Source organism: Corythoichthys intestinalis, chromosome 7 (assembly GCF_030265065.1).
Source record: "Corythoichthys intestinalis isolate RoL2023-P3 chromosome 7, ASM3026506v1, whole genome shotgun sequence".
In the NCBI taxonomy this organism is placed as follows: Eukaryota; Metazoa; Chordata; class Actinopteri; order Syngnathiformes; family Syngnathidae; genus Corythoichthys; species Corythoichthys intestinalis.
In genome coordinates, this window is record NC_080401.1 from 53,840,948 (window position 1) to 53,949,359 (window position 108,412).

Genomic DNA, 108,412 nt, shown 5'->3' on the forward strand with positions numbered 1-108,412 from the left:
CTGCTTATCTTTCAAAAAACTGTCATAGGCCTATATAACAGTGGTACTCAACTTTTTTTGAACCGGACAGGCATTATTTCTGACATTCAAGTTGTGACAAAACAATTTGTAGGTTGGTGCACAAGCCAATGTTATTCCAAAATAAAACTTTCAGACTTTATCATTCAAACGAAAATTCTATTCATTTTTATTCCTTGTGTGGACCGGTTAACAATGCCTAATGGGCCTTTAGGTTGGGGACCACTGCTGTATAACACCAAAATGGGTTATCGCCCACAAAGTGACCCCATTTAAAGATGTTTTTTTTTACTTGTAAAGATGCAAACGTGCGCTATTATAAGATATAGCTCAACAGTAATAAACCCTAGCACACTACATTTTGACTGTGTTGCAACAATGCCACTTTTTTTTTTTTAATCTTGTATAAAGTTTACTTCATGTAAATTTCCAAGTCAGTCCAGGGAAAGGCAGGCGACTCGCTGGCTGCTTTTTTTTGTTCTGTCTGCTGTCTTGTGAATAAAACGTCTTAGAACAGCGCAATGGATTCCTGTGAAAATGTGTGATTCTTTTCAGCAGGGGTGTCCAAACCAGAGCCGTGTAAAGAGAGTCGCGACACTCTTTGATGTCGCTGCAGGTGGTCACGTGGTTCCTGTAGGGTGTGGGTAGTTCCAAGCACAAGCAGCGCTGTAGTGGTTTTCAATGGAACTGACAGCGGGAATTGTGACATTTATGGGAAAATGGATAAAATTGCGTATCGAAGTACTAGTTTGATTGTCATTGCATTATAACATATTTAAATGCTAGTTTTACATTTGGAGGGGTAAGGCGACAACTGAAAACTATGTAAACTGTTACGCGAAGGGAACTTTCCCATGTGGAGTGAAAGTTTCATGTTTGTGTTAGCATTTGCACGAGAAATCGACTTTGACATTGAAATGCAAGATGATTTAGTTTTTTTTTTTTTTCACAACAAGAATACTGTTTTTCCAGAGAATGTCTAGGTTTCCTTGATTTACCTACCTGTGGTAATAAAAGATAACACCATGTATAACAGAGTTTGTTCCCAAGTTCTAAATGGCACATCCTAGTTTGTTTCATCACACTTTTGTTTCCCAAAAAGTTGGAAGTCACGACTTTTAAATTCTACTTTCCACTTTTCTTTACTGTTGTACTTTCTCATGTTTATATACACTCACCGGCAACTTTATTAGGTACACCTGTCCAACTGCTCGTTAACACTTAATTTCTAATCAGCCAATCACATGGCGGCAACTCAGTGCATTTAGGCATGTAGACATGGTTTAAGACATCTCCTGCAGTTCAAACCAAGCATCATCAGTATGGGGAAAAAAGAGTGACTTTGAACGTGGCATAGTTGTTGGTGCCAGAAGGGCTGGTCTGAGTATTTCAGAAACTGCTGATCTACTGGGATTTTCAAGCACAACCATCTCTAGGGTTTACAGAGAATGGTCCGAAAAAGAAAAAATATCCAGTGAGCGGCAGTTCTGTGGGCGGAAATGCCTTGTTGATGCTAGAGGTCAGAGGAGAATGGCCAGACTGGTTCGAGCTGATAGAAAGGCAACAGTGACTCAAATAACCACCCCGTTACAACCAAGGTAGGCAAAAGAGCATCTCTGAACGCACAGTACGTCGACCTTTGAGGCAGATGGGCTACAGCAGCAGAAGACCACGCCGGGTGCCACTCCTTTCAGCTAAGAACAGGAAACTGAGGCTACAATTTGCACAAGCTAATCAAAATTGGACAATAGCAGATTGGAAAAACGTTGCCTGGTCTGATGAGTCTCGATTTCTGCTGCAACATTCGGATGGTAGTGTCAGAATTTGCCGTCAACAACATGAAAGCATGGATCCATCCTGCCTTGTATCAACTGTTCAGGCTGGTGGTGGTGGTGGTGTAATGATGTGGGGAATATTTTCTTGGCACTCTTTGGGCCCCTTGGTACCAATTGAGCAACGTTGGAACGCCACAGCCTACCTGAGTATTGTTGCTGACCATGTCCATCCCTTTATGACCACAATGTACCGAACTTCTGATGGCTACTTTCAGCAGGATAATGCGCCATGTCATAAAGCTGGAATCATCTCAGACTGGTTTCTTGAACATGACAATGAGTTCACTGTACTCAAATGGCCTCCACAGTCACCAGATCTTAATCCAATAGAGCATCTTTGGGATGTGGTGGAAGGGGAGATTCGCATCATCGATGTGCAGCTGACAAATCTGCACCAACTGTGTGATGCCATCATGTCAATATGGACCAAACTCTGAGGGATGCTTCCAGCACCTTGTTGAATCTATGCCACGAAGAATTGAGGCAGTTCTGAAGGCAAAAGGGGGTCCAACTCGTTACTACCATGGTGTACCTAATAAAGTGGCCGGTGAGTGTATATAAGTGTGTGTGTTCATATTCCTTATTTTATAGACTGTTTGACCTGAAACACAAAGAAATTACGTTTAACAAATATTTCCCGCTTAAGAAATTTTGAATGTAATTTAAATCTATTAAAATATTTTTTAAATCTAATTTTAGCAAAACCAAACCTGTTCCTTTTTTGAGGCGTTTTTCGTTTAGTTTGGACCCAGGCAACATAAAATCATTACAAGACAGGAACAAAATTATATTATTTTCTGTAACATGGTGTATAACAATCACAACTTATCACCCTTTGATAAAGAAAAAAAAAAAATTGAACAATTGGTGAAATAGGTGTAAACAATGAACCATGACACCAAACATTTTATTGATCAGTGGCTGTGATAGTTGGTTGTGCAACATGGTTTCCCCAAATAACAAGAGCAGCCGAAAAAATGGATGGCAATGGTCAGCCGTCAAAACATGAAATAAAAGTTGTTTTTTTGTAATGTTTTTTGCTATTTGAAAAACAAACTTCGTGCCCACAGCCAGCAGTCCCCAGCAGAAGCATATCATGAAAAAGTAACCTAAAAAAATAATATACATTGAATTAGTTTATTATAAATGTGTCTATTATTTGTTGACATCACTTTTCAATCTATACACATCTCTAAAATATAATAATTAGAGATGTCCCGATCGATCGGGATCGGGTCCGATCACGTCATTTTCAAAGTATCGGAATCGGCAAAAAAATATCGGCCATGCCTATTTAAAATATGAATTTTTTTTTTAATTAAATTGTTTTCTAATTGTATTTAACATTACAGACATAATATGTTACACTCACCCAGAGTCTTTAGTTTAGGCTTAAGGTATGGTTATCAAATTTATCCCAATAACGGTAGTAATTAATTTTTTAAAAAATGTATCACGTTGAAATATTTAACGCAATTAATGCATGCGCTGCACGACCCACTCACGCATTGTCGCGCTCAATCTGTAATGGCGCCATTTTACCTATATAGAGAGATAAAAGGCAGCATAAAATGAGTAGAGTGAAATTTGGCAGCCTTTGGAGCCTTTTCTTAATTGGCTAAAGCCTTACAATCCCTCTCCCTACGAAAAGAAATATGGGAAGCAATGTGGGGAAGCAAGGTAGCACTTGATCTTTTTCTTAACACCTTATGTTATTAGCCAACGCAGAGAAGATATATGAATTGGTAGCACTACGCAGTCATGGTTCCACTTCCCATCATGCATTTGGCCATGGCTACAGTATCATTTACTGAAAGCTCAACAAATACACAAGATGGCAATATTTAGTCACAATATACAAAGTCACATTTATCCTTTAAGATTTACAAGTCTTTCTATCCGTGGATCCCTCTCACAGAAAGAATGTTAATAATGTAAATGCCATCTTGAGGATTTATTGTCATAATAAACAAATACAGTACTTATGTACTGTATGTTAAATGTATATATTCGTCCGAGTTTTATTAATTTTTTTCTTAATGCATTGCCAAAATGTATATGATCGAGAAAAATTATCGGGAATGATTGAAATTGAATCGGGAGCAAAAAAAAAAAAAAAAGCAATCAGATCGGGAAATATCGGGATCGGCAGATACTCAAACTAAAACGATGGGGATCGAATCGGGAGCAAAAAAACATGATCGGAACAACCCTAACAAATGTTAAACATTTTGGTGTAAAGAATACAAGTTGTCATGCATGGACTTTGTACTCTTCCATGAGGGTGATACCTTAGTTCAAAGCTTACAAAATCGAGCTAATTAGCACGTGAAAGCCAGTCGTCTACCAATACTCACAAATATAGATGAGTGTGAACGTCACAAAGTTGACAATTTAAAAGAGGTAGCGACTTAATGAATTTATCCCTGGCGAAACATTCCCAGGTGACAGAGTCAGCTTAAAAAGTAGAAAATCGCACATCACCAAGATAAAAATTATTGAAAATTACTCACGTACATGCAAATAAAGCTCAACATATTTATTATAAAGCGCCCCTTATAGAATATACAATGTTGAAAATTCAAAAGGGACCGTTTTTATCATCAACTTACCTCCGAATATACTTGACAGCCAGCCATTCGTATGAATTAGGTCCGCCCTCGTCGAAGCCATGTTTGGGACTACCCGAGGCTCCGTAACTCGGAAAACCAGGAAGTAAAATCGTATAATGGATCCCTATGGGAGTGTCGCGACTCTCTTTATACGGCTCTGGTCCAAACGACTTTTTATTGGTCCGCAGCAAATGATGAAAATACAGTTGTGCCTCTACTTACGAATGTCTCTAATTATGGAATTTTCGGGTTACGACACGCCTCAATGGGAAAATTTTGCCTCTTGTTACGAAAGAAATTTTAGGTTTGAGAGGCATCTAATTGGCTAAGAGGGACCTCTACTGTATGTGTATGTGTGCATCCGAGCATCTTCTTCATTCACCATTAGGCGTTCCAACAGCTTTACGTGAGCGTATTAACATTTCTTTTTTTACATGATACACAACACTCATGTTTATTATGAAATAATCTAATTTTAACATGTATTTTACATGTTTTGGTGCATTTTTTTTTAAGCGTCATTAAAGATATCAGAATTTTGGGAGGGCTTTAAAAGGGATGATAGCATTTAACTGAAAGGCGCCTCTAACTTGGAATGTTCAGTTTAATTGGTTCTGGAAATATAGTTATTAATCATTAATAGCAGTCAATGGCAACCAATGATTTAATAGTTAAAACAATATTTTTTTTACCTTATTTCTGATCACGTGATGGAATCGGTGACATCCCTGCTCCATTCTGCTGAACTTCTCAGCTTCAACACTAGATGGAGCCAGTCACAAAGGGATGTCTCCATTAGCTCAGGTGTCAAAACAGCTAAAATGTGAAGTGGGAGAGCTGGCAGCGACCAAACTCAGTGAAATTTAGAGCAGAATAATGATCGGACGCCGCATGACAGGCTAGTTGCGCGGCGTCCAATCATCGTCGAATGCTCCGTTTTTTGTTTTTGTTTTTATAGCGGTGTGCGTAGCTAGCGGCCATCTTGGGTAGGGAAACCAGCGGTCAGAAACCATCTCGAAAAGTACATATTGCATGGAATCGGCACATTTTTTAACTCCCTGATACTATATTTCAGAGTTGAGATAAATTCTTGTAGACGAAAAAATGAAATAATTTACAGCAACAACAATCACATGCTGTAGAGAATTTCAGCTCTATCGTTTATTCTACAAGACAGAGGAAGGTGCACATTTTTGGAACAAGACATTACAAAAAATAAAACATGGATTAAATTATCAAATAAAAACAAAAAGATTTCGGTTTCAAAATTCAATTGCGAAACCAGCCCCGTCAAAGGCTTTTTTTCTAAGGGGACGGACGTGGTGGGAAAATATTCACTGCGGCAAAGTGTAAACGATCAATTCCTATGTCCTCTTATCATTAGTGAGCTGGCTCATAGACTTCATCATCAGTTGACGAGACAGTTCCTACAGACATTGTGCCACGCCTTCCCGCCATAAACTCAAACACACTCTGCGTTCTAACGCCGGATTTAGGTGGAAACAGGACAAAAATTTTACTGCATACAAATATTTGCTTGAAATATTTCAGTAAAATGAATGGTAACTGCCCGCTTTTTTGCTTTTCACCAAAAATCTAGACTGTTTTACGTTCATATCTATAGAAATTCCGGGATTTACGCACTCTTTTTACAAGAACTATCAACTTTAAAAAGCTCTTTGTTTTGTGATGGTTCAACTGAACAGCAGAACGTTTTTAACGTCGTCTTGAACGCGTTGTTTGGTGCAAAGATAGAGTCGAAGTAGTCTCGCGTTGGTGATCTCGTAAAGCTTCTCTACCGTACTAGTGGAGTCCACCTGTCGCTCGGCGAAGTCGGTAATTCGCGTTTGAAAGTCCGAGAGTTCCACGTTGGTCAAGAAAAGATCCTCGGCCATCGTTTTAATTTCTGCCACAGTCTTGTTTTTGTCGATGCTCAAGGACCTGGTGCCTCCGCCTTTGGCCGTCCGGACTTGTTTGTATCGTTTTTCCTTCCAATCGAAATTCATCCAACCTAACTCCACGCGTCGTTTAGCTCTCTTGCTATTTTCATTGCCGAACAATAACCGACCCCGACTGGAAGAGGACAGCGCAGGTCCCTGAGTGTACCTCCTATCCGTTTCTCCTCTGCTTCTCTCCTGCAAAGTTGGATTTTGGCAGAAAGCTATAAGCGCTATCCGGTCGCCGTAATGCGGGACGTACTTCTGAAGATCTTCGTCCGACATAAGGAGGATCACGGATGAATCGATCTGAAACGGTTAAGATTTGAGGTGTGAGTACCAAATAGGTGACAGGAAAAAAGTATCTTAAACTACTGCTTTCATGATATTAACATTTTCAACTGGATAGACACTAGAAAGCAATTTTGTTTTCGTCAACGATGACGACAATAAAATTTCGTAGACGGACATATTTGTCATGACGACAATGGGCAAAAAACTTGTCTTGGATGACTGCACCATGATTAAACGATGGCCAATTATTGTCTGACGAGACAAAACGCATCATAGTTTCTGTCAGATGCTCACAACGCATGACATTTGCTTATTGTATGTGTAATTAGTCAGCCTACAGACCGGTAGGCCTCCTTCTTAAGCTAGACAAACTCCGTGAAGTTGGCCCCCCATGAGACGCAAATTTATATAAAAATGATGTCAATCATTTGTCCATTTGTGCTGTAAAAAGTTTCGTTAGTGTTGCTATCGTTAAGATATTTACAATTCTTTTATAGGTCAATCTAAGGTCAACCAGCCCCCCCATCTTGATTACAAATGGTGTCGTTTATGTTTCGTTTGTGCTGCCATCGTTTCTGAGATATTGAGATGTGAATTTCAAGTGGTATCACACAGCCCCTCCCTTCTTTTATTGCAAAATGAACCAGAAATGTAGCAATTCGTTTATGCTGCTATGCTATGCTACAATGTGTGTCGCCGTGATAAAAAGAACTAAAACAGTGTTTTAGGGCTGCAGCCATCGATTATTTTAGTAGTCGATTAATCCAACAAGTTAGTTCGAATAATCGAGTAATCGGATAAGGAACATAAAAAATTAAAATACCTGAGCTGAGCCTCAAACGATATAAAAAACAAATAAATGAGGATCTAAGTACAACAAAAGAACAATTGGCTAATTTACATAGCGAAAGTCCGCTAGCTTAAAAGCTGTAAAATGCTAAAAAAAATAAAAAAAATTTTAACAATGCTCTTAACAAATGGTTCAAACACATATCCCTACAAAAAAAGGCTAAATTTACCAATGCACTAAATTAAGAATGTATTATAAAAAACATCTCAAACAAAAACTTAACAAGGAGCAGCTGGTTTGTGAAATGAGTAATATCATATTGACTGTTGCCTCTAGAGGGCAGTGTATCCAAACACGTTCAAAACAAACCATGACAACGCCACTTTAATTAAACGAATACTCGAAGCAGCAAAATTTAATTTGAATCTTTTTTCTAACCGAATTACTCGAGTTAATCGATTAATTGTTGCAGCACCACAGTTTTTTAATCTGCTGAAAGTTCTTAGTGCCTAATTGTTGAGGGAACAAAGTTCGTGTTGAAGGTTTCTTTTGTAAATATGTTTATTATATTTCGCAAAGTTTAGGATCTGTTGTCTGTAGGATGTCCGCTAATTTTCTGTACACTAGAGGGTGCTGTCGTCTTACTAAACAATGGTGCGTCATCAACAATGGACCTATAAGTGCTATTGGTATTGTTGCAATGATAATTGAAAGGCTTATTTCATGTGTTACAGTTTATTTATTTCATGTTTATATATATATATATATATATATATATATATTACACATATATACATATATATAAAATGATTATCAAGGATAAAAAGGAATAATTTAGCGTCAAGGCAATTTATTGGATATAATAAGGAAAAAGTTATTGTCATTTACCAATTGTCTTGTTATATTTGTTTGCACTGTAAGTATAACGAAAATTAAAAGGGTTGCCAAAAATGTTCAAATTTAGAGGTCATTTTGCACCTGAGTCTGAGTCACTTGATTGAGAATCTGCCGCCACAGAGTCCAGATCAAATACAGTGGGGCAAATAAGTATTTAGTCAACCACCAACTGTGAAAGTTCTCCCACTAGAAAATATTAGAGGCCTGTAATTGTCAACATGGGTAAACCTCAACCATGAGAGACAGAATGTGGAAAGAAAAAAAAAACTGAAAATCACATTGTTTGATTTTTAAATTTTTTTTTTTCCAAATTAGAGTGGAAAATAAGTATTTGGTCAATAACAAAAGTTCATCTCAATACTTTGTTACAGTGGGGCAAATAAGTATTTAGTCAGCCACTAATTATGCAAGTTATCCCACTTGAAAAGATTAGAGAGGCCTGTAATTGTCAACATGGGTAAACCTCAACCATGAGAGACAGAATGTGGAAAAAAAAAAAACAGAAAATCACAATGTTTGATTTTTAAAGAATTTATTTGCAAATCACGGTGGAAAATAAGTATTTGGTCAATACCAAAATTTCATACTTTGTTATGTAAGCTTTGTTGGCAATAACGGAGGCAAAAAGTTTTCTGTAACTCTTCACAAGCTTTTCACACACTGTTGCTGGTATTTTGGCCCATCCCTCCATGCAGATCTCCTCTAGAGCAGTGATGTTTTGGGGCTGTCGCTGGGCAACACGGACTTTCAACTCCCTCCACAGATTTTCTACGGGGTTGAGATCTGGAGACTGGCTAGGCCACTCCAGGACCTTGAAATGCTTCATACAAAGCCAATCCTTTGTTGCCCTGGCTGCGTGTTTGGGATCATTGTCATGCTGAAAGACCCAGCCACGTCTCATTTTCAATGCCCTTGCTGATGGAAGGAGATTTTCACTCAAAATCTCTCGATACATGGCTCCATTCATCCTCTCCTCTACACAGATCAATTGTCCTGGTCCTTTTGCAGAAAAACAGCCCCGAAGCATGATGTTTCCAGCCCCATGCTTCACAGTGGGTATGGTGCAATTCAGTATTCTTTTTCCTCCAAACACGAGAACCTGTGTTTCTACCAAAAAGTTCTGCTTTGGTTTCATCTGACCATAACGCATTCTCCCAGTCCTCTTCTGGATCATCCAAATGCTCTCTAGCAAACCGCAGACGGGCCTAGACGTGTACTGGCTTCAGCAGGGGGACACGTCTGGCAGTGCAGGATTTGAGTCCCTGGCGGCGCATTGTGTTACTGATAGTAGACTTTGTTACTGTGGTCCCAGCTCTCTGTAGGTCTTTCACTAGGTCCCCCCGTGTGGTTCTGGGATTTTTGCTCACCGTTCTTGTTATCATTTTGACGCCACGGGGTGAGATCTTGCATGGAGCCACAGATCGAGGGAGATTATCAGTGGTCTTGTATGTCTTCCATTTTCTAATTGCTCCCACAGTTGATTTCTTTACACCAAGCATTTTACCTATTGCAGATTCAGTCTTCCCAGCCTGGTGCAGGTCTACAATTTTGTCTCTGGTGTCCTTCGAAAGCTCTTTGGTCTTGGCCATAGTGGAGTTTAGAGTGTGACTGATTGAGATTGTGGACAGGTGTCTTTTATACCATTAATGAGTTAAAACAGGTGCCATTAATACAGGTAACGGGGGGAAACCTCGTTAGAAGAAGACCTCTTGGACAGCCAGAAATCTTGCTTGTTTGTAGGTGACCAAATACTTATTTTCCACTCTAATTTGGAAATAAATTCTTTAAAAATCAAACAATGTGATTTTTTTTTTCTCCCCGGATTCTGTCTCTCATGGTTGAGGTTTACCCATGTTGACAATTACAGGCCTCTCTAATCTTTTCAAGTAGGAGAACTTGCACAATTGGTGGTTGACTACCGTAATTTCCGGAATATAAGGCGTACCCGTGTATAACGCGCACCCCAACTTTACCTATAAAATCTAGGGAAAATTCTTGTACCCCTGTATAAAGCGCACCCTAATTTTAGCACCAATAAATATGAGTTATGTCTGGAACTTTTATAAAGTACGCGGTTGCAGCATTTTTAAAATCCTTTTGTCAAATATTTTTTAAAAAATAGAGTATTAATTTTCTGTGGTAAAATTGCTCACAGTATACGATAATAATTTTCACAGAGTAAGGAGTTGTAGCGAGTTTTAGCAGAATTCACCAGCGGAACTAATGTTGGCAAGTTGTGTAGTTCCCGGGGGGAAGAGTTTAGTTCGGGGAACAGCTGGAAGTAAACAAATGTCCCGCGATTTGCGCGCAAGACGTACATTGTTACTTTGTGAGTTTCAATGTAAATAAAACAACGCGGATTGGCTCAGTGGTTCGACATTCTTCCTCACACTCCTGTCCTAGCTCGCCACACTGTCAACATTTATACGAAATGGATCGCTGTATACGTTCACTTCAAGACAACATCGCCCTGTGCCGGCATGTTGCAACGCAAAAGTTAGAAAAATGTACCGGTAAATAATAAACGAATAGTACAAAAAAACATTTTAATTTTATTACATGTGAAAAATATAATGAAAACAAATTTTTACCACATGAAACTTGATTATTATATCACTGTTGTTCGGATTAGATAATATTGTGCTGGTCCATGCTTACAATGGAACATGAATCATGATGAATTTTTTGTCTCCGTCCCTGTACCCGTGAATAACGCGCACCCATGATTTTACGAGTAAATTTTTGGAAAAAAAAGTGCGCGTTATTTTCAGGAAATTACGGTAAATACTCATTTGCCCCACTGTACCAAGGAAAAAAAGTTGTTTTTTTTAAATTTTTATTTGAAAAAAAGTTCCAAACATTTTACAGTACTGTACTATTTCCAGTACTACTACTTCCGCTTTTTTCGAGGGTTGCGGGGTATAAAACGTCTTTATTTTTGTATCTTTTAGCAATGCCATTGTATTTCTGGATTATTTTGTTACTTTTTTTGCACTTTTTTTTGTTCAAATTAAAAACTCAATCCTTTTCACCCAATTCCGATGGTCTGAAAAAATGCCGCTATCGGCCTGATATCCAATCACATGATCGGATCGGGGGAATCCCTGATTATCTCTCCGCGGTAATACTTTTAACACCCTTACTTCTAAGTAAAACCAACAGAAATATCTCACCTTGTCTCGCTCCATTTGCAAGAGACGCTCACTGGAAATATTGCGCCGTCGCAAGAAGATGATTAGATCCTGCTCCATGGCTAGATAAAAGACAAAAACAACATTCATTTGGTCTTTAAATGTATCATAGTGCTCGTATTTTGTTGTTTACACAGCTGCATTTTGGAGGTTTTATGTCAAGGACACATAAAGGCACGTTTTCATGCCTCATATGTATATTGCCTTGGAGCTCCGTCGTCTTACAGAGTTCTGCGTGTACTTGCGGCGAACGACAAGGCGCTCTGAAAAGCAGTTAAATGCACTTAAACACAATCATTCTCAGAGACGCTCAAGTGCGTTACCTGTGGATTTCCTTTTCGTCGCCAAAGCTTCCTTGGCGTGATCGCTGTGTTCAGTGTCAGAAGAATGCGATATCACGTCATCTATATCTGATAGTGGAGCAAAATCCAGATGTTCTGCGTCTGTCATCATGTTTTGCCCAAAATCGTTGCTTTGACTGTCGTAAAGTTGAGAGGACTGGGCTTCATCAGCTTCCTTCTTTACATCCACGTCAGTCGACATGACGTCAGCCTCCTCCTGCAGCCCTTGAACTGGCTGTGCGGTGTGACCTGAGAACTCTTTATTTTTTAACTGGGGGGGCTGTGCCGGCCCCCCCGACTTCTCAGGAGGAACTTCTGGTATGTCCACCACTCTCGGCTGCATTTCTGCGTTACGAGGAAAGAAAATACAGACTGAATAATTTGATTCGGCTGTACGTTATGGCATAGACTTCACTATCAGTTGATGAAACAGCTGCTACAGACATTGCGCCACGGTTTCCCGTAGGGGGCCGGGCCAGGCAGAGTGGAAACATAACTAAAGTTTTAGTGCATAAAGGCAGACAGGAGTCTGTCAAGATGGATTTGGTTAAGGATTCAAGGTAATTATTATATAAAATAGCACGATGCATGCACTTTTAACATTGTGAAAAAAACTGAAATTAGAAAAAAAAAGTGGCATAATTTTAGCTTGAAATATTTACAGAAAATGAATGATAACAGCCTGTTTTTTTTTTGCTTTTAACCAAGAATCTAGACTGTTTTACGTTCATATTAGGCCTGAACGATATTAGAAAAAACTATTGCTGCGATTTTTGGGGGGTTTTCGATATACTGCGATATTATATTGCGATATTCAAAAAAATGTTTTTTGTTTTTTTTCAAGAAATTTTCACAAGATGACTTAAATAGCTGTTTGGAAAGACTTTAGATGACTCACCATCACCACAGTGTACAGTCATCCCTTGTATTTCGCGGTTAATGGGGACCAGAACCCGCCGCGATAAGTGAAAAACCGCGAAGTAGCGCACCCCCCCATTTTTAAATTTTTTTTTTTTTTTTTTTTTTTTGTGTGTTTTTTGTGCCCAATGTATTTATTCAGATTTAGCATTGGAAAGAGATACATATAAGACATGTGTTTTTCTCACTTTTCCCCCCAAAGTGATTTTAAAAATGTATATAAATAAATGGTTTTTAAGCACTTCAAATGTCATAATTATGATAAGTTTTAAACATAACTGTCCAACCAAATCATTTTTGAACGAGAATAAAGTACTGTAGCAGATAAATGCTTGGCTTTATTAAATGCTTCTGTTTATCTACTTTAGCTGTGACCGTTGAAGTGACATGTAGAAATTTCACACTCCTCATGATCACTTCTGGCATTTAAATGTCTCCAACGTCCCCACAGTACACACATTCATTCCAGCGCGGCTTCCTTGCAACTGTTTAACAAGTTAAACGATGACTGACAGATGCCCGTGTGAAGTCTGCTTCTTTGGCCAGATCAAAGCCATCGTTGTGCTGCAGTGACTGAGAGGATCAAAAGGCTGGGAGAGGGAGGGTAGGAGACTGTGCGCAGACCAGAAAGTGAGGCGTATGTGGGTCAAAAAAAAGAAAAACTATCGCATGTGCTTGCGATGGGACTATCGCGCACACGCACATCGCGATGGCGATGTTTAAACGATATATCGTTCAGGCTTGGTTCATATCGATAGAAATTCCAGAATTCACACAATTATTTACAAGAATTTTCAACTTAAAAAGCTCTTGGTCTTGTGACAGCCCCACGTGAGATTTTGTATCGATACATTATCGAGTAACTTTACATTTAAATAATCAGGTAATGTTTGGCAACTGTCCGGTTTTTGGCAAAAAGCTAGTAATTTAGACATTTCTGCGTCCATACAAAAATAAATGGGCTTTTACGTGTTTTATTTGATGTAACATTTAAATCTAAAAACAACGAGGGCCAGATAGCCGGCAAAACGTGCTGAGGCAATAGTGACATCGGAATTGAATATAAGCAAGTTGTGATTGTACATAGAAAAATGCTATTTTTTTGTTGAATAAAATTAAGATGATTTTGCATAACAGGGTCCCCCCAGAATTGATAAATCTAAATTCAAGACTTTTAAGACCTTCTTTAATGCCATTTCAACTGAAAATTAACTTTTCTCGCACCCATTATTTAGATAATATTGTATCATATTAAAAAAATAAAGCACTAAACATCAAATTTAACCTCAATTACTAAGTGTGTTTGACAAAAGAATGCACATTTATTGAAGATACAATTAAAACAAAAAGTTTCGTGCCACAGACCGGCCCTCTTTATGTCATGACCAGTGTTGTTAATCTTACTGAAAAAAAGTAATTAATTATAGTTACAAATTACTTCTCCCAAAAAGTAATTGCGTTAGTAACTCAATTACCTGAATGTAAGAGTAATTAGTTACTTGGCAAAGTAATTGGTGATACTTTTTTTTTTCCCCTAAAAAAAAAAAAAAAAAAAAAAAAAAAAACATTGGCCACACTATGTGAAGTTTTTTGTGAAGGTTTTTGTTACAATTGGCCCGAGCCCAATTCTTTACTGTAATTTACCCTTTACCCTGAATCAACTGGTAAAAGTTGTTAAAATTGCTCCCATTATTGCATTAGTTCCCTGCTCTCTACTTTCGACATATGAAAGTTTTAAAACTGTTTCATCATTTAAAGATAGATTCAAGTCAAGATTTTGCCGATTTAGAAGTATTTTAGATAAAAAGTTACTTAGGTTCGCTAGGAAGGTTCTCTACAACAGAGCCATCCTAAAAAGTATACTGCTTTAAGATGGCGGCTGTCTACTAACGTATTTAGTGCCATGTCTGTCATTTTGCATCTAGTATATCCATATCTATATCACAGTACATGTGTTATCTACCATGTCTACCATATCTACCATAACATGCGGGCGTAGTTTGTAGGCTATCGGCTACAACATGTATTATTGGAGCTACCTAGCATCGCGTTTGCTCGGCGTCACAACTTTCTTGCCTCCTCCCAACTCCTGCTCTGCTCTGTCGTCTCGGTGAGTCCGTCTCCCTCAGACTTTTTGACCAATATAGTAACGCATAGTAACGCATGCCTTTCCGTCCTCAGTAACGGTAACGGCGTTGCCAAGATGAGAAAAGTAATTAATTAGATTACCCACTACTGAAAAAAATAACGCCGTTAGTAACGCCGTTATATTGTAACGCCGTTATTAACAACACTGGTCATGACCTACCTAGGCATGTGCCGGTATGAGATTTTGACGGTACGATAACCGTGAGCAAAAATACCGCGGTTTCACGGTATCACGGTATTTCAATTATAGCTCCAAAATTTTGAGATGTATGGGTTTAAAAAAAAAAAAAAAAATCCATTGAACAGGATTTTTTCAAAACATATTTGCAAATTGGAACATGAATATAATGTGAAAATAAATAAATTAACAAAAAATAACAAATATTATATAAAATTTAAATAAATAGAACATAGACTATACCCACAGCCACAGCTCAAGTTGCTCAATATTAGAGTAAGAACAAAATAATTGCTATAAAAAGTAAAAACACTTCCAAATAAAATTAAAAATATATACTGTATGACTTTTTTTTTTGAAGGGGGAAGCTCAAGTGAAGTTTCGCCATTTTCATCTACATGATGCCATGCCTTTGTGTTAAAAAGAACAAAGAATTCATAAGTTAATAAGTTAGTTAAAAATGCATAAGTTAGTTTTATAAATTAGTTAAAATGTAAATATTGTTGAGGAAAGGTTTCATCTTAAAAAAAAAAAAAAAAAAAGTGAGGAGTGAGACCTCCTCTCTCAATTAGCGATCTTTGACGCGCTTCTTTTTCTTTCCCCCCTTCATTCAAGCTTTTCTCTCACTCAGCGGCTGTGAGACATAAAAGAAGCTGCTCTCCCAGTTTAGCCTAGGCTAACATTCGTCTTTGTAAGTTTTAGTTAGTTTGTATATTGAATTTGAAAGGAAAATGTGTGTTTTGTTTTTGGCGAACTTTTTAATGGTGCTACTGCTATCCTGTTGAACCTAATCACACGTGGAAAAATACAATTGTACAACGTTTTAAATGTATTTATTTGTATATTTCACCACGATTTGAGAGCTCAATAAATTGAAGAAAAGTACGCCTTGTGTTTGGAGGATTTGTTTTTGGGTTTGCTGGCTGTTTAGTGGCACTCACGGCAACAAATGGGAAGGGGTGCCGCACCAAGCCACTTCGGCTGCATTTTGGCACATGAAAAATAGCGAATACCGTACTAAGGTATGACGGAAAATTTTAGTGGTTTTGAAACCGCGACGTTTTCACACCACGGTAAACCGTGAAACCGGTAACCGGCACATGTCTAGACCTACCTTATTAAAATATTGTAATAATAATCGTGCTGTCAAGCGATTAATTTTTTAAAACCGCGACTAATCGCATGCCGTCAATAGTAAACTTGCGATTTTTTAAAATGCATAAATTATATACAGTGGTACCTCTACATACGAATTTAATTCGTTCCAGGACCTTGTTTGTAAGTCGAAATGGTCGTATGTCGAGCAGTATTTTCCCATAGGAATACATTATAATTCCATTAATTCGTTCCAAAGCCTAAAAACATACACTAAATTCTTAATAAATACTGCTGGTACTGTTACAAATGGCAATTAAACATAGAAAAACAAATAAGTTATAAATAAATCATTCAGAATAATATAATAATAAGAAGAAGAATTAATAATTATTCCTGTAAATAATGTAACGAATCGGATTCTAATATGGCGGACACTTTTTACTGTCCCTGAACGCACCGCGAAGCTGACGTCTCAGTGAGATAGGTCGGTGCGGTAGAGATAATACAGTGGTACCTCTACATACGAAGTTAATCCGTTCCAGGACCTTGTTTGTAAGTCGAAATGGTCGTATGTCGAGCAGGATTTTCCCATAGGAATACATTATAATTCCATTAATTCGTTCCACAGCCCAAAAACCTTCACTAAATCCTTAAAAAATACTGCTGGTACTATTACAAATGGCAATTACACATAGCAAAACAAATAAGTTATAAATCAAAATCGGAATAATAATAATAATAATAATAATAATTCTTGTATTAATGTAACGAATCGGGTTCTAATGTGGCGGACGTTTTTTGCTGACCCTGAACGCACCGCGGTGCTGACGTGCCAGAGGCAGACCGGTGAGCTTGAGTTTCACTTTCACTTTGAATGTTTTCTTAACACCGTCAATTGCGGCAGACAGAAGGTGTTTTTGTTTTGAATAAGTTGTGAAATAAATGATAAAAACGTGGCGAAGTTGGCGATTTCTCTGGAGATGTTACCACAACAAGAATTGTCATCTTAACTTATAAAGACTGGCGAACGATGGTCGGAGGAGGACCGTGGAGATGTATTGTTGAGCCATTTCACGGATGCCCACCCTACGCTCATATTTTTCTGTCATTTGCATCTTCATTTAGAAGGTAAGCGTCAACTTTTTCCTTGTTTCACCACCTGTACCAACCTTTTCTGAAACCAGTGTTGATTTGTCACACAAGAAAATCCGCCGTGCATTCGTCTGCGGTGCTGCCATTGTCGTCGTATTTCGAGCATGTCGTCGGATGTAGAAACAAATGGCGAGTCAAATTTTACGTCGGATGTCGAAAAGTTCGTGTGTCGAAGCGATCGTATGTAGAGGTACCACTGTACTTTCGTTTTCTTGAGAGCAGTCAACTGCTTAAGACAATGGGCGTTTTGTGTTGGATAAGTTCTTAAATAAATGATAAAAACGTGACGAAGCTGGCGATTTCCTTGGCAATGTTACCACAATAATAATTGTCACCTTAACTTATAAATAGTGGCGAACGGTGGTCGGAAGAGGACCATGGAGCTGTATTGTTGAGCCAGTTCAGAGACGCGCACCCCAAGCTCATATTTTTCTATAACTTGCATCTTCATTTCAAAGGTAAGCATCACTTTTTTCCTTGTTTCTCCAACTGTATCAACTTTTTTTGAAAACTGTGTTGATTTCTCACACAAGAAAATCCACCGTGCGTTCGTTTGCAGTGCTGTCATGTCGTCATATTTCGAGCAACTCGTCGGATGTAGAAACAAATGGCGGCTCAAATTTTACGTCGGATGTCGAAAAGATCGTGTGTCGAAGTGATCGTATGTAGAGGTACCACTGTATTTCAATTTCTAAATACACCTATTAGCACAGGAGTTCATCAAATTTAAGCCTCATTAGAAACAAGAAAAGAGTTTTCCTTTACACTTGTAAAGACGAATCAAATATGAATTTTCCCCAAATAACTTGTAAAAGGGAGGCACAGAGGAAGAGCATGTCTACTGACAGTTCTGAGATCAAGGGCTCAAGCGCAGGTTCTGTGTGAAGTTACCATTTTATTTTTGGGGTACTAGCTATTTATTTATCTTATATTAGACTGACTTTTTAAAGAATGAGGAACCTTTTGCAGGTGTTCTGAATTACACATGCGGCAAGTGTGTACAAAACTGAAGCTTTTCATCATATTGTGGTTGTGGTACATGCAAATTGACATACTCAATTTTGTTGGTTTAATCTACCAAAACAAAACAACTTTTAACTATACCCTTACTTTTTGAGGCTGTGAGTCGATCGGGTTACAGTTTCTTTGTGTAGATTATATTTACTCCGTCTTCTCTACTATAATGAGGACCAACACGGTACGACAGTATAACCCAGAAACGTCAACGGCGCGACAACGTGGCCGCCACGAGAACGCAGTGAAACGCGGGCATTAGCAGCCGATGCACACCAGTTGCAGTGCTGCCGCGTGTTAGACGCGTCCCAGAAGCGGCTCAACGCGATGCACGTGAAAAGAACGGCAGAGTTTATTATTTGACGCGAGACGCGGCCCTCCTACGTCAATACTACTACCGGTAGCTAGTATCGGGCCGGAAGTCACTCGTGTAAAAAAACGGTGGATCAGGTCGATTTTCAAACTAATATGCAATCGTAACACACTTTTTGAGTCCATCAGATCTCTTGAGTGGTAGATCGGGGCACAGTTGACTTGTTTTTGTTGATTTACTGCTGTCTTCTCTGTTATAATAATAACCAACACGGCCTCGTGTTCAATACAAAACTCTCCTACCACAACAAAACAAGTAGGAACTAATATTCACAGAGGAACTAAAGTTATACAACATAAAATATACAATTTAATGAATACTACATCACATTTGTAAAATATAAACACATAATAAAATAAATAATAAATCATTTAAATGAAATGAATTGAAATGAGCTAAAACACCTGTAATTAAATAATAATACACAGATCCTGTTTACACAATTAAATTTATTAGTTTCTGTGTGGCGCTTTAACTTGAGAATAAATAAACCAATAAAGCTTTTGAAAACCGTTCATAAGAAAAAAAATGTTTCATTGAGGCATTTCATTTGTAAAATAAATGTTAAAATCTTTGTCATTGGGATTGCTTTTCTCTTTAGCACAGGACTTTTTTCTTCTTTCTTTCACAATGAAAGCTGACCAATACGCGGGTTGTTTTGTTGTTGGAATTTTATCTTTAAATACTCGCTACTTTTTGAGCAGAATTCTAGCTTTGTATAGGCTACTGTTCCTATTGTTGAAAGCACAAAAGTGTGTAATAAACAACTAGCACATTTATATTTTGCATTTTGTTTTCTAACTGTACCGAAAATCAACCGAACCGTGACCTCAAAACCGAAGTACGTACCGAACCGAGATTTTTGTGTACTGTACACCCCTACTACTGTGACATCCCATCAATGTAGCAAAGTAGCGCAAATTGTTTACCATCTGCTGGCCTAATATATGCTTTGCAGGAACAGTTCTATTTTTTACGATAATGGTGAAACAAATAGGTAAAATTTCGAAAGTCTTTTATTGTTTTGGTGACACAGGTCTCCCTCCAACATTGTCCAAAAACAAGTATTTTTGTTATTTCGTTACACACAAACTATTTTTTCGTACGCACGTAATACAAACAATATTATTATGCTACTTAGTTTAGCCTTGCGTTACATAAATGATCAAACCAATGATGCCACGGGTAATAGCGTTTGTATTAAAATATTAGCGTTCAAAAGAAGCCTTTTAATGTGTTGTTAGCATACCTGCATCGTTTTGTGGAACTCGAATCTTCAGAGCAGCGTCCAGTAGTTCACGTTGTCGTTCTTTTTCTGCTTTGGTTCGAGAAAGTTCTTCCTCGTACTCCTCTATGGTTCTTTCAAACAGTTCAAATATTTCCTCAACGGCCAAATCTAACCGCTTCTTCACCAGCGCTCTCAAAAACCGAACTTTACACATTTTAAAACAATAACGGTTGCGCTTTGTTTAACTGTGGATTACGGACTTCCGCCTTTTCTTCTTCGTTGTTGGCGACAATACAGCGCATGCGTAGAAACAACCCATCTAATTCAAGAGAACAAAAATATAATCCAGCAGGGCGCGTTGTACAAATCTAATCATGTCAACATTTTAGTAATAAAACCTTTTTGCTCGTAATATTTAAAGTTCAATATGCTGTACGCTGCCACAAAAAGAATAAAATAAAAAAAAATAAAAATAGAGATTTTAATCAGGTTAGCAACTACTAGACACGTACCATTTTACCAGCATGTTCGGATTACGTCAAAAGAATGAAACATGAAATTTATGAATGCATAAATGGGTCAAAAATGACTTTCTATTGTATTACTCTAATCCACCCAATATAAAATAAATAGCACTTATGCCATAGTTTAAGGAAAACAAGCAGAATATAGGGGATAAGAGATACATGACGCCTTCTTATCACGGAAGCCAAACGTCTGCGTCATGCAACTGACTGAGCAAGACTGACGCTGACCAGCCCACGTCTGCACCACCAACTCTCGCAGTCAGTTCTCCCGGGCAGTTCAGAACAAATGGCGGGACACCCTGTCCCAACACAAGGAACAGTGGAGAACGCCCGGTATGAAACTGATAACACGACTGATAAAAGAACCCCTTTGACGCTGAGGTGGCAAAATCCACAACCCTCGATGCCCTGACAAGAGGAACTCCCGAATCCTCCTGTTGAATCCACAAACAGACAATAATAACAAACACACCCTTCTTTCTGCCCACGGCCCACCCCGCGAGAGCCTTCAAAAGACAATGTCTAACTAAGCATTGTTATTTTTTTTTTTCGGAAACCTTTTGTTGACTAGAGATATGGTGACCTTGGAACGAGTCTGCCTCCTCACCAGAGTCGGTTTCCATTTTGCCCTTGCGTTTGACTGCTGTCAACCTGAATAAATTGTCAACTTGTGCTTGAAAGAATTTTTCCAGCTTTCAAAATGGAGTCGGTACAAGGTTGCCTGGCACGGCCAGACTGTTCTCCCTGTATTTTTCAAACACTAATCGTCTGGAACCTACGTCCTGAATGGCCTCTCGAGCCTAACGAAATCATCCGTGCAATCAAATTCGATTATTTGCATGACGTGTTCTTAACGAGCTACGTCACTCTTGCGTGTCGGAAGTCGTCTCCACAACAACACCGATGGCAAACGGGAGAGCCGAGAATATGTTCCAATCCGCGGTAAAAATCAGTTCTAAATAACCAAAAACACATCGTAACAAGACATTGACAACAGTCTGTCTCGCGCTAGCCGTGTTGAATAAACTTCTTTGTTATCCGCTCGCGCTAGTTTCTTGTCGCTTTACTAAAGTCACGTCCGCCCGTCGCTGATTGGTCCACTCCACTGTGGCTTACTCTGCCGTGGGAATTTGATCCGTGGGACGGTCACCAGACTCAATCTCTGGAACAGCGGTGAGTCTGGAGTTCCAGGCCAAGTACAAGGGGTTAAAACTAAGGTGACCGCGCTGAGTTTGGCCTTTGCCCGGGTTGTTGAGTCCCGCCAGCCCAGGTCTTTGGAGCTGTGCCAGCAGGGGTCCGGCGGTTCGGCTGGCGTGATTCCGGCAATCTGGTTAGAAGGTCCGACTCCTTCAAAGCAATGTATTCACTTCACCCAAATCAATAAAACTAAATGCAGACACTTTCAAACCAAACCATGACAACGCCACTCTAATTAAAACAAATACTCGAAGCATCAAAATTGCATTCGAAGCCTTTTTTCTAATTACCGTAATTTCCAGACTATAAGCCGCTATTTTTTTTTATTTTTTTTTTTTAAGTCCAACGAGGCTTAATTATTAATCTATTTGGGTTAATAGGCAACACATGCCTCCTAGCATGAATTGCATTCAAACATTCAAAACTCATGTCATGTTCCCGTTTCAGTTTTTTCATTAATTGCTTGTAATGGTATTTGCTAACACTTTGACAGCAGCGTCATAGACCATCGTAATTATGACATGACACTATCATGGGCATTACTGAATGCTTATGACAGATGTAATAAAGTGTCATCCGGCAAATTATGTTACTAACTCCATTTATGTCCAGCTCTGATGTTTTACATCAATTTAAAAGTGAGATAATTTGCCGGATAACAATTAATGACATCTAGGGCTGTCCCAAACGACTAATTTTCTCCCGATTAGTCAGCCGACTATTTTTACGACTAGTCGACTAATCTAATAATTAAATTTTTTTTTTTTTTTTTTAACTGATTTAGCAATGAAATTTTTGTTGACGCTTATCAATTCACAAAAAACATTGGAACACTTAAATTATTTATTAAAGTACAAATAAACACGTAGATCACAATAATAAATCACAAATAAACAATGAGTTCAAATGCTGATAGAATTAACTAGTGTAGCATCCCGATTGAAAAGATGGTCTCTTAAATCGATGGTTTACAACTTTTATTCCATCCTTGATGTAATCACACCGTAAGAGCTACGGTGCACACAAATAAAACAACACAATTAGAAATTAACAAAAACTTTTCACCTTTTTCCTTTTAAACCTTATTTATATATCAATGAATTGCCTATATGAATTGCCTTTACCTTAATTACCTTATCAATGACAATCTCTCCCTTGAGTGCAATCACTGTATATACTGTATATATTCATGACCTTTTAACCTTACATAATTTTCTACACCATAAAATAAACCATAACATGAAATAAACCTCTCAATTAGCATTAAGAACAATACTCATAGCACTTATAGGCCCATTGTCAATGAAACATTATTATTTAGTAAGGCGACAGCACCCTCTGGTGTACAAAAAATGAAAAAAAAAAAATTACAAACTGGGTGACGGCGCTTGAGGTGTTTATTCTTGGCATTGAAGAGATAGGACAGAAGAGTGTACCCTCCTTTGTTTCTTTGAAATAAGTCAATGTTTTGGACACTCTGGTGCGCTTTTTTTGGCTTTGTGCCACTTTCCCCGCTTGCATACAGAGCATCCGACATTCTGAACTTTCCATGCATATATTTTTTAACCCTTCATTAACCGTCGAGGGGATGTTGTGCTCGTCGACGGATTTACGCAATCGATGACGTCGACTATGTCGACTAGTCGGGACAGCTCCAATGACATCTGTTATAAACATTTATTAAGGCTCATGACGGTGTCATGTCATAATTATGATTGTCTAATAAGTTTTACGGTGCCATAGTCAAATAAAGTACTACCAAATACCGTAACTAGCAATTCATGAAACAACTGGAACAGTAACTGAAGAAATAATTAGCACAGGACATGAACTGTGATTGTTGTTCACATCTGTAGCACTGCAATGCATGCTAGGAGGCAAGTTGGACAACAACAGTGTTGACAGCAGGCGGCGGAAGAGGTTGACTGTCTCCCCCAAGGGAGCAGTGATGGCCAAATAAAGCTTCTTGAAGCAATGAAGCTTTGTAGCCAATTGGTTCAAAGCTTCTTTGGGGTTCATTTGGTCATATGACAGTCGTATGATACCGGTTAATATATTTTGGTGTAAATACCCCATAATACATTGAGGACAGCTGTGGCTATTCTATGAGCAAATGCCATTTTCATGTCACATTTGGTGGGTGTCGGCTTGTAGTCAGGTGTGCCTTATCGTGCGAAAATTACGGTACTCGAGTTAATCGATTAATCGTTACAACACTACAACACATAACAAAAACCACAGAATTCCCTTTCATTTTAAAGTAACACTTTAAGTACGGATAAATATGAAATGCTGTGTGGTTTAAACAAAAATACAAAAACTGATTGATTAAAGTGAGGCAATCAAATAAAACTGATTCCCTGCAAATGTCATCAAATACACATTTTGCACAGATACTAGCTAAAATCGCTAAAAACAAACAAAAAAATCAACACGTGTACATTATGTAATACAGTTAAAATTCAGTGACATTGTTAACGTATACATTATTTTGGACTAAACAAATATATTTGGACTTTAAACATTCAACAAAAAAAGTGGTTTAAACAAATAACAGTGTTCATTTAATCAGTGCCATTAACGCTGATAGATTTCCAATCCGTTCGGATTGGGAGTGGCTCGCCATCAATGGCAGCCATTACTTTTAAAGTCCCTTCTTGGAGTTTTCTAACATCTCTCCTGTGTGTATCACCAAATGCGCAGCTAACAAGCTACTACACGTAAATTCTTTCCCACAACGAGAGCACGTGTGTTTAAGATGTTTGGACTTCTTTTTCTTCTTCTTCTTCTTTTTCTCGACGTCTTTTGCGGCGTTCCCGTCCGCGTGTAATCTCACATGTTTCGTCAAATCCCCCGCCCTGGAGTACTTCTTATCGCAAACCTGACAAGCGAAAGGTCTGTCTTTCGTGTGCGTCGCCAAGTGATTTTGCAAACGCGCTTGGGTCCCAAACGTTTTCTGACACTGCGTGCAGGCGAATCGTTCCTTCCCGTCCCGACTCGAGGTTTCGTCGTCGGAAGAATCCGCCGTCATGTCCGAGAAAGACAACGGAGCGAAGAGGCTCTCCGGTTCCGATTGCGGATCTTCGCGGCGTTCCCCGTTGGGTTGAGCCAAGCTACCGGAGGTCGGCATTTTGACGGTGTAGAATTTTTGCAAAACGCCGGGATTCTTGGAATTAGCAGCTCCCGAATGTTGTTTCAGATGTTCGTCCAGATCTTCTTTACGGACGAAATTCTTGTCGCATTTATCGCAAGGGAACTTTTTAGGATCGTCGGCCGCGTCGGATGAGTTTGATGTCACGTCGTCGTTTTCTGGAATTGCGGCAGACTTTTCAAGCGGTGAGGGAACCTCTTTACCTTCGGGTGGTTTCTGCTTAGAAGTATTTTTATTAGCATCCTTAGCCAACGCGGAGGAAATTGACGTCAAATTGTCGTTTTTGCGAATTGCAGGCTTTTCTGGTTGTGAGTGAAGTTCTGATGGTTTCTCCTTGGTATGTTCTCGAATGTGTGATATGAGATCATCTCGACTCTGAAAGTTTGTCTTACAAACCGAGCAGTTGAAAGACTGTTTTGCTGGTGTTGTCACGTGTCTGTCCAAATCTTCCTTCCGGGAGAATGTTGGAGAGCATTTAAACTTCTTGGCTTTTTTGGTCTTAGAGAAAGAATCTGGATCAGAGTCGTTTACATTCAATATCGGGGCCAAGTGGTCTGCAGAAGTTGAAGGTTTCTCCTTATTTTTAGCGCTTTTCTCCTTTGTGTGTTCCCTTTCGTGCTCGATAAGACAGTCTCGAGTCTGGAAGGATTTCATGCAAAGCGAGCAGGAGAATGGTTTTGTAACCGCGGGCAGATCCAAATCTTTCTTTAAGGATTTATTTTTAGATGAAGGCTCTCCGGAGTTCTCGCCGTCAGAAGTCACAGTAATTAAGTCCTCGACGTCGGATACTGGAGCTGAGTGGTCAGCTTGCGGAGGGGGTGTTTCACCGTCTTCTCCACTAGGTTTTGCTTTCACACGCGGACCCGTTCGCTTGCCCGTGTTCTTCCGTTTTTTCAATGGTGGCTCCTCAGGTGGAACTTCTTCATTCTCCCACTCTTGTAAACCTGCATGAAACATCAAAAATTAAATCTGGGCGATAGGACAAAAATTGTGATCACGATTAAAAAAAAAAAAAATTCTTATCAGTCGTAGGCCTGTGCCGATTACCAGTTTCAAGGTATACTTCTGTATGAAAACCTCAAGGTTTCAAATCACTTGCTGTTCATTTTAGGGCATTTACAGGTCATTTCCTGTTGAGTTTGAGTCACTGCCTATTCATTTGGGTGATTCCCAGATCACGTCCTGTTCTGTAACTCAAAATAAACAGGAAGTGACCCATAAAATATCCCAAAATCAACAGGAAGTAACTGAAAATCAACAGGTAAATGGCCCAAAATTACTTCATTGCCTGGCACTGGCTGCCACTGACCGCCATAGACGTTCAATCCGTTTGAAGGTGGAGGACCCTCCTAGTTCAAATGGATTGGACGTCTACTAGTGATAAACCCATTCCAGTTCACAGCAGAAACTTGTTTTTCTGTTTATTAGTTGTTTGTAGAAAATCCTAGAATGATTTCCTGACCAATGTATCGATAATTGTTGTATCGCCATATTGTCAGATCGTTATCGTGAGCTTTGTATCGCAAATTGTATCGTATCGTGAGGTACCAAGAGGTTCCCACTCCTATTTGACAACACAATGAAAAGTAGTCTGTGTACAGCTTATATAATAGAGTTCATTTATTTTCCCCTCAAAACTTTCACTAGACTTTCAAAGAGGAACGACGCATTCTCTTGAGCTCCGCTATCTCTCTACTAACATTCCAGCGCCAGCTGAAAGGCTACAAACCTCCCAATATGCCTTCTACTACGAGAAAGGCTGAAGATATGGAAGATTTGAAATCTTCTATGCAAAAATTAGAGCGCACTGTGGCAGAATTCTTGGCCCAAAATCAAAATCAAGCAAAACGAAATCAAGACCTCTTGAGGCATAATCAAGACATCTTGAAAGAAATCTAACTGCTGCGGGCTGAAAATGAGCAACTAAAGAAGGCGATGAAAGAGAGATGATCGCATCAAAAAACCAAGATTTGCCAGAGGAACTGGATCAAAGTGGACGAGCAAACGGTATCCAGGTAAGATCACTCACATACAGTGGGGCAAATAAGTATTTAGTCAACCACCAATTGTGCAAGTTCTCCTAATTGAAAAGGTTAGAGAGGCCTGTAATTGTCAACATGGGTAAACCTCAACCATGAGAGAGAGAATGTGGAAAAAAAACCAAAACATTGTTTGATTTTTAAAGAATTTATTTCCAAATTAGAGTGGAAAATAAGTATTTGGTCACTTACAAACAAGCAAGATTCCTGGCTGTCAAAGAGGTCTAACTTCTTCTAACGAGGCTCCACTCGTTACCTGTATTAATGGCACCTGTTTTAACTCATTATCGGTATAAAAGACACCTGTCCACAACCTCATTCAGTCACACTCCAAACTCCACTATGGCCAAGACCAAAGAGCTGTCGAAGGACACCAGAGACAAAATTGTAGACCTGCACCAGGCTGGGAAGACAGAATCTGCAAAAGGTAAAACGCTTGATGTAAAGAAATCAACTGTGGGAGCAATTATTAGAAAATGGAAGACTTACAAGACCACTGATAATCTCCCTCGATCACGGGCTCCATGCAAGATCTCACCCCGTGGCGTTAAAATGATAACAAGAACGGTGAGCGCATCAGTTCTATTGAAAGCTTGTGGCTGGTGCATCGGCTCGGCGCAGAGATGGAAATCGGGAGACAAAACTTATGATATTATGATCTAGAACGTCACGTTCCGAAATACTGAATTGAGTCTGAGGCTAATTCAATATTTCGGAACGTACCGGCGGGCTCGTGCCCTCAGGTGCTCTTTAGTTGCGAATGTATTAGCTCTCACGTTCGGAGGAGTAGAAATAACCAAATGGTTGTGGCAAGCGTAGTATTTTAACGTTGGGATGAGGTTTTCAATAACTGAGTGAGACGAGATAGCACGTAAAGACGCAGATCAGAAAGGCGCACACTCCAGGGTAGGAGAAGTAAGCAAAAAAGCAAACAGGAAATCTAGCTGGGACCCAACATGGACAAAAATGGCAAAGTACATGGTACATGGCTGTACCACAAAAATCAAGGTGAGTATCTAGAATCGTGCACCTATCATTTTTAAATATCATGATTGTATTATTTTACCTTAAATTGTGATATTGAAAAAGGTTCATTGTCTACAACCTGGCATAATCCTTATCGGAAAAAATTACAAAACAGATGTCGTATTTGCATTTAAAGAAGAATTTTTCATCTCATTGAAACAAATCATTCTATGAATTAATACTAAGAATCAGAAAAGCAACTCCCACAAAGACACTTCAGTTTGAACTGAAGTTAAATTGGCTAATGTAAATTAAACATATTTGATTTAATCTGTAAAATATGCTTGATTGTAGAGGTGTGCGAAATTTCCGATTCTTAGATTATTCGCGATTCGGCCGTGGAAGATTCGAGAACGATTCACAAACATCCAAAATTCTTAGATTATTCGCGATTCGGCCGTGGAAGATTCAAGAACGATTCACAAACATCCAAATACCGATTATTGAAATATGTCCAGTAAAGCGGAAGTAAAACACACTCAGCGCGCCGCGCGGTCTTCGGGACACAATGAGGAACGGAGCGGGAGTAGCTAGGCATCATGCTTGTCATTACCCGGCCCATCGGGTAATGCCAATGCTCAACTCACGGCTCTAGCTCAACTCATGCTGCGAGATAAAAAAAACAACAACATACCTGACTGCTGCCGACAGCTTCAACAAAGTACGTCCACGTAATGTTACGGTAGATATCATGTTTATACAGGACTAAATGCACAATAGACTCACGTGGACAGAAAGCTAAATGCGGGCGTTAGTAAACGGCCGCCATCTTAAAGCAGTAGACTTCCCTGCAAGGCTGTTGTAGCGAACCTTCCAAGCGAACCTAATTAACTTTTTAGCTAAAATACTCCTAAATCGGTAAAATATTGATTTAAATCTATCTTTAAAATAGTTTTTAAACTTTCACATGTCGAAAGTAGACAAAAGAGAAATTATGGAATAACGGGAGTAATTTTAACAACTTTAACGGTTGATTCACAACATTAAATTAATTGAATGTAGTTTAAAGCTGCTGATAATCGAATCTTAGCCTCTGAATCGTAATCGAATCGTTAGGTGCCCAAAGATTCCCACCTCTACTTGATTGTATGACCATTATGCTCTGCGGGTTATATAAGTTTGCTCTCCCACAGCTATTATACGCGCTCTCTCAAGCTATTATGAAGAATACAGTTTTAGCCCATAATCATGTGCTTACATTTTTATTACCGGCAATGGCTCACATTCTGCTAATAGATACACACACATATGTTGATTCATCACACAACATCTCAGTACTTTTCCACCAAGCTACTTCGAGTGCAAATGTGTGTTCAAAACAAAGTTATCTTGCTCGCTCAAGAGTGTGACTGTTAATTTAATCAATGAGTGTGACTGTTAATTTAATCAATGACTAGAATAAGGAACTTGCGCGATCGAAACTGCCACGTTGGACAACAGTGTTAACTATATTCTGCCCAGCAACAAGCCCTCAATAAAAGTCAGCAGCGCGGGGAGCTCTCAGAGAGACTTCGATGAGACGCTCTTAGTCACGTTGCCAGATCTCAGACCTCTCCCCAAACTGCAGCTTGGTAAAAGTCTACTCTCTGACTCCTGCCTCCTTGTGTCCTGCCTTTGTCACCTCGCTCTGGGTCAACGGCTAAATTGAAGAAGGTGTTTTAGACCCAACAAAATCCAAATAGGTAATCCATTGAATGTGTTTCAGAATATGGACCAGGTCAGCAAAATGTCAAAGATGGCATCACAGACTGGTGAATGGGGAGTACTGCTGACATCAACCGTCGGCCATTGCGTTGACAGTGCCCATCTCAACAGTGAACTGTGAGATTTTTCTTCAATGAACTGAGTAAGACATTTGGTCAACTGTACATCATACAGAACTGTACAATGTAAGTCTGACATGCTTGAGTGTCTTTATTTCCTAGATCTCATTTTTTTCTAATTCCTCTGTAGGTGAAGACAGACTTGAGAAACAGGGGGACCCATCTTGTAGCATGCCTCACATTGACTATAAATGGACCACCTATTGCTGATTCCCCCATTCCCCCACTCATTTTTTTTTTTTTAAGTCCAGGAAAATCAAGTGTTCCAAGGCAGGATGCAAACTTTGCAAATAGATCTTTGTTATGGTCCTTGGAAATAATAAAAAAATGACAAAATAATTTTAAAAAATCTTATTTGTCATGATATGAAACAAATTCGCGGTGACACACGATGGGGTTGTCCGACTCCAACCCAGTCCACCACCACCACAGCTTCAAAAAATCCTAGGGGAAACCCTGCAACCCATAAATAGAGGCATGCCCTGTTTTCTCTTTTGTCCACATGAGGAGAGGACGCTTTGTGCGTGGCTCCGCGTCTGTACCCGAGAGCTCTTGTTCATAAAGCCTTCGAAGCAAGACAATCCTTGGCCGAGTCTGATTCTGTTCTCTTATTTGATACTTGTCTTGGTGCTCAAAAGTGAATTTCCCTGACAGCAAGAGATGTAAATGCATCTTATGGCTGTTTTACATTTAAAAAAAATAAAATAAAAAGAAAAGAACAACTATATGATAAACACTGTCCTATCAAGTTATTCACAGAAAACATAATGCTCAAAATAAACCTTGGATGACTAAGTCTCTTATAAATGCATGCAGAAAAAAGAATATTTTCTACAAGATTTTCAATAACCAAAAGACAAAACAGAAGATAAATAAAAAAAATATCGAAATAAATGCTATTTTGAGAGCTTGTAAAAAACACTATTACACAAAATTATTGGAACAGAAACTACACTTGCAGATTATGGAAAATCATGAATGAGATTTTAGACTTTTTGTTTTTTACACAGTCGTATCCAGATTATTTTTATGCTAATGATTTGAAGATAATTAACATGGATGACATTGCAAATAATGTTAATGATTTTTTTGTTACCATCGCTCCTAGGCTAGCAGAGAACATTCCAGATGTACAATTCAAAAACACGCAGGATAGGACTCTATACTCAATGTTTTTATACCCAGCCAAGGACACCGAGATAAGGCATCTGGTTGGGAAATGTAAGAACAAAGCTGCGACAGAAGCAAACGGCATAGACATGAGGCTTATTAAAGTTATAATAAACGAAATTCTTCAGCCTTTAACGCACATATGTAATCTCTCGTTTCCCGAATGAAATAAAAATAGTGAAAGTCGTCCCCGTATATAAAGGAGACGCACATGTATTTAACAACTACAGGCCCATCTGAATACTACCACAATTATCCAAGATCCTCGAAAAACTCTTTAATAATAGGCTTGACAAGTTCATATCAAAGCACAACTTACTAAATAGCCAGTACAGTTTTAGAAAAGGCCATTCTACTGCACAAGCACTAACAGAGTCAATGGAAATTATTACGGATGCGATTGATCAAGAACAGTATACTGTTGGAATTTTCTTGGATTTAAAAAAAGCATTCGACACAGTAGATCACAATATATTATTTGACAAATTAGAGTGAGTGGGAATTAGAGGAACAGTTCTCGACTGGATACGTAGTTATCTGTTTAAAAGATACCAATATGTGACAATTGGTGGGAAAAAGTCAGAAAAACAAAGTTACATGTGGCGTACCTCAAGGCTCTGTCTTGGGACCAAAACTGTTTATACTATATATAAACGATATATACAAGGTCTCCAGCATATTAAAAATGGTGCTTTTTGCTGCTGACACAAATATCTGTTGCTCAGGTAGCAACCTATACAGACTGGCCAAGCAAGTGAATGAGGAATTAAGCAAGCTACAACAATGGTTTAATGCCAACCAACTGCCACTAAACTTTGGTAAAACTAAATATATGCTATTTGGCAAAAAAGGACTCAGAGAACATCTAGACATTCAAGTAAACCAGGTGGCTATTGAACGTGTTACAGAACACAAGGGATTAGGTACAGTGGGGCAAATAAGTATTTGGTCAACCACTAATTGTGCAAGTTGTCCCAATTGAAAATATTGGAGAGGCCTGTAATTGTCAACATGGGTAAACCTCAACCATGAGAGACGGAATGTGGATAAAAAACAGAAAATCACATTGTTTGATTTTTAAAGAATTTATTTCCAAATTAGAGTGGAAAATAAGTATTTGGTCACCTACAAACAAGCAAGATTTTTGGCTGTCAAAGAGGTCTAACTTCTTCTAACGAGGTTAACGAGGCTCCACTCGTTATCTGTATTAATGGCATCTGTTTTAACTCATTATCAGTATAAAAGACAACTTGATACTGAAATAGTAGTTTGGTTTAACCTGAGAGTATTTTTGAACAATTTTGGAACTAATGTACAAAACATTTAATTTAAAAAAAAAAAAAAAAAGGAGGGGGGGGGGTGGTGGTGGTACATCAATAATCGTTTTATAATAGAATCGGAGCCTCTGAATCGTAATCGAATCGTTAAGTGCCCAAAGACTCCCAGCTCTAGTTGTAATAAATAAATGCATTTTTAATATTTCATATTCTATTTAGCACAAGACTTATTTGTCATGACTACCGTAATTTCCCGAATATAACGCGCACTTTTTTTCCCAAAAATCAACTTGTAAAATCATGGTGCGCATTATACACAGGTACAGGGATGGAGACAGAAATATATATATATATTATATATATTTAAAAACCGTTTTGTTTTTAATTGACACGGCCATGTTCTGTTGAAGAAACGTATGCGGCGATCCGTTGCCAACCATTAAGGTACGTGACGTCACCATTTTGTTCCGGTAATACTTCACTCTGATCGGTCGAATGATTTCGTCTGTGTTAAATTCTGCTTTTTTCACTCTTCATAAAGCACAGAATTTAGTTTCTTGAACTCATTTGAGTCAACGTTTATTGCAGCTCCGCAACTCGGACCTTAACAAACGTAACACAACACAGACTTCCTGTGTCCGTCAACTATATCTGTCCGTCGGGAAAGTCAAACTCAAATAACAATAGTTCCTATTGTTACTGTCGTGTATACAGCCTATGAGCTCTCTCGGATTTCCGACTTACGTTCTCACTTTCATTTTACCGTATCAATCCATGGAAGAAACATTTATTCATCATGATGAAACAAGCAAGTTATACAGCAGCTTTTAAAAGAAAAGTCACATCTGTTTTGTTTTCTCCTGGATTCTGGTAAGTTGAAGAAGTTATCAGATCATATTATTACAGTACATATTGTCAGTTTACGGTAATTTTTTAAACTACCAATGTGCTATGCTATGTGCTGTGTTTCACCAGTCAGTAAAATGACATTTCTGTATCTGTACAAGAGCTCTGTTTTCTTGTATTCTTCTATTTATTGGTGCTAAAATTAGGGTGCGCGTTATACACGGGTACAATAATTTTCCCTAGATTTTACAAGTAAATTTGGGGTGCGCGTTATACACGGGTGCGCCTTATGTTCAGGTAATTACGGTACACTGTTTATTCAGCTCTTGGGGAAAAATACTTTGATAAAAAGAATATCCTTTAAAAATATTGGAGAGACTGAAACAATGACATTTTGCGGCTTTTTCGCATTTTCCTAGTTCTGAATAATTACCCCTAAATGGGCGGGATTCTAAATCAGATGAAACCATGACCCTGCCGACGTCATACTCCTGTTGGGGACGCTAGAGCCCTATAATGGTAGGCGTGCCGAAACAGCTGATTAAAAAACTCATTTCTCGTCATCTGCGCTTTACAAAATTGTTTTATATAGTCAAATCGTCTCAAAATATGATTCTAGTTCCCATAATAATGCTATTTAAGACTTTTTTATCCTGTCGTAGGCACTTTAACATTATACTTTATACTTATGCTCAAATTTGCTAATGCTTTAATAAAATAAAAATCTTGTTCAATTGATTTTTTTTCTTTAACCCAGATATCTCAAATTAACACATTTTAAAGCTGTAATTTCAATAACCTGGTACCGGGAAATCGTGATATTTTGGCTTAAATTTATCATACAGTCAGAATTTTTATTTTTTTGACTATGTTTTCCGAAATTTCCAGGTTTGCGGCGAGTCAGCAACCAGCACACTTTTGCTCAATACACGATGTTTATTGATTAGAAAATGCAGAATAAATGAGATTTATTGATTATAATCCCACAAGAGCAAGCAAACAAGTATCAAAAACAAGCATAACAAATGGCAACGATGACGCTAGATTTGAGTTTGTCAATCCCAGAATCCCCGCGCTACCGTTACAGCACAACCAGGTGTTCCTTAGCAATGAAAATCACTTACCGTGACAAATGAGTGGCAGCCAACGCTCCGGTAAGGCGGCGAAGGGACAAAGCCAGGCGATCCGTACGTGACCCGCCGGCGGACTTCACGGGTCGCCCGGAAATGTCCGGTTTTTGAAGGGACGCGCCCCGCGGAGGCGGAGAGGCCAACCTCCGTCCCCGAGCGGCGCGGCCCTGCCCAATGACAAACATCAAAGCTACTTTTGGTTCAGCCCCCATGAAAAAGGGCTTTTCACATGGGACAAATGAGCTGTGTGCTGCAACAGATGCAACAAATGGTAAATATTATGGGTGCAAAACAAGTTATCTCGTGAGATTCCCTTTTAGCTATGGGACCCAGGCGTGTACTGTGGTGCAAAACAAGTTATCTCGTGAGATTCCCTCCTAACTATGGGACTCAAGGTGAAAAACAATAGAAGTTGTTACAATCTAGGTCACAGAAGCAATCATACATCACAAAGGCATAATGTGCTAATGTTAAGGCATCACATAATATTTTCCCCCCATCAGATGAATTTGATTTTTGCCACTGAGTGTAAATTGACAAAATCAGATGTCGCTTTAGCCAATTTTTTAAGTGCGTGTGACACGAAAAAGCATGTTTATTTCATAATACACACGGTATTTTATACTCCTGAATGATATAGTCCGCTTGGATGTGTGTGGAAGCGATCACTATATTCATTTAGTTTTTTGAATCCCGCGCTATGAAAATGAGTGACTTCCGGCAACAGTCTCGAGTTGAGAAAGAGGGCGCTGTGACGTGTACGGAGGAAGGAGTCCTCTTCACTTTACAGCCGTACTGTTGTATGAGAAGGACTAAGGATTCAGCTGATTTTGTGGATTAATACCTTTATTTTCGCATCACGTCAGCAGAAAAACCTTGCTGTATGAGGGAGAGGCGTGTGCGCCTTTTTGGAGTTTCAAAAGGTTCCCATTCACCGGTGAATATTGGCCAAAACAAGCCCCACTACTGTGGGACCATGAGACTTACGAGGAAGTGAGTAAACATCGTGTTTTGTATTATGTCAAATACTGGGATCATTTTAATACGGAGGTGGCTTGCATTTTGTGGCTGACATGCTCCTTGTCCCCTTAACTGACAACCGGCGGCTTGTTGCACATTCCCCCGCTGGGCGAGCACTACTCTCGGCTTTTGCACTCTTGGTGTGCTCGATGTGCTGTCAAATTTTCCACCCGATCAGAAATTGCAACTTTGAGTTAAAAATAGCCGCGAATACAGCGATTACAAAGTAAATACTACAAACTTTCTTTAAATAAAAGGACTACTTAAGTTTGATCATTGATAGGCATGTAAAAAGCTCTCCTCATGCACATGAGCTGCACGTTAGCTGCACAACAACTGCAGCCGCCCTCCTCCGGGGAATGAGCTGTAAATTGCTCTCCGCCGGGCGGTTTGCCGATCGGCGAAGACAATCAACAACCCAGTCGTCATGTCAAATGATCCGGGCGAGTTAAGTGCGATTTTTCCGCTTTGAAGACTTTGAAACATCACTCGGTTCGGGTTAGCATGTTGGCCAACTGTCACGCCTCTTGGTTTGTTTACATTCTCAGAAGCCGGGGAAGGGATATTACATAAACCAGATTTAGGTGTCATAAAATATCGATCGGGAGATGCGACAGTAAAGGTGAAGTCGACAGTTTTGACCATTATGGAGTAATTTTGCCATGTCGTCCTGAATAAGTGCATTTTTATTATTTCATATTCCATTTAGCACAATCCTGTTATTTGCCATGACCATGCCATTTATTTAGCAATTGGGGAAAAATACTTGGATAAAAAGAATATCCTGTAAAAATATTGAAGTAGAGAGACAGAAGCAATGACATTTTGCAGCTCTCTTCGACGCGTTTTTCTCGTTGTGAATAATTCCCCCTTGGCGGGCTGACTTGTCCTTCTCAAGCCCTTTATTTAGCTACTGGGGAAAATACTTGGATAAAAAGAATATCCTGTAAAAATATTGGAGTAGAGAGACTGAAACAATGACATTTTGCGGCTCTCTTCGTCATGTTTTCCTCATACTGAATAATTCCCCCTCAACGGGCTCAAGCCATTTATTTAGCTAAAGATACGCGATAATATCGGTCACGGATAATTATTGGCCGATAATGGCAATTATGACGTCATACAGATAATCCAGATAATAAAAAAATTCAACCGAAAATGCAATCCGATAATTATATACTTGATTTAGCCTCCAAATGTGCGCAACCTAAGAATTCAGCACGCCGCCTCCTTAACTCCTCCCCTCTCTGAAGCCCCTGAAGGAGGAGGGGTTGAGGAGGCGGAGTTACAGAGCAAGAAGTAGTTGAATATTATGGTGGCTGTTACTAAAAAAAAAAAAAAAAAAAAAAAAAAAAAGACGCTCTCGCCATCTGCGAAACATGTACCACAGAAGTTCCACGAGGCGGAAAGAAAGCGTCCTCATTCAAAAACACTAACCCAGCAGCCATTTTAAACTGCATCACAAAGATTTTTGGAACGAATACGAGGCTGTTGCTAGCGGGAATGCTAAAGCTATTGTAAACACAAACTAAGTTAAACTACAGAGCTTGTGACGATACAGAGTTGTGCTGTTTGGGAATGCAGCCCAAGGCGGGCGGTAAATTCGCATCTAAGCCTAAACACCGGCACGACTGGAGACCGATAGTCGGCAAGTAGCAGTCTTCCGACGGAGCCTGCCGCTCTGGCCGGTCCGGCAGGTCGGTTCCCCGACTTCGGGACCTCTGGCGAACACCCCGGTTTCTCGAGCGTTCCCTCACGGCGTGCGAGCAGAGCCAGGACACGCATACGCCGCGGCGAACCGGCCGGGGCAGGCGGATTACCCGGCACGAACGTAGCTGCTGCCGCCGACACAAAACACAATTTTTTTTACCGAAATGGCCCGAGAACCAAAGCCCTGGATAAAGAAATAATGCAGTTTATACCACCACCATTCTTAATGAAAAACATGCCAATCATATCATTTTTTAACCATGGACATTTGGACAATTGATGTCCATTAAGCAAGCTTATCATGACGGCACAGTGGTTAGATGATCATTTAAACATGGAGAAAACGAAGTCAGCCAATCAATAATGCGTTCAGTATGTAAAATTACGACCGATCAGATGACTTTGTAACGCTGCCTTTATTTTCGGCTTAACAAAACCCAGGCACAAAACTACACGCACGCGGATGCGAGGTCCAACTCCGTCCAAATAGTACTGCCATGTATCAGTTTAGCTGCTGTAAAGCAAATGTCGTGAGTGCCGCAAATGTAAACAAAGCTTTGCAGAATGGGTACATGACATCTCGGTCTTTTGAGTTAATCATTTTCACAGTGTGCAACAAAGCATATAAAATTAGCAATCACTTTTCAAATTATTTAACTTATTTGTCAGCTCAATTTGTCACAGTAGATAATCAAAACTTATTGGCACTTATGAACACTTATCAATTTAAATATGCACATTCCTGTTGTAATGAAATAACAATAATATTCTGTAGCCACAAATATTATTCAAAATCTTTCCTTCTTCCAAGTTTTTTTTTTTTTTAGGATAAATTATAATAGCTAAAATAAGGCTGTTAAGATTATTTTCAGCTAGCTATTTTTCTTCCAAGAAATCTGAGAGAAATACACTTGAAGCGCTGGCAGATAATTTCACTTATTTCCAATAGATTTACACTTAAAACTGACTAGTTTTAAGGAGGAGTTTTGCAGTGTATTAATGTTATATATGTTTGGAATGGCTTACTTTTAAAGGCATTTTTGTGCAACTTAGGTATTTACTCTGTAAGTAATTGTTGCCAAAAGTTTACCATTACACAATGTCAGACACTGTCATTATTTAGATGTTGGAATTGACGACTTGTTCATATTTTATGTTGAAAAAAAAAGAGCAATAAATTATATTTTTGCACAGTAATATTTTCTTTTGTGTATACTTTAAAATTACACATCTTTTAATAGAATTATCGGCTTGACATTATCGGCTATCGGTTGGAATGAGGAGGAAATTATCGGTTATGGGTATCGGCTGAAAAATGTATTCTCGTGCATCACTATATTTAGCTATTGGGGAAAAATACTTGGAAAATGAAATAATGGTGATGATGTCTCCAGATCGCGTCTCTGTCACCATGACAACTGTGGAGCCTGGAAGACGGTTAATTTTTTTCATTCGCGTCTCTGTCACCATGACAACTGCGGAGCCTGGAAAACGGTTAATTTTTTTCATTCTATCTTTTTCGTCTTCTCTCATCAGTCCTCCTCTTCTCTTTTTCTCATCTATTTTATTTACTACTAATACTATTATTGTTTTTTTTCTTTCTCAATTTGGCTAAGGAATTGGCTTAAATACTGCTTAACTGAACAGAACAAGGCCCTCCTTGTTTGCTTGTCTGCCATGTCGTCCTGAATAAGTGCATTTTTATTATTTCATATTCCATTTAGCACAATCCTGTTATTTGTCATGACCATGCCATTTATTTAGCAATTGGGGAAAAAATACTTGGATAAAAAGAATATCCTGTAAAAATATTGAAGTAGAGAGACAGAAGCAATGACATTTTGCAGCTCTCTTCGATGCGTTTTCCTTGTTGTGAATAATTCCCCCTTGATGGGCTGAGTGGTCCTTCTCAAGCCATTTATATAGCTATAGGGGAAAAATACTTGGAGAATGAAATAATGGTGATGACGTCTCCAGATCGCGTCTCTGTCACCATGACAACTGCGGAGCCTGGAAGACTGTAAAATGTTTTCATTCTATCTTTTTCGTCTTCTCCCATCAGTCCTCCTCTTCTCTTTTTCTCTATCATCTATTTTATTTACTACTAATTAGGCCCAGAGCACTAAGCGTGCGAAGGCCCTATTGTTTTGCAAAGGATTATTATTTTTATTATTATTTTTTTTTCCCAGGGCAAATGAAAATGGCCAATTTGGAGGCCTGAACATGCACGAAAAGTCACCAAAATTTGCACATACGTCCGGAAAATTGTAAATTTCGATAATTTTGCAACGTTGCAAAAAAATATAACAAAATGGCTCAGTGGCGCCCCCTTGAAATTTTAAAATTGGCCTATAACATTAGGGTCTGTCAGCGTAGAGCAATGAAATTTGGGGGGTCTATACCTTGTCCAAAACCGCTCCAAAAAAGCATTTACACCCATATTCCAAACCCAACAGGAAATCGGTTATTTTGGATCAAATATGAAATGTTTATCGATTTACAGGGTGCACATTTGAGACCTTTTCACCGAGGGAGTTAGTTGGATCATCTTCAAAATTGGTGAGACTGTTCAGGAGACATATGAAATCTTAAGTTTTGAAAATGGTGCGTTTTTATTCACGGGTCTGACCTGGGCATGGTGCCAAAGTCGGCCATTTTTTCGGCAAAATGACAAATTCAGTAAATGACTAATAGTTCCTTGACACAACGTTCAATCTTTTTCATATTTGGCATGTATGTGTGGTATCCCACCCTTAACACGAGTGCATTGAAATATTACCCATTAGGTCTAGCGCCCCCTAGTGAGAACAGGAAATGCCTTTTTTTACAAGACAGGTTCCTCCTCCAAGGGAAAAAAATCTGTTGACCTCAAACTTGCATCAGGGGAGCCTTAAGACCTGTGTTCAGGTGCCTGATGAAAAATATTGAGGTTTCGTTGAGGCGGAGGGGTCCAAACAGGAAAGTGAAAATGAACGTCAACAATTTGTCACGCAAAAAACTTTGAACAGTCATAACTCGGCAGATATACAACATATCTGCGCCAAACTTCCCGTGTTTGTTGAGAGTCATACCCTGAAGGTTCTTGTAGGGGTCATTTGCATCAACTCTACAGTGCCAACTAGTGGCGACAGAAAGAAGTTTTAAAAAAGGCCTTTCCTATTGGGTTTTTTCAACATCGAGCGAGGAAATTTGGGGAGTAGATACCTTATGCAAAACTGCTCCAAAAAGTCTCTTGCACCCATATTCCAAATCCAACAGGAAATCGGGTATTTTGGATAGAATGTGAAATTTTCATGGGTTCACAGTAGGAGTTTACATTTGGAGGCTTGAATATGCACAAAAACTCGTAAAAATTTGCACATACATGCGGCTTTGGATAACGTTCGATAATCTTGCAATGTTACGAAAAAATGTAACAAAATGCCTCAGTGGCGCCCCCTTGAATTTTTCAAAAAGGCGTTTCCTATTAGGTTTTTTTAACATAGAGTGATGAAATTTGGGGAGTCGATACCTTGTGCAAAACTGCTCCAAAAAGTCTCTTGCACACACATTCCAAATCCTACAGGAAATCGGGTATTTTGGATTGAATTCGAAATTTTTATCGATTTTCAGTGTGCACATTTGAGACCTTGGCACGGAGGGAATTAGTTTGATCATCCTCAAAATTGGCGAGACTGTTCATGAGACATATGGAATCTTAATTTATCAAAATGGTGTGTTTTCATTCACGGGCCTGACCTAGGGGAGGTGCCAAAGTCGTCCATTTTTTCGGCTAAACGCCAAATTCGGATAATGACTGATAACTCCCTCATACAACGTTCAATCTCTTTTAAATCTGGCATGTGTGTGAGGTATCCCAGCCTGAACAGGACTGGATTGAAATATTACCAATTGTGCCTGGCGCCTCCTAGTGGGAGCAGGAAATGCACTTTTTTACGGGACACACTCCTCCTCTAAGGGGAAAAAAAAAAAATCAATCAACCTCAAACCTGCATAAGGGAAGCCTTAAGACGTGTTGAGATGGCTGATGAAAACTATTGAGGTTTGGGTAAAGCAGAAAGGTCCAAAAGGAAAGTGATTATGACTGTCATCATTTTCTCTCTCCACATATTTTGAACAGTCATAACTTAGGAGATGTAGAGGGGGGCTGTCTGCCACCACCTCGACCTGCATGCCGTCCGAGTTTGCATGGCGTCCGAGTTGCGCCAAACTGCGAGGGCCCGTTCAGTCCTGCTTGCAGGCCTAGTACTATTATTGTTTTTTTGTTTTTTTTTCTCAATTTGGCTAAGGAATTGGCTTAAATACTGCTTAACTGAACAGAACAAGGCCCTCCTCGTTTGCTTGTGTGCTCTGTGGCAATATAGTCTGGTAATGTTCACAGGTGTTGTGGGTATGTGAGGCTCACAACCCCGCTACGTGTGACAACAAGGTGTTCTTACGGCCCAGCGTCGGGCACCCTACCAGACCTCCAAGACTTCGTTGAGGATGACACTGAACCCAAAGAAAAGAGGGACTTTTGCACCCACACGCACCCCAACATACACTGAAGGTTCTGTTAGTGATGATGAACTTACTGGTGTGTAAACTTTAATGGTTTATTAAGGATTAATCGAAAAGCATTGTCAGGGGTTTTAGATGGTGCTATGTACATACATTTATAGGACCAAAAAACAGCGTATAATGAGAGTTTGGTTTCCATCTTTTTCCTTTGCTAAGTTTTTTTGATGGGTTTCTTTCCTACTCAAGCAATGAGTGTCATGTCATGTATTGTATTTATAATCATGATAAACAGGTGGGAATTGTGAGAGAATTTATTCATGCTTAAAACACAACCATTATATATTATGTCAGGGAAGTTCAGTTTGAACCCCGAGAAAAATACCAAAAGATAGCTCAAAATGAGAATAATGAATGAACCAGCCAAGGATTGGCTGCTTCAAAGACTTTTATATAACATGATATATCACCGGGACAAAATGATGACTCAGCTAGGAGCTGAGGTCAACCAGAAAGTACGAAACTGTTCACTAGAAGCTAGAAACTTATACTGTTAAAAAGGGCGGTGCCAAAGCGCACCGTGAATCGAAACTTTACCAAGAAACGAAACTCATCATCTCACAAGCCTTGGTATTTTTCCATACAAAACATCTCAAGTTACAGAAAAACATCTCTCATAGGGGAAAATCCACCTTTAGCTATAACCTTGAATCAGCAGCTGTGGCCAGGAAGAAGTTTGATAAGCCACAGCTGATATATTGTACTCATTCAGGGCATATTGGAAACAACAGAACATGACAGTCCATATTTGGGCATATTGACTCCGTCTACAATCGTCAAGACTATGGAGAAGGCCCACTCAAAAAGATTACAACAGATTGTTCTAACAATGATACTCTACGCTATAATCAGGGGTGCACATAAGTGGTCCGCATGCGCGCATGCGTACTGGACGTAGACAAACGCGCTGGCCCTCAACGGTTTCCATACGCTTTTGCGTACCGATGGCTGACCACTGTATTTGCGGCGGACATGAGAAAATAACTTCTCAAAATGTCGAAGAGGCAGGCCACACTGAGTCATTACTTCCGTGTTCCCCGACCCCCGTCAAAAGACAGACAGATGACAGAGACGTCACCGGAGCTACCGAAAAAAAGGACTTTTGCTGAAAAGTGGCTACTGGAGGTACCATGGCTAGAAGCAAATGATGCTCGCACGGAAATGCGGTACAAAATGTGCCGTGAGAATCCAAATGTCGCCGATAAGAGTAGCGCATTTTATGTAGGGTCAAAGAATTTCAGCCATCCAAACTTTTAAAAGCACGAAAAAAACAGCATGTGGCAATTAAGCAAACTATCGATGTCAAACAGGACCCCACTCGCCCTATGGACAAGTGGCGGAATAAAGGTAATGAACAGCGACATGCACTGACAAACGTGTTTTTGCTCGCATTTTACGAAGCTAAACATGCACGTTCAATGAGGTCTTATGAGGAGGACATCCCACTTTTAAAAAGGCTTGGAGTTAATGTGGGAGCCGCATAATGCCCTTTATTTTGAATTGGTGCTTTTTATTTCTTTACATTTCACTTCAAAGTAATGGTAATTTTGTTGTGCCAGTTGATGTTAATCAAGCATTAATTGTTAATGTAATTAATTAAAGTTAATTGGCTCTAAGTAAAGCTTGTCATAAATTTATCGCATCAGGCGGGTCGGCTCTCAAGCTCAATGAGGACCAAGTCACATCTCCAGGTCCTCCTCTGAGAACCTGGGCAAAAAAATTATGTGCACCCCTGGCTATAATGTATAACAAAAGCATTCAACGTATAATATATAATGGTTGTGTTTTAAGCATGAATAAATTCTCTCACAGTTCACAGAGGATTACTGTGAATCTGAGTGTATGGCTGTATGTGTGTATGTCGGCTGGATCGTTTTCAGAATGGATGAGTGTATGTATATTTACATGTTCATAAATATGTGTGTTGATTACAGGATTTCGGTAAATTGCACTAACTACTTTATTAATGGTATTTAATGAATTAGACAGCGAAGGAGAGGAGGTGACACAGTGTATTGACTATTATACAAACATAAATTGCAAACAGTATAAACCTGAGCAACTCAAAGTGTTGACGAATATGAATAATTGCTCATACCTACATTTAAATATCAGAAGCCTGAACAAGCACTATGATAATCTAGTTACTCTTCTTTAGGGCTGTCCCAAACGACTAATTTCCTCCCGATTAGTCAGCCGACTATTTTTACGATTAGTCGACTAATCTAATATTTTTTTTTTTTTTTTTTTTTTTTTACTAATTTAATAATGACATTTTTGTTAAAGCTTATTAATTCACAAAAACATTTTGGAACACCTAAATTCTTTATTAACGTATAAATAAATAACATAGATATCAATAATAAATCACAATGGGGTCAAATGCTGCTGGCATTAACTGGTGCAAAAAAATGTAAACGGAAACACTGTGACTTCACCTGTTTAACAGGAGTCAAAACAATTCTTACTCTTTTTGCGGTATGTCATTGTCTATATTATTCTAAATGTTAAAATGAATTGCAATGTCCCGGACAATAATTTTCAGAATATTATATGTGAGTTCAGATGCTCTTTCCGGTGTGCATTCCGCATTTTTTGGGGAGGGAGGGGAAAAACTGTTCAACTTTTGTTTGTTTTAACCTGAAGATAACGCAGAGGGCACACTGAAATATTACAATTATTTTGAATGAAAGGCACACATACCCACAGTAACAAAAATTAAGTATATAGTATTAATTTCATAGTATACTACTATATGTAAAACTGTATAATATTAAGTAACTAACATTAGTGCAGTCATGGATTACAGTAAGATGGCCAGTGGTGTTTCCATATATATTTTTTATATTATGTATATACAGGATATATGTATATATTTTCCCTAAGTGGGAGCTTCCATGATCCGAATAAAATTAATAATTTAAAAAAATATATAATTATATTATTTTATTAAATAAAAATGCGCGTTGATACGACACACACAAAGGCAACTTCCATTAAAAAAATTGTTAGAGAGTTGTATGGACTTACAATCCGCTAGCTTGTTGTTTCTTGTTGTCTTCGAAAATTATACTTGGGTGACGGCGCTTCAAGTGTTCGTTTATAGCCGACGTGCTACCGAGAAGAAGTGTTAATACAACCTAACTAATCAAGCATTTATCGAAATACCACCACAAACAATACAAGGAGTATGATGAGTATATGAGGAGTATGATGAGAAAACCGAAGACAGAAAGAAAGGTCATACGCAACGAACACTGGCAGAAACTTTTGCTATGCGTGACAAACTGGCACTTGACAGTCCCAAAGCACAGGGAAGAGTCATTGCCGAAGGAATCATTCTGGATGACGAGCCATTATCTCTCGTGAGTAAAGTGGGATTTAGACGCATCGGGCAGACTTTTTTCAAAAAAGATATATTCATATATTTATACTAAAACGATGGATCTATGTATGTACTTTTCCAGCGTTATTTCGCTGTGTAAATGCATTTATAATGATAAAATTATGTAGAGTATTTAAACATTGAGAACTTGCGTTTTTTTTCTGCCGACTCGAGGAGATAAAAATAAATGTCAAATCCACTATCCACCTGTTAGAACACACATGCAAATATAAAATATATAAATGTTTATTGAATATCCAACTTACAGTCTTGTTTAACTGGGAGAGTTACAAAAGACAGGCTATAATTTGTTATCATTATGCATATATGCACTGGCGTCACCAAACGTGATCACACAAAACGTAACCACGCATCGCTCCTGAGTCCTAACAAATAAAGCATAAAATTTTGTTTTTTTCGGGCTCGTGCCTACAAATAAAACATAAAATTTTGGGGGTTTTCGGGCTGGGCAAGCAAATAAAAGGGAGTGTGTAATAGTTAATAGTATGAGGTTGTTTGTGTGTTTTGATTTTTTAGGACAGTTTACAATATTATTAGCATGTTTTACTGTCTGAATATGTCATTTCTGTTTGTTATTTATAATGTTTTGTGTTTATCATTTAATAAACAGGTCAGTTTCTTGTTACCAACCATTATGTGTTATTCCAACTCACCTAATTCAGCTAGCAAGTTGTTATCAAGACTACTAAAACCATTTTCAACATGAGTCTGACAACTAAGTAAGGAGGCTAAATAACTTTAAACTTTAATACATGCTCAGAGAGGCCGGTATCGGTATCGGCCAGTATCGGTATCGGAAGTGCAAAACAATATCGGTATCGGATCGGAAGTGCAAAAACCTGGATCGGGACATCCCTAGAAAAAAGTCATACATGCCATAACATGGTCCGGGTTCAATGCTCCAACTAAATTAATATTTCACCATCACCACCTTCTGAAGCTAAAAGAACACAACTACATTCAAAATGCTTGCATAATGTATCAGGTCATCCATAAACTAAACCATAAATTAAGTGATCTCATCCCAATCTATACTCCTCAGCACACATATACTACCAGAAGAAGAAAAACATCACATCACAGGAAAAAAACAGAAGGCTAAAGTCTACAAGCTTTGGCATTGTGTGCAGAGGACCACAGATCTGGAATGAACTGGACGAAACACTTAAAATGTCACACTGCATCTCTATTTTTAAGAAAAAACTGAAAACTCATCTCCTTGCTATGTATGCTTAATATGCTGTCTATGAATAACATTCCTAACGTATCACATGCCAAATCAGATGTAATCAGAATTTTGAAATTTCCCGTAGTTAATTGTATGGATGTGTACGGAGCCCCCCAGGTGGCAGAGTAGAAAAAAATTTAAAAATCATAGCTAATCTGTACCCACGGATTACTAATCTGTACCCACAGATGACTAAACTGCACCCACAGTTTAGCAATTTGTACCCACAGTTTAGTAATTTGTACCCACAGATTACTAATCTGTACCCAGAGTTTACTAAACTGTACCCACAGTTTACTCATCTGTACCCACAGATTACTAAACTGTACCCAGTTTACTAATCTGTACCCACAGATTACTAATCTGTACCCACAGTTTACTAATCTGTACCCACAGATTACGAATCTGTACCCACAGTTTACGAATCTGTACCCACAGTTTACGAATCTGTACCCACAGTTTAGCAATGACCCGGAAACAGTAGTCACCAATGTTTGGCGGGGACTCCGAGTCCAAACGCCGAGGGACCAAACGCCGAGGGACCGACCGACCGAGGAAGAAAATGTGCAAACACAACATGCCATATTGATTGATGACACCTGAAAGTGTAGACGGCTACCAAAGAAAACGTGCAATAGTTACGTTTTAAAACCCCTTTGTTCGCCGAGGGCAAAAGGTGCAGGTGCTTGCTCAGTCAGTCCATCGGCGTTTGGAGTCCCCGCCAAACATTGGTGACTACAGTTTCCGGGTCATTGCTAAACTGTGGGTACAGTTTATTAATCTGTGGGTACAGTTTATTAATCTGTGGGTACAGATTAGTAATCTGTGGGTACAGTTTAGTAATCTGTGGGTACAGATTATCTATGATTTTTCAAATTTTTTTCTACCCTGGCACCCGGGGGGCTCCGTAGATGTGTATGGATTTGTGTATGTGTGTGTTGTTTGACTGGGCCCCTAGTCCAAAAGCTTTAAATAGCTTATTCGGAGTAGGGCTGCAGCTATCGAATATTTTAGTAATCGAGTAATCGACTGAAAATTCTATCGATTAATCGAGTAATCGGATAAAACAAATACATTTTTAGGTGAAGAGCAATTATAAATATACATGAGAAAATAAGACATTTCATCTCATCTTGAACCATTTTCAGTCAATGTCTTTATTTTTGATGTATGTTGTTGAAAACAGCCAACAATTGCATCTCAGATGTAACTAGAATAAAAAAAAGACTAATTCACTGCTTTCACTAAAAAAACTTTTAGATCTTATCAACAAAAAAAAATATATATATATATATATCTTACCTAAAAATGCCGTTATGCTTGATAACACACATAACTTAAAAGTTAGGATTTTTTTCCCACGTGTTTCAATTGAATTTCTATTTGTGTCAAGCCATTTTTAAGTTCTAGTTAAGTTTTAAGTTAGTCTAAACTGTAAGTCCTGATAGGATTTTGAGTTTTTGCAGTGTTCAAAATAAATGTATGATACAGGCTGTATTGGAGCACATTAGGGACCAGTGCTACTTGGTGTTTTATCCAGCAATGACTACTGAGCTAAAATTGATAGTTAGCATTACTGAGTTTTTATTTTTCACCCTCATCACTCCACAACGCTATGTTATGTTAAAGCCTGTACGTAAGACACGTTAGCCACGCATCGACAGTGGTCATAATTAATAGAAACCTAGCCCTCCGCAGGGCTAACGTTACGTGAGCTCGTGACAGTAACGTTAATCTTATTTATTAGCGCTTAGCGCTCTTTATTAGCGCTTCGCGCTCTACTGCTTTAAGATGGCGGCGGTTTACTAACGCTGCCCAGACGCGGCCGAGTCTGTCATTTCGCATCTAGTTCAACATACATGTGATCTCTATGAGACGCATCAGACGCTACCTGCTACCAACTAGCATCAGTGCAGGCAAGTATTTAGCAACGTCGGCGTCGTGTGTAGCGGCTGTCTGCTGCAGTAAGTTGTTTTTTTTGTTTTGTTTTTTTTGCTTCGTCCTCTACGCACGTAACATCAGCGCGTTGTCCCGCAGTAAAAGTAGTCCGAGCAAAACGTGATGCTTAGAGCTGTCAAAATAAACGAATACTCGAGGTGAATAAAATTACTCGGATCAGTTTTTAAACTCGAGTTACTCGAGTTGCTCGAGTATTCGTTTCAGCTCTAATTCAGAGTGTCCCTTTCATGCATCTTGTCAGATGAACTGCTTGCATATATGACCATGTTCTTGTGTGTACCATTATAGACCCTACCCACGTGACGTCACAACTCCGCTCTCCTGAATGGTACCGCCCAACTGTCCGTCAAAACATAATGTTAACCTGTTACGGCTACGTACATTCCACCTATTTACGGCGTGTTTTTCTGCTCCTTAACATTAATAATCAAAATGGTGAAGGCGTGTGTGGCTGTTGGTTGCACTAACAGAGAAGATGGAAGGAGAGACTTGAAGTTTTACCGTATTCCGAGGGATCCAAAGAGGAGAGCGAAATGGACGGCTGCAATTCGACGTGAAAACTGGGCACCAAAAAATCACCACAGACTATGTAGTAGTCATTTTATATCTGGTAAGATGCATTTAAGATATACTTAGAGGGTTTTGGGCTGACAAATAACCACAATTAAGATCATTGCTAGGCTAATCGTCGACAACATACATGTATGTATGTAGTGAGAGTGCTATCGCTAAACCATATAAACATTAAAAGCCTTAACTCCATTGACAAACGACATGAAATACATTAGACTTGACAGTGGATGTTAGCAATAACAAAAGATTTTGAATTGAAAATTTCCTAACTCACCTTTCCAAGCACAAGATAGATTCCTGCCGAATTTTCCTGGACGAGGACCTGTTTCACCCAACCAGCAACGAAGTATTTATAAGCCTCCAAGCTCTTGAAGTTTTTCAAATTTTCGTGAGAATAGGCTGATTTTGTGTGGACAAGATAATTGTAAATATCAGCGTAGCAGATGTCAGGCAGACAGGGCGAAGACAGTGGGTCGAAAAACATTGATTTGGGCATCAAATATGGATCTGGCGACTGTATAGAACGAAGCTTTTCCACATAACGCCTTTTATGCAACACATCCAGTGAGTTTACGGCATCAGAAAGCACAGGGTCTTCCATGAAATGCATTTTAAATTCCTCGATCAATTGAAACCAATGCTAATACAGAGACAAAATGACGGACAAGTGGGCGGAACCATACAGCGAGCACGTGGTTTTGTGACGTCGGTGGGTAGGGTCTATACGATGTGTGAATAAACTAAACTAAACTAAACTAATAAAAAGAATATCCTGCAAAAATATTGGAGTAGAGAGACTGAAACAATTACATTTTGCGGCTCTCATCGTCGCTTTTTCCTCGTTGTGAATAATTCCCCCTCAGTGGGTTGCATACTAAATCAGATGAAATCGTGACTCCGCTGACGTCATCCACCTGTTGGGGACGCTCATGCCCTATAGACCCTACTCACCTACATCACAAAATGGGCGCGTTGCTGTTTCCGGCCGCCATATTGTACCTATTTTTAGACCTATTCTCATTGTTTTCAATTAGTCGAGCAAGTTATACAGCAATTCATGGAAGCCCCGGTGTTATCTGACGCTGTAAACTCCTTGGATGCGTTGCATAAAAGGCGTTACGTGGAAAAGCTTCAGTTTATCCATTCGCCAGATCCGTATTCGATGCCTAAATCGATGTTTTTCGACCCGCTGGCTTCGCCGTATTTGCCTGACATCTGCTATCCTGATATTTACAACTATCTTGTCCACACAAAATCAGCCTATTCTCACGAAAGTTTGAAAAACTTTAAGAGCTTGGAGGCTTATAAATGCTACGTTGCTGGTTGGGTGAAACAGGTCCTCGTACACGAAAATTCGGCAGGAATCTTGTGCTCGGAAGGTGAGTTACGAAATTTTCAATTCAAAATCTTTTGTTCTTGCTAACATCCACTGTCAAGTCTAATGTATTTCATATCATTTGTCAATGGAGCTAGGGCTTTTAATCTTTATATGGTTTAGCGATAGCACTCTCACTACATACATATATAATATGTAATAAATATGAAGTGCGATAGCACTTCTCCAGATTGTCCCTAGTTGAATTTATTTTTTGGCTTTTGGCCTCAATCGTGAAATTGTAAATTAATTCTATGACAACTGTCTGATTATCCCCTTATAATTATATATTTTCAGGTAGTTCATTCACAACGTCTGAGTGTATGTTGTCGGCGATTAGCCTAGCAATGATCTTAATTGTGGTTGTCAGCCCAAAACCCTCTAAATATATATTAAATGCATCTTACCCAGATATAAAATGACTACTACATAATCTGTGGTAGTCGTTTGGAGCCCAGTTTTCTCGTCGAATTGCAGCAGTCAATCTCGGTCTCTTCGGGTCTCTCGGAATACGGTAAAACTTCAAGTCTCTCCGTCTATCTTCTCTGTTTTTGCAACCGACTGCCACACACGACTTCACCATTTTGATTATTAATGTTAACGAGCAGGAAAAACACGCCATAATAGGAGGAATTTACGAAGCGCTAATGCATTAACATGACGAGTATACGGACAACATGGCACGGGGGTGTGGCTGTGACGTCACGTGAGTAGGGTCTATAATGGTAGGCGTGTCTAACCGGTAGATTAAAGAACTAATTTCTCGTCATCTGCGCTTTGCTAAATTGTTGTATATAGTCGAATCGTCTCAAAATATGATTCTAATTCACATAATAATCACATTTAAGACATTTTCCCACCTGTCGCACGCACTTTAAAGGTTGCCAAACCCCTGTTCAAGATCTTTTTCAGTAAATTTCTCAGCACGTGTAATGCATAAAATGGTGGACATTCTTTGACGTTCTTAGAGCCTTCGTCAACCTTATTTTTATAAATGACACCTGGTAACGAACGTGAAGGCCAAGAATTCCCTTAAATAGGTAAATAACGAAAAATAGCGGTTTAAAAAAAACCCGACTTACTGTCTTTTTCTCGTCGAAGACGTGGGTTGAGCACCGCTTCCAGAAGCGCCCGATGCCTCCTCTCGTTCGCCTCCTCGTACTCAGCTATGGTTTTCTCGAATAGTTCAAAAACGTCCTCGACAGCCACGGTTAGCTTTCGCTTCACCAGCTCTCTCAACATTTTCACTTTCCACATGTTTGTCGATATTTCGACGCTGACGAACGTAAACTACTGCGAAAAACAGTCTATTGTTCAAGATAAGACGGGTGGGATCTTCTTCGGCGCTTTGGGGTAAATCCTTGTATATCTTCTTCTTCGTCTTCGGCGGCGATTTCTTCTTCGTTGGTTTAATTGTATTTCTACATTACCGTAATGCGTGAGACACACGCAATTGCCTGTTTTCTCACGCACGCACGCCACACATCCAATTTCTCACGCAAAAAAAAAAACAATCTGATTTTGGGCCGAGACTCGTTCGTTTCTTTTTCAAACTCTCCGACAGTAGATGTAACCCTATTCGCTGCATAAACATCCTAGTTGCGACAGAAGAAGACCTTCAAGAAGACAATTGCGGGAGAAACTCGAATGGAGAAAGAATCACTGCGGTGAACTGAGCCGCGTTTTGTTCAAGCCAGCCGCACTTTCTTTTCTGTTGCGTTTCTCTTTCAGGTTTTACCGCACAGTGACAGATGGCGTACGTGCCGAAACTTTCTTCTACAAGCAGAAAACATTATTGTGACGTCACGTGGAAGAATAGCTCAGTAACAGAAGCTGTCGTCTGTCACACCTGCGAATGCGGATTCGAATCCCGCTTGAGGCCTTCGAATTATTTTTTTTTCTCAATAAAAAAAAGAATGATGGCTCAATAAAAAAAAGAATGATGGCTGCCTGATAAATAAAAACACTGTTAAAATAAAAAGTTTGAAATCAAGCATGCATTTTCTGTACTTGTATCAAGTATATTGACAGATCGTATTCAATTTGTGGTAGGATTTAACGAAACAGATGGAAAATGTGTAGCTGTCTGAATGAAAAAAAGAAAAATTCAGAAACAGCAAGAACAGGACTACAAGTGTACACTGATAATGAAAAAAAAGGTCAAATGACCTCACAGCTACTTAAGTTTTAATCAAGTAAATCTATTAAAAACCTATACATAAAAAAAGGGAAAACTAAGAGGTGTGCCTTGAACTCCAAGTAAAGTATGTCAACCCTGCACTGGTTTGGGGTCAAAAGGTCAAATGGCCGAGGAGCTATTGAAGTTTGAAGCTAGTCAATAATTCAAAAATCATTAAAAAAAAAATTTGGGAGGCATCTTTCAGTTTTATTACCTCAATTTAGATTTTGAATCAAGTACTTACGAAATTCAGGCTGTCATTGGGATACATACGTTTAAAAAAAAAAAAAAGTAAAAATTATATATACTTCCTTCTGATCAACCCAATGGATTTAAACATGAAAAGGAACCCAGTACAACTTGCTCATGTTTGTGACATTTTAACTCGGAATGGGTAAATTGGACTCAAATAAAATAAAATATGGAACGCCAAATAAAGATTTAAAAAAAAATAAGAATAATAAAAAAGAAAGGATAAGAAATCAATCCATCTACAATTACTTTAGAGGGCGCTAACCCAATTGGCTACACAGGTATTATAATTAATTATATCTGGAGGACGGAAAAGAACAGCAAAAATGGGCAGATTTCTGAAAGGAAAAACAATGCGGAACAAAGACCTCTGGCAATTAGCTGGAGGTAGGGAAAAATTGATTCATATTTTCATTAAAAAAAACATTTCAAAGACACGTTCACCTGAACAGTGGATGGAACTCAGTGTGGAAATTTTTAGATGGCAAAACGCGAAATTTCGCAAATGGCTCCAAACTATCTGGAAAAAGGACCGAAGAGGACTGCGGACAGAGGTGCTTCAAGGTGGGTTTATTTATGATTAATCTATGTCCAAAAAGTTGGTTGACACACTTCTTTTTTAAAAAAAAAAAATCATGCCATTTGCGAGCAAGCCATAGAGCCAACAGGTTAATGCATATTAGCCCATCAAGTTTTCCACATTTGAGTTGCACTAAAATGATAAAGCATCGTCCTTATAATCTGCTATATTCACCCATACATCGCAGATACAAGTGAGAGTTATATTTAGGGCCCGAGCACTAGGCGTGCGAAGGCCCTATTGTTTTGCAAAGGATTTTTTTTTTTTTTTTTTTTTTTTTCAGGGCAAATGAAAACGGCCAATTTGGAGGCCTGAACATGCGCGAAAAGTCACCAAAATTTGCACATACGTGCGGAAAATTGTAAATTTTGATAATTTAACAACGTTGCAAAAAATGTAACAAAATGGCTCAGTGGCGCCCCCTTGAAATTTTAAAATTGGCCTATAACATTAGGGTTTGTCAGCGTAGAGCAATGAAATTTGGGGAGTCTATACCTTGTCTAAAACCGCTTCAAAAAAGCATTGGCACCCATATTCCAAACCCAACAGGAAATCGGTTATTTTGGATCGAATATGAAATTTTTATCGATTTACAGGGTGCACATTTGAGACCTTTTCGCCGAGGGAGTTAGTTGGATCATCTTCAAAATTGGTGAGACTGTTCAGGAGACATATGAGATCTTAAGTTTCTAAAATGGTGTGTTTTCATTCCCGGGTCTGACCTGGGCGTGGTGCCAAAGTCGGCCATTTTTTCGGCAAAACACCGAATTCAGTAAATGGCTAATAATTCTTGACACAACTTTCAATCTTTTTCATATCTGCCATGTATATGCGGTATCCCAGCCTGAACACGACTGCATTGAAATATTACCCATTAGGCCTAGCGCCCCCTAGTGAGAACAGGAAATGCCTTTTTTTAAGAGACAGGTTCCTCCTCCAAGGGAAAAAAATCTGTTGACCTCAAACCTGCATCAGGGGAGCCTTAAGACCTGTGTTCAGGTGCCTGATGAAAAATATTGAGGTTTCGTTGAAGCGGAGGGGTCCAAACATGAAAGTGAAAATGATCGTCAACAATTTGTCTCGCAAAATACTTTGAACAGTCATAACTCAGCAGCTATACACCATATCTGCGCCAAACTTCCCATGCTTGTTGAGAGTCATACCCTGAAGGGTCCTGTAGGGGTCATTTGCATCAACTCTACAGTGCCATCTCGTGGCGACAGAAAGGAGTTTTAAAAAAGGCCTTTCCTATTGGGTTTTTTCAACGTAGAGCAATGAAATTTGGGGAGTAGATACCTTATGCCTAACTGCTCAAAAAAGCATCTTGCATCCATATTCCAAATCCAACAGAAAATCGGGTATTTTGGATCGAATGTGAAATTTCTGTCCATTTCTAGTACAGTTTACATTTGGAGGCCTGGACATGCACGAAAACTCACCAAATTTTGCACATACATGCGGCTTTGTGTGGATTTCGATAATCTTGCAACGTTACAAAAAAATGTAACAAAATGGCTCAGTGGCGCCCCCTTGAATTTTTCAAAAAGGCGTTTCCTATTAGGTTTTTTTTAACGTAGAGCATTGAAATTTGGGGAGTCGATACCTTGTGCAAAACTGCTCCAAAAAGTCTCTTGCACCCATATTCCAAACCCAACAGGAAATCGGGTATTTTGGATCGAATGTGAAATTTTTATCAATTAACAGGGTGCACATTTGAGACCTTGTCACAGAGGGAATCAGTTGGATCATCTTCAAAATTGGTTAGACAATTCAGGAAACATATGAAATCTAAACTTTTCAAAATGGTGCGTTTTCATTCATGGGTCTGACCTGGGCGTGGTGCCAAAGTCGGCCATTTTTTTGGCAAAATGACAAATTCAGTAAATACTAATAGCTCCTTGAAACAACGTTCAATCTTTTTCATATCTGACATGTATGTGCGGGATCCCACCCTTAACACGAGTGCATTGAAATATTGCTCATTAGGCCTAGCGCCCCCTAGTGGATACAGGAAATGCCTTTTTTTTACTAAACAGGCTCCTCCTCCAAGGAAAAAAAATATATTCACCTGAAACCTGCATCAGGGGAGCCTTAAGACATGTGTTCAGGTGCCTGAAGAAAAATACTGAGGTTTGGTTGAAGCAGAAGAGTCCAACAGGAGAAGTGAAAATGACTGAAGCCATTTCGTCTCACCACAAGTTTTGAACAGTCATAACTTCTACAACATATCTGCGTCAAACATCTCGTGCTTGTTGAGTCATACTCTGAAGGGTCTTGTAGGGGTCATTTGCATCAACCCTATAGCGCCAACTAGTGGCAATAGAAAGTCACTCATTTTTCTAATATATGTCCAGTTCTTTTCAGGTTGGTCATTGTAGTTTCAAGACCTTTTGAAATACTTATTTTACGGCCCGTGTCCACATGTCTCTGTCTGTTGCCGTGACGACCCTTTATTCGCTCCTTTTTTTTAGTACTCTTTCCAATAAGGGATTTTATCTCTTAGGTGTGTGAATGTAAAGAGGCAACTTTCGAGCATGTTAGGTTCTAATGAGATGACTAGAGAGGACGATCTGCCACCCTCCTGACCTGCACACTGTCCGAGTTGCGTGACGTCCGACTTGCACTAGATTGCGAGGGCCCGTTCAGTCCTGCTTGCAGGCCTAGTTAAAATTGTATTTGCATGCACTGCAGTGTGGGATGGGTCTGATAAAACGACATTGCAGTAGGAAAAGGGTCTGCTTTAACCACAGGCCTCGTCCATACATGTATCTGGACTGTAACGATCCCCCGTAATACATGCAACACACCCTTTAGATAACCTTAATATGTAACTTTATTTACATTACAGAAGGCATTTTTGACAAAGAATTAAGAGTTATCTAGTTAGATAAAATACTGCATGTTCTGCTAGTGATACCCTATCCAATATAGTTATATAAAAGTGTTGAACTATTTTACTAAAATAAATTAAGAGGAGAAAATATTTACATATATTCAATGATAGTAGAAAATACACATACTCGAGAGAATTGTTGCTCCTGCAGATTACTGCCATGAGGACTTGATACAATGTTGATAAATGGTAAATGTACTTTGACATGTACAGTACTTTTCCACCTACAAGGCCCTCTGGCACCATCCACCATCAACTACTGATGATGCAGCATCGGGAGCAACTTGGGTTTTAGTGTCTTGCTTAAGGATACTTTGATAATGTCCCCATGGAGGACAATGAAACTCACAATCTCTGGGTTGGAAAACAAATACTCCAGCACTAAACCACACCTCACCACCAGTTTTCCATTTAATGTTTACAAATACTTGTTTTACCATACCATTAATATACATTGCAGATTTTGACAATGTATTAATGAATATTACATTAACATGCAATATTAAATGAAATATTTTCTAAAATATCTTTTTCAGGAGAAAGTGGGACATACGATTATACAACAGTACCTGAGGAAGAGCATACCACAGCAGACGAGACAGGAGAAACATTTGGTCATCACCAAACATTACCACATACACCAACATCTCTGCCTCCGTTTGAGGAGGACAAGAACCAGGCTGACTCAGAGAATGATCAGCAGTCATCACTGGATGAAAGCAATGAGGTAGAACTTTGTAAATAAAAATATAGTATATATGTGTATAATATACAGAAGCGTTGCGTCCCATTAGGCAAACCAGGCAATTGCCTAGGGCCCCCAGCCTGCAGATTGGCAGATTATCCAACGATTCTGTTATCAATCCCAATCAGCACTAACAATGTCACATAGATTATACATGTTTAAGAAAGTCCAATTAGCTATTAATACCACATGATTGTTAAAGAGTGATTCAACAAGTACTTTATGGAAAGTCCTTGCCGAGTTGTTTTACGATTTTTTTAACAGATTTTCATTATTCATGTGACTACTTAAAGAAATGGTGATTAAAAAAAAAAAAACGTATTCCTACGTTCCCATAGCAACCAGTCCTGTTATTGTCCTACATCACAAGCGCTGCGTATTCTGGGAGCGAGAATAGGCGTAAGGTGCGCATTTCGAGCATAGGACGGCCACCTGTTAAAATGTGTGCATCCATGAATGAATGTTAGTACATCAATATGAGTCAGTGTAAAGTACGTAGTTTTCGCCACTTTTATGGCCAAGATGACCGCACGTGCACGCAGCATGCACTTGAAACCCCCCCCCCCCCAACACCACCACCACCTTTGCGTTCATTATACTGCGCGAGTATGTTTGTGTGTCACCTGACTCAGAGTGAGCGTGAGCGACAATCTGGCCCTTTTTTCAAGTGGCAAAATTAAGAGAAGTTATCCTTCTGGAAGCGAAAAAAACAAAAAAGACAGCAGAGGAGAAAAGGAAGCAAGACAGCAGTGAGTGTACTATGTTACTGTAGTTTTATGTCCTAATGTAGTAGAAGCACTGCAGACTAGTAGTAGTTGTAGTAGTATTTTTATGTCCTGAACCAATTAACTGCCTTGACTTGTTGTAACTAGCTTGTTAGCGTTTGCTAACAGCATTGCAGCATGCTAGCATTTCTTCATACATAAAGATGTTACCTGGAACATAAAATCAGTGTTTAGAATCAACATACACACACATTTTAATCTGGGAATTTTTTCAGAAGGTGTCAGTCCCCCACAGGGAAGCTGTGGTTACAATAGAAACTTACATCCACTACTGAGTGTGGAGTGAATGAATAATGCAATGGGGGGCCTCGCTCTCGCTGTCTATGAGAGCGAGGCGTTATTAGACTTTTACTAAATATGCTATTGCTCCATGTCCAACTTTCCCCCGTACTTGCACACACTGGAAGGGCCCGATTTGTGAATCAACTTAGTAATAAATACATACGTAGAACATAGTACTATCCTTCCAAGTTTTATGTGCTGCTCTACTTTTTTTGGTATTACAAAATAATTACCACTGCTCATTTAATTGCTAATTTAATATAATAATATATAAAAACATTATAGTGGCTAGGAATCCTGTCAGTTGTTTTTCATATGTATTTTTTAGTTCAAAATGTATTATTGATGATAAGTACTTTCATAGTTCAAGAGGCAACTTCTGTTTCTTGTATTGTATTAAAGATGTTTATTAAAACGTTATCATTTTATTATTTCAGCTGATCTGCAGTGAGTCAACTGACACAACACAAGAGCAGACACGACGCACCTCAAAAAACGAGTATTTCTGTTGGATGCTGCCATTGGAGACATGTCATTTTTTTCTATCTCAAAATGATTGGAAAAAATTACGTCAGCAGCAAAAAAATCCTTCTTTCAAGACTTTACAATGGACCAGCATCATGGCTAAAGGACTGAGAGCAATCAATCCTTATTGCTCTTTTGCTTTCAAAAGGCACTGGGTGAAAAAAATAGGATCACTGAGGAAGGGCCCTGTTTTTAAATGTACAGGAAAATGTACATTTAGTAACTGTCTGGTTCAGGTGGATATAAGTATCCACAGTGAAAACGCACTCAAAGCTCATGTATTCTTTCGTGGGGATGAGGTCCACCATTGTAAAAACGAACTCAGAAGACGCTATATTAGGGCTGACGAAAGACATGACTGGGCGGAGAAGCTGACTTCAAAACCTCCCAGACTGCTCAGTTTGGAAGGCTTAACAATGATAGATGAAGACGTATTCCAGTCTGGATGCAGGGACAGGGTGCCATCGACTGGGGTACTCAAAACACTCGGATATTGTCAGAGAAAAAGAAAGAGGCACCACAGCAATGAAATAATTAGCCTGCAAATAATGTCCCAAAAAGAAAAAGATCAAATGGAAAGACTCATTCAAAAAATTAGCATGAAACCAAGAGGACTCATGCTGTGGTCAAAGAAGTCTATAAATTTGTTTTATAATCGGGCAAAATCAGATATTGTCTACCTAGATGCTACTGGTAGCATTGTAAAAAAAAAAAAAACAAGGAGACACCTCACCCCTATACGTTTATGAACTTGTTGTAAGACATCCGTTCAAAGGTTGCTCCCCGGTGCCTGTTGCAACGTTTATCACTGCAGAACACACCACTGCATCTGTCTCCTACTTCTTAGGATCGTTCATGACTGATTGTAAAAAGGAACACGGCAGAAAAGTATGTCAGAAAGCAGTGATGTATATGTGCGACGGCTCCACAGTATTAATGCAAGCGATTGCACAAAATCTGTGTGGCGTCAGCTTGACTGAGCTTCTGACCACATATTATTTCATTGTAACTGGACGGGCAAAAGACTGTCATATAAACATGCCAATCATTCATCGCTGCTTGAGCCATGTAATGAAGAATGCCAAGGGACTCTGCAAAAAGCTGTGAGTTTTAAATTTTACGTTTGTACGTTTTTTTGTTTGTTTGTTTTTTTTACTTTATTTCTAACAATCTTGCCTATTTGCATTGTATCAATTTAACAATTTTCCTTCCCGCAGTGCTGGCAAACACTACCTGCTGGCAATGCATTTAATTGGCTTAATGACACAGGCTACATCATTAGGACAACTGGATGAACTACTTTTGAGTGCAGCAGTTGTGTTCTCTAGTAAATCTAGTGGTCCTAATGTGGAGAAACATTTCAAAAAAATACAAATGTTTCAGACCAAATCTGAGCAGCCAGTCATCAATGACTGCACTGAGGACTTTGAGGTAAGTTATACTCGAGTTGAATGCTATATTGATTTCGAGTAAACATATACACAATTGCATTGAGCAATAGTCTATTGTGTTCTTTAACATGTAAAGTTTTCTAAAAAGCAAATAATGGAAAAAAATGGTTGACGCGACTGATTGTGTCTCATCCATAGGAAGAATCATGTAAAACACCGTTTGAAGATCACTTCAAAGATGTTATCCAGCATGCGCCACTGGACACAGATGGTGATACGAATGTGTACCACTGCCCTAATCTCATCCAGAAGATTCAGATGTATTTGATGCCACAAGCTGGTCTGTGGTCTGGACTCATGCTTGGTATGCCCCCCCCCCCCCGCCCACCACTCTCTCGCTCTCTCTCTAGCTCGCTCACATACACATTAAAGATAGAAAGGGTCAATGCAAATAAGAGTTCTGACACTGACCCAGGGCTTATATTTTTAGTATGTAATAAAAAGCACACCACAATGGATTTTAAATTAGAGGACCAAGGATTAGTACATATTTGGACCTATAGCTAATCTGAATTCCATGTTGCAATACTACAGGTGATCTTGGACGGCACGGTACGGGGGTTATTTATGAGAAACTCTCCAAAAAATACTCCAAAGCTGCCCAGAAATCAACACAGGTACCTAATTTTTTGGGGGGTTCATTTTTTTTTAAATACAATTGTCCATACACTACCAAAGGAAATCAATTGATGACAAAATAAATGAATTATATTACAGCAATTCACTAATAGAGATATCAAAATATATGTGTCTTCCAGAATTATACAAATGACCATAACACCCAGGGCATCATGGAGAAGAGCCAATGGGACCTAAAACACATCCGCTTCCCACAAAGAAGGCTATCCAGATTGGATGATTTTGCCTACAACTACAAACGAATGCATGCAGGACTTCTGAGGGAATTCGATGACTCCTTAAAAATAAAGACCAAGGTATTATTTTATATTTTTTTCTTCAAATATATTATCATACATTATTATATATTAATATTATTATTATTAATCATCTTAATTCAAATTATTATATTAATTAATATTATAAAAAGGCTCATGCAGCCTTGTGAGGATGAGTGGTTCAGAATATCAATGAATGAATAGAAGACAGTAGTAATACTTCCTACGACATAGCACAACAAAAACAATTTTGGAATGAAAATTATAGCTCACAACAAACATTTTTTAAATTATCGATTACATGCAATTGCTATGAATTGGCGCTATAAAATGACTAGAATAAAACTTGTGTGTTTAGTTTTTTTAAGGGAGCGAGTAGCATCATGGTGTTGTGATATTAACTCATCGGTTTGCTCATTGTCCCAAGGCCCATAGGGTTGAGACAGAAAAGTGGAAGGAGAAAAAGAAAAGGAGAAGAGGTGTCTATGTATCACCAGTGAACAAGCCATTTCCTTTTGAGGTCAACAAAAAGAAAAAGGTAATCAAATGTTTGATTCCTCCGCTCCGGGTCAAAAGTTGTTGTATAACGTCTTTTGGAAGATCATTATGCTCAAAAATAATTTTCATTTGTCACATTTCAATTAATAGAATCTGAAGACCATCACAGACACAGTGGAAGTCGTAAGTGACCTATGTACTTTTTTATTTATTTATTTTTTTTAAGCACAAAAGTAGTTTGTATTTTTGCTTTATTGTTGTTGTGGTATTGTACTTACCATAAAACATGGTACCCCCCCCCCCCCCCCCCAAAAAAAAAAACAATGATCAAATTGATGTACATTACAGTATATCATGTCTGCAATACATATATGTTTCAAAGAGGAAATTTAATGATTAAATTAATTTTTGATGATGTATTATTCACCGCTCAACTTACCCTACGATTCTAATTTGCCAACTGATGATGAGGAACAGAAGTCCTTCCTTGATGATACAGCAACGAAGATTTTATTTCAATTACTTCCATTTATTTCCCATAGTAGTGTACTACAAATTGCTGTGAAATATGTCATGTATATACATTACACATATGCTGAAATGGGAAAATGTAAAGATTAAATGTATTTTTTTATCTTTTTTTTTTCAACTGCTCAACTCCTTGTGATTCTAAGTTGCCAACTGATGATGAGGAACAGAAGTCCTTCCTTGATGATATAGCAATGAAGGTTGATTTTATTTCAATTACTTCCATTTATTTCCCATAGTGATGTACAACAAATTGCTGTGAAATATGTCATGTATACATTACACATATGCTGAAATGGGAAAATGTAAAGATTAAATGTATTTTTTTATCTTTGTTTTTTTCCAACTGCTTAACTCCTTGTGATTCTAAGTTGCCAACTGATGAGGAGGAACAGAAGTCCTTCCTTGATGATACAGCAACGAAGGTTTATTTTATTTCAATTAATTCCAGTATTCGTAGCAGATATGCTGCAATGGTAAAATGTAAAGATTTTTTTTTTTTTTTTTTTTTTTTTTTTAATATATATTTTTTCCACTGCTCAACTCCTTATGATTCTAGTTGCCAACTGATGATGAGGAACAGAAGTCTTTGCCTGAAGATACACAATGGAAGGTCTGTTTTCTTTGTATTAGTTACATTTTGATCCCAATAGTTGTACTTTAATAGTCAATTTAGACAAACAATCATCCCTAAAATAATTTAACCAAAACTGAAATGATTATGAAAAATGATTGTAGTTGGCTTAAAATTGTAACATGGTGGAATCTGAATAAGATTGCTTTTTTCTTTTTCTAGCTGGATTCTCTCTGGAAAAAGAAAACCACTGAAGTATTGGTTGGAATCATTCCTTCCGCCAACCAACAAGGCTCAAGCTTTTTAATTCATCACAGTGAATTTCTGTCCTTGAGACCTCATGAATGGCTGACAGGCGAGGTATGAGCCATTACATTAACAACAAAATTAATTCTCTCTGTAGAGCTTTATTATGTTGATTTCATATTAATCATCTAAACATATATTTGTATTTGTTTAAAAATGTTGATTTAAATCTAATGACTTATCACATTTTTTTCTTATGTTGTTTTCCAATTAAGGTTATGGAAGGTCTACTGCACCTTTATGCGTCCTACCATAAACTTGGACAGAAATTTTACATCATGAACCATTATACAGCTGGTGTTATCCTGTTTGGAGATGTGAACGAAATGCGACGGCACAGTTTGAGAGGGGTAATGTTTGTTCATATGTAGTTTCCATTTTGTCAATTTAAATGGTAAACGGTGTTATAATTGTATAGCGCTTTTCTACCTCTTTGGTACTGAAAGCGCTTTACACTACATTTCCATCTACCTACTGGTGACACAGCACCAGGAGCAACCCTTGTAGGTTTCCTCCGGGTACTTTGGTTTCCTCCCACATCCCAAAAACATGCAGCACACGAGGCTGATTGGATACTCCAAATTGTCCATATTTATGAATGTGTGCATGACAAGTTGTTTGTCTCCTCGTGCCCTGTAATTGGCTGGCAAACAATTCAGGGTGTACCCCGCCTACTGCCCATAGTTGGCTGTGATATGCTCCAGCAACTCCGTGACACTCGTGAATATATTTGGCTCAGAAGATGAATGAATGAATAAATGTACAGTGTAATTTTTAAATATATGTCAAATACATTTATCAAATCATCAAGTGTTTTATGTTTTTTTTTCTACTGTTCCTATTGTTGTATCGCAATATCTACCAGTACAACTAGCATTTTTTACAAGTTATTTTTCCTTTTTTATACGAACATCATGATAAAAAAAAGTATTTGGGCCCAATGAATATATGAACAGATGTTTTTTACATTATTTAATATTTAGAAGTATGTAATTATACTACACTATTACATTTAATTTATGATATATACAGTGCCTTGCAAAAGTATTCGGCCCCCTTGAACCTTGCAACCTTTCGCCACATGTCAGGCTTCAAACATAAAGATATAAAATTTTAATTTTTTGTCAAGAATCAACAACAAGTGGGACACAATCGTGAAGTGGAACAAAATTTATTGGATAATTTAAACTTTTTTAACAAATAAAAAACTGAAAAGCGGGGCGTGCAATATTATTCGGCCCCCTTGCGTTAATACTTTGTAGCGCCACCTTTTGCTCCAATTACAGCTGCAAGTCGCTTGGGGTATGTTTCTATCAGTTTTGCACATCGAGAGACTGACATTCTTGCCCATTCTTCCTTGCAAAACAGCTCGAGCTCAGTGAGGTAGGATGGAGAGTGTGAACAGCAGTCTTCAGCTCTTTCCACAGATTCTCGATTGGATTCAGGTCTGGACTTTGACTTGGCCATTCTAACACCTGGATACGTTTATTTTTTAACCATTCCATTGTAGATTTGGCTTCCTGTTTTGGATGATTGTCCTGTTGGAAGATAAATCTCCGTCCCAGTCTCAGGTCTTGTGCAGATACCAACAGGTTTTCTTCCAGAATGTTCCTGTATTTGGCTGCATCCATCTTCCCGTCAATTTTAACCATCTTCCCTGTCCCTGCTGAAGAAAAGCAGGCCCAAACCATGATGCTGCCACCACCATGTTTGACAGTGGGGATGGTGTGTTCAGGGTGATGAGCTGTGTTGCTTTTACGCCAAACATATCGTTTTGCATTGTGGCCAAAAAGTTCAATTTTGGTTTCATCTGACCAGAGCACCTTCTTCCACATGTTTGGTGTGTCTCCCAGGTGGCTTGTGGCAAACTTTAAACGTGTATGTTTGAAGCCTGAAATGTGGCGAAAGGTTGCAAGATTCAAGGGGGCCGAATACTTTTGCAAGGCACTGTATATATATATATATATATATATATATATATAATATATATATATATATATATATATATTTTTTTTTCCAAAGAGCTACATAATTGGATGTGAAATCATTCTATCAAGGCTTTGTCAGGCTGTTGCTTACCTTTGCAAAATAGGAAAAAGACTAGTACAAAGTGAATAGTCTACTAAACCCTAGTAGACAATAGTTGAATAAACCTTTGGCTCTCAAAGGCCAAAATAGTGCTACATTTGTGAAATTAATAAAACATGTATAATGCTAGCCCAACAGTAAGAAAGTAAAAATAAATTCATAATAATAAACTCTGAATGAACTGAATAAACTTTTTTTTTAAACCTCTCAAAGGCCAAACAGTGCAACTTTCATGAAATTATTGTCACATTCTGCTGCTGGTTAGACTGTGTTTTGTTGCTGGGCTGGTCGTGGGGGCGTTCCTGACGTCTCACCTGAATCCAATGCAGGCTCATCAGCGCAGCATTTAAGCACGGGTGGTCTCAAGGATATTTGCATTGCTGATCGCCATTTGACATCTCGCACTAGAGTCTCGCTACATTTGCTTGTTACGCCCCTGCATTGGTTTTTTTTCTGTTAGTGTGCTGCTTTCGTTTGTAACCTCTACCATGTGCAGGTATTTGAGTGTTTTTATTTTGGCTTTTTGGCTCGCTGTCTATTGTCTTAGTTAACCTTCGAGTTTGTAGTATTGAGCTCCGTCGACCTGCTGTCACGTGTTTCTTTTGTTATTTCTTCTATCCCGCGATCGCATGTTATTTTTTTGTTTGCAATCATTAAACCCTTGTACGTATCCCCCGCTTGTTGTCTGCTTCGAGTTCCAACTTTGTTTCCGCATTTGCGGACGCTAACAATTATAAGTGATAATAATTGACCACAGAATCCCGTCTCTCTATTAGCCTCCTTTTTTCGGAAGGGGGGGGGGGTCCCTTATTTATATTTCTGAAAGGTGGCAACCCTACTTTGGAAACAGTTCCCAAATTATTGCGGCATTTCTTTCAGTAAAACACAATAAAAGTAAAGTAGACGTAGTGAACTGACCAGAGATTGTTGCTCCGATCCAGCGCCCTTCCTCTGGATAGCGGTCCTGCTCTTGCAGGCTCAATCTCGTTGTGTTCGTTCACATTTCGTCTTCAAATGCTTTATCAGGTTCGAGGTATTGAAGTTGGCCGATTTAACTCCACATCTGGAAACTTTCAGGCCGCAAATCTTGCATGCAGCCATTGATTTTAATCGACAGGATTTCTATTTTGAAATACTTCCCGACAGCCGCCATTTCTCCTGGTTTCTCCATATGAAAAAGCGGCCTTGTCATTGGTTAGGAGTGGCTATTGGCCCGCTCTCATTGGTCTGGAGCAGGCCAATAGCAATAGCTGCTTGGTGTTCACGTATCATCACACAACACAGAGATGGAGTGTAGTGAGCGCCAGGAGGAAAAAAAGGCTGTGGTCAAATGTTATAATAATGGACCGATAAATGGTATCGGCGCAGTCTTTGTTGGTACACGCCGATACCGATACACCCTTTCGGGCTGGATTGGCGGCCCCTGCCAATACTAGTATCGGTATCAGTGCATCTTATATATACAGTGCCTTGCAAAAGTATTCGGCCCCCTTGAATCTTGCAACCTTTCGCCACATTTCAGGCTTCAAACATAAAGTTATGAAATTTTAAATTTTTTTGTCAAGAATCAACAACAAGTGGGACACAATCGTGAAGTGGAACAACATTTATTGGATAATTTAAACTTTTTTAACAAATAAAAAACTGAAAAGTGGGGCGTGCAATATAATTCGGCCCCTTTACTTTCAGTGCAGCAAACTCACTCCAGAAGTTCAGTGAGGATCTCTGAATGATCCAATGTTGTCCTAACTGACCGATGATGATAAATAGAATCCACCTGTGTGTAATCAAGTCTCCGTATAAATGCACCTGCTCTGTGATAGTCTCAGGGTTCTGTTTAAAGTGCAGAGAGCATTATGAAAACCAAGGAACACACCAGGCAGGTCCGAGATACTGTTGTGGAGAAGGGTGTTGTTTCTGGGTGAGCGGGGGACCCAGATGCAGAGAGGAAGGCAAGGTGGCAGAGTTAACAATTGTTTATTGCAGAATATAAAGATGGTCTGTGTCCAAAAAGTCAGGCGGCAGTTGTTGAGTGACCAGGCAAGTTGTCAAGGCAGGCGAGTAACATAGAATCTGTAAGCAAGGCAGAGTGAGTAGAATATCAGAAATACTTGGAACAAAGCAAATGCTAGCGTCACAAACTCGTCAAGTAGAGTAGTTGATCTGGCGATGAAGTGATGCCAGGGACTGGCTTAAGTAGGCTGCTAACGATGATCGATTGCACCTGGTCCCAGGCTCACCCATCTGCCCAATCCTGCAATCAAGACACACACGCACGCACACACACACACAAACAGGGAGGAGCAGGGCTCAGGAGACTGAGGCCCTAACATATATGGCTTTTCCTCAAAGATGTGTATGAACTGGATCTGGTTGATGACAATTTACCTAAAACTTAACAATCTGTATCTCTACTTTTATAAATAGATTCCCCGATCTCCTCCCATACCGTGGGCCAGAGGAGCATGACAAGCTGGCTGGGGAGTTCTTGAATTATCAGACGATCCCAAGTACCTTCCTTCAGGACGAAACAGAGATAGAAAGTTTCTGGGCTGAAATGGCAACACGGACACATAAGGTACACATTATATTTGTCTTTCTTTTTGGCAGGTGTGACTTATTGGCTGCAGTACATCTGTTGTTTTTAAAATTGATAGATGCATACTATGCATGTTGTAATGTATCGGAACTTTCTTACAATATACTTACAGTATTAATTAATGAAAAATAAGGTATGTTTTTCCATTTTCTTTTTGGTTCATTTTCCATAGGTGACAGGAGCCAAAGAATTTGAGAGGCTTGCTGCCGTCGCCAAGCTGGTGCTGGTGTTGCCCCATTCAAATGCTGATGCAGAAAGTCTCTTTTCAGTTGTGGGACTAAACAAAACGAAGACCAGAAATAGCCTGGCATTGGATGGTACCTTGTCCTCAATAATGACCACAAAGATGGCCAGCCTGGAGCCCTGCTTCAGATGGGAGCCCCCCACAGACGTCATAAAGGCCTCTAAGAAGGCCACAGCCCAGTACAACCTTGCCCACAGATCTTGAAAACAAAAAAAGACTAAGTAGCTGATCTGCATACCTCATTTTTAGTGATTTTTATCATCTGTTCATCTTTTGTATTGCTTAAAAAGGCTCATGTAAAGCACTTTATTTGTTGCACTGCTTTGTTAGCTGAAATTTATGGTGGGAGGCTTTGAAAAATGAAAAATGTTTCTCCCTTACTTGTGTCATTTTTTCCTAAACATAAATCATTAAGTGCTCTTGAGAAAACAATTTAATACCATTGCAATCAAAATGTCAATCAATCCACTTGAATTGAAATTGCTTAAAAACGGAAGGAAATCAAATTAAATTACAGTGGGGCAAATAAGTATTTAGTCAACCACCAATTGTGTAAGTTCTGTTACTTGAAAAGATTAGAGAGCCTTTAATTGTCAACATGGGTAAACCTCAACCATGAGAGACAGGATGTGGAGGGAAAAAAAACAGAAAATCACATTGTTTGATTTTTAAAGAATTTATTTCCAAATTAGAGTGGAAAATAAGTATTTGGTCACCTACAAACAAGCAAGATTTCTGGCTGTCAAAGAGGTCTAACGAGGCTCCACCCGTTACCTGTATTAATGGCACCTGTTTTAACTCATTATCGGTATAAAAGACACCTGTCCACAACCTCAGTCAGTCACACTCCAAACTCCACTATGACCAAGACCAAAGAGCTGTCGAAGGACACCAGAGACAAAATTGTAGACCTGCAGGCTGGGAAGACTGAATCTGCAATAGGTAAAACGCTTGGTGTAAAGAAATCAACTGTGGGAGCAATTATTAGAAAATGGAAGACATACAAGACCACTGATAATCTCCCTCGATCTGGGGCTCCATGCAAGATCTCACCCCATGGCGTCAAATTGATAAGAAAGAACGGGGGGGGTACCTAGTGAATGACCTACAGAGAGCTGGGACCAAAGTAACAAAGGCTACTATCAGTAACACAATGTGCTGCCAGGGACTCAAATCCTGCACTGCCAGACGTGTCCCCCTGCTGAAGAAAGTACACGTCCAGGCCGGTCTGCGGTTCGCTAGAGAGCATTTGGATGATGCAGAAGAGGACTGGGAGAATATGTTATGGTCAGATGGTGAGGTTTGAGGGTGTAGGTTTGGTCTCAACATTGGTAGGGACGCTATAACTGTATAACTGCATGTACAATATTTGCTGGGAACGGGACATTAATAAGACCAAAGAGATTGGGTACATTTCTCAAAAATAGCTGGTTCCTACGTAAAAATGAAAAAAAAAAAAAATTTCATGGGAGAAAGTCATTTTTCAAAATGCTTCATATAAAGGAAATTTACAGTGGTTGTGTTTTTGTGTTTTTTGGGGGGGGGGTTAGAAAAATGAGCATAAGCTACAAATAGAAATATATATTTTTTAAATGATATAGAAAATTTATTTTATGAATAAATGCACAGTTGAATTAACGTTTTTAAAAAAACACAGCAAGACACCTCTCTAAGCAGCTTTCTACTCGAGTTTTACAGATTAGCAAGTTCACACAGTTTAATGTTGTGCTAACTTTGATGCAGGTCAGACTTTCAGTAGCAAAATTAGCGGCGTGTTCCCCACCTCCACAACACTGACGTCTTTTTACATTACTTACAGTGGCTGCTGGCCCCAAAAAAACTTCTAATATCCTTCCTCTTTAAAGGGGGCGGAGAAGGCGGCATGTAGACATGCATTTCTGTCGGGATTGTGTGAATGAGGGGGATCTAGTCATCAGCCAATCAAAATGTGCGTTTGAGGGGAAAAATGGATTTGCACGTTCAGCAAGTGATAAAAGTAAGTCTGGACAAATGAAAGTAATTCACTCAATAATGGTCAGGTCATATCTATCCTTACAACATATGCGAAGACAATCTGAATTACCTCTATAACAGAACTCATTTTATAATGCAAATAAGGTTGCTTAAAAGTTGGTGGGGACAATTTGAGCATCCTGAAAAGTTGCTAGTGTTATGTCCCTACTGTCCCTATGCAAACTTACGCCCTTGGACACGACGCACAGGTCACGTGCAGGGATTTTTTTGTACGAAAAAAAGGAAAACTACCAGTCATGGCTGGAGGAGGCGGGGGCAGAGATAGTAAGAAAAGGCGGTAGCGGACTGGAGGGAGGGAGGATGTGTGTGAGTGTGTGTATGCACAAGTGTATTAGTATTTGTACGTGTCTGTAGACAAAACAAGAGTCGCAGGGCCCTGCGACCGGCCTTGGGAAGAGAATCAAGGGCAACAGATATGGCCATCTGTTTGGCTCTCTCCAGGAGAAAGGAGGGGTGGAAGGGTGTTCGAGAAAAGAAAATTATAATCAAATTAAGACGAATAAGTACCGTATTGGCCCGAATATAAGACGGCCCTTATTATAAGATGACCCCCTCTTTTTCAAGACTCAAGTTTGAAGAAAGACTTTTTGAACACCAAATGAATTTTTATACAGAAAATAATTACATTAGATCAGAAACAAATGGTTATAACAACACATTTGAGAGAAAAAGCATCTTATTTTGCCTCATTGAATTCTTAATATCTGAACTCTGAACACTTAAATATGTAGACTAAAGTGCAATCACATTCTTAAATGAATGGCTTCTGGTTTTTGAAATGTAAATAAACCAATCTATTGTGATAAAACAACAAAATTGCAATGACTGCATTAACCATCAAAGTGAAGTCTAACTGTAATTGTAGTCTTGAAACAAGTCTGAATAAGGAAAAACATTGCAGTAAAATAATGCAAACTGATTAAACTTGAGAGTAGCTGAAATCTGTCATTACGGAACATCGCTTCAATGATATCTGGCGCCATCTAGCGTCGTAAATGGGTATTATGTCTAGACCGCGAATATAAGACGACCCCCTCTTTTTCAGTGTTATTTCAATGCAAAAAACACCGTCTTATATTCGGGCCAATACAGTAATATGTCCAAATACAGTTGGTCTTCAGTCAAATTTGCGCTCCTCAGGGCGTAGGTGAGACCTCAGGTCCCTTAAGTCATTGCCAATAGTCGCTGTCTGCCTCGACAGTTCCGTCACCTGGCGCTAGGTAGCATCCACCTTTCATCCATCCTTCCTTGGACTGAACAGTGAGTCCACGGAGCCAGTTCTCGATCCGAGCCTCGACACAGTCCTCTAATGCCTTGAATCGCACTGTTTGATCCGTGGTCAATATGTTGATTTCCTTGAAAGCTGCCGTCTTCGAAACTCTCCGGTAGAGCAGGGCACCTCCTAAGCCATGCAGAAGGAACCCCACGACCATCACACCAAACAGACAAATATCCTTGATATCTTCCACAAATAGGACAGTAAGACACGCTGGCTTCCAATGATCCCACGAATCTCTCACGTACCCAGCGGCGAAGGTACCATCTGGGCAAGATGGCTCTCCTGGTGCACAGTTTCTTGTTGAAAAAATCTTGTCAATTGCGCTGAGAGACCAACTAATCAGATCCATTTTTGTATGACACCAGCAATAGTTGATCCACAGAGGAAATACAAAAAAAGCAGACAGACTAGACTGAAGAAGATAGCAGTAGCAGGGAGGAAACACCTCTAATCAGATCCATTTTCGTATGAGACCAGCAACAGTTGATCCACGGAGGGAATACAAAAAAAGCAGACAGACTAGACTGACGAAGATAGCAGTAGCAGGGAGGAAACACATCCGGCCCCACCAAAGGCAGGAAGAAAAAAAGGGCATCAAAGTATCACGATACATCATCTTTTTGATCTTTTGTCACACCCTGGCTCGGGACAGCTCATTTGTATTTTTTATCTTTATTTTTTTGAAATTGAAACAAGTCCACAATGTCTGAGGGCCCAAAGTTTGAAGTGTGAAGTAGCAAGGGATCACTGTATACTGTATATATTTTAAGAAATGTTTTTTAAGCACTTCAATTGCACTAATTATAAGTTTCAAACGTGTTACTGTCCCACCGACTTATTTTTAAACAAGAATAAAGTAGAAGAATGCTTGTTTTTATTAAATGCTTCATTGAGTGAGTCCACTCAAATTCGCTCAAGCTGCTCACTTACACACAATGAGTTGCCGCAGCAACTGTTTAACAAGTTAAACAATGATTGACGCATGCGGCGCTTTGAAGTTTCGGCTTCCGAGCATCTCTGGCAAGATCAAACATGAACGTCTGTCAATCATCGTTAACTTTAATCAGCAACTTCAGTGCACTGGCTGACCAAGAAAAGTTAGCTGAAGGGAAAGTGATACAACGTGGTCGGATAAGGACAGCTCAACTGTATATATTTATTTTTTTAAGTGGAAAAAAAATCTGCAATGGACTGAGGGCATGAAGTTTGAAGCACGAAGGAGCGAGGGATCACTGTATTCAGATCGTAATAAATAAATAAAAATATTAAAATACATTTTTAAATAATTACAAAAATTCAATAAAAGTTGAAGATTTTTTTGTTAAACAAATTGTACTAAATTTGGGAAAAAAAGAATAAAGACATACATTGTGTGACCCGTGTGTATTTTGCTCAGGGAATTTATTCTTTTTGTTTTGTCTTGTTTTAGTTCGACAAGCTCTCATTGCTCACATTCAGTGCCCTCCATAATTATTGGCACCCCTGGTTAACACTAGAAAACCCAGCAAAGGCCGAATCGGCCTTTCCCCAAGACAAATACTCCTAATATTCCCATATATGAATTGCTCTTGTCTGTCGGACAACGACTTGCCAATTCAAAAGCACTTGGGTCATTTTGGCCACCTCTGGGTTTTTCTGGGGTAGAGGCCAAATCGGTCATTGCTTGGGACTATTAGGAGTACAAGAATTCTCTGGGACTTCTATTAAGCCAGTTGAAGCCTGGGAGCGTGTGCTTTGGTCAGATGAGACCAAGATTGAGCTTTTTGGCAACAAACACTCTAAGTGGGTCTGACGTGCCACAAAAGATGCGCATGCTGAAAAGCACCTCATACCCACTGTGAAGTATGGGCGTAGGTCAGTGATGCTGTGGGGCTGTTTCGCTTCCAAAGGCCCTGGGAACCTTGTTAGGGTGCATGGCATCATGAATGCTTTGAAATACCAGGACATTTTAAATCAAAATCTGTTGCCCACTGCCCGAAAGCTGAAGATGGGTCGTCACTGGGTCTTTCAGCAAGACAATGACCCTAAACATATGGCCAAATCTACACAGAAATGGTTCACCAGACACAAAATCAAGCTCCTCCCATGGCCATCTCAGTCCCCAGACCTTGTTTTGTTGGCAAAAGGGGGTTGTACAAAGTATTAACACCAGGGGTGCTAATAATTTTGACACACATTATTTGATGTCAAATAATTATTTCTTTATGTGGGATTTTTTCCCCACTGAATAAATGCACTTGTATTGAAGGTTGGATTTTTCTCTTTTTTCCCATTAAGGACCCATATTATTTGAATTAAAGAAAAATTACTAGAAGCTAAAAAACACATCTTAACCAGGGGTGCCAACAATTATAGAGGGCACTGTATCTTATCTCTTTGGCTGCTAATCACGGTTATAGACGTCTAATCCCTTTTAAGAGGGAGGAGCCCATTCCCAGTTGAAATGGATTGAATGTCTATTGCCGTTAATGCGTGTGTTCAATATCAATTTCCCTCTTTCGCTAACTACCACAAGTTCAACTCTGTGACAATGGCTGGCAGTGAATAAGTTAAGACAGGGGTGGCCATTACGTCGATCGCGATCGACCAGTCGATCGCAACGCTAGTGTGGGTAGCTCGCAGCATCAAGAAAAAAAAAAAAAATAAATAAAAATATATATATATTTTTTTAAATGTACATAGTTAATTATGTTATGTGAGCAAACATAATTTACCGCCCATTTTTTATTTATATTTTTTTAAATGTACAGTTATTTGTGTTTTGTGAGCAACATAACCTCGTATGTTGCTCACAAAGCATAATTACTGTAACTGTACATTTAAATTTTTTTTCTTTTTTGTAGTTCACCCTCCTCTCTTAAGGTAGATCGCGGGAGGTTGTCTCATTTAAAAGTAGATCTTGGGGCAAAAAACTTTGAACACCCCTGAGTTAAGATAATAATTTGAATAGATAAAAGGGTTAAAAAGAAACGGTTTATCAATTTTATTTTTAAGGAAAACACATAAAATACGGCTTTATTTTTGAAAACTACAATATAGTAACAGTGTTCATTAAAAAATGAGTCAAACTGCCACATCCAATATGGCTGAAACACAAACTTTTTCATAACTGACGTCAATCATCATCCTTTTCCAGTTGCGTTTCACGCTCCCTCGTCAAATCTTTCTCCCCGTGGTGTCTTCTCACGTGCGTCCTGAGACACGTCCTTCGAGCGAAATCTTTCGCGCAAACGGAACAAGCGAACGGTTTCTCGCCGGTGTGCAACCTGGCGTGATTCTTCATGTCGTACTCCTGGCGGAAAGTTTTCCCGCAGACCGAGCAGGAAAAGGGTTTCTCCCCCGTGTGAATCAGCGTGTGTCTCTGCACGTGGAGCTTGGTATGGAATCTTTTCTCGCACTGGGAACAACCGAAAGGTTTCTCTCCGGTGTGCGTTTTAATGTGGGCTAATAGATTCCCCTTTAGGTTGAACGTCTTCCCACACTGGGAGCAGCCGAACTGAACGCCGCCGGCTTGGCTGTGCGTCGTCATGTGTCTTTTCATATTCGCCTTCAATGAGAAGCCTCGAGTGCAAATGGCGCAACTGAAAGGTTTCTCCCTGCTGTGAGTTCTCAAGTGTCTGGTCAGGGCTCCTCTCTGGTCAAACTTTTTCCCACATTCGTGGCAGGTGGAGCGTTCGTTGTTGGCGGGCTTCGTTAAATCACTTTTAGAACTGGTAGGAGTCTGTAAAGATTCTTTGGTGTGCTCGACGTCTGAAGAGTGGGAAATCACGTCGTCCGTGTCGAAGAACGGAGCTTTGTCACCGTGTTGGGAGCGAAGGTCGTCGCTGGGTTCTTCTGCTGTGACGTCGGTTGGAGTTTGATTTTTATCTTCATCGAACTTGACGTGGATGCTGGTCGACGTGAAGGTGTTGATATCAGCCAACGCATCTGGAATAGTCCATTCCTCTTTAATGTGAGGGTGCTCCGTTGGTTCTTCTGGACCTTTCGCCGTAAGCTGAGGTGTTTCTGCAAAAGACGTGGAATTATTTTTGATTCATTTATTTAATGAATATCCAAAAGGCATTTAAATTGTGCCATTTTGAGGGGCCATTACTCACTTTGGTGTTACACAAGAGACTAAAAGGATAATAGCAGCCTTTGCTAGTAGGGATGTCCCGATGTCATATTTTTGACCTGAGTCTGAGTCACCTGATTTTGAGAATCTGCTGATACCAAGACCCAATCCGATACCGAAATTTTTTGTTTTGTTTGTTTTATTTGAATAAAAGTTCCAAACATGATACAGTACTGTAATGAACACAGCAGAAGCTTGTTTTTCTGTTTATTAGTTGTTGGTCAGAAAATCATTCTAGCATATTCTACAAATGTATCGATAATCGTTGTATCGCCATATCGTCACATCATCCTTATCGTGAGCTTTGTATTGCAAATCGTATCGTATGGTGAAGTACCAAGAAGTTCCCACTCCTAGTTCCGATATATTGATCAGGTTAAACTTCCTACGCAGTTGGCAAGACGTTCTCGGTGCTCAGGTACGCGTTTCCCGTGTCGTCGTGGCGTTCGCTCCCGGACGAGCGTCACGCGGGTCGCTGGCGTCCATCGGCGTGGTAGCTAACGGCGACTGGGAAGCATGCATTGACATGTGCGTCATCATTTTATTGCGGTCTCTGAACCCTTTCGGGCAATATAAACAGGAAAACGGCTGTTCTCCGGTGTGGATTCTCATGTGTCGGTCCATGTGATGCTTTAAGGAGAAGATTCTGGAGCAAAATGAGCAAGAGAAAGGTTTCTCTCCAGTGTGTGTCCGCATATGACGGTCCAAAGTTCCCTTCCGGTTGAACGTCTTGTCGCATTCCGAGCAGTTGAAGACGCGGACGCGTTTGGGGTTGGGGAAACTCTCGGGACATTTGGCGTCGTCGCTGCGGTCTGTTTCGTCGTTGCGTGACATCGCGTCGTCCGTGTCGGAGAGAACAGCGAAGCCGGTGTCCGATCCAGGTCCCATGCTCGTGTTTTTGTTCACTGGAGTTTGATGGTAGCGACCCTGGATGTTTTCTAGGTTTGTGGGGAGAATTGTCAACCGTGACGTGGTGACATCGGCGTTCTCAGATTCTTGACTGCGCCATGCAGCCTCCTTTTTAATGTGGAGGGGCTCTTCCACTTTCACACATGAGGTCCACTCATGTTGCCGCTCTGAAGAAACCGCAACTGGTTGCCGTGCTTCTGCTGAAGAGCAAAATTGTGATTAAGAGAAATCGGAAATACTTCATTTTTATGTAGTGCTGCAACGATTAATTGAAAAACTTGAGTAATTTGATTAGGAAAAAAAAGCTTTGAATCAAATTTTGCTACTTCAAGGATTCGTAATTAGAATGATGTTGGAATGATTTGTTTTGAAAGTGTTTCCTTTAGTTTTATTGATTCGGGATGGTTACACTGTCCTCTAGTGGCAACAGTGAATATGCCATAATTTGTCTAACATAGCTGGATCCAGCTGCTCCCTGTTAAGACCAACATAAGCTATGTTTTTGTTTGAGTTAATATGTTTTTCTGCATTTTTTTATTTAGTTTAGAATTCTATTTAGCTGTTTTTTTTTTGTGGGAATATGTGTGTGAACGATATGTTAAGAGTAGGGTTGTTCTGATCATGTTTTTTTGCTCCCGATCCGATCCCGATCGTTTTAGTATCTGCCGATCCCGATATTTCCCGATCCAATTGCTTTGTTTTGCTCCCGATTCAATTCAAGGTAGCAATTGATCTTTTTCTTAACACCTTATGTTATTTCCCAACGCAGAGAATATATATGAATTGGTAGCACTACGCACAGTCATGGTTCCATTTCCCATCATGCATTTGGGTTGAATGGCTGCAGTATCATTTACTGAAAGCTCAACAAATACACTAGATGTCAATATTTAGTCACAATATACAAAGTCACAAGTCTTTCTATCCGTGGATCCCTCTCACACAAAGAATGTTAATAATGTAAATGCCATCTTGAGGATTTATTGTCATAATAAACAAATACAGTACTTATGTACTGTATGTTGAATGTATATATTCGTCCGAGTTTTATTCATTTTTTTCTTAATGCATTGCCAAAATGTATATGATGGGGGAAAATTATCAGGAATGATTGGAATTGAATCGGGAGCAAAAAAAGCAATCGGATCGGGAAATATCGGGATCGGCAGATACTCAAATTAAAACGATCGGGATCGGATCGGGAGCAAAAAAACATCATCGGAACAACCCTAATAAAAACCTAATGTTTGGGTGGTTTTAGTTAAAGCCAGACACTGTTTTTCCATCTGTGTGATTTTGACAAAGATAAGATCACATTTGATGGTGATTTTATGCAGAAATTTGAGGAATTCCAAAAGGTTCAGATACTTTTTTATACTACTGTAGCAGTGGTATTAGCCCGGCAACCCGAGGGGAAGGCCCATTTAGCAATGGTGGAGGCCCAGCTGGCACTGGTCCAGGGTATAGTTCAACATCACCAGCCAAAAGAAGTATTGTATCAACTGGAAATTAAAAACATCCAGGAGTGGTTTGCCTGTAATAGCCTTTTCCTGCTAACCTGGTTGTGGCCTGGCATGGCCATAATAGTCCAATACACTTGTGAGTAGCATGTGTTGACTCCATCTTGCTAAGGTGGCCCTTTATCTTGGACATTACTGGATATTACTGCTGTGTATTTGGTTTTCTTTAAGAAAAATGTTTTAAAAAAATAAAAATGTATTATAAAAAACAATATTATATATATACTGCAAATTCTAAAGTCAAACTTTTCACTCTAACTATTCGGCTGCCACTAATGTCCAGTCCACTTGACGACAAGGCGATTCTTCCCCGTTCAAATGGATTGGACATCTGTCGCCGTCACTGATGAAATCATGATCAGAGAGAACAAGTAAACCAACCTGTTTTATCGAGGCCAGATTGATACGTGAAAACTGAGTCCAGTAATTCGCGCTGTCTGTCGTTCTCCTCTTTTCTTCGAGAAAGTTCCTGCTCGTACTCCGTTATGGTTCTCTCAAATAATTCGAATATTTCTTCAACGGCCGTGTTCAGTCGCTGTGTCATCAACTCTTTTAACATTTGGACTTTACACATTTTGCTTTTTAATAAACACGCTTGCGCTATGCTAGGTTGTCTGTTGCTAATTTTCGGGAATGTTCTTCTTCGGTGTTTTGCAGTGGTTCATGGTGTTACAATGCTGCCATCGTCTGGCGACATGAAGATTTTCCTACACTCGGTTAAAAACTGGTCCAATTTTCACTTTTGACAGAATTTTTTGCCTTTATTGTGAGATATTTTACATTTTTTTGCCATTATGAAAATAGTATTTTATCTTCCCGTTTTCCCATCTGTCTTTTTATTTTGGTATGCCATTTTTGTGTTGTTTGTTTGTTTTTTTGCCATCATCTAATGTATAATTGTTTTTTTTTTTTGTAATTAAACTATATATTTTGTGTTCTGATAAATTTTATTTTTTTCCCTGAAATGTTTGTATTATTTTGCCTTAATTTGTGCTTGAACTTTTATCCTGTAATGGCCTCAATTAATTTTGGCATTGTTGTCATTTAAAAAATAAAATAAAATTTGAAAATAATTTGCATGATGTTTGGCACTTTTTCCCGCCATGATTGTTAGCCGTTTTACATTTGGGTTATGTCTTTAGCTAGTTTAGCTTTTATCCAAATTTTCCCACTATTTTGGGGGGGTCTTCCCCCCACCTCTATGGACCAAGTCTCAGTACTTTTGTCCGAACATCATTAAGTTATGGCCAGTCGTCCGAATTTTTTTAAATCATTATATTTTTTAAATTTTAATGTACAGTGGGGAGAACAAGTATTTGATACACTGCCAGTATTTGATACACTGTATATTTTACTGTTTTGTTTTCAAGTTTGCCCTTTTTTGCCTATTTCTTCATCACTTTTTAAAATGTTTTGACCTCATTGTAAATCATTTTTCATGTGATTTTCAACTAAATTATCCTTTTTTTTTTGTCTGTTTCCGTTTCCCATTAATTTTACATATTTTAATAATGACTCCATCGGAGAAGATTTGTCTCCTCGGATATGCCGTCGCTTCACGCTGATTGGTCAACAGGAAAAGAAGATGGCGCCACCCGCGAAGTAGCAAAAAATATCACAATTTTTTGCTGCTTTTATCATTCTATAACTCACGTAAAGACAGAAAAACAAAAACGACTGTCCTTCTCATGACTACGTTCGCTAAATAAAACTGCCTTTGGACGTAACGTTGGAGGGGAAGAAAGGTAAGATGTTGGCATCGGCGTAATTACGGAGTCTGAAAGCAATATTTCAGATAAATAAAAAATAAAAACAGCAGTATAATACAAATTCCGTACTCTAAGTGCGTATGTTTTGGTAACTAAACATACGAGTGCCCCAACTTACATTTTTTTTCGCGTAACGAAACCCTTTTTCAAGTCTAAATTTGACTTACCAATGCACTGTTCATGGAACCATACAAACACAGAAATATAAAATAAAAACAGTCACACTCTAATTCATTTCAGGAGGGAACATTGTTTTGGAATTTTACACATAAATTGAGTCTCAACTCAAAGTACCATTTACTCTTTCATACGCGAATTATGATTTTTTTTTTAATGAAGTGTAAACATGTTATTGTCCCACAAATTTAAAAAAAAACAAGAATAATGTAGCAAAATGCTTGTCTTTATTAAATGCTTCATTGAGTGAGTCCACTCAAATCCGCTCATGCTGCTCACTTACACACAATGAGTCACCACGGCACACTTCCGCTTGTGTTTAACCCTTTAACACCTAAGCCTATTTTGGCCGAATTGCATGCATTTGATGTTGCCTTTATATTAAAAAAAAAAAAAAAATGTTTACAATGGCCAAGTTGGGTCCCTTTTTTCAGGACACCTTGAACTTCATGTCCAAACTGTTGTTTTCTTCACTGACCAATTATAATCCACATTTTGCACCCAAAAAGACAAACAAATCCCAAAATCTTTTTTCAAAATTTGTAATGTTGACGTCCCATTGACAACCAAACATGCTCGACCAACCGTTTTGAAGCTTGATAATATTTATTCAACTTGTTAGAATAAACATTCAATAGAAAAAAAATAAGATTAAATAGTTTTATGTTTGAAAATTCAACACAAACAGCAGGTATGGTCATAGGCGTTTTTGGCCTTTATACATACTATGGTCAAAACAGGTTTTATACAGTGCAAAATAGTGAGAAAAAAATTATATATATATAATCTAACACAAAAAGGGTTTGGAGGATATCTCTTTGTGAAGTTAGGTGTTGTACCCATCACCTTATCAAAAGTATATATGTACATGCAATCAAGCTTCTCGAACACACATCCACATAAAAACTGAAAAGATTATAGTGAATAAAAGATATATATAACACTGAAAAAAGTATTTTAAAAAATATTGACAAGTAGTTCAATTCAATTAAAATTTTTCAGGCATGCGACCCAATAAAGTTTATTTTTATTTTTTATTTTATTTATTTATTTTTTTTTTTTGCGAACTCAATAAAGCTTCTTCTTGAACAGGTCACGGAGCTGCGTCACACACAACGTCACACAGCCTACTCTTTCGCCTTTTGCGCGCTGCTGTCACTTCTACTCGCCGAGACACCGACTGATCTAAAGAAAACAACAACAAATACGGCTCATCCTCTTCCTTGAGTTAATGAAATAATGCATTAGCTTGAGCTAAATGTAGTTTTAGATTCATTCTGCACGTTTCAAAGTCGCTTGCTCAAACCAACCGGCCGTTGCTTGCTTCGCATGCCTCCCTTTCATTAGTTGGCGCCTCGCTCGGAAATTTATTAAAAATGATCACGTTCGGTTGGTCCTTCTTGACATCACAACGGCTCTTGGGATATGTAGTCTTTTGTGCTGCTTTCGGTTTTGAAAAAGGACAAGAAATGATGGAAATATGGAGATAGATACATGGTTCATGCAGCGTTTTAATGCATATTTATGAGTGCAATAAAACTATAAAACTCAAATGACATTATCTGCCTTTTTCTTGGTCGATTGACTTCAAATAAAAACTGGTGTGGACATAAACTTCCGCACTTTCAAATGAGACCAACCAGCGGCACGTGGGTGACGTAATTACAGCGTGACGAAGCTTCAAAGACGATATGCGTAAACGCGTCGCTGCCGACACGTTCGGTGCTAAAGGGTTAACAAGCTTGAAGAGCTCATACATTCGGCACCTTTCAAGGTAGGCGCTCCCAAGCTTCTCTGGCAAGATCAAAGCTTCACAGCTGTTAGTCATCGTTAACTTAACAAGCAGCTGCTTGGTGAGCAAGAAAAGCAGCACGAGGGCAAAGTGAGAGGCTGTATGTGATCGGATCAGGACATATTTATGAAATACTGTATTTAATTTCATTTTTTTAAAATGAAATATATTCGCGATGGACTGAGGGCGCGAAGTTTGAAGCGCGAAGTAGCGAGGGATCGCTGTACTTTTAATACAAACATTTATATTTTGCGTGTTTCAATTGACTTTCATAATAGAAAAAACTTATATTGGCTGACAAAATTCCCTATAGACATCTGCAATCGGCTTTTTAAAATTTTATTTTTCAAATCACTATCATCATTGGCCTTTGAAAATCCCAAATCGGTCAACCTCTAATAATATTTTCTAATATTTAATTTTTTTAATGACCGAAATTCATCACTTGATCCTTCAAGAGTTTAAAGTGCCTGTGACACGAAAAAGCATGTTTATTTCATAATACACGCGGTATTTTATGCCCCTGAATGATATGGGCCGCTTGGATGTGTGTGGAAGCGATCGCTATTTTTATTTAGTTTTTTGAATCCCGCGCCATGAAAATGAGTGACTTCCGGCTTCGGTCTTGCATTGAGGAGGAGGGCGCTGTGACGTGTATGGTAGAAGACGTCCTCTTCACGCTACAGTGTACTGTTGTGTATGAGGACGAAGGATTCAGCTGATTTTGCGGATTAATACGTTTATTTTTCGCATCACGCCAGCCAAACGGCTGCAGAAAAATCATTCTGTATGAGGGAGAGGCGTATGCGCCTTTTTGGAGTTTCAAAAGGTTCCCATTCACCGTGTATATTTACTGTGGGACCATTGGACTTATGAGGAAGTGAGTAAACATCTTGTTTTGTATTATGTCAAAAACGAATACAGCGATTACAAAGTAAACACTACAAACTTCCTTTAAATGAAGGACTACTTACGTTTGATCATTGATAGGCATGTAAAAAGCTCTCCTAATGGTCATTAGCAGCACCACGTTAGCTGCACAACAAATCCAGCCACCCTCCTCCGGGGAACGAACTGTAAATTGCTCTCCGCCGGGCGGTTTGCCGATCCACTAAGACAATTGACAACCGGGTCGTCATGTCAAATAATCCAGGATAGTTATGTGTGATTTTCCACTTCGAAGACTTTGAAACATCACTCGGTTTGGGTTAGCATGTCGGCTAGCTGTCATGGCTTCTGGTTTGTTTACATTCTCCGAAGCCGGGGAAAGGAAAAGACATATGTCCGATTTAGGTGTCATAAAATATCGTTCGGGAGGTGCGACAGTAAAGGTGAAGTCGACATTTTTGACCATTATGGAGTAATTTTGCCATGTCGTCCTGAATAAATGCATTTTTATTATTTCATATTCCATTCAGCACAATACTGTTATTTGTCATGAACATGCCATTTATTTAGCAGTTGGGGAAAATACTTGGATAAAAAGAATATCCTGTAAAAATATTGAAGTAAAGAGACAGAAACAATGACATTTTGCCGCTCTCTTCGTCGCGTTTTCCTCGTTGTGAATAGTTCCCCCTCGACGGGCTGACTGGTCCTTCTCAAGCCATTTATATAGCTATTGGGGAAAAATACTTGGATAAAAAGAATATCCTGTAAAAATATTGGAGTAGAGAGACTGAAACAATGACATTTTGCGGCTCTCTTCGTCGCGTTTTCCTCGTTCTGAATAATTCCCCTTCAGTGGGCTGAATAGTAAAACCGATGAGCCCAGTCTACCGCTGACGTCATCCACCTGTTGGGGACGCTAAAGCCCTATAATGGTAGGCGTGGCTAACCGGCAGATTAAAAGACTAATTTCTCGTCATCTGTGCTTTTCTAAATTGTTGTATATAGTCAAATCGTCTCAAAATATGATTCTAATTCACATAATAATGCCATTTAAGACTTTTTTTCTTGTGTCATATGCTCTTTAAGGTCATAATTTAACTTTTGAATAGCTGTCAAGTGGCATTGTCCCTGAAAGGGTTAATAACATTAATACGCTTTCAAAAACATTTGCCTAGCAGAAACGATGCCTGCCTTCCGGCAAGCCGGGGAGCGGCAGCTTCCTAACCCCATCTTGTTTATGGCATGGTCACCCAAAAGAGATCTCATCGCTCTGGCCAGCACAACTGGAGAGGTACTTTTCACGAAACTTCACTTATTTGAATTTTTTGTAAATGTTTTAACTTTACGACTCATCTTTTCCTCTCTTTTTATTGTAGTTGCTGCTCCACCGCTTGTCCAGTTTCCACCGGGTTTGGAGCTTACCACCCAGCGAGCACATCGGGAAGGAAATCACCGCTCTCGCCTGGAGACCGGATGGGAAAAGTGCTTTTCGCTCATTTCTTGACAGCTAATGACTGAAAACAAAACCACTCATGAAGACCAATTCTCTTGATGTTTTTCAGTTCTGGCCTTCAGCCTCGGTGACACCAAACAAGTGGTGTTGTGCGGTGTGGAGAAAGCGGAAATCTTGCACGTCTTCCAAATGCAGAACCGCATCAGCTGCATGCATTGGATGGAGGTGACAGAAGAAAGCAGGTGGGCTTGAAGGTTACCACGGATAGAAAGACGTGTAATTCTTAAAAGATAAATGTTAGTATCAGTTATAATAATTTGATTTTAAAAACCCCTCTTAATGTTTTCGTTTGAATACAATTTGTAAAATTAGTTTTAGTAGTTCAACAACAATGGTGAACAACTCTTTGCGGTGACGTCACTAGGTGGAGCTGCCGGGCTTCGACTGTGTCACTCGTTAGCTACATAAACACTTAAGGTGTGTGAAATTTCCGATTCTTACATTATTCGTGATTCGGCCGCTGAAGATTTCGATTATTTAAATGTGCTAAGTAAAGCGGAACTAAAACACAGTCAGCGCAGTCTTTGGGACGCAATGAGGAATGAACCCAGAGTAAACATCCATCACAACTCATGCCGCTAGATTAAAAAACTCCGACAGCGGCTACAAACAACGCTCAGTTGCGACAAACTTCGCCAACGTTACTATAAACTACGCATGTATATAGAACTAGATGCGTAATGACAGACTCTGCAGCGTTAGCACATGTATGGGGAACTAGATGCGAAATGACAGACTCGCCGGCGTTAGTAAACAGCCGCCATCTTAAAGCAGTAGACTTCTCAGGAAGTATCTGTTGTAGCAAACCTTCCGAGCGAACCTAATTAACTTTTTATCTAAAATCTTGACTTGAATCTAACTTTAAATGATGAAACAGAAACTTTAAATGACGAAACAGTTTTAAAACGTTCGGATGTCGAAAGTAGACAGAAGGTAAATTATGGAATAACAAGAGCAATTTTAACAACTTTAACGGTTGATTCATAACATTGAATTAATTGAATGTAGTTTAAAGTGCCTACAACAGGAGAAAAAAAGTCTTAAATAGCATTATTATGTGAATTAGAATCATATTTAGAGACTATTCGACTACTCGTATATACAACAATTTGGCAAAGCGCAGATGACGAGAAATTTGTCTTTTAATCATTATTTATTTTAGTCATTATAGTGCTCTAGCGTCCCCAACAGGAGGATGACGTCAGCAGGGTCATGGTTTCATCTGATTTACAATTCAGCCCATTGAGGGGAAATCATTCAGAACGAGGAAAATGTGACGAAGAGAGACACAAAATGTCATTGTTTCAGTCTCTCTACTCCAATATTTTCACAGGATATTCTTTTTATTGAACTATTTGTTAAGAGCATTGTAAAAAAAACGTTGGTATTTTATAGAATTTAAACTACTGGACCTTTGCTATGTAAGTTAGCCAATTGTTCTTTTGTTGTCCATATATCGTCATTTATTTAAAAAAAAATTTAAACTGAGGCTCAGGGCAAGTATTTACATTTTTTAGGTTCCCTTATCCGATTACTCGGTTATTCGAACTAACTAGTTCACCGATTAATCGACGACTAAAATAATTGATAGCTGCAGGCCTAGATTGAACCGATTAGCTGTTTCAGCTCTAACATAATTATTTGTGGCAGCCCCAGTTAACTCATCAGCAGCCACTGATAGTCAAGTGATAAACTCATCTTAAGGCACAGATGGCACAGACAGTTAAGAATGAATAAAAATCAATATATTTTAACGTTCTCACTGTCAATCTCCAGTGCCCTCAGATCCTTTTCTCAATCAGAAGATGAATCCAAACTGTTTCTACCCAAATTAGCTTCACTTCCCAAAAGGTAGGACGGTAAACACATTCCAAAACGCATCTCCTCGTATCACTGATATGAGTTTTTTTTTTCTTCCATACTCCAGCTACAGCACAACATCCAAGCTCTTCAGGTAAACTCATTTTCAACGCTGATATCCTGAAAATTACTCTCCGTCCGGTCATAACGCGCTCGCCAACAGTGAGGAGAAGTCCGACGAAATCATGAATCTCCTCGGAGAAGTCAGGTTGAACATCCTCGTCCTGGGAGGAGACGACGGAAACGTGGAACTTTACGCTTACGGGATGTACAAGATCGCCACGTTAGCTGGAGTGAGGCATTTTTAATGTGTGCAATGTATTCAAAACATTATTAAAACAAATTTGAAATTTTTTTTTTTTTTTCGACTCGACTCGAATGTGCAGGTTTCCGGAAGCTGTCGCAACCTCAGCCTAGCTAGTGACCTCAAGTCTTTGGTGGTCATCACTGAGGCAACCTGCGATAAGGACTGCGCAGAGATTTGCTTTGTTCAGGTGAGACATGTTGAGGCGGCTGTGTTTTTTGGGGGGGATTATTCATTCAGGACTAGGTGTGGCAACCTCAGGGTACCTCACAATACGATTTGCGATACAAGGCTCACGATAACGATGATGGCTGCTACTAGCGAATATTTCAGTAATTGAGTATTCTACTGAAAATTCAATCGAGTAATCGGATTAGAGCTGAAACGAGTACTCGAGCAACTCGAGGAACTCGAGTTTAAAAACTGATCCGAGTAATTTTATTCACCTCGAGTAATCGTTTATTTTGACAGCTCTAAGCATCACGTTTTGCTCGGACTACTTTTAATGCGGGACAACGTGCTGTCACGTGCGGAGAGGAAGAAGGGGGGAAAAAAAAAACGTACTGCAGCCGACAGCCGCCACAAATGACGCCGACGTTGCTAAATACTAGCCCGCACGATGCTACGTTGGTACAGGTAGCGTCTGATGCGTCTCATAGAGATCACATGTATGTTGAACTAGATGCATAATGACAGACTCGGCCGCGTCTGGGCAGCGTTACTAAACAGCCACCATCTTAAAGCAGTAGAGCGCTAAGCGCTAATAAAGAGCGCTAAGTGCTAATAAATAAGATTAACGTTACTGTCGCTACTAGCTCACGTAACGTTAGCCCTGCGGAGGGCTAGGTTTCAATTAATTATGACCACTGTCGATGCGTGGCTAACGTGTCTTACATACAGGCTTTAACATAACATAGCATTGTGGAGTGATGAGGGTGTAAAATAAAAACTTAATCATGCTAACTATCAATTTTAGCTCAGTAGTCATTTCTTGATAAAACACCAAGTAGCACTGGTCCCTAATGTGCTCCAATACAGCCTGTATCATACATTTATTTTGAACACTGCAAAAACTCAAAATCTTATCAGGACTTACAGTTTAGACTAACTTAAAACTTAACTAGAACTTAAAAATGGCTTGACACAAAGAGAAATTCAATTGAAACACGTGGGAAAAAATCCTAAGTTTTAAGTGATGTGTGTTATCAAGCGTCACGGCATTTTTAGGTAAGGCATATATATATATATATATATATATATATTTTTTTTTTAAATAAGAGCTAAAAGTTTTTTGAGTGAAAGCAGTGAATTAGTCTTTTTTTTTTTAAATTCTAGTTACATCTGAGATGCAATTGTTGGCTGTTTTCAACAATATACATCGAAAATAAAGACATTGATTGACTGAAAATGGTTCAAGATTAGATGAAATGTCTTGTTTTCTCATGTATATTTATAATTGCTCTTCACCTAAAAATGTAATTGTTTTATCCGATTACTCGATTAATCGATAGAATTTTCAGTCGATTACTCGATTACTAAAATATTCGATAGCTGCAGCCCCAAATCGGATAAATCATATTTTTTTAGGTATAGAACAATTATGAATATACATGAGAAAACAAGGCCTAATAGTGAACCATTTTTGGACAATGTTTATTTTAGGGCTATCAAATGATTAAAATTTTTAATCGAGTTAATTACAGCTTAAAAATCAATTAATCGTAATTAATCGCAATTCAAGCCATCTCTAAAATATGCCATATTTTTCTGTAAATTATTGTTGGAATGGAAAGATAAGACACAAGACTGATATATACATTCAACATACTGTACATAAGTACTGTATTTGTTTATTATAACAATAAATCAACAAGATGGCATTAACATTCTGTTAAAGCGATCCATGGATAGAAAGACTTGTAGTTCTTAAAAGATAAATGTTAGTAAAAGTTATAGAAATTTTATATTAAAACCCCTCTTAGTGTTTTCGTTTTAATAAAATTTGTAAAATTTTCAATCAAAAAATAAACTAGTAGCTCGCCATTGTTGGTGTCAATAATTACACAATGGTGCTGAAACCCATAAAATCAGTCACACCCAAGCGCCAGCAGAGGGCAACAAAACACCGAAAAACACAAGTAACAAGTGGACATTACACTGTGCTGTCATTTTAATCTGTTTGAGCGGGGCATGTGCGTTAAATGCGTCAAATATTTTAACGTGATTAATTAAAAAAATTAATTACCGCCCGTTAACGCGATAATTTTGACAGCCCTAGCCCTTATTTTAGATGTACATTGTTAAAAACAGCCAAAAATGGCATCTCAAATGTGACTAGAAAAAACAACAAATTCACCGCTTTCACTCAAAAAACTTAAGATCATTTAAAAAAAAAAAGAAAAAAAAAATCTTATTTCTTCTCTAAAACAGGACAGAGATTGAGTCAACTTTAATCCATTTTAACTGGCTGCAAGTGTGATTTAGTTATTGCCACCACCTGTTATGTGCCTCAGGTCAGTAACAGGTGCTGTTAATTACACAAATTACATAAGCATCACATGATTTTTCAAAGGGTGCCAATACTTTTGTCCGTCCCATTTTTGGAGAGATTTTTTTTTTTTCATTCTCTTTTTGTTTTTTTCATTCCAAGCAAAATGAAGATATTACTACCAAAGCATTTATAATTGCAATCATTTCCTGGGAAAAATTGAGCATTATCTGACAGTACTGACAATGCTTTTGGCCAGCAGTGTAATAACGTAGGGGATGGTATGACAGAAAATTGTGCGGTTTTGAAACCGTGACGTTTTCATACCACGGTATTAGAGCAGGGCAGTAAACCGAAAATTTACCATTATCGAAATTCTTCACAATGACCGACATAATTTTGACCATGTCGGTAAATTCGGTAATTTAATAAAACAAGAAAATATAGTCTTTTCATCCCGCTTTGACTCTTGTGTTGTTCGGCTATGTTCATTCCCCTTTAAGAAAGCAGTCAGTGTGCTTACGTATGGAGTCACGTGGTTATCAGGAAGCCAAACAAACAGAAGCCCGGTAGGCCAACGCTAGCGGCTAACGCTACAAGCAAACGTGATGGAGTGTGGCTTAAGGGAGGTTCCCCAAACTTTCACCCGACATTAAGTAGACTCTTGGCGGCATCCAGACGGGCTTTCACCCGCTGTCTTCCAATGTTCTCACGATTTCCGGAGAGGGTGCTTTCAGTGCTTTCTACTGGTAGCCAGGCCACAGGCTAACGCTAGCGGCTAACGCTACAAATGAACGTGATGGAGTCAGATAGCGGCTCTAACCTGGTCGAAACGGCTGAACTTAATGAGTGGATTGGGCACGGACTGCATCTAGCAATTAGTATGTCGCGTTATTTTGTATCCCTGTCTTTGTGTGATTTCTCTGATAGGTTTTGTGATGGTTAAGCATTCAGCATAAAGTACAATCCAACAGTCAAAATTATAATATGACCGTTTAATGGCCCAAGCCATTTTCTGTATGTGCTTAATTCTGTGACATTACTGCCATCATAAAATCTTTAAATGTTTCATTTGCAGAAGATCAATATAGCTTTAATGTGTTTGTGTGTCTGTGTGGGGGTTCATGTGTGCTTGCATGTATTAAAAATGCACTGGGAAAAAAAATACCTGAAACCTTGAAGTTAACACTTGTGTTGAGTAATTATGTCACAGTGGCCATTAACAATAAGTTGTCTTTTTGAAGTGCACTGTTAAGCTGTAAGTCATTTGTGTTACAATGACATGTTTGCACAGCCATCTTGATTTTGACAATGTACATTGTTCAAGCCAGACAAGCTGTTATAAGTGTTCATACTTGAATTCTTATTGTTTACAATAATTTTTTTATATACTTAATGTTTAGACTGCATGTACAATTGTTTAATATATTAAAGTGAAAGCTGGTAAATAAATCAATGAGAAACGATTAATCTGTATTTCATGCATTGATTCAGATTTTCAAATTATATAACAGTCGGCTTGGGCTAATTTATCGTCATTTATCGTTATCGAAGTAAATCTGCTCAGTTTACCGTGATACATGCTTAGGGCCATATCGCCCAGCCCTACACGGTAAACCTTAAAACCGGTAATGTCTACTCAGGAGTCAGGACTAGGGGTCGGAAGTGGGAACCTCTGGGTACCTCATGATTAGGTTTGTGCTTGTTTGTTCTGTAAAAAGTTTTGTTGTGCTGCTATTGTTTTTGAGAGATTTACAATTCTTTTATAGGTCAATCTGAGTTCAACCAGCCCCCCATTTTGAATGGTGTCAATTGTGCTTTGTTTTTGCTGTAAAAATGTCCGTTTGTGGTGCTATTATTTTTGAGATATTGAGATATTAATTTTGAGTGATGACGTCACGCAGCCCCCCATTTATTGCAAAATGGATCTGGAATGGTGCTATTTGTTCATGCCACTTTTGTGCTATAATAAATTTTGATTTTGCTGCTATTGTTTTAAAGATATTGAGATATTAATTTCGAGTGATGACGTCAATCGCAGCCCCTCCGTCGCAGCTGACGGAGCATACCAACTCTCAAAAACGGGGGTGTCTCAACAACTAGCACAAACGTAACACAAACGAATGGCACCCCTTCGAGTCCATTTTTCAGTAAATAGGGGGCTGCGAGTCAAAATTATTATTCACAAAAATGGCATATGTCTGGCAAAAATCTGTCTGAAAAGCATTAAAAATCTCACAAAAAGCTTTGAGAAAATGAGCAACATTGATAAAACATCATGTGATGTTCCTCAGCTGGACACCAGTCTGCTGTCCGACTGCTTGCCCGAGCTAACCCGGATGGCGTGCAAGTTCACGCACATCTCCACGCTGCTGCAGTACTTGAACCTGTCGCTCACCTGCATGTGCGAGGCCTGGGAGGAAATCTTCATGCAGATGGACCTGCGCCTCACCAAGTTTGTGCAGGTGGACCGAGTTCTTCTACTTCTCCGCTTTGCTAACAACTTGAGCTGAATTTTTTATCGTTTCCAGGAAAAGAACACTAACACACAAGTGCAGGACGAGTTCTTGGAACTGCTGCTGTGGGGACAGTCCAGGTAAGGAAATTTTGGGTTCTTCAAGTCGTGGACTTTGAACTTAAACTTCGTACTTCTGCTCCACAGTCCTGAACTGCAAGCTCTTTTAATGAACCAGCTGACTGTCAAGGTAGGTGCAAGAAATCCCTCTCCTGCATAAGATACCGCTAATATAATACTGTATTAAGTATTATTTAATTACCGTATTTTCCGCACTATAAGGCACACCTAAAATCCTTCAATTTTCTCAAAAGCTATCAGTGTGCCTTATAATCTGCTTCATTGATAACTTTCCGATTTACAATTTTTGGAGATTCCGTGGGTTCCTCTGGTTTGATTTTGCAGTTTAACTACACCGTCTACACTCTGCTTACTTCAACCGCACTTTATGTTGTTCTGTCTAAACCGGAAGTCCGTAGCAGAAAATGTCAAAGACGGCGCCGCCCAATTTTCGCTCAGGAAACTTGTTTATAGACCCTTAAAATCTGCTGGCTTTTTGCTATTTTTCGCCAGGAATATGCTTTTTTTGGTGGGCATTTATTTTGTCCACATTAGGAGCTCTACTGGTAGAAATCACTGCCTTAAGCCTGAGTTATACTCCCGCGTTGCGGTGACGGCACAGCGACTACGGCGTCATTCGACATTCGATAGTTGCTCTGTAATTCACCGCCAAGCCACCAGAGGGGTGTGGCGTTATGTTTGTACGGTTTTGGGGCATGCTTGTTGACTTCCGCTAGTCGGAGAAAAAAATAACAATGCAAGATGGAACTCTTGAGAGTAAATATTCTGCTCATCAACAATGAATAAATATTGAACATACAAATTTTGAGGGGCAGGCGACGCAGAAGACGGTTTTGAGGCGGTCTGGCCGACTTTTGATGCCGCACAGAGAGTTTTAGACTCGGGTGGAGAGAGCTAGCTGTGGCGGCTAGCTTCAAACTGGCGTCGAGCACTGCGTTAAAGGTCTGCCGAGCCCTCCAGCCCGATTTGTTTGCCGTCTCCTACAACCAGCCAGTGGGAAGCCATAGCAGATTTCTGGCGTCTATGGAACTTCCCAAACTGCGTTGGGAGCCTTGATTTTAACGTTATCATAAAAAGCACCGAGGCACTCTCAATCAGTGATGATGTATCGTGTGTGAACTGTCCGTTATTGAAAATTAAAGATCAAAACAACTCTTTTGACACCAAATATGTGCTTTATTCTTCATATACTTGAGGTGTGACACGTAAATAGGTCACAGACTCACAGCAAACATATGTACAAAATAAATGATGAAGTGCACCAACCAAAAATATGACATAAAGTGATAAAAAAAAGTTGGCAGTTTTTGGCCGACTGGGTCACCGCTTCGTGTGGCTACTCGATTCCGAACACACACGTATCGGTGGTTCTTCCATTTTTTTTTTTTTTTTTTTTTTTTCAATCGCCGACCTTGCCATTTGGCAATCACAATAATGTCTTGACGAGACTTGCTCTTCGATGATACTCCCGTCGGCTTGGTCCATTTTTGCGTGTAGAAAATAATGTTAGATTCTATTCTACAATGGCGGTGATTTCGCGCTAAACCGGAAACAACAGTCTGAGCGGACCAATCACAGTCCGTTTCTGCCACGTCATACGCGTGTACGCGACGCGAAGGTTAGAAAATTCGAGAGGCGCGCGTCAGGCTACGGCGCAGGGTCGTAACTCGGGTCTTCCTTGACGGCGCAGGTCTGACGCGGAAGTATAACTCGGCCTTTATCCTCAATTTTTGTCCTGGTTTCCACACCAGGGCCTGAAGAAGCTCGGCCAGACCGTTGAATCGTCTTACTCCAGCATCCAGAAACTGGTGATCAGCCACCTCCAGAGGTCTGACCTCTTCTTTCCAATGTCTTTTGCCATTTATTGCACGCGTGCGTTCGACTAACCTCTCGCTCGCTCGTCTCTTAGCGGCTCTGAGGCACTGCTCTACCACCTGAGCGAGGTGAAGGGCATGTCCCTGTGGAAAAAGAAGTTTGAGCCTCTCGGCCTGGATTCGGCCGCCATCGAAGGTACTGTGTCCTTTCTCAAAAAGTCGTGACTACTTTGTAATTATGGGTATGACAAAATATGGAAAAGGTGATATATTATGATAGTCTGTAGCTCAAAAGGTTTTCGATATGCTCCCACTAAGAATTGATATAACGTTTTAAAAAGGTGTCACTGTTTAAAAAAAAAAAAAAAAAAAAAAAAAAGAGCCAGCAGGTTGCTACCATAATTGTCCATTAGAATAGTGTCTACATTAGCTCACTGGCTGCCATTGATTGTGCTAGACATCCAGTTCATTTTGACTGGGTTGGACCTTCAATGACACTGAAATACATTTTAAAGAGCATGTAAACATTCACTTTTTTTTTTAATTGTAAGGAAAAAAATAGATAGGTAAACATAAATGAACAAAAATATGTCAAAATCTTCACATTAACATTGAAGATATGTTGAACGTCCCCATCAGAAGAAATAAAATAAATTAAGCCTCTTCAACTCTCTTTATCTTAAAGATCTGATCAGTTTTCCGTTGCATTTTCCTTTTTTCGCATCTAGTTTGTTCTTTTTTTCCTTTCTTTCTTACAGAAAATGTGCATTTGAAACAATCAGAGCTAACTATCCATGCTAATCAAATGTCAGTCTGTTAGCCAATTGAATGGACAACTTACCAGGGTGGTTTGCTGCGTACATGTGCACATGGATGCAACTCGTCAAGACTCGGCTACACTGAGACAGAGCTCCGTGGAATAAATAAATAATAAATATTGGTGGAAATGGACTACACTAAACAAGTACTTTACTAAGCTTTTTGTGTACACTTGAGTATGTAAACCTGATGTCAGTAGATTGTTTTGTTCTTGGTGATGTGTGTGTGTGTGTGTGGCAGCCTGACAGGTTTTTTTAACCTTGGGTTTTGACAATTGCCGTCCTATTTTCGGGATCAAAACGCCGTTCTGCCCCGTTCTGCCCCGAATCTTTTACTGGAACGGCGTACAGGACCGTTCCAGCCCACTTTCACCACTGCATAAAGGTTTAATATAGGGCTGCAGCTATCGATTATTTTACTAGTCGATTAATCCATGAACTAGTTAGTTAGAATAATCGAGTAATCGGATAAGGAACATAAAAAACTAAACTACCGTAATTTTCGGACTATAAGCCGCTACTTTTTTCCTTCATTTTAAGTCCTGCGGCTTTTAGTCCAGTGCAGCTTATTTGTTGATTTATTTGGATTAACAGGTAACACTTTATTGTACAGTGGCGTCATAAAACTATCATAATTATGATATGACACTATCATGGGCATTATGACAGATGTCATTAAGTGTCATTTGGCAAATTATGTCACTAACTCCATTTGTGACCACTGAAATCTTCTACATCCATCCAAAAGTGAGATAACACTAATTGGCATCGTTATAAGCTTTCATTAATGCTCATGACAGTGTCATGTCATAATTATGATTGTCTAATGACAGTCTGATGTTGACACTGTTAAACAAAGTGTTACCAAATAGCATAACTAGCAATTAATGAAACAACTGGAACAGTAACTGAAAAAATAATTGGTACAGAACATGAATTTTGATTGTTATTTACATCTGTTGCGCTGCAATGCAACTTAGGAGGCATGTTGGACTACAACAGCGTTGACAGCAGGTGGCAGCAGAGGTAATATAATAATAATGCATTTTATTTATAACGCACTTTACATTTGACAAACAAATCTCAAAGTGCACAAGGTGTTGACTGTCTCCCCCAAGGGAGCAGTGCTGGCCAAATGAAATTTCTTAAAACAATGAAGCTTTGCAGCCAATCAGTTCAAAGCTTGACGGTGGTTCATTTGGTCTTATGACTGTCATATGATGCCGCTATTAAATAAAGTGTTACCTGTAAATATTTTTTCATGTAAATATTCCATAATACAGTAAGGAGAGCTGTGGCTTATAGTCCAGTGCGGCTTATCTATGAACAAATGTCGTTTTCGGGTCAAATTTGGTGGGTGGCGGCTTATAGTCAGGTGCGCCTTGTAGTGTGAAAATTACGGTACCTGAGCTGAGCCTCAAATGGTCTAAAAAGATAAATAAATAAGGATCTAAGTACAACAATTGGCTAACTTACATCGCAAAAGTCCGCTAGCTTAAATGCTATAAAATGCTAAGTTTTTTTCTTTTTTTTACAATGCTCTTAACAAATGGTTCAATGGTTGATACAGCACTTCTTTGTAATGCTACTTATAGTCATGTGGTATATGATTTTTTTTCCAGCTGCCATTACCACTGTGGGTTCCTTTTCCCTAAAGACCAGCGAACTTCTGCAGTGAGTTTGTTTGCTCGTTTTCGCACAAATTTACACATTTCGAAATTGGAAACTTTGGAAATTGCCAATATGTATTTTTGGACTCGCAGAGTGATCGACAAAAGCATGAAGAACTTTAAAGCCTTTTTTCGCTGGCTTTACGTGGGTACGTAGGGTTTAATTTTTCTAAACGTTCAAAGGTTTTGAAGTAATTTAACATTAAAACTTTTGTTCAACAGCGATGCTAAGAATGTGTGATGAGCACGTTCCTCCAGAACTTAACAAGGTGAGATGAGACTTTAACATTACTTCATTACCAATGAAGTCTCATTTATCTGCTTGAACTGGAAGGGGATCTGGGGGGAAAAAAACATGATAAAAATCTGATGATTTTTTTGTTTATCTCAGAAATGTGTAGATATTTATCAAATATTAATAAAAAATATATATATGGGGGTTTACATCAATGTAATAAGGGGGCAAAAATGTTAAATATCTATCAAACTTCTACAAAAATATAAAAACAGACAAAAAATAAAGATAAGATAAAAGTGGAACATAAAAATAAGTCTACTTTTTTTTTTTTTTTAATAACAAAAACCTGTCTCATAGGCAACAAGTTCATGATGGATTCTGGCAAGAATCTGACAAAAAATGATTTTAAAAAAGACTTAACTTCTACAAAAATGTAAAAAGAGGGAATAAGACAAAAATATTAAAAATCAACATTTTTTTTGGGGAAACATGAAGGAAACCTGTCACATCGGCAACAAGTTCATGATCGATTCTGGCAATAATCTGATTGAAAAAAGAAAAAAAAAAGATTTTAAAAAAGACAACAAAAAAAGTGGACAAAAATAAAACAAAAGATGGCCAAAAAAAATTTAACAAAAAAAATCTTAAAAATAAATAAGTAAATAATCTAACAAAAAACAATATTAGAAAAAAAGGACAAAAAACTGACAAAAAGAATGAAAAAAAAAAAAAATTCAAAATTAAAACAATTTTTTAAAAAAACTCACACAGACAACAAGTTCATAATAGATTCTGGCTAGAATCTGACAAAAAAAAACAATTAAAAAAGGACAAAAATCGTTCCTAATCAAAAAAAAAAAAAAAAAACTCACAAAAACTGCCCAAATTTAAATAAATTTGACAACAATAAACAGCAACACGAAGATGAAACATTCTAGCTTATGCACAAATTAAGACTACATAATGACAAAAACGACAACCACCGTAGCTGATGAAAATCTGCCAAAAACAAGAATATATACCAAATTTTCATGACATACCATATGTGGCATCGACAGCAAAATAATATTTTCATGACGATCCTTTTAACTTTTGATACCCATCGCAATCAAATATGCTGACATGCTCTCACAGATGACGCAGAAGGACATCGCCTTTGTCGCCGATTTCCTCTCGGAGCATTTCAGCGAGGTGAGACGACGTCACAAAATATTTTTGGGAGATCTGCGATGAACTTTGAAATATGGTGTTCTTTCCTCAGAACGAACAGCTGTTTGATCGAAAAGGGAAATATTTCAACGTGGAGCGTGTCGGCCAGGTAATGAGCAACAAATCAACGAGGCTTCAAAGATGATATGCATAAACTCACTGTTGTATAGTCCGTTAAATGACACCTTAAAGATACTGACTCTGGCTTTACTATTTAAACATTTTTTTGTCAATAAATCCTTATGTGATCATGTAAAAACAAAAAACAAGCATTTTAAACTCTTAAGACCTGGCGTCCACGTACGAGGACATAACATTTTAGGATCTATGACCACAATAGTCAATTCGATTTATCATTTCTAGTACCTAAAGGATGAAGACGAGGATCTCGTATCGCCACCGAGCACCAAAGGGAACCAGTGGCTCAAGTTTTTAGAGGAGAGCACGGACTTAAAGGGTGATTTTACACAATTTTTTTTTTTATGTTTTTGTAAGCCATATGCTCAAAAAATGACTGTTTTCTCAGAGAGCCCTCTGCTGTTTCCTTCCTTTCCCCAAAAATCTTTGCACTTTGTCAAGAGGATGATGGAGAATGCAATCGAGCTTTGTCTACAGAAACCTGCGGTGAGTTCACTTAGGGATTGGGAATTTTTAGTGAATGATCACATGGTATTTTTATTTCTTTGTGTGTACAGGAAGTTATTGGAAAATCTGTAAAGCAGGCTGTGTTTCTCCCCTTGTACTTGGCACCTCAGCGGTAGGATCTCTCAACTAAACGCTGATTAATTCCAAATAGCATCTATGATTTCTTATCCAAATGTTTTTTTTTTCATCTTTCAGTGCTGAAAACTCACCACGACTCTTTGAGCTTCCAGCCTTGTAAGTAAAGTGAGATGAGTGTACATACACGTTTACTTTGAATTTAAAAAAAGACTCGTTAAAATTGGGAAAACATCTGATTTATGTGTTTATTAACATATTCACTTATATTGACAAAGGGTTCGTAAAGCAAAAAAAATGTTAGTCACTTACCCTACAAATTATTTTATCTAATCTTCCTATATTTAATCTAAAAAATGGTTGATGTGTTTACAGGTGGAACAACAAGAAGACCAAAATGCACTATGTGGTGTTCTGCATGCCGCACGTCTCCCCGCACAAACTTTACTTGTTACGCAAAGAAAGCAACACAAACAGGTGCATTATTCTCAACCATTAAAATCCCAATGGACCTATCGGAAAGCCCCGCCCCCTTGGAAAATTCAGACAACCCAAGGCCAGTGTTGTTAATAATGGCGTTATTTTCTTCAGTAGTGAGTAATCTAATTAATTACTTTTCTCATCTTGGTAACGCCGTTACTGAGGCGGGAAAGGCGGGTGTTACGATGCGTTGCGATGTTGGTTGACTGACGTGTGAAAAGTCTGAAAAAGACAGACTCACGGAGACGAGAGAGCAGAGCAGGAGTGGGGACGCAAGGGAGGGTGACGCCATTGCAAACGCGATGCTACTATGCTAGGTGGCTCCAATAATACCTGACTGCAGGGGCGGACTGGTAATCTGTGGGTTCTGGAGGATCACAGAACGGCCGGTGCCCTGGACGGCCGGCGGCCGCCATTCATTATACATCACTGTTTTTATCCCCTCTAGCCTCTCATTATCTACAGTTCGCATCCAATTCGACAGGTGGCAGCAATGCGCTTGGCTGTTCATCGCCAGTCTGATAGAAGAACGAAGAAAACACAAAGTACCCTTCATTGGTTCTTTGTGGAAGCAAACTAGCGACGAGCATTAATGCACAATATGGATGGTGGTGGCAAAAAAAAGGGTGGCGCGGAGAAGGTTAGGGAGAAAAAAAATTAAAGAAACAGGAGAGCAAAGCATTAAAATGTCTTAAGTTGAGAAATATTTTCGCAAGCAGCAGTCTGGCTGCAACGGCCACGTCGGGTAACAGCAGCCTAGCCCCCGGCAATGGTGAGAGGGGTAGCGGGAGCCGCTCTGACGTGCAGCCGGTGCAGGGAGAAGAAAAGAAGAGGAAGGGTGTAATGATAAGCTGGTGGAAGTTCCCCAGACAAGCGCAGGGCAAGTAAAAAGGGATGAAGAGGGTCACTTGCTCGGTATACCGGCAATTGTTATCCACCAGGTAGCTACATTTTAAATGACAATCAAAGGGTTAGTGCCAGCTAGTCCGTTTGCAATCGTGTCAAGTTACAGTATGCTAGTCCTCCTATCACTCTCCTAAAGAAAAATATTTTAGCTGTAAAACAATGTATGCACACGCAGCAGCAATATTAATTCATAAGAAATATAACAAAATATTAATAAAATGAATGGTTTTACTTTTAAAGTTTAGTACGATAAATTGATATATTTTTTTAATCATGTATATATCGTTTTGTTTTCTGGTTAATACTTTCCAATGAAGGTTATGTATCCAGGATTTGTCTTGAAATGTTTATTGGTATTTTCATTGAAATTTATTATTTGTATGGCAAGATTAATTATGGCAGGGGTCTCCAAACCGGTCCTCAAGGGCCGCTGTGGGGCCTGGTTTTTGTTTCAACCGATCGAGTGCCGATAGTTTAACCAATGAAGTTTCTGCTAAAACAAGCAGCACCTGACTGCACTTGTAAAACACCAGATTGGTGCATAGGTGTTGTCTTGTTTTGTTGGAATGAAATCCTGCGCCAGCTGCGGCCCTATGTGGAATAGTTTAGAGACCACTGAATTATGGCATTAACAATGAAATCATTTTATAGACATAGATATATAGAGATATATTATAATAAATTAGATACATAAAACTTGCTTTGAAAAATAAATTCTTTCATTTGTTTTTTCAGGTTGATCATAGAGCTAGTACAGAAAATGAACCCAACTCCAGTTCAGCCTTGCAGTACTTTGAGTGCCCCAAGTCAGACAGTCACAGTCTAGACACATTTTCTTCATTTTCTCTCAAAGTGCACGAAATTGATACATTTTACAGTAAAATGTAAAAAAAAAAAAAAAAAAAAAAAGTCTTCCCGGGGGTGGGGTGGGTGTGTGGGGGGGGGATGCCCCCCATACCCCCGGACCCCTAGGGGGTCTGTGTTTCCCTTCGTATAGCGATTCTTGTGGGCTGGGCTGAGTCAAAGTCTAGGGCTGCTTTTTAGTCCCAGTCCGCCCCTGCCTGACTGTAGCCGATAGCCTACAAACTACTAGGGTTGGGAATCTCTGGCATGAAGCCGATTCGGTATGTATCTAGATACACAGGTTACGATTCGATTAAAAAACAGATACATTTTTTATGCCGAGCGATTCGATACGATTCAATGCAGTTTAAGAACGATACGGTTCGACACAGAGTGAAAACGACACGATAGTAAACATTTGTTGTGTGTGTGTTAGTACAGTATTTTAAACATATAAAAAAGACCACATTTCTAATGGCAAAATTAAACAACAAAATTTCATACCAATGTTGTTTTTTTATGAAAAAAAAATAATGCTTACTATATGACCGTCATTTTGTTGGATGGGATTGACAATAAAATAAAACTCCAGTGACAGACAACAATAAATTACTGTATTTCCTGGTGTTTTGAAAACAAGAGGTAATTAATTTAAGTGCAAACTTTCAACGTAACAATCATACAAACAAAAAATATTAATTATATGCTGCAGCTCTAGAGAAAAAAAATAAACCTGCAATGTTATCATAAATAAATAATAAATTATGCTTTACCACTGGTATAATTGGGGGAATAAAAACATGGCATTTTAGACAGACAGGTCAATAATCATTACTTTAACCTTATACACAGCAGAGTCTTTCACTAATGCCCGTGCTTCCACATTTTTTATTCCTTATCCCTGTCCATATCTTTTTTGAAGGGCAGATTTTTTTCTTGAGGAAGATCAACTAATCCACATGTTCATGTTTAAGTAGACTGCGTTTAGTGGAAAAAAAATCTCCAGAGGGTCGTGCTGCCCTTTCCACCATTATAGTGGGTTATTTTTCAGGGTTAAAAACTCACGATCTCTGTACCGCTCCACACTTCACACTAGCTCAGTCCCATGCGAACAGATCTGAGTGCCTTCCTCACTTCAAAGTCCGACTTTTGTTTTTACTGGGTGCGTTGAAAATCAATCACTGCACGTCGCTGGCGTCGGTGCTCAAACTGTCCATTGTTTCAGCATGTTGCTTCGTTGCCACTACTAGTTTCGTTTTCGTTTTGGGCTGTGAAGAAAACGCTACGGAGCGTGCGTTACAGTGGTTTTGTTAGCTCTCGCGTTGTTATGACACGCTCGTGACGATCAGGTAATGACGGCGACTAGTAGCGGTTCTGTCGAAATGCATGGGAAGTTGAGGCAACCACGACCGTGAGTTGTGCTTGTCCATATTATATCATGCGTGAGGTCTCAATCTAAGTGCGCTGTGTGGTGAATGACACAAGCGCAGCATGTGAAGTAAAAGCTAAATTATTATCCCATTAAGCAATGCATTGAACTAGGCATTAGAAGCCTATTCTTGTACTCGCGATAGCTGAATTCTGTCTCTACTATCGGTTCATTGAATATTTAATGGCTAATTACTGTCGAATGGTAAATTTACTATCGATACAGCTGTATCTCTCACCTGTAAAACCGGATATCCGGTCGTATCGGTGTATCGTTCTCAAGCTTACAAACTACGCCCACATGATGCTTCGGTAGATACTACATATATACAGAACTAGATGCAAATGACAGAGACGGCTGCATTAGCAACATGTATAATGAAGAACTAGATGCGTTGGTAAAGAGCCGCCATCTTAAAGGGTATGTCATGCCCTGGGAAAATGTTAATATTCCATCATTTATCCATAAACGCATGCCTTTTGTATTCATATCATGCCACTTCGTGTAATTACACACAAGAAAATGAGAGAAATTTGGCTCGATTGTCAAGCTAAAACGACCAAGATCTGGCAGATTGTGTGTGTGACGTCATTACATAGGGGGCAGTGCCTGTCTGCATCAATATAATTCCTTCTAGTGAGGGGAGAATTAGCGGTGTTTTGTGCTGTTTATGCTGTTGCATTGTGTTCGTCCTGCACATATTCGAGGTTCCCTCATGAAGAAACACCCCTCGTTGTCAATAAAAGAGAATTCAGAATTGTTTCTTCAACAAGAAAAAGGCTCAGTGCTTTAATACTGAATGGCGGCGATGATGGCAGACAATTTCGTTTCTAGTTTCAGCGACGAATCCGACGTAGAAGGACGTAACGAATGTTCATCTAATGGTGACGAGGAGAGTTACGAAGCTTTAATCGGTGTTTTAGGTTACCAATTTGAGCCCAAACCAACGCCAATGCAGCGTAATGAAACGGTCACTGAGGGGAGCAATGACACTGATGAAACATCGGCAGCAGATCGTGTGGGAAACACCAATGATTTGTTTTGCATTTCTTTTTGTGAAGCTGATACACCGTGACTGCAAAATAAAGGAATGCATAGAATAATTATCATTTATTGCGCTATCATAGCTTTTCGCTCTGCCAACAGACACAAATATGAATGGGATCAGAGGATTTGTTCTATATATTTTACGAACGATAATGTATACATGTGTCCAGTCCTGTATCCAATGCGTGACATTTTTTTATTATAAAAGAGTACTCACTTTGGCCATTTCGAGCTTGGCTGCTCCCCTCCTTTGCTTAGCCTCAGCCTCCTTTGCCAGTCATCGTCCTCTTTCTTGATATCTCGGGACATTTAGGTGGCTGCGCGTGTATGGTCGGCACCTTTTAGCAAAACCCGATTTCACTTGTCCATAGTTCGAGAAGCTTTCAGGTGGAAAATGCGCACCATAGAAAACCGTGCCGGAGGCTGTGTCTAGAAAATTAGCCCTCTTTGCACGGACGAACTTTACCCATTGTCTGTGTAGTCCAGCTTTTTTTTTCGCATTCAGGAACTCATGGATACTATATTCCGATAAATAAATATTTGTACACCACATAGCACAGCAGTTTTGAACTATTTTTGTGATGTTTTGGTCAAACAAACCCCAACGCTACTCTCTCGTCGTTAAAAAAACAATGGCACCTGGCTCCGCCTCGACTGTCAATCACTTGTCGTGACGTCTCCGCCCCATTCGGCTGTTTCCGGAACACTTTCGGAAATGTTCGTCATTTTCGATCTATTTTCGATAATTGCTCATTAATGTGATTGATTTTTTTGTTAACTTTATCAATATTTGTTATCTTGGCACATAACGGTTCTATTGATGTCTCACACCCCCTTTGCTGCTACATACCCTTTAATCTATCTGTGCCCAATTTGGAGGAACAAAAACCAGAACCCACGGCGGCCCTTGAGAACTGGTTTGGACACCCCTGTGTCGATGGTATTAAATTTAACTTAGAAGAGACCGTTATTAAAATAGAGGCGAAATGCTACCACTCGCAACTTGAAAACGTGAAACCCCACAGGCTGAATAGCTATAACGTTAGCTACTTAGTAATGTTACGTGTTCTGTCATTTTCCTCCCGAAGCTTTTGTGGCGATGAATAAGCAGTGTTTTACATTCAGTTGGATTCTAAATATCATACAGAGGGGTTAAATAAAAAACTTACATCATAAACATAAATCTGCAACATGAATACGACGTAAATAAATGCTTAACAAAACAAATGTTGCGCGAGCAGCGTGCAGTCAAATCGATGTGGATGTGTGTGAGGACTGAGGAGACCTTTCCTTCGGGTGCGTCTGTGACGAAACGTAAGTACTTTTTTCTTTTTTTTTTTTTTTTAATAGAAAGATGGTGGTGTTTACTTTGGACTTTCAGTGATGGGTTCTTCACAGCTGAGATTAGTTATATTTTATTATTTTTGTGTAGTGACAGGCTAGTAAACAATTAGGCAGTCAAATGTTAGCAAACTAACGTGAATAGTCAAGTCTAAGTTTCTACTACATGCAATCAAAGTCACGACCACGCAGTACATTCCTATGCAAGTCTACGGCTGGTGTCCGACTTTTCTGATTTGGGGCGTGGTTTTGCGATAGGTCCATTCTGGCTTCTATTAATGGGCATATTTAATTTTTTAGTAGGGAAGGTTCATTGTAACTTTCAAACAATACAAAACATTTACATACCTGTTTGTTGCAGACATGTCTCCAACTGCGTCACATCCCTCGACCTGTGCCACCATCTCAAAGTTTCAGACGGAGAAAGCGCAGAGTCCAGGTGAGAGAATGGTGGACGTAACGCTGACCTCGCATCGAGGTCGCCGTTTCTTCACTTTGTACTCTCGGCTGTCTTTTTCAGACCAAACTGCGCTTACGCCTGCATGGACGCTCGTTTTTACAACGACGAGATGCTAACTGTAGTCCTCAAGGGAGTGGAAGAAGATAGCGGTCGCAGTGTCCTGGGACAAATCCCTCTTCATTCTGCCTTTAACGCAGAGAATGAATTCAGCTGGACGCCCAATATTAGGTTTTTTCAACAATATTTTGACAACTTCAACAGTTTCAGGGACAGTGGTAACTGAGGGTGTGACAGTATATCAAAATGATGATGAATTGCGATACTTTGTATCCCAAAAGTTTACTCATATGCCAAGAATTTATATGTCGTTTTCAAAAGGTGTCACTGTTTGGGGGAAAAAAATAAAAGTTACCAATAGGCAGAGAGGTAGGTAGTAACTAGAGCTGGGAATCTTTGGGCACCTAACGATTCGATTACGATTACGATTCAGAGGCTCCGATTCGATTATAAAACAATTATTGATGCACCCCCCTCCTTTTTTATTTATTTTATTTTTTATAAAATTTGTACATTAGTTCCAAAATTGTTCAAAAATACTCTCAGGCTAAACCAAACTACTATTTCAGTATCAAGTTAACATATAGCAGTAAACAAATATACAAAAATAACATTAAATAAAAAAACTCCAGTCCCCATTCTGTATCAGCAGCTTTAAACTACATTCAATTAATTTAATGTTGTGAATCAACCGTTAAAGTTGTTAAAATTGCTCCCGTTATTCCATAATTTCCCTTTTGTCTACTTTTGACATGTGAAAGTTTTAAAACTATTTTAAACATAGATTCAAGTCAATATTTTACCGATTTAGGAGTATTTTAGATAAAAAGTTAATTAGGTTTGCTTGGAAGGTTCGCTACAACAGCGTTACAGGGAAGTTTACTGCTTTAAGATGGCGGCCGTTTACTAACGCCCGCATCTAGCTTTTTGCAGATGTGCTGCTACCGCTACCGAGTCTATAATCCATCTAGTCCTATATAAATGATATCTACCGTAACATTATGTAGCTTAGCTGTACTTGTAGCAGCTTTTCGGCAGCAGTCAGGTTTGTTGTTGTGTTTTTTTATCTCGTGGCATGAGTTGAACTAGAGCCGTGAGTTGAGCATTGGCATTACCCGAGGGGCCGGGTAATGAGAAGCATGATATTTAGCTACTCTCGCTCCGTTCCTCATTGACCGCGCGGCGCGCTGAGTGTGTTGTACTTCCGCTTTACTTGGCATATTTCAATAATCGGAATTTGGATGTTTGTGAATCGTTCTCGAATCTTCCACGGCCGAATCGCGAATAATCTAAGAATCGGAAATTTTGCACACCTCTAGTAGTAACGCATTACATGTCCACTGTTACATTTACTTGAGTAACTTTTTGAGGAAAATGTACTTCTAAGAGTAGTTTTACTAAGCCATACTTTTTACTCGAGTAGATTTGTGAAGAAGAAATGCTACTCTTACTCCGCTACTTTGGACTACATTAGTAGTTACATTTTTCTTCTTTATTCTACATATGCGATTTTTCTTCTTTTTTTTTGCCAGAGATGCCAATAGTAGCTCTACTAGTTTCACCAATGAGACGTCGCAACAATAATCACATGACTTCATCATACCAATTAGACTGAAGCTTGCCGTTCCATGATCACGCCGGCCCGTTCAATCACGTGCCATCTTTAAAGTCCCGTAAAAAATGAGGTACTTGACAAAGAGCACCGCTGTCTACATGACTCGAAAACGCGGATTTTAATCTCTCCCAGTTTTTATTTGGCACCATTGACCACGGAAAACCGGAGATATGATTGTTTTAGTTTCATAATAGGAAATATATTTTCTACACAAGAGGGCATTCAAGCTCTTTGTTGAATAATGCTTAATTTCTGGAGATTTTTTTCTCTGGCCGGAATAAAAAAAAAATACTCACAATTAGGGCTGTCAGACGATTAAAATTTTTAATCGAGTTAATCACAGCTTAAAAATGAATTAATCGTAATTATTTGCAATTCAAACCATCAATAAAATATGCCATATTTTTCTGTAAATTATTGTTGGAATGGAAAGATAAGACACAAGACGGATATATACATTCAACATACTGTACATAAGTACTGTATTTGTTTATTGTAACAATAAATCAATAAGATCGCATTAACATTTTGTTAAAGTGATCCATGGATGGAAAGACTTGTAGTTCTTAAAAGATAAATGTTAGTACAAGTTATAGAAATGTTATATTAAAACCCCTCTTAATGTTTTCGTTTTACTAAAATTTGTAAAATTTTCAAACAAAAAATAAACTAGTAGCTCACCATTGTTGATGTCAATAATTACACAATGCTCATGGTGCTGAAACCCATAAAATCAGTCACACCCAAGCGCCAGCAGAGGGCGACAAACACCAAAAAACACAAATAACAAATGGACATGACACTGTGCTGTCATTGTATCTATTTGAGCGGGGCATGTACGTTAAAAGCGTCAAATATTTTAACGTGATTAGTTTAAAAAATTAATTACCGACCCGTTAACGCGATAATTTTGACAGCCCTACTCACAATGTTACTCATTACTTGAGTATTCTTTTCAACGAATACTCTTTTATTTGTACTTGAGTACATTTTTTGGATGACTACTTTTACTTGAGTAATATTATTTTGAAGTGTGCAACCCTCATAGTAGCTGTTATTAATTTAAAAGTTTCATATCTCCGGTTTTCCGTGGTCAATCGGTGCCATAAAAAATGGGAGGGAGGGTAAAATCTGCGCTTTCGAGTCTTGTTGAGGGCAGCGCTTGATGTCAAATACCTCATTTTTTATGGTGCTTTGAAGACACCACGTGATTGAACAGGCAGGTATGATCATAGAATGGCAAGCTTGAGTCTGATTGGCATAATGGAGTCAAGTGATTATTGTTGCGACGTCTCATTGGTGAAATCGGTAGAACTACTCTTGGCATCGCTGGCAAAATAAATAAATAAATCTAATATGTAGAATAAAGAGGAAAAATGTAACAACTCTTGTGTAGCCCAAAGTTGTGGAGTAAGAGTAGTGTTTCTTCTTCACAAATCTACTCAAGTAAAGCTAAAAAGTATGGCTTAGTAAAACTACTCTTAGAAGTACATTTTTCTCAAAAAGCAAGTAAATGCAACGGAGGACATGTAACGCATTACTACCCACCTCGTGATACTAATATCAGTGTAACACTAATAAAAATGCAATTCAGGTTGGAGGAGCAAAATGCCAGCATACCGTGTCAAACCCTGGTGTTGGAAAATCAGTGGCGGGACTTAGAAGGCATGAAGGCCCAGTACGTAGCAGTCAACGGGATTCGAGAAGTAGCTTGCGTGGTAAGCATCGACCTCACTGAGCAGGTAATCGAACGCAATTCACAAATTCACCTCACAACTGTTTTTTTTGCAGCTAAGCGAAAATCTGAGACATCTCCGCGTCTTCGAAATGGACGTAGAAGACGAGGACGACGACGGCGCCGAGGCACAGAACGACACCGCCGAGCAGGACATGCTGGACGCCACCGCGACTTCTCAGGGAGACGAAAATGTCGAGGCCGGAAATGACCAACAGCGCAAAACTGAAGAGAACCTTGAGTCTGAGGAATCGTCTGAATTGTAGATGAACTTGGGCAGGAATGACTTGTTTACTTTTTTTTTTTAAACTTTTTTTTCCTCGATGGAAAATGGTTAAATGCATCAGTTATTGTCTTAAAATAAAGTTTTAAGTTTGTTATGTTATAGTGTGTTTATGGTTGTGTTCAGGGCTGCAGCTATTGATTATTTAAGTAGTCGATTAATCTACAAACAAGTTCAAATAATTGAGTAATGCGATTAGGAACATTTAATGTGTTGCAGAATCAATTTCAGGAGATGTAAAACAAATGCTTCCTAAGACTGCACTTTCAAAATAGCATTTCAAAATGCAAATACAAAATAAAATACCTGAGCATAGCCTCAAACGATATAAAAATTAATAAGTGAGTTTCTTAGTACAACAAAAAATAATTGGCTAACTTGCATTGCAAAATTCAGCTAGTTTAACTGCTATTAAATGCTAAGATTTTCTTTGTTTTTTAAATCATTCAAACACATACCCCCCCCAAAAAAAACAGCTAAATATACCTGTAAACTAAATTACGAATGCATGAAAAAAATATTAGCTCAAACAAAAACCTACCTTATGTTGGTCTTAACATGGAGCAGCTGGGTTCAGCCATGTTCAATGATTGTCATATTCACTGTTGCCACTAGAGGGCTCTGTATCCACCCGAACCAATAAAACTAAATGCAAACAATTTCAAAACAAACCCTTACAACGCCACTCTAATTAAACAAATATTCGAAGCAGCAAAGTTGGATTCGAAGCTTTTTTTCTAATCGAATTACTCGAGTTTATCAAATAATCGTTGCAGCACACGTGTGTTTATTGTTATGTTTGTGGTGTTAGGTTACATTGCGTTATGTTAGGCTACATTACGTTACATTAGGTTGTGTTATGTTACATTAGTTTACGTTACGTTAGGTTACATTGCATTACATTATGTTAGGTTACGTTAGTTTGCGGTTTGTTAGATTAGGTTAAGTTGTGTTACGATAGGTTACATGTCACGTTACATGTTACGTTTATGTTATGTTTAAGTTATTTGATAGGGATGTCCCCGATCTGATCATGTG

General features: G+C 39.0%; 4 protein-coding genes and 1 long non-coding RNA gene across 9 annotated transcripts; 2 read left to right on the forward strand and 3 right to left on the reverse strand.

The window, feature by feature from the left end:
* Positions 1–5,611: 5,611 nt before the first annotated feature.
* LOC130918547 (uncharacterized) lies at positions 5,612–20,378 on the reverse strand. Its single transcript, XM_057840333.1, has 4 exons — positions 20,046–20,378; positions 11,898–12,260; positions 11,557–11,636; positions 5,612–6,711 (listed from the first exon to the last, which is right to left on the reverse strand). The coding sequence occupies exons 1-4, from the start codon at positions 20,236–20,238 to the stop codon at positions 6,160–6,162; spliced, it is 1,188 nt and encodes a 395-aa protein (XP_057696316.1). The 5' UTR covers positions 20,239–20,378; the 3' UTR covers positions 5,612–6,159.
* A 2,330-nt stretch (positions 20,379–22,708) lies between these two features.
* Positions 22,709–51,592, reverse strand: LOC130918545 (zinc finger protein Xfin-like). The gene is made up of 2 exons (XM_057840332.1): positions 51,121–51,592; positions 22,709–25,843 (listed from the first exon to the last, which is right to left on the reverse strand). Exons 1-2 carry the CDS (start codon positions 51,293–51,295, stop codon positions 24,393–24,395), a joined length of 1,626 nt encoding a protein of 541 aa, XP_057696315.1. The 5' UTR covers positions 51,296–51,592; the 3' UTR covers positions 22,709–24,392.
* LOC130918551 (uncharacterized) lies at positions 27,274–30,109 on the forward strand. The gene is made up of 3 exons (XR_009063781.1): positions 27,274–27,365; positions 29,670–29,810; positions 29,918–30,109. It is a non-coding gene; the product is annotated as an uncharacterized LOC130918551 (long non-coding RNA).
* Positions 51,593–73,631: 22,039 nt separating the features above from the next.
* On the reverse strand, positions 73,632–77,980 carry LOC130919292 (zinc finger protein 32-like). Of its 4 annotated transcripts, XM_057841865.1 has the most exons (3): positions 77,701–77,980; positions 75,280–75,999; positions 74,669–74,781 (listed from the first exon to the last, which is right to left on the reverse strand). In XM_057841865.1, exons 1-2 carry the CDS (start codon positions 77,891–77,893, stop codon positions 75,305–75,307), a joined length of 888 nt encoding a protein of 295 aa, XP_057697848.1. In that variant the 5' UTR covers positions 77,894–77,980; the 3' UTR covers positions 74,669–74,781; positions 75,280–75,304. The 4 variants fall into 4 exon arrangements, with proteins under 4 accessions (XP_057697846.1, XP_057697848.1, XP_057697849.1 ...); XM_057841863.1 differs by lacking the exon at positions 75,280–75,999 and having other exon boundaries at positions 73,632–74,781; XM_057841866.1 differs by lacking the exon at positions 74,669–74,781 and having other exon boundaries at positions 75,092–75,996.
* Positions 77,981–78,873: 893 nt separating this feature from the next.
* anapc4 (anaphase promoting complex subunit 4) lies at positions 78,874–108,042 on the forward strand. 2 transcript variants are annotated; one of them, XM_057842221.1, is made up of 27 exons: positions 78,874–79,064; positions 83,124–83,239; positions 83,325–83,430; positions 83,511–83,643; positions 85,238–85,312; positions 85,389–85,415; positions 85,485–85,614; positions 85,708–85,815; positions 90,408–90,578; positions 90,645–90,709; positions 90,776–90,818; positions 92,461–92,537; positions 92,619–92,719; positions 94,964–95,015; positions 95,105–95,160; positions 95,234–95,280; positions 96,384–96,440; positions 96,511–96,567; positions 96,822–96,915; positions 96,985–97,082; positions 97,154–97,215; positions 97,299–97,337; positions 97,554–97,655; positions 103,586–103,663; positions 103,745–103,912; positions 106,951–107,074; positions 107,148–108,042. In XM_057842221.1, the coding sequence occupies exons 2-27, from the start codon at positions 83,132–83,134 to the stop codon at positions 107,355–107,357; spliced, it is 2,388 nt and encodes a 795-aa protein (XP_057698204.1). In that variant the 5' UTR covers positions 78,874–79,064; positions 83,124–83,131; the 3' UTR covers positions 107,358–108,042. The 2 variants fall into 2 exon arrangements, with proteins under 2 accessions (XP_057698204.1, XP_057698203.1); XM_057842220.1 differs by having other exon boundaries at positions 83,127–83,239; positions 107,148–108,041.
* Positions 108,043–108,412: the final 370 nt, after the last annotated feature.

Bases quoted from the DNA above. Each gene is read 5' to 3' on its own strand.
- LOC130918545 (XM_057840332.1), bottom strand. From the start codon at position 51,295: ATGTGGAAAGTGAAAATGTTGAGAGAGCTGGTGAAGCGAAAGCTAACC. The intron at 25,844-51,120 runs GTAAGTCGGGTT...TGTTTCATGCAG, and splicing joins TCTTCGACGAGAAAAAGACA to GTTTACAAGAGTGGGAGAAT.
- LOC130918547 (XM_057840333.1), bottom strand. From the start codon at position 20,238: ATGTGTAAAGTTCGGTTTTTGAGAGCGCTGGTGAAGAAGCGGTTAGAT. The intron at 11,637-11,897 runs GTAACGCACTTG...TCTTTTATCTAG, and splicing joins GACGAAAAGGAAATCCACAG to CCATGGAGCAGGATCTAATC. The intron at 6,712-11,556 runs GTGAGATATTTC...TAACCGTTTCAG, and splicing joins TGCAAATGGAGCGAGACAAG to ATCGATTCATCCGTGATCCT.
- anapc4 (XM_057842221.1), top strand. From the start codon at position 83,132: ATGCCTGCCTTCCGGCAAGCCGGGGAGCGGCAGCTTCCTAACCCCATC. The intron at 85,313-85,388 runs GTAGGACGGTAA...TCCATACTCCAG, and splicing joins TTAGCTTCACTTCCCAAAAG to CTACAGCACAACATCCAAGC. The intron at 85,615-85,707 runs GTGAGGCATTTT...TCGAATGTGCAG, and splicing joins AGATCGCCACGTTAGCTGGA to GTTTCCGGAAGCTGTCGCAA.
- LOC130919292 (XM_057841863.1), bottom strand. From the start codon at position 77,893: ATGTGTAAAGTCCAAATGTTAAAAGAGTTGATGACACAGCGACTGAAC. The intron at 74,782-77,700 runs GTTGGTTTACTT...CGTCTTTTGCAG, and splicing joins ATCTGGCCTCGATAAAACAG to AAACACCTCAGCTTACGGCG.